The sequence below is a fragment of the Saccopteryx bilineata genome, chromosome 5, assembly GCF_036850765.1.
Source record: "Saccopteryx bilineata isolate mSacBil1 chromosome 5, mSacBil1_pri_phased_curated, whole genome shotgun sequence".
Taxonomy (NCBI): Eukaryota; Metazoa; Chordata; class Mammalia; order Chiroptera; family Emballonuridae; genus Saccopteryx; species Saccopteryx bilineata.
The window spans coordinates 165030415-165174593 of record NC_089494.1 but is presented as its reverse complement, the minus strand read 5'-3'; positions in this window follow the sequence as shown (position 1 = coordinate 165174593).

Below are 144179 nucleotides of genomic sequence, written 5' to 3'. Positions count from 1 at the left end.
TAATATTGATAAAAATAAAATCAAATACTTACCAATTATATCTATACAATATATATATGTATATTTATTAAATCAACGAGCTTTTACAACAGTTTTGACTGACACTTATTTCAAATTAACACCAACTGAATGATGTGAAACACTACAGAAGTTGCGATGGGCCAATTAGTTGAGAACAACTGTGTTGTTTAGCGAGTTTTTAAAATGTCCGGGGTTCCCCGCGGCAGACCGCACGCTCCATGGTGAACCCAGGACGAAGTTTACTTGACGACGGCAATCACCCAGTTGATATTTTGGTCTCATCAAACGAAATTATACTTAATAATTATTTACTGCACTTATTTAAGAATTGCATTTTTTGTTAAATTTGGCACCGATATCTAGCATTGCATTTAAATGGCCCGGGGCGAAAGAGTTAAAGTCGTGTTGAGTCCATTTTCAAATTGCCCCTCTTAACTATCAAATTGTCCCCCTGTGGGGCGTGGGCCCCATGTTGGGAAACACCGCTTTAGACTGGTGCCCTGTGTCGAGTGTACTCTGCCTAAGAAATATGGTGTCTGAAATTCAGTGGAGTGACTCAGCACAGGGGATCCTAGTAATTGTCCTCTCAGCTCTCTCCTCAGAGTCACCAGTCTCTACTTGTATGACTCTAGTCTGTTTTGCCCTACTTCTCCAGGAGCCCAGTACTGTGGATTAGATTTTGTGCATTGGCCCTTTAAGGGACACTTGTTTCTCTACCAGGCCTCTGTCTCTCTGTTGGACAGAATCCCCACTGATTTTTACAGCCAGATGTTATGTGGGTGTTTTTTCCCTGCTCTTGTGCACTGGGCTGGGGATCTCAGCTTGGGGCTGAGACCTCACACTTTTTAGGAGAAACCTTTGCAGCTGAGATAGCACTCTAAATTTTAGCCACTGCCTGTGGGAACAGGGCCTGCTTTTTTTGCACCTCTATACTTCCTACCAGTCTCCATGTCACTTCTTCTGTAAATCTATGTTTATAAGAGTTCTCTTCAGCTAATCTTTACTTGCTTATTTAGGTTGATTACTTTACATTTTAGTTGTAATTCTAGTTTGGTCTTGGGAGGAGGTGACTCTAGCTTCCACCTACTCCACTGCCATCTTGGATCCCCCCCTTTTTTGAATTCTAGATTAGACAAGTTACTTATCTCTGTTACCTTAAGGTTTTTTCCTGGGGACTTTTTGTTTTTTTAAAGAATCTTCTGTCACTCCATTTCGTTTAACTTTGTTTGCTTGATTATATGAATTAGACAAAATAGCTATCTTTCTCAGTTTGAAAGAGTAGCCTTATTTAGAAGCAGTCTCTGTGTTGGCTGTGTGTACTGGGTAGTTTTGAAAGACCATTAAGATAGTCTGAGCTGGTGCCTAAGGCACACCCACCAAGCCAGCTTTCCTTCACATGGGGAGGCCAAGTGTGTGAAGCAATGCCCTCTTGATTCAGTTTGTTCCCAGTGTTTGGTGCCTGATTTGGCTTGGGAGATGTATCTGGGAACATTCAACAGTGACAATGAAGGCAGGCTAGAGCATCTGAATAAAGTTATCATCCACGCTGGGGAGATAGAAATGGGCATGAAGAATGCCACTCACAAGTATCTTTGACCCCAGAGAATTCCAGAAGTGCCAGAGAGCCTATTAGCTCTTCAGTTTTTTTTTATACAATCTCTCTTCTTGGTTGTACATAAAGCAGTCCCATGTAGACATGACTTTTCTGTAGGCTTTATATGCCAGAGAATTTGGAGATGCATTGACCTAACAAGTACTATGGAACCTGGACACTGGTTTGCCTAGTGAAAAGTGGCTACTAGCAAGGAGAATAAGGGCATGTGGTGATGCCCTGTTGTTTCTTCTTACTCCCAGGGTTAAAAGGCAAAGGCTTTGAGCAATGTAATTGGGAACATGCAGACAGTGATTTGCACATAGGCCAAAGCAAATGAATAGAGCTTCTGTCCACACCCACCCTATTGATGTGGAGGGAAACCATAAACAATGGCACTGGGCAGCTCCTCTAGCCAGATAGTCCCTACTGCACCTGGAAGACTCCAGCAGCTTTCCAGCCTCTCTATTCAGTGTCCTCTTTTATTTGTTGTTTAGATGCTGTTCATTCAGTCCTCAGCTTTGTCATATGAATGATTGCTAGCTATAGTGCCACCATCTTGGCCCTCCTCAGTCTTTTTTTTAGGGGAGTCAGAGAGAGGACAAACAAGAACAGATGGATAGGAAGGGAGAGAGATGAGAAGCATCAACTCATAGTTGAGGCATCTTATTCATTGATTGCTTTCTCATATATGCCTTACTGGAAGACTTTAGCCAAGCCAATGACCATTACTCAAGCCAATGACCTTGGGCTTCAAGCCAGAGACATTGTACTCAAGCCAGTGACTTTGGGGTCCTTTCTATGATTCCACACTCAAGCCAGTGACCCAACGCTCAAGCTGGTGACCTTGAGGTTTTGAACATGTGTCCTCAGCACCCCAGGCTGATGTTCTATCCACTGTGCCACCACCTGGTCAGGCCTCACAGTCTTTTATTGAAGACTATTTTCTTTGGTTTTCTTTAGCATGGAAAATCTTTTTTTGTCCCTTCACTTTCAGTCTATGTGTACCCCCCTTAAAGGCAGCAGCACTTTTTATTTATTTTAGGCTCAGAACTTTGCAAAATACCTGATAGTGCATTAAATTGTGGTCAGTTAAAAACTGTTTTAGAAAACAATCTGAAATGCACTGCTTATATTGCTTATTTTACATCATAGATGAACTTATTTACTCTACTTAATGCACAGTTCTTTCTGCAGATATGATTGTTATGGATTTAGCATTATTTCAGCACTGTACATATTAATTTAATACCTAAAATTTTCAAAAGACTTTTCATAATTAAGAATACTTATGTAATTTGGTGAACTTTATTCATAGTTCATGAGCCAGGTCTTGTAATGTATCATAATACTGTCAAGAGGAGTGGAGGATGTCAAAGGATACAAGTATATATTTGGTGCACACCATCACTACCATATTTTTTTTCAAAGGTTTTGACAAATTAATATCTCATGATTTTTATGACATGAACACACAGAGAAATGTGCATGCACATGTGCCAAGTGATGCTATTGGTCCAACAATTTTAAGCAAAATGCCACATTGAAGATATAAATATAAATATAAGTAAATAAATAAGAGATAAGTAATATCAATAGTCTAACAAAATCTTATGTAAAATAAACTGCATTTGAAAACACTAAACAATTATTGAAAGATGGCAGCAGAATAGGCAGACACACAGACTCCCAGCACACACCATCAAACTAGATTACAAATTAATTTAGGAACCATCTGCATGAAAAACAAACTTTGGACTACAAGAACAGGTCTCAAAAACCCAGGAGCAAAGAAGAAGACACACTAAGCCTGGAAGGAAGTATAGGACATGGTGGGAGCCTCCCTGCTTCCAGAAAGGGGGGGGGTGAGTCTGAGACTCAGAAGGGCTCTCATTATAAGAGCAGAAAATATTTCTAATAGCCACTTGCCTGGGGACCTAGGAATGAGGTGTGCTGAGAGGGCTACCTTGTCTACCAAAAGGAAAGTGGGGAGAGAGAGACAGAAGGTCAGGGGCAGAGGAATGTATAGGATGACCTGAGAAGCTGACTCATCCAGTGCGGATGTGGCCATAGCTGGGGGAGGGGTTGACCCCTCCATACAGCACAAGCCTAAAGTGGTTCCAGGTGACCCACCTCCAGAAAGCTCTCCAGCTCCAATCAGTGCAACAAGACATAGCTGAAAACAGAAAGTGGGGAGGAGGGGCAGTAACTCAGGTCTCCATGGAGATCTGAGATACACCTCCCCCTACTGAAGCTGAGAAAGCACCCCACCTCCTGAGAGAAGCTGGCAGATCAAGCCTTCAGAGTCTCAGGTTACAACCACCACATTTCTGGATACAGTTTCAAATAATCCCCCTGCAGAGATCAGTAAACAAGATTAACACTGAGTTAAGAAAACTGAGAAGAAAACAACTCAAGACTTCAAAGCAGCTCTACTAGGTAAGGAGATCACAACTGGAAGAAGCCTATAAGTCATACAGAGAATAATGTGTAGGCAGAGAAACATAAGTTATATGCTTCAACAAGATAAGTCCTCAGAAAAAGTCCTGGATGAATCAGAAGTAATCAAATTACCAGATGCAGAGTATAAAATAATGATTGTTAGGATGCTTAAGGATCTCAAGGCTACAATGGATGGACTTAATGAACACCTCAATAAAAAAATTGTAAGCTTCAAAAAGAACATGAACATCATAAAGAAGAACCAGACAGAAATGAAAAACACAATATCAGAAATGAAGGCTATACTAGAAGGAATTAAAAGCAATCTGGATGAAGCAGAGGATTGAATCAGCAACTTAGAGGACAAGATAAGTAAAAACATAAAAGCAAAAAAGCAAAAAGAAAAGATTTTCAAAAAGTCTGAGAAAACCTTAAGAGAGCTCTGTGACAACATGAAGAGAAAATATATCTACATAATAGGGGTTCCTAAATGAGAAGAGAAAGAACAAGGACTAGAGAAACTCTCTGAAGAAATTAGATGAAAAATTTCCTAAATTTATGCAGGTAAGAGTCACACAAGGTCAAGAAGCAGATAGAACCCCATTTAAAAAGAACCCAGAGACCCACACCAAGACATATCATAATCAAAATACCAAAGCTAATAGATAAAGAATATTAAAAGCTGTAAGATAAAAACAGTCAATCACCTACAAAGGAACAGCATAAGGAAGACATTCGACTTCTCAACAAAAACACTTGAGGCCAGAAGGGATTGGGAAGAAATATTCAAAATAATGCAGAACAAGAACCTAAAACGAAGATTTCTTTTTTTTTTTAATAATTTTATTTTTTTAATGGGGTGACATCAATAAATCAGGATACATATAATCAAAGATAACAAGTCCAGGTTATCTTGTCGTTCAATTATGTTGCATACCCATCACCTAAAGTCAGATTGTCCTCTGTCACCTTCTATCTTGTTTTCTTTGTGCCCCTACACCTCTCCCATTCCCCCCTCCCCCCTGTAACCACCACACTCTTATCAATGTCTCTTAGTTTCACTTTTATGTCCCACCTACATATGGAATAATGCAGTTCCTGTTTTTTTCTGATTTACTTATTTCGCTTCGTATCATGTTATCAAGATCCCACCATTTTGCTGTAAATGTTCCAATGTCATCATTTCTTATGGCTGAGTAGTATTCCATAGTGTATATGTGCCACATCTTCTTTATCCAGTCATCTATTGATGGGCTTTTTGGTTGTTTCCATGTCCTGGCCACTGTGAACAATGCTGCAATAAACATGGGACTACATGTGTCTTTACGAATCAATGTTTCTGAGTTTTTGGGGTATATACCCAGTAGAGGGATTGCTGGGTCATAAGGTAGTTCTATTTGCAGTTTTTTGAGGAACCACCATACTTTCTTCCATAATGGTTGTACTACTTTACATTCCCACCAACAGTGTATGAGGGTTCCTTTTTCTCCACAGCCTCTCCAACATTTGCTATTACCTGACTTGCTAATAACAGCTAATCGAACAGGTGTGAGGTGGTATCTCATTGCCGTTTTGATTTGCATTTCTCTAATAGCTAAAGAAGATGAGCATCTTTTCATATATCTGTTGGCCATTTGTATTTCTTCCTGGGAGAAGTGTCTAATCATATCCTCTTCCCATTTTTTTATTGGATTGTTTGTTTGTTTGTTGTTGAGTTTTATGAGTTCTTTGTATATTTTGGATATTAGGCTCTTATCTGAGCTGTTGTTTGAAAATATCATTTCCCATTTAGTTGGCTTTCTGTTTATTTTGTTATCAGTTTCTCTTGCTGAGCAAAAACTTCTTAGTCTGATGTAGTCCCATTCATTAATTTTTGCCTTCACTTCTCTTGCCTGTGGAGTCAAATTCATAAAATGCTCTTTAAAACCCAGGTCCATGAGTTGAGTACCTATGTCTTCTTCTATGTACTTAATTGTTTCAGGTCTTATGTTTAGATCTTTGATCTATTTTGAGTTAATTTTTGTACAGGGGGACAAACTGTAGTCCAGTTTCATTCTTTTGCATGTGGCTTTCCAGTTTTCCCAGCACCATTTATTGAAAGAGGCTTTCTTTTCTCCATTGTGTGTTGTTGGCCCATTTGTAAAAAATTATTTGACTATATATATGTGGTTTTATTTCTGGACTTTCTATTCTGTTCCATTGGTCTGAGTGTCTATTTTTCTGCCAATACCATGCTGTTTTGATTGTTGTGGTCCTATAATATAGTTTGAGTCAGGTATTGTAATGCCCCCAGCTTCATTCTTTTTCTTTAGGATTGCTTTGGCTATTCGGGGTTTTTTATAGTTCCATATAAATCTGATGATTTTTTGCTCTATTTCTTTAAAAAATGTCATTGGAAGTTTGATGGGAATTGCATTAAATTTGTATATTGCTTTGGGTAATATAGCCATCTTGATTATATTTATTCTTCCTAGCCAAGAACAAGGTATATTCTACCATCTCATTATATCTTTTTCGATTTCCCTTAACAATGGTTTATAGTTTTCATTATATAAGTCTTTTACATTCTTTGTTATGTTTATTCCTAAGTATTTTATTTTTTTTGTTGCAATCGTGAAGGGGATTATTCTTTTGAGTTCGTTCTGAATTGTTTCATTGCTGGCATATAGAAAGGCTATTGACTTCTGTATGTTAATTTTGTATCCTGTGACCTTACTGTATTGGCTTATTGTTTCTAGTAGTCTTTTTGTGGATTCTTTGGGGTTTTCGATGTATAGGATCATATCATCTGCAAAAAGTGATACCTTTACTTCTTCTTTTCCTATATGGATGCCTTTTATTTCTTTGTCTTGTCTGATTGTTTTGGCTAGAACCTCTAGTACCACATTAAATAAGAGTGGAGAGAGTGGACAACCCTGTCTTGTTCCTGATTTAAGGGAGAAAGCCTTCAGTTTTGTGCCATTTAATATGATGTTAGTTGATGGTTTATCATATATGGCCTTTATCATGTTGAGATATTTTCCTTCTATACCCATTTTGTTCAGAGTCTTAAACATAAAATTGTGTTGTATTTTATCAAAAGCCTTTTCTGCATCTATTGATAATATCATGTGGTTTTTGTTCTTTGTTTGTTGATATGCTGTATTACGTTAACCATTTTACTTATGTTGAACCATCCTTGAGATTCTGGGATGAATCCCACTTGATCATGATGTATTATTTTTTTAATATGTTGTTGTATTCGATTTGCTAGTATTTTGTTTAGTATTTTAGCATCTGTATTCATTAGAGATATTGGTCTGTAGTTTTCTTTTTTTGTGCCATCCTTGCCAGGTTTTGGTATGAGGGTTATGTTGGCCTCATAAAAAGTGTTTGGAAGTATTGCTTCTTCTTCAATTTTTTGGAAGACTTTGAGTAGAATAGGAACCAAGTCTTCTTTGAATGTTTGATAAAATTCGCTGGTATAGCCGTCAGGGCCTGGACTTTTATTTTTGGGGAGGTTTTTAATGGTTTTTTCTATTTCTTCTCTACTAATAGGTCTGTTTAGGCTTTCTGCTTCTTCTTGACTCAGTCTAGGAAGGTTGTATTTTTCTAGGAACTTATCCATTTTTTTCTAGGTTGTTGAATTTAGTGGCATAAAGTTTTTCATAGTATTCTACAATAATTCTTTGTATATCTATGGTGTCCATGGTGATTTCTCCTCTTTCATTTTAGATTTTGTTTATATGAGTTCTTTCTCTTTTTTCCTTGGTAAGTCTTGCCAAGGGTTTGTCAATTTTGTTGATCTTTTCAAAGAACCAGCTCCTTGTTCTATTAATTTTTTCTATAGTTTTTCTGATCTCTATTTCATTTATTTCTGCTCTAATTTTTATTATCTTTCTTCGGCTGGTTTTGGGTTGTCTTTGTTCTTCTTTTTCTAGTTCCTTTAGGTGGGAAGTTAAGTGGTTCACTTGGGCTCTCTCTTGTTTGTTCATATATGCCTGAAGTGATATGAACTTCCCTCTTATCACTGCTTTTGCTGCATCCCATAGTTTCTGATATGTCGTATTTTCATTTTCATTAGTCTGTATATATCTTTTGATCTCTGCACTCATTTCTTCTTTGACCCATTCATTTTTTAAAAGTATGTTGTTTAGTTTCCACATTTTTGTGGGATTTTTTTCCTCCTTTTTGCAGTTGAATTCTAGTTTCAAGGCTTTATGATCAGAAAATATGCTTGGTACAACTTCAATTTTTCTGAATTTGCTGATGTTGTTTTTGTGGCCCAACATATGGTCAATTCTTGAGAATGATCCATGTACACTGGAGAAAAATGTATACTCAGTCACTTTGGGATGAAATGTCCTGTAGATGTCTATCATATCCAGGTGCTCTAGTGTTTTGTTTAAGGCCACTATGTCTTTGTTGATTCTCTGTTTGGATGACCGATCTAGAGCCGTCAGCGGTGTATTGAGGTCTCCAAGTATGATTGTATTTTTGTCAGTTTTTGTTTTAAGATCAATAAGTAGCTGTCTTATATATTTTGGTGCTCCTTGGTTTGGTGCATATATATTAAGAATTGTTATGTCTTCTTGATTCAGTGTCCCCTTAGCCATTATGAAATGGCCATTTTTGTCTCTGAGTACTTTTCCTGTCTTGTAGTCAGCATTATCCGATATGAGTATTGCTACACCTGCTTTTTTTGGATGTTATTTGCTTGGAGTATTGTTTTCCAGCCTTTCACTTTGAATTTGTTTTTATCCTTGTTACTTAGATGAGTTTCCTGTAGGCAGCATACAGTTGGATTTTCTTTTTTAATCCATTCTGCTACTCTGTGCCTTTTTATTGGTGAGTTTAATCCGTTTATATTTAGTGTAATTATTGAGACTTGTGAGTTCCCTATTGCCATTTTATATCTTGCTTTCTGTTAGTTTTGTGTCTTGTTTGATCCTTCTCTTTCGTTTTTCTATCTTTTGTTTTTATTTGGTTGTATTTCATACATCTTTCCTCTGTTGCTATCTTTTTTATCTCATGTACTTCTGTGGTGGTTTTTTCAATGGTGGTTACCTTTGAGTAATGAAAAGGGTCCCTACCCTGTTCATTGTAGCGAACTATTTTGTGAGTACTTTTGCACTCCATCGTCCTTTGCTACTGTTAATCTCCATCTTCTCTCCCTCTTTCTCTTTGTTGTTGTCACAGTTTAAATTTGGTTTTATTATGTTCTTCTTGGAGCTTTTACTTGTGGCTCTGTTTTTTTTTTGTTCTTTGTATCTGATTGGAGAACCCCCTTTAGTAATTCCTGGAGTGGGGGTTTTCTGATGATAAATTCCCTCATCTTTTCTGTATCTGTGAATGTGTTTATTTCTCCTTCATATTTGATGGATAGCTTTGATGGGTATAGTATTCATGGCTGAAAGTTCCTCTCTTTATTTAAAGTCCTTTCAGACTTTAAATATTGGGGTCCCCTCTCTTCTAGCTTGTAGAGTTTCTGCTGAGAAATCTGATGATAATCTAATGGGCCTTCCTTTATATGTTGTATTCTTCTTTTCCCTGGCTGCCTTGAGAATTTTTTCTTTGCTGTTGGTTTGTGTCAATTTCATTATGATATGCCTTGGAGTAGGTTTGTTGGGGTTAAGAAAACTCAGAGTTCTGTTTGCTTCTTGAACTTGAGGCTTTAGTCCTTTCCACAGGCTTGGGAAGTTCTCATCTATTATTTGTTTGAGTATGTTCTCCATTCCATTTTCTCTCTCTTCTCCCTCTGATATACCTATTATTCTAATGTTATTCTTTTTGATGAAGTAAGATAATTCTTATAGGGCTATCTCATTTTTTTAAAATTTTTGAGTGTCTTTCTTCTTCTCTCTGTTGTGCCTCAAGTTCCTTGTCTTCTATTTCACTAATCCTCTCTTCTATCTGACCTGTTCTATTAGCTAAGCTTGTTACTTCGTTTTTCAGCTCGTGAATTGAGTTTTTCATCTCTGTTTGATTTGTTTTTATAGTTTCAATTTCCTTGGACATATATTCTTTGTGTTCATTGAGTTGTTTTCTGAGCTCCCTAAATTGCCTTTCTGTGTTTTCTTGTATATCTCGGACGATTTTTAGTATTTCTATCTTGAATTCTCTGTCATTTAGCTCCAAGGTTTCCAATATATTAAATTTTTTCTCTATAGATTTTTCCTCATCTAGCTGTGTTACCTCTCTTTCTTTTGTATCCATGATATTCGATTTTCTCTTCCTTAATGGCATCTGAGGGTGGTTTTGTTGATAGTATTAATGAGATTTAATAAAGAATAAAAAGTTAAAAAAATAAAAAATCAAAAAGAGTTGTTTTTTTTAAAAAAATTAATAATGAAACAAAGAAAAATAAAATAAAATAAAAATTTTTTAAAAAAGGAAATTATTCCCCCCTTTTTTTTTCCTCTCCTCTCTTCTCTCCTCTTTCTTGAGAAAATCTTGTGGTGAACTGTGAATTATAACAGACAATGCCTGTAATGGAGCGCCTGATTTGGGGAAAAGTAATAAAGGGACAAAAAAAAAAGAAAAAAAAAAGGGGGGGGTATGGACCCACAAAAACCAAATAAGGAAAAAATTTGTGTCAAGAATAAAATGATTTGCTTTTAGGTGTTGGTTGTCAGAGAGTTATGTTTAGAGGAATAAGAGCAAAAAAGAAAACTGGGGGAACAAATTAAAAAATTACTATTGTATTTAATGGAACAAGAACTAGATAAAATGGAGAGCCAGGGATGGGAGCACTGCTAGTGAGTTAAAAAGGTGAAGTAAAAACCCTCCAAAATGCCACAAACATAAGTTTGAGTCCCAGATAAGATAATTTGTTTGTTATTGAGGTTTGAATGAGAGGAGATGTAAAGGAGAAAGGAAGAAACTAATATAGAGGGAAAAAAGAAAGAGAGAGAGAGAAAAAAAGAGGGAACCACTAAAAGAAGAAAAAAAAGAGAGAGAGAGAGAGAGAGAGAGAGTTAAGGGTTTTGGAGTGCAACCCTCATAGAGAGAAAGGAAGAGGAGAGAAAATATAATGGGAGATGTAACACTTATGGGTAGTGTAGTTCAAGGAGAGGAGAGAGTAAGACCGGCAGAGAGTTAATTTGCCAAATTGGAGGAGGAAAAAAATATCAAGAATGAAGATAAGAGAAACAAACGAACAAATATAATGAAATGGGATAGGTTATAAAGTCTGCAGATTATTCTTGATTTTGAGAGGTTATCTTCTTGCTTTTTCTTTTCTCTCCCTCTTCCTGGTCGGTGACTCTGTACCCCGGGTTCTGCCCCTTTGGCATGCTCAGGTAGAGGTTTGCAGTTGATAAGTCTCTATGGCAATGTCATGTATTGTGCTTTAGTCTCGTTGGCATTCAAGGCCCATTAGCATGTATAGGCTCTGACAGTGAGAGAGTCCGTGTTCCTGGAGCCTTTCTCCTAGTCTTTCCTTCCTCAATTAGTAGCCTGATAATCCAGCTATGGGGTTGCTGCTGCCTCTGCCTGGATAGTAAGAGGCTTAAAGAGCTGGCAACTCCCCACTCTATTTCCACTCAGCACAGGGCTCTGGGTAAGGCTCAGTCAGTCAGAGCTGCTAGCATAATCAGGCGGGGTTTCCGCCCACTCAAAGACCTCTGGCTCTGCCTCTCTGTCTGGTAACACAGGCGGGTGCCCACTTCCAGGGCGCTTGGAGGAAACTCCCGCTCACTATCTGCGTGCGCAGACCAGGATATCCGGCCAGCAGTCTCACGCTCTGTGTGAAACCCCCAACCGCATGGAAAAGTTGCAGCGTTGAAATTGGCTCTCGCTCCGTCCCCGTGCGCGGCTTTTGCAAGGTGCTAGGGTGGCCCGAGATTCCGCTTTGGCCCACACAAAGGCCCCTGACTCTGCCCCTCTGTGCAATAACACGGGCACGCACTGCGGAGGCACTCGGAGGAATCTCTCGCTCACTATCTGCGCGCGCAGACCAGGATATGAGGCCGGCCGCGTTTCCCTCTGAGTGAAACCCCCACCAGCACGGAAAATTTCCACCATTGGAATTAGTTCTCGCTCCCTCTCGTGCACGGCTTTCCCAGGGCGCTGGGGCTGCCCAGAGATTCTGCTTTCGGCCCACAGAAAGGCCTCTGACTCTGCCTCTCTGTGGGGTAACACAGGCACCCACTCCCAGGGCTTAGGAAGAAATCTCTCGCCCACTAACTGTGCGCCGACCAGGAGATCGGGTAAAATGGCTGCCCTGCTTGTCTTTCTTTGTTTGGGTTTGGCGCGAGTGTTAGCTTGTATTGCCCGGGTTGCCACAGGATCAGATTTTCCTCGGCTTGGATCTGTGTGCCACAGCCTGGTTCGGCCGTTTGTGCCATGGCCTGGATGTATTCACCCCCTTTGCCCGCCTCAGTTTCTATATTCACAGTTACCAGAGAAAGCCGCCCTGTTTAGGTTAGTGAGGAAGGCGGAGCATTTCTTACTCCCTATTTCCTTCGGGGTTTGGTTATATATTTAGCCAATTTTTCACTCGACCATACCTTCGGGTGTATTGCGAAGCATCTGGAGGCTCCAAGTATAGGTTTTTCTGTTTCTGGTTGAAGATCTTGTTGAGTTTTGGGGGAGATTTATTGGTATCGCTTCCTACCCTGCCATTACTCTGACGTCATCTCCAAAACAAAGATTTCTTTATCCAGCAAGACTTTCCTTTAAAATTGAAAGAGAAATACAAAGCTTCCCATACAATACAAAGAAACAACAACAACAAAAAAAAACAAGGAATTCATCACAACCAACCAGTGCTGCAAGAAATGTTAAGGGGCCTGCTATAGACAGAACAAAGCAGGGGGAAAAATAATATATATATTATTAAAAGAGGAATATAGATTTAAAGAAAAAAATGGTAATAAACAACTACATTTCAATAATAACCTTAAATTTAAATGGATTAAATGCTCCAAATGACATAGGGTAGCTGAATGGATAAAAAAACAGAATCCGCACATATGCTGTCTACAGGAGACCCACCTCAAAACAAAAGATACACATAGACTGTGTAAAAGGATGGAAATAAATATTTAATGCGAATGGAAATGAAAAAAAAAAGCTGAGGTAGCAATACATATATCTGACAAAATAGACTTTAAAACAAAGCCTATAGTAAGGGATAAAAAGGTCACTACATAATAATACAAGGAGCAATCCAACAGGAAAAGATAACCATTATAAATATCTATGCACCTAATATAGGAGCACCCAAATATACAAAGTAGATTTTGATGGATATAAAGGGAAAGATCAACAGCAATATTCTAATAGTAGGGGATTTCAATATCCCACTAACACCAATGGATAGATCCTCAAGAAAGAAAATTAACAAAGAAACAGCAAAATTAAGGGACGTACTTGATCAACTGGATTGAATAGATATCTTCAGAACCTTTCACCCTAAAGCAGCAGAGTATATATTCTTTTGAAGTGTTCATTGTACATTCTCTAGGATAGACCACATATTAGGGCATAAAATGAGTCTCAACAAATTTAATAAGATTGAAATCATATCAAGCATCTTCTTTGACCACAATGGCATGAAACTAGAAATCAACTACAATAGAAAAACTGGAAAATACTCAAACACTTGGAAACTAAACAGCATGTTATTAAACAACGACTGGGTCAACAATGAGGTCAAGGGAAAAAAAAACTTCCTTAAAACAAATAAAAATGATCATACAACAACCCAAAATCTGTGGGACACAGCAAAGGCAGTCTGAGAGGGAAGTTCATAGCATTATAGGCATACCTTAAGAAGCTAGAAGAAGCTCAAATAAACAACTTAATCCTGAAACTAAAAGAACTAGGAAAAGAACAGCAAGTAAAGCCTAGAGGAAGTAGAAGGAAGGAAATAATAAAGATCAGAGTGGAAACAAATGACATAGAGACTAAAAAAACAATACAGAGGATCAATGAAACCAAGAGCTGGTTCTTTGAAAAATTAAACAAGACTGATGAACTCTTAGCCAGACTCACAAAGAAAAAAAGAAAAAGAACTCAAATAAAATTAGAAATGAGGGTGGAGAAGTAACAATAGATGTAGCAGAAATACAAAGGATTGTAAGAAAATACTATGAAGAACTGTATGCCAAAAAGTTAGACAACCTAGGTGAAATGGACAAATTCCTTGAAAAATCTTTCAAAAATCAATCTGGGCCCTGACTGGTTGGCTCAGTGGTAGAGCGTCAGCCCGGTGTGCGGAAGTCCTGGGTTCGATTCCCAGCCAGGGCACACAGGAGAGGCGCCCATCTGCTTCTCCACCTCTCCCCCTCTCCTTCCTCTCTGTCTCTCTCTTCCCCTCCTGCAGCCAAAGCTCCATTGGAGCAAAGATGGCCCGGACGCTGGGGATGGCTCTGTGGCCTCTGCCTCAGGCGCTAAAGTGGCTCTGGTCACAACAGAGCGATGCCCCAGATGGGCAGATCATCGCCCCCTGGTGGGTGTGCTGGGTGGATCCCGGTGGGGTGCATGCAGGAGTCTGTCTGACTGCCTCCCCATTTCCAGCTTCAGAAAAATAAAATCAATCTGGAAGAATCAGAAAACCTAAATATACTGATTACAACAAATGAGATCAAAACACATAAAAAAACTCCCAACAAACAAAAGCCCTGGGCCAGATGGCTTCACAGATGAATTCTACCAAACATTCAAAGAATTAACTCCTATCCTTCTCAAGCTATTTCAAAAAATTCAAGAGGAAGGAAAACTTCCAAGCTTCTTTTATGAGGCAAGCACAATTCTGATTCCAAAGCCAGGCAAAGACAACACAAAGAAAGAAAATTATAGCCCAATATCCCTGATGAATTTAGATGCTAAAATTCTCAACAAAATTTTAACAAACTGGATCCAGCAATACATGAAAAAAATCATACATCATGATCAAGTGGGATTTATTTTGGGGAGGCAAGGCTGGTACAATATTTGCAAATCAATCAATGTGATTCATCACATAAACAAAAGGAAGGACAAAAACCACATGATAATATCAGTAGATGCAGAAAAAGCATTCGATAAAATCCAGCACCCATTTATGATCAAAACTCTCAGCAAAGTAGGAATACAGGGAACATACCTCATCATGATAAAGGCCATCTATGACAGGTCCACGGCCAACATCATACTCAATGGGCAAAAGTTAAAAGCAATCCCCTTGAGATCAGGAACAAGGCAGGGGTGCGTCCTTTCACCACTCTTATTCAACATAGTTCTGAAAGTCCTAGCCACAGCAATCAGTCAAGAAGAAGAAATAAAAGGCATCCAAAATGGAAAAAGAGGAAGTAAAACTATCATTATTTGCAGATGATATGATACTGTACATAGAAAACCCTAAAGTCACAGTCATAAAACTACTGGACCTGATAAATGAATTCAGCAAAGTGGCAGAATATAAAATTAATACTCAGAAATCAGAAGCATTTTTATACACCAACAATGATCTGTCTGAAAGAGAAATTAAGAAAGCAACCCTCTTCACTATTGCAAAAAAATAAATAAAATACCAAGGAGGTTAAAGACTTGTACTTGGAAAATTATAAAACATTGATAAGAGAAAGCAAGGAAGATACAAACAAGTGGAAGCATATACAGTGTTCATGGCTAGGAAGAATAAACATCATTAAAATGTCCATATTACCCAAAACAATTTATAAATTCAGTGCAATTTCTATTAAAATACTAAGGACATACTTCAAAGATATAGAACAAATATTCCAAAAATTCATATGGAACCAAAAAAGAACACAAACAGCCTCAGCAGTCTTGAAAAAGAAGAATAAAGTGGGTGGTATCACACTTCCAGATGTCAAGTTATACTTGAAAACATTAAACAAAATTGAATGACAGTGAACAATTTATGAAATTATCTTTAATTATTTTTTGTCTTAAAAACTTTATTTGGCCCTGGCTCATTGCCTCAGTGGTAAAGCATCAACCCAGCATGTGGATGTCCTGGTTTCAGTTCCTAGTCAGGTCACACAGAAGTGACCATCTGCTTCTCCATCCCTCCCCTTCCTCCTTCTTTCTCTCTTCTTTTCCTATAGCCATTGCTTGATTGGTTCAAGCACAGTGGCCCTGGGTGCTGTGGATGGCCCTGTGGAGCCTATGCCTCAGGTTCTAAAAAAAATGGCCAAGTTGCGAGCATGGCTCCAGATGGGGGTTACTGGGAGGATCCTGGTCAGTGCGCATGCAGGAGTACATCTATCTCCCCTCCTCTCACTTGGAAGAGGAAAAAAAATAAACACTTTATTCACAGATCATTCACATGGCAGTCCCAAGAACTCAGCACCATCTTTGCAACATGAATATTTAGCCTTAGTCTAATTACTTCCTTACATATGTATTTCCTATCCTCTAATCATCTTGAAATATTTACTGTTAATATGCTACATGGTTCTTCATCTCCATATATTTACTTAAGTTTATGTCTCTACTTACAAGTGTGAATTGTGACTAGTTTCTCCCTTCCACTGGGATAAGTATTTTTTTCAGAGCAGAATCTCTCCTTCAAGATCATTTTAAATACTACTTTGTCTTTGAGCACAAACCTTGAAAATTCAGTATATGATTCATTCTTCCTCAGATCATTTTATTTCTCAATTATTTTTCACTTGTTCTGCTTCTTACAAAGCAAAACTCACATATTCAAAATGTAAGAAATATAAGAAATACAGTGAAAATTATTACCATTCATGTCTTCTTACCAACATTTTCTTTCTCCAGATCAAACTGATATGTTCAATTATCTCCTATTCTTTCACATGCATGTCATGCATATCTAAACAAAATATTCTTTTTTACTTTACATAAATGGTAACATTATGCATTTTTAACTTTGTTGCTTTCACTTAATGCATATTGGAAAATGTACTATGTCAATAACTGGTTTCTTCATATTTGTGTGTCTTCAGTGTGTTTTCTATCATTTATTTTTAGTTTTTTTTACAAGTCTGATGATTAGCATTTGGCTAATTTTCAATATTTTTCTAGTACAATATTGCAACAAAAATTCTTCAACATTATCTTATTGAAATATAAAACAAAGTCCTAGAAGTAAAATTGCTGGCTCAAATTGTATTTGTATTTTCTGGTTAATGTTTTTAGAAAGTGTATTTTATTTCATTCAATTTGAATAAAGCATGTTTACAATAAACTCAAAAGAAATAAGATATAAACATAAGTCTGCTTTATAATCTATTTCTGCAGGAGCTCAATTTACCTCTCTAGAGACAGCCAATGATATCAGATTATTATCTCCTTTCAGAGATATTGTCTATATGTATAAGAGAGTTTATCATATTTTGGCATATTGGAGATTTCTCATATATTCCAGAAAGGTAAGAATGCTCATGCTAAGAAGCTGATTAACATAATAACACCAAGTTTTAGGGTAACCAATGAAATTCAGTGTCAGTCAAACACAATTTTATCAAAGATTCCTGAGAATAAAGTTCTTATTTGTTAATTATAGTTCTCATTTGTAATTGCAGGAAACATACATGTATATACAAGACACTGCATGTTTCTAGCCAAGACCTTAAATCTTATTACAACTTGGGATAGTTGTCCTCTATATTTTGCCTGTGGTAGTAGTCATCGTTAGAATTTGCTACACTATCATCTTGAGTTTTTCTTTGTCTTTTTCCTGTATATTGTTGTTGTTTTTTTAGTGTTACATGTTTATTTCATAGTGTATGCCCTTGTTTTGGTCAAGGACACCCTCAGATAGTTTTGGCAAAATATATGTGAGAAATAAGATTTGCTTTTGAATTCATAAATAATAGTAGTACCTTTACTCATTTGACTAATGTTTTAGATAAAATTCTAAGAATTTCTTCTTCAGTGTAATAAAATCATTTATTCAATGTTTTCTAACTTCTAGTGTGCCTATTGAGAAATCAAAAGATATTCTATTTATTTATTTATTTATTTATTTATTTTTAAGTGAGAGGAGGGGAGATTGAGAGACAGACTTTCACATGCACCACGACTGGGATCCACCTGGCATCCCCCCATCTGGGTCCAATGCTCAGACCAATGGAGCTATACTCAGTGTCCAGCATCAATGCTCAAAGCAGTCAAGCGACGAACTGCAAGAAGGGAAGAGAGAGTAGAGGAAGATGAAGGGGAAGAGAAGCAGATGGTCTCTTCTTATGTCTGCCCTGACAAGGGATTGAACCTGGGATGTCTGCATGCCGAGCCGACGCTTTATCCACTGTGCAAACCAGCCAGTGTCTAAAGATATTCTAATTTTTATTCCTTTAGGTAGGAAAAGAATTTTTTTCTGGTGTTATCAAATCTTGCCAGTGATATGTCAGTGTGGGAGTGTTTCGTCTTATCCTTGAGTTGTTTTTAGAGTGAGCCATTTTGACTAAGAAATTACTTAAAAAATTTATTTTTAAATTGTTTAATTTTTCATATTGACATGTGGTTTTAAATGTCGCACTCAATATAACACCATCTATATACCGCATTGTGCTCCCCTTTGCCCTCCTCCCCCTACTTCTATTTACCTTTTCCTCTGGATATTGCTGCCCTGTTGTCTGTACATATGTGTTATGAATATATGTTTTTTTGGCTAATCATTTTACCTTCTCTGATTCAGTCTCCTCTCCCCTTTCCCTCTGACAACTTTCCATTTTTTCCTTGTGACTTTGCCTCTGTTTCTATTTTGTTTTTCAGTTTATTGTGTTTATTAAATTCCACATAGAAGTAAAATCATATAGTATTTGTCTCTCTCTGGCTGGCTTATTTAACTTAGGATAATAATCTCCAGGTCCATCCATGCTGTTGCAAAAGGTAAGATTTCCTTCTTTTTCATAGCCCTGTCGGATTCCATGCGTAAAGTACCATAGCTTTATTGTTGAGATTCTTCCTTAGTTTTGGGTTGTTTACCATATTCCTTCCCCTTTATATTTCTGTTTTTCCTTCTGAAACTCTTAGAATTATACAAAGTTGAATTTCTAGAATTAGTTCTTTTGTTCCCCCTCTTTATGTTGGTACTATATATATATTGTCTACATTTCAGATGAGTTTTATGTTTTCCACCTTTTCTATTGAAGTTTATTATAACTTCTAAATGTTCAATTATCAAAAGATTTTTATCAGAATATTTTTATGAGAAGCATCCTGTTCTTATCTCAAGTATACAGTAATTTCTCTTATCACTCTGAATATCTAAATAATAGTATGTTTAAATTATTTTATTCTTTTGTAGTTTATCTGTTATTTACTTTTCTGATTTCCTTAAAAAAACTTTATATTTCACGTCATAGATTTTTATTGGCTATTAGGATACCTATAATTATTTACTTATTAATGAACAATGAAAATGCCATTTGGAAATTCTGAGAAAAATACAGGATTTGACAATTTTGAGTTTATAAATAAGGTGGTCTGCTGGGAACCACAGTTCCTTGTGAAACACACACTGTCATATTTCATATATTTCTTCTTAGATGGTTCAGGTTCTTCATAAAGAATCAACTACTCCCTTTATGAAAGGTAGGGATGCATCTAACAGTGTTTGGGGAGCCAAGTTTGAAAAGACAACTGAGATCAATCTCTAGTGAATGAGGTAGATCTATTTGTTTGTAGAATGATAGTCACATTTTAAATGATAGGTATTTTTAAATTCTGAGAATCTTTGTTACCCTCCCAAAGAATAAACCTATAAATTTGAGTGAATTTGGAAGGAGATGAGGAAAACAATGTAAGGATCAAATTGTTTCCCAAGATTTTATGCGCTTGGATTGGTCAGGGTCCTCCAGAGAATCATGACCAATAGGATATGTATATCAATTTAAAGTCAGCCAGGCATGAGGAATTCCCCCTACCCAGGGTGGATCTTTTTTTTTTATTATTTGTTTTATTCGGTCCTTCATCAGATTGGATGAAGCCCACTCACACTGTTGAGAGCAATCAGATACTCAGTCTACTGAAACAAATGTTTGCTTTATCCAGAAACATCCTCACAGATACACTGGGATTCATGTTTGACCAGATGTCTGGCACCACCCACCCTTCAATCTGTTCAAATATGATTTTGATTTTCTTTCCTCACCATGGGCTTATGGTGCCTCTTTGAGTCTGTTGTATGGGTTTCTACTTGTCCATCATCTTTCCAGTTGTAACCCTTTGAGTAGTGAGTTTTTTTTTATACTCACTGACCCCTGGGAGTGAGTTTTTTTAAAAAATAAAATTAGTTCCAGTTACAGATTTATTAACTTCAAATCATGTTTGCTTTATAACCAATTTATGGAAACAAGAACATATATTTGCCTTTTTTTAATGTTGCCTTAAACATTTTCAAAATAAAAATTTTTATCTCATGCAATTCTCATGTACCTCCCATCTTTAAATAAAGGAGTATCAATATTAGCAGAATATTAAATATGTAACTCACATATGATGATATTCTTAGGACAATTTATAGGTATTTTTATTCTTTACATTTAAAAATTTTTTGAACTGTGGTATTCCTCAAAACATGGATGCAGGCAAAGTGGTTTGTTACGTTCAATGCTCATCACCCTTGTGTCCCCCGTTCATGCTCCCTTCTTGTAGTGTGCTGACATACGAAGCATTTTCTTTGTGGCTTATCCTTTGAGGCTATTGCAGGGACTGGCTTTGGGAAGTGACGCCCTGAAAGACGAAGGCTGTCACCTACTGACGATGGTTGGCTTCCTTTGGGTGATTTCCTCTCTTTTACAAACTCCACCACCTTAAAGTTTAAAGATGTACATGTACAATGGTATTCTGAATGGTCAGGAGGCAGGAGGATGTACATGAACGTTCATACTACTCAAAGGGTTAATATTGTCTTACTTGTTGTTTCTTCTTTGTGGGTTTATATTTTTACTTCAAATGGTTTTAAATCTAGTGATTTGGAAAGAGATCTTTTAGAAACAGGAAAGCTGTTTCTACTGTCTTAACCCAGAATTGTCCTTTACTTAATAAAATATGGTAAGTTGCATATTCAAAGCATTAAGTATTAAAGTGTAGTAGTACCTGTGTTGAGTGTGCTCTATAGATGGGACTTTGTGTGTGTGCTCATACATACACAGATACATATTATGTGTACTCACATCCATGTATAAATATTAATGCATTTAAATGTGTGTGCATGTTTCAAATGGGATACCATTCCTTTATGTTAGTTAGCAGATATTCTTACCATCATTCTCTTTGAAGGCTGGTAACTAAAATGCTGTAAAAGAGAAGTATGTTTGAGTAGTTATAAACTTTAAAAATCCTATTAAGAAATCTTAAACTATTTTCTTTCAGGGAGAATTGTAAAATTTCAAAATGCTTTAAAATTTTTCAGTTCTTATGTGGAGTTTTGTAGTTTTCCCAAACATGTCTAATGTAGTTTCTAATTATGCCTAAACAAATTATAAGGTATTTTTATATGCAAAACAGTTCTAGCAGATCCTTAAGCTGATTTTGTAGTTATTTTGAAACATGACTGATTATTGTAGTGGCGTTTTGGTAAGCACTTTGCATTCTGTGCTATCCAGCACTGCAAACTATTGAAAAATTTCTCTACCTTCCTATGGTTATGCTTGCACAGTGAGCTTCAGGATTATAAAGCTAAAAATTCTACATAAGTACATATGGAATTTTCTGAAGCTCTAGGGTTATTTTACTTTATTAACTGAATGATTTCAGAATCAAATTTAGATATTTTGCAACATATTCATTGTTTCTTTCTCTTAGCGGCTTGCTCTACATTTTTATTTACTTGTGTCACCTTGTGTGAAATTATTTGGGGTTGTGACTCATTTTTTGCTATTAGTTGATTTAATCATAGGCTCTTAAATGAATCCCTTGACTACTGTCAAAACATATTTATGTCAAAGTCTCAATCCCTGTCATAATTCGAGAAGCCTTGATTAGTTCACTTTGAAGACTTTCCTTTTATAAGGAGAGCATTTCTTAGCAACTTGACCTTTCACATCATTTATATCAGGACTAATACTTGAGAACATTATTTTTTAATGAACATACAGGTGGGATCACTTCCATCTCCTAGTTATACTCTAAAACATGTTATATCTGTTAAACTTAATTTTCTCTAAGAATTTTTTACATTAAGGTGATAAAAAATAATGCAGTTCCTTGGCTTTATTATTGATACAGTGGGATTTATTTTGTAAGTATGTAATACGTAATGATTAATGCATTTATGAAAATATAAACTATATGCACACTATGCAGCATGATGATATAAATAAAACTTATGTACTCCCCATACAAATTATGAAATAACATAGCAATATCATTAAGTTATTTGTGTGCTTTCTCCAAAACCCATTGGTCTGACTGACCTGGAGGGAAAGCACGCTCCTGATTCTGTTTCTTCTTTTGTTCCTTTTTAGTTTTATCAAGTATACATGGCTAAACATTATACTCTTTGGTTGTACCTTTGATCTCATATAAAATGGCATTATGCTATATGTAGTCTTCTGAAAATGTTATTTTTTATTCTAGACTATACTTTAAAAAATTTATCCTTGTTTTGCATAGAGCTGGACCTCAATTACTTCTGTTAGGTGAAATATTTTAAAAATAAATCTTGTCTAGTGTGTCATTAAGGCCATTGTTTTCTTGCTGATTTTCTGCCTGGATGATCTATCCATTGATGTCAGTAGGAGTTTCCTACTATGACTGTGTTAATGTTAAAGCTCTTCATTTATGTCTGTATAGATTAGCAATCATATGAAGTCATTTTAATATTAATAGGAGATTACCTTAAAGGTGACAGGAACCTAAAGATATAAGTTAAACTGATAAAAATAAGTAATATTTTGCTATAAAAATCAACTCATGCCTGACCAGGCGGTGGCACAGTGGATAGAATGTCGGACTAGGATGCAGAGGACCCAGGTTTGAGACCCCAAGGTCACCAGCTTGAGCGCGGGCTCATCAGGTTTGAGTAAGGCTCACCAGCTTGAGCCCAAGGTCGCTGGCTTGAGTGAGGGGTCACTTGGTCTGCTGTAGCCCCCCTAGTCAAGGCATATGAGAAATCAATCAATGAACAACTAAGGAACCGCAACAAAGAATTGATGTTTCTCGTCTCTCTCCCTTCCTGTCTGTCTGTCCCTATCTGTTCCTCTATCTGACCCTCTCCGTCTCTGCTACCAAAAAAAAAAAAAAAAAAATCAACTCATTTCCCCAAAATATGTGTTTCAGTATTTGCTTTTTTGTTTTTCTTTCACTTTAAAGAAATGTAAAGTATAATGAGGCATGGTTATTTAAAATGTTTATTTTAAATATTGTTATTTTAAACAGTAATAGCAGACCCTTCCAGAACTGAGCACTTATATGTATGTATTGACCAGGTCACATTCTATCACAGGGATCAGAAAACGTTCTGCAGAAGGCTAAGTGAGGTATTAATGGCCCTGTGGTCATCTCTGCCTCAATTTCCCAACCCTGTCCTTCTGGTGAGAAAGCAGTTATGAATAATACCTAAATGAATGATGCAGTGCTGTTCCAAAACTGTTCGCTCATGCAGACAGCAGGCCAGATAGGCTATGTAGGCCATTGTTTTTCAACTTTTGTTCTGTAGTCAGTTCTTCAAAATATCATACATTATATGCTTAAAATTATTTAAGAAAATAGTTATGAATAAAATCATACTGCATACCTTAAAAATCCCAAAATCATTAAAAAAAACCCACAATGTATTAATCATCATGTCTCGAACACCTTTTCTCTGATTTTGGTTGCATACTTTTTCAACTCTATCTTCAATAAAATTTTTTACATTGTGAATAGGAAACTCCTTTTTCTAACTTGGTTGATTAAAGTTTAATTTTTCATTATTAATATTTTTAAAAGTGTTTTGAGATCTTATAAATATTATATTGTAATGCTTTGAAAATATTTCTAGACTGTTATTAACTTCATAAAGAAGAAAATTTTAAGTGTCTGTTTTATAAGCCATACGATTTGAACATGACCTCCATAAACTAGATTCTGTCTCTCTACATTTCAAACCTGTGTCTCCTTTGTGACGTATCTTTGCCTGTTCCACTGCAGGACAGACACCTATAACAGGTTAGCCCTGGTCCTTTCCTTAGTAAGTCGGCAAAGAGGGAAACAGGCAGTGGGAGTGATTCCAGCAACCATTCCACATCAGGAAGCTTTCCTGTGACCAAATTCTGTGCAGACATGACTGTTCATAGGTGACAGATCCCTGTCCCACTAAAACCAAACTGCATTCTTCACCAAATCAAGTTCTGCCAAGTAAATCCTCAAAGGGCCATGCCCCTTCAAAGTACCTACATAAGGGAAATATGAGTAGTCTTATTTTCATGGCAGTACACTTACATAAATTCAATATAAATCTGATTTCTTTGTAACAGGACATAATTGGAAACATTAGTTTATTCCCAAAGCCTTGACTGGAATGTTATATTTAAGTTAGACGTTCATGGACTCAGACTGCATTAAGGCACTACAGTTGACTTTACAGAGCCAATAAAGCCCCTTGAAAAAAATCAGTCTTGTGCCTTACCAGCACAGTTCCCAACACCCTTGCCAGGTGAGTAAAGAAGGTAACTTCTTGCAGGCCCAAGTACCTCACGGTATTTTGGGGACCTCAGGACAAGAGGAGTTCATTCCAATCTATGGGTATTGCAGGAAAGTCTGATGGTAAGTCCTTGGCTTGTCTTCCTACCCCTCTGAAGCCTCCACATAAGGAAAATGATATCAGAGAAGTCCCATTCAAACAAACAGTGCTTATATATCAGTCTTGAATAAGAGTCAACACATTTTACTTTTATAAATTTCAAAAAATATTTGATCAGTGTGCATATTGCTGAAGCACTTCCCAGGGCCTTGAAAATGGCTGATGTAAAAGAGGTCCCTAAAGTTTAAGCTTCATTAGCTTCATAGTAGTCATGTTCAGGTTTCCTAAAAAATGGACCCCTCAGTTCCTAGCCCCAAACTAGTAAAGGTAAATTTCTGGAAGATGGAAGTGAGGTTTTATAATTCTAATATGCTGATCCTTCCAGAATGGCCTGGAAGCTCTATGTAATCTCAGGACAAATTATTTTCTCTAGCATTCCAATAATTCTGACCCTCTTCTTCTAGGACCCAAAGTCAATAAAAATATTTTCAAAACCAGGAATATGTCAACTTCCAGAGGATCATTCAAGCTTGCAATCGTAGAGAATTTATCTCTGGTCTGAATCAAATAATGTATTTGTATGTAGGGAGTACAAGCTTGTATTTTTTCAGTAGGTGTAATAACAAATACTAAGAAGTTATTTGTAATGCCTTTAAGTTTATGTTGGCATTTAGTAAAAACAATTTATTTTCATTCATAATTTAAAATTTCAAAAATAGATTTAACCTTCTCTGAGTAATTATAAAATATACACAGAACAGAGTATTTTCTTACTTTTACAGGGGTAGACAGACAGAGAAAAGCATGGTTTATATATGGGGCTTTGCAATACACAGTGTTTATTATAAATGAATGAGTTACCTGAGCATAAAAAATTGATGCAAGATTATTAGTTGCTAAATTTGAACAGTCCCCAAATCTCTGAGCTCCTAATTCTAATCACCTTCTCCATAATCAAAAAAACCAAAAAAACAAATTCCATGTTTTGTTTTAAAGAGATGAGTGCAAATTAATTAAGTGATTATTCTGGGAGCTGAGCTATTTTTGATATTGACTTAGAAAAAGTATCAATGTGTCTTCTTATTTAGTTATTAAAGACTTGTATTTTATTTCATATAATGAAAGCCAACTCCTAAGCTCTTTACAAACATTAGCTTACTGATTTCTTGATGCTGTGCTGTAAGATAATTATAATCACATTTCACAGATGTGGAAAGTGTGAAGTATGGCAATGTTATGGAGCTTCCAAGTCAACCCAACGAGAATATAGTAAAGTTCAGAATGATATCCAGCAGATGTGGTTCCAGATGTCCTGTTCTCCACCATTTATGACATTGATTTCATTCTTATATACACAGATCTAAGCATGAGGAAGATGCAAATCCTACCATTTGAATTATAAAGTGAGAATTTTTATTTGATCCAGTTGCTTAAACTCTAATAACTATATCATCTAAAAATCTAAAACGTTTGTACAAGGCCTCATCACTTTTCCCACCAATCCCCCCTTTTTGTCCTTTTCCAAATGAGAATAGGGGAGATAGAGAAACAGACTCCCGCATATAACCTGACTGGGATCCACCAGGCAACCTCCGTGTAGGGTTGACACTCTGCCCATTTGGAGCCATGCTTGCAACAGAGCCATTTTAATACCTGAGGTGGAGGCTCCATGGAGCCAACCTCAGTGCCTGGGGCTGATACATTCGAACCAATCAAGCCATGGCTGTGGGAGAGGAAGAGAGAGAGAAATAGAAGGGGGGAAGAAGGGGATGGAGGTGGGTGGAAAAGCATATGATCACTTCCTGTGTGCCCTGACTGGGAATCGAATTTGGGACATTCACACACTGGGCCAATGCTCTACCACTGAACCACAGGCCAGGGCCCACCAATCCACTTTTTAAATATTATGGAAGTTATAAGAAAACAGATGGAATTGAGAAAGATAAGAAAAACAGGAACTAAGAACTTAAGTTGCTATAGCCAGTAGCTGATTAAGAACAGGGGAAACTGCTTTAAAAATTGTTTAAAAGCTTTGAAAAATAAATTACTATAATCATTCTTCTGATGAAAAGTAATTTTTTACTTTTAACATTTTGAGAGCCACTTGAAAGAAGAATTCATGTAGCTCAGAATCATCAGTCATTGTCTTAATCAACAACTGTATTTTGTCACAAAGGACATTGTCAGTAAGGTTCATGAGAAAGTATTAACAAACTTCTTGAGTCACTAAAATTTTATAAGCTCATTAGTCAGCATTTGAGGTAAATAAATTTTTACTAGTTTTCATTTTATAAATAAATATGATGTGAATTTGGGCTTTAAAAATCAACATAGGCTGGCTTATCTTGGCTATGAGAAAGTTTGTTATTCTTGCTGATCGTAAGTTACCTTTATCACTTAGGTTTATAGACAGCTGTCGGGGGGTAGGCTGTGTAGGGGAGTTGGAGGGACTGAGCAAAAAAGAAAAAGAATAAAACCTCATGGATACAAACAACAGTATGGTGATTGCCGGGGAGGGGGTGGGTGCAAGGTGGAGGAGCCTATAGGGATGATAGATGGTGGTGAACGGAGAAGGGGGAGTTGGTGAACACACAATATGGTGTACAGAGATGTGTTGAAGAATTGGGCACCTGAAACCTGTATAATTTTGTTAATCAGTGTCACCCCAATACATTCAATTAAAGAAAAGAACATAATATTCAAACCAATAAGGAGATTAAATGATGTGAGGTATAAATGTCTCTAAATATGGAGCAGTCTTAGGTAGATGGCTAGCACGTAGGAGCTATTCTCACTGTTCATGCATGGCATGCCTTGTCACTTACTACAGAATTATGTCTGTAATGTCTCAAGTCTCATTACAGGACTATTTTTAAATGTCCCATTCCTTTCAAATTGTTTCCCAATCAGTAACTTGTGAGTGCTCCTTTAACTTTTAATCTTTTTTGACACTTCCTGACCTGGCTGGTGTTTGTGTTTTCTCACCATAAATCATCTCTATCTAAGGGAAGCCTCTCATCAGTCAAGGTCTCATTGCATTTCTACTCCCCCAAGGTTCCTCCAATTTCCTAGGATTAGAGCCAGAATCGCCTGAGAGCATGTAGATAGTTCAATAAACTGCTTAAAAAAACAATCCTGCCCTTCTCGCACAATCCGCTCTGTGGCCTTCATTTCTGCACGGTTGTTATCCCAATCAATACTGATATCTCAGTAATTAAAGGCTCCCAGGTTTAGACTTTGGGCCTTCTTGCTGGCTGCCCTTATCTGCAAAAACACTGCCTTATATATTTGCTTCAGCTGTCCTTGACTTCTACAGCTGCCATCAACAATTACATTGCTATTTTTTATTCCAAATCGACTGCTGTGTCAGGTGAACTATTTAAATGATCTTTGCTTATACAATCATTACTGTGGCCCACCCTAATAATATTTGACAGCACAATTTGGTTTGTATTTCTTATCTTGGTACTAAGCTAAATTCTCTCCCATTCATCATAAATCTTTTCTAGATAAATAAGTACACCTCCATTGAATTATGTTTACCTACCTGTTAGCTTTCTGACAGAGTGGCTCTGGAAACACCCTTCCCAGCTTTAGAGGCTCTGCTCTAACTCTACCTTTTTAATAATCAATATCTGCACTAAAATGCGAAATTTAGTCAAGCATCAGCATGGCCACACATAGATGGATATAGGAGATTACAGATATCCCAAAGAATTATAAAAATAAACTGCCTTACTTTACAACTAGTGGAGAAAGCCAGCCCCGTAGCTGTTCTTAGGTAATGAGTAGGTCTTTGATTTGCAAAGCCCTGTAAGAACCTGAAAATATTTTATTTTTTTTTATTTTATGTTTTTTGTATTTTTCTGAAGCTGGAAACAGGGAGGCAGTCAGACAGACTCCCGCATGCACCCAACCGGGATCCACCCAGCACGCCCACCAGGGGGTGATGCTCTGCCCACCAAGGGGCGATTCTCTGCCCCTCCGGGGCGTGGCTCTGTCATGACCAGAGCCACTCTAGCACCTGGGGCAGAGGCCAAGGAGCCATCCCCAGTGCCCGGACCATCTTTGCTCCAATGGAGCCTCGGCTGTGGGAGAGGAAGAGAGAGACAGAGAGGAAGGAGAGGGGGAGGGATGGAGCAGCAGATGGGCACTTCTCCTATGTGCCCTGGCCGGGAATCGAACTTGGGAATCCCGCACGCCAGGCTGATGCTCTACCACTGAGCCAACCGGCCAGGGCCCTGAAAAATATTTTAGACATATTTCCCCAGACATTTCCACTCACTGAGGCTGGATGCTTTGCTATACATTAGGTTTTGATTGACTCCTACAGAAGTACAGATTCTGTTTCTATATAACTGTCTTAGAGTTCATAGGCAAGATAAATAGTGGAGGGATAAATTAAGGAGGAAATGGAGAGAAATAAAAACAGAAAAGCCATGTAGTAAAAGGAAACATGGTTTTAGTCAAGCCTATCACATGAGTAGACAAAGGCCTCAAATGTGCCTCAGTAACAGCATTGTCAATAATTTCCCCACCACCTTCAACAACCACCACAACTATCACAACTACTGAGAACTACCAACATTCACTAAGTACTACCATCACCATCAACCAGTACCTCTGTCAACATTAACCACTTAATATCACTGACAACTACCAACCACCACCAACCACTAAGCACCATCAATCATCCACTAACAGCCACAGCCCACTACAAGCAAAGAAAAAAAACAGTCAACAAAACCAGTAACCACCACCTACCAGCAAACATGGAAGTTAATGGAAAACAGTATTGGTCAGGGAAGAGACATGGGGCTATAGAAAGATAGAATCAAGCAATCGAGAAAGGTCCCAATTTTAAGAACCCAAGGTTAATCGCAAGGCTGATCAAGGAGAATAAAAATGAAATTTGAAAGCTCATGAAAGGGAATTCATGAGCAAAGATACAAAGATTATAGCTATTTCTTGAAAACAAAATATTAGAAACAGCATAGTAGAAAATGTATAATCATTGTAATGCTGGTGGGCGAGGCCAGGCAGGTTCATATTGGATTGGGGCAGATGGTAGAAAAACTGCAAAGGCAGAAAGGGTTGGGCCACTCCATTTAATCAAGCCTCAAAATGGCGGGCAAGCACACAGGCAGGGGAAACTGCCTCTCAGGCAAACAAACAGCAAAAATGGCCTCTCATAGTGGCGGGCAGGCAATCGCCATTCGCAAATCCCATTCGCAAATCCCCCTGAGTGCAAGCACCTATAGTCTTATATAGGGCATACACACATGGCACTGCCATGCACTCATGTGCCAATCAGACAAAGGGTTTGCAGACGTTAAACCAGTGAGCAAATGTTAATAGCTGCCCCACATTCCACCCCTTTAGGGTTGCTGGCCTCACAATAGGTATATTAATATACATTCTAAAAATGACAGTTATAAAGGTGCCCTTCACAATGTCTCCCTGAGCACTCTTCCCAGGGAGTTAAATGAAGGCCCTCCTCCAAATCCTCATCCCACGGTGCCAACAAGGCCACTCATCATAGGTGGGGGACCTGTACAGTCCAGGGCCATGTCCATTGAAACCAAAAGTATCCTTGGTGCATCTCTGCAACTGGGTGAGAGCTGCTTTCTGATGCAGGAGAGCCTCCACAGGTGCTGTGCCCATGCCCCCCACCCCCCAACAGAGTCTCTCATAGTTGCAGTCCAAGATCAGTCCACGATAGCACAGCTGTCTGCAAATCACTAAGGTAAAGGTCCATTACAGGCAACTAGGTTCACATAGGGCCTCAGGCCTCCCCCCTCATCCTTGCTGTCTTGGCAGCTCTGAAGATGCTGCCCCAAGGAGGAGCGTGTGGCAGCAGTGGTCAACCTCTCCTTCTCTGCTCCAGAGAGAATGATGCCATCCACCCCTATGTCCCACAACCACAGCAAACCTACCTCAGTAGGTACTCTTTGTTGCTGGGTTTTTACCTTCTGGACAACCCCTGACCAAGCTCTGAGTGCGCGGATGGCAGCTTCAGCCCGTGCCTCCTCATCCTCAGAAGAGGAACTGGAAATGCTTGCTCCTGTCAACTCAGAGCCCCTCTGCTGGCACAGCTCCATCTTCGGCTCCTATGGCTGCCAGCTCTCAGCCTGAAGTTGAACCCGCAGTTGTTTCTCTAACAACTTCCGCTGCCAACGTTCAACTTCCAGGGCAAACAATAACTCACGCACCTGTAGATCGCTCCAGTTCCAGGTGCTGTTGGTGCTCTGCAGCTCTCCAACCTGTTCAGCCTCCTTCTCCAGTGCTCACTCCAGTTCACACAGTCATTGCTGATCAGTATGCAGCTCATCCTGGACCTTTCGACCTCGCTCTGCTTCTCACACAGAGCTCCTGGTTTCTTCTTGCAGACTGTAACAAACACCCAGCCCACAGTCTCCAATAGGAGAGCCACCAGTAACAGCCACTCCTCTATTTCACCCCTCAAGGGTGTCATAGCTCCATATCAATCTGCTCCAAATTCTGCCCACTACGCCAGAGGTGATGCTGGTGGCCGAGGTCAGTCTTTAATAAAAACTAACAATGGCGGACAAACACAAAGGCCGGGGAAAACAGCTTCTCAGGCAAACAAACAGCAAGAATGGCCTATCATAGCGGTGGGCAGGCAATCTGCAAGCACCCATAGCCTTATATAGAGCATACACTCGTGGTGCTGCAATGTGCTCACATACCAATCAGGCAAAGTGCTTGCAGATGGTAAACCAGCGAGCAAGCCTAACATAGCTGCCCCACAATGATGGTGGAAAACTACAAATTAATAACAGAGTTTGTCTATTTTTGCTGTGATGCAGCTCCAAAAGAATAATTAAAAATATCTGTAAAGTTGCCATATTTAAACTGTTCATATTCACAGATAAAGACATTCTTGATGTCATATGACCTTTACAAAGTCACAAAATAAGCTGCAGTCTGGACATAGAACCAGATGGCTCTGTGTGGAATCAAGTGTTCTCACCACACTAACTATGATGGCTTTTTCAACAGATACTACCTGTATTCAATCAAGAGTTAAATCATTCTCCTTCAGGTGAATCTTTGTAAATTTTCCACTTCCAGCTCTAACAATCTAAAAACTACACAGGTAAATTGCACATAATAGTAAGGAAGGGAGTTAAGAAAAAGAAATCAATAAAAGATTATATAATTGGATTTCTTATCTTCTAGGGCTGAAGCTATCCATAGAAAATCTAGTTATCAGAAGATAGCCAACCTTGACAAGGTTAGTCTGGATTTGTGGTTAGAGTACTTTGTGATTTTTAAACTATTATTATGATGATGATAATCATTATGGGTTGTAGCATGTACCTTTTAATTTGGTTGTCAAGGGAGACAGGGAGTGATAATTAAGGCTAAAAGATGGAGACTGGAAGCCTTATTAAAGGATATATTGAAGATGGGAATTTGATCTGAGAATTAGATTATGATGAGAGTTTTTAATGCAGCTGTGACACTCTTGAGTGACAGGGGAACTGAGCAGGCAATTACAACGACAGGCATCTCCCCTAATCTTTATAATCCCAAACTCACAGTCACATCCATTTAAATTAATTTTATGAAGCCTGCACATTTATAGCCTCACCAAATTGGAAATTTGTTTGTTGTCCATAGGAAATAACTTTAGGGGAGCAAGTAGCAATGAAAGCCATCATGCCTGTCTGCCTTGTCTTTTTAACTTGTAAAATTAATAATATGAGATTAATCTGAAGGCTGCTGCCTCTATGAAAGCTGACTGATCCTCAAGAGACAAGTGTTATTGTGATTAGCAGTGGGAAGGTCAGAGTGAGGCATGTAAAAGTCACAGCTGATTCATGAGTTCCTACATTAAGCAAAGAATTTGAAAAAAAATAACAACAAGGCTTGTGTTGCTCAGTGTATAAGTGAGAAATAAGTCTTCCTTGCATTGCTGAAACTGAAATGTTCAGGAATGGATTTTAAACAACTTTGGACATAGTTACTTTAAGATGTCTGTTCAGTAGAGATAGCAATAGCTCATTACCATGCATGCTGAAAACCTATTTTAGGAAGTACTTTACTGCACGAAGATTAATTTACCACATCTTATTTTTTTTCTACCCAGTAATGCTAATATAAATAATTGTTGTGTCTTAAATTGGCATTATATTTTGATAGCATAGTTTTTAATATACAAAGAACTGTTCAACGGAACTGTTCAGAAACATGGAAATAGAGACAAAAATAGGAGTCTTTGGGAACAGCTCTTAATTTAAATCCCATTTATTGTTCTGATGGAGTATGGTAGCTGAAGATGTTTCAACATAATAATGATAGAGTCATGATTGTTTTGCAAATCAGTTTCAAACATCAGAAATGTGTCTGTGGTTTATATATGGCAAAATCGGAAAATCAGCCTAATTAAAAGTGTTCTTATTATTTCTCACTGTTACTTTCTCTTATGGTTATCTAATAGGGTTCTCATGTATGTGTGTGTGTTTACATATACATATATATATATATATATATATATATATATATATATGCATGTGTGCATGTTGAGCAGAGTTCTGTGATAGTAACTAGTAGGTGTACAATTTTCCTAAGTTCTAGTAATATCATCATCTTACATAATAGAAGTCAATATATAGTATCTATAGATGATAGAATAAGAAGTACATGTGATATGTGATTAATATCAAAAGTTAAGAATACTAAAAAGAATAATAAGCAGTATGTTTTGCAGAGGAACTGGGGAAAAGAAGAAGTAGCTGAATCCTCAATATATTGAAATATTATTAATATCCAAAGTTCAACAGAACAAAACTATTATTTAGAATAGGATGAATTAAAACCAAAAATAATTCAGTGATTTGAGTATTGACCGCTGGGAGCACAAAAGAAGATATAAAAATGCTTCCAAGAAAGTTTTTACACATATGTCTCATTAGTAATGTGCAAATATTTCTGAGAAAATATTAAAATATAATTTAAAATATGTTCTCTATATATGTATGTGAATCTATGCCATAAGTTTTCAATCACAAAATGGATTCAGTTTATCTTTTGTAAAAGACTAGATGTTCTGAAAAAACTTTGTTATTGTTCTTTTACTCTGTCATTTTTAGTATGATGATGAATAACTCAGTCCATTTTACTTCATTTCCTGCATATCAAACTCAGGTGGTAATACTTGACATATCAGTGTGTTGGGGTTCAAATTAATTGTGTAGATTTAGTAATGAAAATGTATTACATAATTCTCAGTGCCCAAGCTGTGATTAAGACCAGAGTGCAGTGCTATGTTGGCGGAAGTTACCAGCTTTCCACCACCACCACCCAGGCACAATGTAAATTAATGACAGAGACAGAGAACAGCTACTTAAAAGAGGGTCCAACAGAAGCCCCTTCTCTCTCAGGAACACCATCTGCCTCTACAGGTTTCTTTCTTTGTGAGCAGCCAACAACTTCCACCAGTGACTAGACTGAACTGGTGTTCTTATAGAACCCCAGCTCTGCAGAATACCACACACATGTTACACTAAGAGTTGATTGATTGCTTTTTGTCAGCCCTTGGTGTACAGTTTATCAAATCAATGGAAGGAAAGACTCCTGGGACAGTAAAATCTGATGGGAATAATTTGACATTAGAAAGGTGACTGTTCATGTCATCTTATATTTGATTATTTTTTCACAAACCACTACTACATGTGTATTTACAGAGGTAGTGAACATTAAAATGACATTTAGGAGACACAGATATTGTCTAAACTCTGCCAGTTTCCAGTCTATGACCCTGTCAAAGAGTCAGAGTGTTTCCATGTGTGCTATACATGTTTACTGTTACTTTCTCTATAGCTCTCTCCTTTCTGTTGTTCATATATGTAGAAGTTAATATACATTCTGCACCTGGAAAATGAGAGTGTGACTAGCAAGTCAGACTTCATAAAACAAAATCTGAAAAAGAAATAAAGGTATAAAATAGAACTCTCTCTATAGAGGTCATTTTTCTGGTGGAAATATTAACATTATCCAGATTTTAATTTACCCCTCTCCAATATCTAAAATGTAAAAATCCAAGGAAGATGTTAGTAATGGAACTTAAAAAGTAAACTCTATGGAAGGAAATATGAACAAAATTAGTCCAAAAGATGTTGAAAAGAACAGTAAGAGTGGTTTGAATGTGAAAACAAAATTAAAATCAATAATGAATGTAATCACTGCTGGCAGAGGAATTAAATATGAGGAAAGAACAAAAATGAAAATAGGAGGACACTCTAGAAACGATCAAGAAAAAGAGGAAGGGGTTTTCAACAAGTGATGTTGGTACAAGGAAACTATTCCATTGCTGGTGGCCACAAAGACTGCTTTTATATTTCTGGAATTGTGGTACAACAGGGAGTTTTTTTCAATACCTTGTAATAAAATTTGCCTTTCCAAATAGAATACAATAGGAAGGAAGAGACAGAAGATTGGGATATATAATTTTAGGGTTCATATCTGCAGATAAGACTTTATGATCATCAGCAACTGAATTTGCCTTTCTGAAATTGGTGAGTTAAAGAGAAAAAAAAACCCTATGTCTTAGAATTGCTTTGAAAATAGGAGCTAAGGCATAAGAAAGTACCTTATATATTTTAAACTAGTATTTATTGTTTTCCCTTGGTAAATGCCAACTGGTATAACTCATACTCTTATGATCAGATATTTTATGTATGTATGAATTGAATTTATTGGGATGACATTTGTTTGCAAGACTATATAATTTTCAAGTGTACAACTCAGTAAAATACCAAATATATATGGCATTATGTACCCTATGCCCCAAGCAAAGTCTCTTTTTATCCCCATTTTCACCCTTTACCCACCTTCACCTAGCCCTCACCAATTTTACCTCTAGCTATCACCACACTATTGTCTGTATCTATGTATTATGCATATATGTTTTTTGGCTAAACCCTTCACCTTCTTTCACCCAGTCCTCTCACTCCCCTCCCCTGACAACTGTGTCTGTTTCATGTGTCCATGCCTCTGTTTCTATTTTGTTCATTAGATTCCACATTTAAGTGAGATCATATGATATTTGTCTTTTTTTGACTGGCTTTTTCACCTACCATAATAGTTTACAGGTCCATTCATGCTATCACAAAAGATAATATTTTCTTTTTCTTATGAATGCATAACATTCTATTGTATAAATGTACCACAGCCTTTTTATCTACTCATCTACTGATGGGCACTTGGGCTATTTCCAGATCTTGGCTATTATAAATAATGCTGCAATGAATATAGGGGTATATATATTCTTTTGAATTAGTGTTTTGGAATTCTTAGGATATATTCCCAAAAGTAGAATTGCTAGATCAAAAGGCAGTTCCTTTTTTTTTTTAAGTTATTGGAGAAACCATGGTGTTTTCCGCAGTGGCTTCACCAATCCGCATTCCCACAGTGCATGAGGGTTTCCTTTTCTTCACATCCTTGCTAGCCTTTTTTTGCTGTTGTTTGTGTTTATTTATAATCAGTGAAAAGAGGGGAGGCAGAGACAGACTCCCACATGCACCCGACCAGAATCCCCCCTGCAAGCCCACTAGAGCGCAATGCTCTGCCCAGCTGGCGTGTTGCTCCATTGCTCAGAAACCAAGTTCTTCTCTGTGCCTGAGACAGAAGCCATGGAGCCATCCTCAGTGCCCAGGGCCATGGCTTCAGGAGGGAGAGAGAGAGAGAGAATATTTTCATATGTCTATTGGTCATTTGTATTCCTTTTTGGAGAAGTGTCTATTCAAGTCCTTTGCCCATTTTTTAATTGGGTTGTTTGTCTTTCTGGCGCTAAGTTGTATAAGCTTTTTATAAATTATGGATACTAACCCCTTATCAGATGCATTGGCAAATATATTCTCCCATTTAGCAGGGAAAATGTCTTTTCATTTTGTTAATTGTTTCTTTTTCTTTTTTCCAAATTACTTCTTTTTTTAATAAATTTTTATTAATTTTAATGGGGTGACATCAATAAATCAGGGTATATATGTTCAAATGTCCAGGTTATCTTGTCATTCAGTTATGTTGCATACCCATCACCCAAAGTCAGATTGTCCTCCGTCACCTTCTATCTAGTTTTCTTTGTGCCCCTCCCCCTCCCCCTTCCCCTCTCCCTCCTTCTCCTCCCCCCCCAAACCCCACACTCTTGTCCATGTCTTTTAGTCTCATTTTTATGTCCCACCTATGTATGGAATCATGCAGTTCTTGTTTTTTTTAAATTTACTTATTTCACTCCATATAATGTTATCAAGATCCCACCATTTTGTTGTAAATGATCCAATGTCATCATTTCTTATGGCTGAATAGTATTCTATAGTGTATATGTGCCACATGATTGTTTCTTTTGCTGTACAAAAACATTTTAGTTTGGCATAGTCCTATTTGTTTATTTTGTTTTCCTTGGCTGAGGGGATGTATCAGCAAAAATATTGCTACAGATGATGTCTGAGATTTTACTGCCTGTTTTTTTTCTAGAATTTTTATGGCTTCATTATTTTTATTCAGTTGTAACTTAAAATACTAGAGAAACATTTTTCAGTTGTATTTTCTTTATTCTTCTTCCCTTTTTAGAAGGAATGTACATTTATCTATTTCCAGAGGAATGCATTTTTATTTTAAATATTAACATTTATGTATGTTTATTATACATATGTAATTTTTATTTTTTTAATTTAAAGAAATTGTGACATGCTCTGTACATTATTCTATAATTAAAACTATGTTGAGATATACCTACTTCTACCATTTTATATCTGGGTAGGCATAATTAATACACAGAAATCTGTTGCATTTCTGCCTGACCTATGGTGGCGCAGTGGATAAAGCATTGACCTGGAAATGCTGAGGTTGCCGGTTCAAAACCCTGGGCTTGCCTGGTCAAGGCATATATGGGAGTTGATGCTTTCAGCTTCCCCCCCCTTCTCTCTCTCTGTCTCTCTCTCTCCTCTCTAAAAATGAATAAGTAAAATAAAAAATAATAAAAAAATAAATAAAAATATAGAAATCTGTTGCATTTCTATACACCAACAATGAATGATCATAAGGATGAATTAACAAAATTCCATTTGCAAGTGCATCAAAAATGATAAAATACCTAGAAATTAATTTAATCAAAGAAAAGAAAGATGTGTATTCTGAAAACAGTAAGACTTTAAAGAAAGAAATTGAAAAGACATATACATGTAGGATTATGGAAGATATACTTTGCTCATAGATTGGAAGGGTTAATGTTGTGAAATGTTCTTTATTATTTAAAGCAATATTTAGATTCAATGGAATCCCTAATAAAATGCCAAAAGCATTCTTTTTAGAATTAGAACAACTAATCCTAAAATTTATGTGACCACTAAAGATCCAAAAGAGCTAAAAAATATCTTGAGAAAGCACAAAGTAGAAGGTATAACATTTCTTGATATGTATACTATAATATATAATCTATACTATAAAGCTAAAATAAAACAGTACAGTACTGACATAAAAGCAGAAATATAGATGAATGGACTAGAATAGAGAACCCAGAAATGAGTCCTCATTTATATGGTCAATTAATTTATGACAAAGAAGGCAAGAATATACCATGGGTTAAAGATAGTCTCTTCAATAAGTGATATTGGGATAACTGCACACACATATACAAAAAAATGATATTGGACAACTTTATTAAACAATATACAACTCAAAATGGATTAAAGACTTAAATGTAAGACCTGAATTCATAAAACTCTAGAAATTAGATTGGCACTTAATTCTTTAACACTGCTCTTAGCAATATCTTTTGGATAAGTCTCTTAGAGTGAGGTGAACTATAGAAAAAATAAATAAGAAACTGCATCAAACTAAAAAGTATTTTTACAACAAAGATACCCATCAATAAAATGAGAAGACAATCTACTGAATTAAAGAAGATATTTGCTAATGATATATCTCATAAGGGGTTAATATTCAAAAATGCATAAGAAATTCAAACAACTTAATACCAAAAAAATAAACAATCCAATTAAATGATGGGCAAATGACCTGAATAGACACTTCTCCAAAGAGGACATACAAATGGCCCATAGACATATAACAAGCCCAACATCACTTATCATCAATTAAATGCAAATCAAAACCACAAGGAACCTGACCAGGTGGTGGTGCAGTGGATAGAGCATTGGACTGGGATGCAGAAGACCCAGGTTTGAAATCCCAAGGTCACCAGCTTGAGTGTGGGCTCAACAGCTTGAGCATAGGCTCACCAGTTTGAGTGCAGGGTCACTGGCTTGAGTGTAGGATTATGGACATGACCTCATGGTCACTGGCTTGAGCCCAAAGGTTGCTGACTTGAAGGCCAAGGTAACTGGCTTGAGCCCAAGGTTGCTGGCTTGAGCAAGGGGTCACTCACTCTGCTATAGCCCCCTAGTAAAGGCACATATGAGAAAGCAGTCATTGAATAACTAAGGTGCCGTGACCACCACAAAGAATTGATGCTCTCATTTCTCTCCTTTCTTGTCTGTCTTTCCCTTTCTCTGTTTTTCTGTCTCTGTCACAAAAAACAAACAAAAAAAACCACACACACACACACACAAGGAGATATCACACTACAACTGTCTCAGCATGTTTATCACCAGTGAATTAGCAAATAACAAGTACTGGTGAGGATGTCAGAATGCAAAATGTTATGCACTGAGGTGGGATTTTAAATTAGTGCAGTCACTATGAAAAAATGTATGAATATTCATCATAAAATTAAAAATAGTGATGCCACATGATCCAGCAATATGACTACTGGATATTTATGCAATGAATGAATACAGAACACTAATTCTAAAAGATATTTGCACTCCTATCTTCACTGCATCATTACTAGTAGTAACCAAGATATGGAAACAACTTAGGTGTTCATGAACAGATAAAGGGCAATAAAAATGTGGTATATATATATATACAATAGAATATTACTCAGCAATAAAAATAGAATAAAATCATGTTATTTGTGACAATATGGATGGACTTATAGGATATGTTAAGTGAAAGAGTCAGAGAAAGACAAATACTATATGATTTCCCTTATATGTAGAATCTATAAAAACAAGACAAATGAATAAACAACCAAAATAGGGACAGATCCATAGATATAGAGAACACGCTTATGGTTGTCAATGGGCTACAGAGTAAGGTTAATGGGACTTTTAAAAAGTGTAAAATTACACCTAATATGTAATAAATTAGTATTTGCAAAATAATTACTAGAATAAGCATTTAGTAATTTATAATTTTCTAAATAAATATAGTCTGAGCAAGTAGAATATTTTGCCATAATAATTCATAGGGATAGGGGAAGATACAGAACAATTCTCAAAAATTTTGTAAGTTTATGTAGTAGTTCTATTGCTTATATTCTATCAATATGAAAATATATATCTTAAAATTATTGAAAATCCCCTTTGAGATATCTTAGAGAACAATTCAAAGGATAAAGAGTCTGTAAATTATCACTATTTAAAGTAAAAATATTTACAATATGATTAAATTTGATAAATACTGTCATAGAAATAAAGAACAGTATCATTTATATGTAATCAGAATACTATTAAATGTCTATATTACGGGAACACAAGATTGAAGATGGAACAAAAAAATCCATTGTAAGATTGGTGGGAAATTTATGTTTTACTCCAGAAGTTAAAGTGCATGGAAATATGTTCCTTCTTTCAGATGCACATTCACCCTTCCATCATCCCCAATTAGTATATAAGATTCACAGGATATTTAAAATGTCATTTCTGCACTGAGCTACATCATGATATCTGAACAGCATTAGATTCTCCCTCAGATCAACTCTTGTCAGTAACATGTTCGTTCTCCTCCAGTCTTCATACTCAGCAAGTGGAAATTTGTCACCATGTGGATTTTCTGCCCTTTCCTGGCGGCTGTCAGATTGGTACTTATGTAGCAGCGGCAACACATTATCTTTCCCAAGGAAAGGAAAGACACATATCTGACATTGCAAGATCTAACCCACTGCTCTAATTAGCATTTTTTGGACAGAAAAGGATCTGAAATCACAGCCAATATTCCCTATTCATGTCTGCATTCCACTTTGCAAAGAACATGCAAACTCACTTGTGGATCCAATCTAAATTAATTCTGAAATACCACTTTAGATACTCTTATATGATTTTGAAGATATTTGTAACATATTTATAATTCATTTTAACTGAGATTCTGACTTAAAGCATAAAATTAAATTTTCTTGAATACAATAAGTTTAAACAAACTTTTTTCTTTCTAAAAACATACATCTAGAAACTAGATTTGTTCATAATTTGCCAAGTTTAAATACCTCCTAAAATAGTCTATCACTTTACACCATGGCCTCCACTGAACATGGAGACATGGAATCGGTAGGGTTGAGAGTAAAGCCCACTAAGTTTATATTTTTGTCATTGGATGGGAATCCTATGTCTATAAATGTGACACATATTTTGTTATCCTGCACTTGGGTAGACGAGAATGTCAAATGTCTTTGACTTTGGAAGACATGACCCTGAAAATAGCATGATCTGAAATGCCAGGTTTTTCAGTGCCTTGAAGACAAGATTTAAACAACCAGATTTCTTTGCACCCAGTTGACTGCAAGTTGACAAAAGCAAACCACAGCAGCTTAATATCTAGCCTATGTTTTCTCAGAGTCAAGGTCTTTTTAATTTGTAAAGAGTTTTTTGGAGCAAACAAACACATCTTACCCCAAACTTCATATGGTGTAAGAACAGATGAAAGAGGAGGCTAATGGTAGTGATCCCATTAGGATGTCGACATTAGTGGGTTAGCAGTTATAAAAGAAATTGACTAGACTTTACTGCCTTAGGGAGATCGTTCTGAAGAACGCCCCCCCCCCCTTCATGTCTTGTGCTGATACTATCTTCTGCTGTGCTCCCATGTGTTAGGTTTGCATTCCTTGAAGGCATTTAGCATTTCACTGAGATTCAAACTACAACATAATATCTTGGTGAGTTGGTTGCTGCTGTCTACAATTTGTGTTTAGACCTGTACTCTGCTATCAAAAGCTTCTACTTGACACATGTTTATGTTTTTCTCTGAGAAAGGCATGTTTCCCTCTGGTGATGAGTAATGAATGATCCCAGTGTGTTTAGTAAAGCTCTTATTGTACGCTAGAGATTAATTCATGGGTTGTGATCTAAATAAGGTTTGTTTATATAGAAGTGCGTTCGTCTATTATGGATTTATATGACCTGTATTTTAAATTAAATTTATATTAAAATAGATTTAGGTTTACAGAAAAATTAAAAAATACTTTAGAAAATTTCCATCTCCTTCACATATCCAGTTTCTAAAATTGAAAAACTGTGAGCAATGTACCATAGGAAAGAAATGTTGATATGTTATTAATCTTTCTTTTTTTTTTTATAATTTTATTTTTTTAATGGGGTGACATCAATAAATCAGGATACATATATTCAAAGATAACAAGTCCAGGTTATCTTGTCGTTCAATTATGTTGCATACCCATCACCCAAAGTCAGATTGTCTTCTGTCACCTTCTATCTTGTTTTCTTTGTGCCCCTCCCCACCCCCTACCCTTCTCCCATTCCCCCCTCCCCCCCGTAACCACCACACTCTTATCAATGTCTCTTAGTTTCACTATTATGTCCCACCTACGTATGGAATAATACAGTTCCTGTTTTTTTCTGATTTACTTATTTCGCTTTGTATCATGTTATCAAGATCCCACCATTTTGCTGTAAATGTTCCGATGTCATCATTTCTTATGGCTGAGTAGTATTCCATAGTGTATATGCGCCACATCTTCTTATCCAGTCATCTATTGATGGGCTTTTTGGTTGTTTCCATGTCCTGGCCACTGTGAACAATGCTGCAATAAACATGGGGCTGCATGTGTCTTTACGTATCAATGTTTCTGAGTTTTGGGGATATATACCCAGTAGAGGGATTGCTGGGTCATAAGGTAGTTCTATTTTCAGTTTTTTGAGGAACCACCATACTTTCTTCCATAATGGTTGTACTACTTTACATTCCCACCAACAGTGGATGAGGGTTCCTTTTTCTCCACAGCCTCTCCAACATTTGCTATTACCTGACTTGCTAATAACAGCTAATCGAACAGGTGTGAGGTGGTATCTCATTGCCGTTTTGATTTGCATTTCTCTAATAGCTAAAGAAGATGAGCATCTTTTCATATATCTGTTGGCCATTTGTATTTCTTCCTGGGAGAAGTGTCTGTTCATATCCTCTTCCCATTTTTTTATTGAATTGTTTGTTTGTTTGTTGTTGAGTTTTATGAGTTCTTTGTATATTTTGGATATTAGGCCCTTATCTGAGCTGTTGTTTGAAAAAATCATTTCCCATTTAGTTGGCTTTCTGTTTATTTTGTTATCAGTTTCTCTTGCTGAGCAAAAACTTCTTAGTCTGATGTAGTCCCATTCATGAATTTTTGCCTTCACTTCTCTTGCCATTGGAGTCAAATTCATAAAATGCTCTTTAAAACCCAGGTCCATGAGTTGAGTACCTATGTCTTCTTCTATGTACTTAATTGTTTCAGGTCTTATGTTTAGATCTTTGATCCATTTTGAGTTAATTTTTGTACAGGGGGAGAGACTGTAGTCCAGTTTCATTCTTTTGCATGTGGCTTTCCAGTTTTCCCAGCACCATTTATTGAAGAGGCTTTCTTTTCTCCATTCTGTGTTGTTGGCCCCTTTATCAAAAATTATTTGACTATATATATGTGGTTTTATTTCTGGACTTTCTATTCTGTTCCATTGGTCTGAGTGTCTATTTTTCTGCCAATACCATGCTGTTTTGATTGTCGTGGCCCTATAATAGAGTTTGAAGTCAGGTATTGTTATGCCACCAGCTTCATTCTTTTTCTTTAGGATTGCTTTGGCTATTCGGGGTTTTTTATAGTTCCATATAAATCTGATGATTTTTTGCTCTATTTCTTTAAAAAATGTCATTGGAAGTTTGATGGGAATTGCATTAAATTTGTATATTGCTTTGGGTAATATAGCCATCTTGATTATATTTATTCTTCCTAGCCAAGAACAAGGTATATTCTTCCATCTCATTATATCTTTTTCGATTTCCCTTAACAATGGTTTATAGTTTTCATTAGATAAGTCCTTTACATTCTTTGTTATGTTTATTTCTAAGTATTTTATTTTTTTTGTTGCAATCGTGAAGGGGATTATTCTTTTGAGTTCCTTCTCAGTTGTTTCATTGTTGGCATATAGAAAGGCTATTGACTTCTGTATGTTAATTTTGTATCCTGCAGCCTTACTGTATTGGCTTATTGTTTCTCGTAGTCTTTTTGTGGATTCTCTGGGGTTTTCGATGTATAGGATCATATCATCTGCAAAAAGTGATACCTTTACTTCTTCTTTTCCGATATGGATGCCTTTTATTTCTTTGTCTTGTCTGATTGCTCTGGCTAGAACCTCTAGTACCACATTAAATAAGAGTGGAGAGAGTGGACAACCCTGTCTTGTTCCTGATTTAAGGGGGAAAGCCTTCAGTTTAGTGCCATTTAATATGATGTTAGCTGATGGTTTATCATATATGGCCTTTATCATGTTGAGATATTTTCCTTCTATACCCATTTTGTTGAGAGTCTTAAACATAAAATTGTGTTGTATTTTATCAAAAGCCTTTTCCGCGTCTATTGATAAGATCATGTGGGTTTTGTTCTTTGTTTTGTTGATATGGTGTATTACATTAACCGTTTTACGTATGTTGAACCATCCTTGAGATTCTGGGATGAATCCCACTTGATCATGATGTATTATTTTTTTAATATGTTGTTGTATTCGATTTGCTAGTATTTTGTTTAGTATTTTAGCATCTGTATTCATTAGAGATATTGGTCTGTAGTTTTCTTTCTTTGTGCCATCCTTGCCTGGTTTTGGTATGAGGGTTATGTTGGCCTCATAAAATGTGTTTGGAAGTATTGCTTCTTCTTCAATTTTTTGGAAGACTTTGAGTAGAATAGGAACCAAGTCTTCTTGAATGTTTGATAAAATTCACTGGTATAGCCGTCAGGGCCTGGACTTTTATTTTTGGGGAGGTTTTTAATGGTTTTTACTATTTCTTCTCTACTGATAGGTCTGTTTAGGCTTTCTGCTTCTTCTTGACTCAGTCTAGGAAGGTTGTATTGTTCTAGGAATTTATCCATTTCTTCTAGGTTGTTGAATTTAGTGGCATAAAGTTTTTCATAGTATTCTACAATAATTCTTTGTATATCTACGGTGTCCGTGGTGATTTCTCCTCTTTCATTTTGGATTTTGTTTATATGAGTTCTTTCTCTTTTTTCCTTGGTAAGTCTTGCCAAGGGTTTGTCAATTTTGTTGATCTTTTCAAAGAACCAGCTCCTTGTTCTATTATTTTTTTCTATAGATTTTCTGTTCTCTAATTCATTTATTTCTGCTCTGATTTTTATTATCTCCTTTCTTCGGCTGGTTTTGGGTTGTCTTTGTTCTTCTTTTTCTAGTTCCTTTAGGTGGGAAGTTAAGTGGTTCACTTGGGCTCTCTCTTGTTTGTTCATATATGCCTGAAGTGATATGAACTTCCCTCTTATCACTGCTTTTGCTGCATCCCATAGATTCTGATATGTCGTATTGTCATTTTCATTAGTCTGTATATATCTTTTGATCTCTGCACTTATTTCTTCTTTGACCCATTCATTTTTTAAAAGTATGTTGTTTAGTTTCCACATTTTTGTGGGATTTTTTTCCTCCTTTTTGCAGTTCAATTCTAGTTTCAAGGCTTTATGATCAGAAAATATGCTTGGTACAACTTCGATTTTTCTGAATTTGCTGATGTTGTTTTTGTGGCCCAACATATGGTCAATTCTTGAGAATGATCCATGTACACTGGAGAAAAATGTATACTCAGTCACTTTGGGATGAAATGTCCTGTAGATGTCTATCATATCCAGGTGCTCTAGTGTTTTGTTTAAGGCCACTATGTCTTTGTTGATTCTCTGTTTGGATGACCGATCTCGAGCCGTCAGCAGTGTATTGAGGTCTCCAAGTATGATTGTATTTTTGTCAGTTTTTGTTGTAAGATCAATAAGTAGCTGTCTTATATATTTTGGTGCTCCTTGGTTTGGTGCATATATATTAAGAATTGTTATGTCTTCTTGATTCAGTGTCCCCTTAGCCATTATGAAATGGCCATTTTTGTCTCTGAGTACTTTTCCTGTCTTGTAGTCAGCATTATCCGATATGAGTATTGCTACACCTGCTTTTTTTTGGATGTTATTTGCTTGGAGTATTGTTTTCCAGCCTTTCACTTTGAATTTGTTTTTATCCTTGTTACTTAGATGAGTTTCCTGTAGGCAGCATACAGTTGGATTTTCTTTTTTAATCCATTCTGCTTCTCTGTGCCTTTTTATTGGTGAGTTTAATCCTTTTACATTTAGTGTAATTATTGATACTTGTGAGTTCCCTATTGCCATTTTATATCTTGCTTTCTGTTAGTTTTGTGTCTTGTTTGATCCTTCTCTTTCGTTTTTCTATCTTTTGTTTTTATTTGGTTGTATTCCATACATCTTTCCTCTGTTGCTATCTTTTTTATCTCATGTGCTTCTGTGGTGGTTTTTTCAATGGTGGTTACCTTTGAGTAATGAAAAGGGTCCCTACCCTGTTCATTGTAGCAAACTATTTTGTGAGTACTTTTGCACTCCATCGTCCTTTGCTACTGTTAATCTCCATCTTCTCCCCCTCTTTCTTTTTGTTGTTGTCACAGTTTAAATTTGGTTTTATTGTGTTCTTCTTGGAGCTTTTACTTGTGGCTCTGTTTTTTTTGTTCTTTGTATCTGATTGGAGAACCCCCTTTTAGTAATTCCTGGAGTGGGGGTTTTCTGATGATAAATTCCCTCATCTTTTCTGTATCTGTGAATGTTTTTATTTCTCCTTCGTATTTGAAGGATAGCTTTGATGGGTATAGTATTCGTGGCTGAAAGTTCCTCTCTTTATTTAAAGTCCTTTCAGACTTTAAATATTGGGGTCCACTCTCTTCTAGCTTGTAGAGTTTCTGCTGAGAAATCTGATGATAATCTAATGGGCCTTCCTTTATATGTTGTATTCTTCTTTCCCCTGGCTGCCTTGAGAATTTTTTCTTTGCTGTTGGTTTGTGTCAATTTCATTATGATATGCCTTGGAGTAGGTTTGTTGGGGTTAAGAAAACTTGGAGTTCTGTTTGCTTCTTGAACTTGAGGCTTTAGTTCTTTCCACAGGCTTGGGAAGTTCTCATCTCTTATTTGTTTGAGTATGTTCTCCATTCCATTTTCTCTCTCTTCTCCCTCTGATATACCTATTATTCTTATGTTATTCTTTTTGATGGAGTCAGATAATTCTTGTAGGGCTATCTCATTTTTTTAAATTTTTGAGTCTCTTTCTTCTTCTCTCTGTTGTGCCTCAAGTTCCTTGTCTTCTATTTCACTAATCCTCTCTTCTATCTGACCTGTTCTATTAGCTAAGCTTGTTACTTCGTTTTTCAACTCGTGAATTGAGTTTTTCATCTCTGTTTGATTTGTTTTTATAGTTTCAATTTCCTTGGACATATATTCTTTGTGTTCATTGAGTTGTGTTCTGAGCTCCCTAAATTGCCTTTCTGTGTTTTCTTGTATATCTCGGAGGATTTTTAGGATTTCTATCTTGAATTCTCTGTCATTTAACTCCAAGGTTTCCAATATATTAAATTTTTTCTCTATAGATTTTTCCTCATCTAGCTGTGTTACCTCTCTTTCTTTTGTATCCATGATATTCGATTTTCTCTTCCTTAATGGCATCTGAGGGTGGTTTTGTTGATAGTATTAATGAGATTTAATAAATAATAAAAAGTTAAAAAAATAAAAAAAATAAAAAATAAAAAATCAAAAAGTTGTTTTTTAAAAAAAAATTAATAATGAAATAAAGAAAAATAAAATAAAATAAAAATTTTAAAAAAAAGGAAATTATTCCCCCCCTCCTTTTTTCCTCTCCTCTCCTCTCCCCTCTTTCTTGAGAAAATCTTGTGGTGGACTGTGAATTATAACAAACAATGCCTGTGATGGAGGGCCTGAATTGGGGAAAAGTAATAAAGGGGCAAAAAAAGAAAAAGAAAAAAAAAGGAAAAAAAGAAAAAAGAAAAAAGAAAAAAAAAGAGCGTATGGACCCACAAAAAGCAAATAAGGAAAAAATTTGTGTCAAGAATAAAATGATTTGCTTTTAGGTGTTGGTTGTCTAAGAGTTATGATGAGAGGAATAAGAGGAAAACGGAAAAATGGGGGGACAAATTAAAAAATTACTATTGTATTTAGTGGAACAAGAACTAGATAATCTGGAGAGCCAGGGATGGGAGCACTGCTAGTGAGTTAAAAAGGTGAAGTAAAAACCCCCCAAAATGCCACAAACATAGGTTTGAGTCCCAGATAAGATAATTTGTTTGTTATTGAGGTTTGAATGAGAGGAGATTTAAAGGAGAAAGGAAGAAACTAATATAGAGGGAGAAAAGAAAGAGAGAGAGAGAAAAAAAGAGGGAACCACTAAAAGAAGAAAAAAGAAAGGAGAAAGAGAATGAGAGAGAGTTAAGGGTTTTGGAGTGCAACCCTCATAGAGAGAAAGGAAGAGAAGAGAAATGATAATGGGAGATGTAACACTTATGGGTAGTGTAGTTCAAGGAGAGGAGAGAGTAAGACCGGTAGAGAGTTAATCGGCCAAATTGGAGGAGGAAAAAAAAGTATCAAGAATGAAGATAAGAGAAACAAATGAACAAATATAATAAAATGGGATAAGTTATAAAGTCTGCAGATTATTCTTGATTTTGAGAGGTTATCTTCTTGCTTTTTCTTTTCTCTCCCTCTTCCTGGTCGGTGACTCTGTACCCCGGGTTCTGCCCCTTTGGCACGCTCAGGTAGAGGTTTGCAGTTGATAAGTCTCTATGGCAATGTCATGTATTGTGCTTTAGTCTCGTTGGCAGTCAAAGCTCAGTAGCATGTATAGGCTCTGACAGTGAGAGAGTCCGTGTTCCTGGAGCCTTTCTCCTAGTCTTTCCTTCCTCAATTAGTAGCCTGATAATCCAGCTATGGGGTTGCTGCTGCCTCTGCCTGGATAGTAAGAGGCTCAAAGAGCTGGCAACTCCCCACTCTATTTCCACTCAACACAGGGCTCTGGGTAAGGCTCAGTCAGTCAGAGCTGCTAGCATAATCAGGCGGGCTTTCCGCCCACTCAAAGACCTCTGGCTCTGCCACTCTGTCCGGTAACACAAGCGGGCGCCCACTTCCTGGGCGCTTGGAGGAAACTCTCACTCACTGTCTGTGACCAGGATATCTGGCCAGCAGTCTCACGCTCTGAGTGAAACCCCCAACCACAGGGAAAAGTTGCAGCGTTGAAATTGGCTCTCGCTCCGTCCCCGTGCGCGGCTTTTGCAAGGCGCTGGGGCGGCCCGAGATTCCGCTTTGTCCCACACAAAGGCCCCTGACTCTGCCCCTCTGTGCGATAACACGGGCGCGCACTGCCGAGGCACTCGGAGGAATCGCTCACTTCCTATCTGCGCGCGCACACCAGGATATGAGGCTGGCCGCGTTTCCCTCTGAGTGAAATACCCTCCAGCATGGAAAATCTCCACCGTTGGAATTAGTTCTCACTCCCTCCCGTGCGTGGCTTTCCCAGGGCGCTGGGGCTGCCCAGAGACTCTGCCCTTGGCCCACAGAAAGGCCTCTGACCCTGCCTCTCCGTGGGGCAACACGGGCACCCACTCTCGGGGCCTAGGAAGAAATTCTCGCCCACTAACTGTGCACCGACCAGGAGACTGGCTAAAATGGCCGCTCCGCTTGTCTTTCTTTGTTTGGGTTTGGCGCGTCTGTTAGCTTGTATTGCCCGGGTTGCCACAGGATCAGATTTTCCTCGGCTTGGATCTCCGTGCCACAGCCTGGTTCGGCCGTTTGTGCCGCGGCGGCCTGGATCTATTCACCCCCTTTGCCCGCCTCAGTTTCTATATTCACAGTTACCAGAGAAAGCCGCCCTGTTTAGGTTAGTGAGGAAGGTGGAGCATTTCTTGCTCCCTATTTCCTTCGGGGTTTGGTTATATATTTAGCCAATTTTTCACTCAATCATACCTTTGGGTGTATTGCGAAGCATCTGGAAGCTCCAAGTATAGGTTTTTCTGTTTCTGGTTGAAGATCTTGTTGAGTTTTGGGGGAGATTTATCGGTATCGCTTCCTACCTCGCCATTACTCTGACGTCATCCTTATTATTCTTTCTAATACCTGTAGTATTAGAAAGTTTTTCCTTATGTCTTTATTTATTTTTTTTGATCCAGTATTCCTACATCACTACCTTACATTTATGTAGTTGTCATGTCTTTTAGTCTGCTCTTGGGTGTGACAGTTCCTTACTATCCTGGGCTTTGGTGGCTAACAGTTTTGAAGAGGCTGATCAAGTATTTTGCCGACTGTCATTCTCATGGTACTTTTTCAATGTCTTTCTCATAATGACACTTGGTTAAAGACTTTGGGGAGGAAAACCACAGAGAAAGTGCCATTTTTGTCACAACATATCAAGGATACATATTGTCAACGTGACTTATCACTGTTGGTATTAACCTTGATCTCCTGGTTGAATTTAGTTTTTATCAGAATTCTTTATTGTAAATTATTCTTTTCCCCCACCTTTCTTTTTTTAATAAATTTTATTTAGAAAATTAAATTTAATGGGGTGATATTGATCAATAAGAATATATTGGTTTCAGATAAACATATCTATAACATTTGAACTGTTGATTATGTTGCACACTCATCAACCAAAGTCAATCATTTTCTGTCACCATGTATTTGTCCCTCTTTACTACTTTTACCCCATTCTCTCCCCTACATCCCCCTCCCCTGCTAACCATTTCACTGGTATCTGTGTCCATGAGTCTCGGTTTTATATCTCACCTATGTGTGTAATCATAGTTCTTAGCTTTCTCCCTCTACCTTTCAATATTCTATTTTTTCAAATAATGTTAATAAGAGCAGCTCACACTTAAGGGATATAGCATTACATTCTACCTCCTTCAAGGTGGAACAGCTACATAAAGTATTTCAAATTTTGCATATACTTGCCTATTTCTACATTTATATAGTCACTAACTTGAGTCAGTATGAACTCATGGATATTTATGTTATCTTTTGTATTATAATATAATGCTATTCTATTTTGTTGCTCAGATTGTATCAGTATTAAACAATGAGAGATTTCTCAATTAGTCTCTGTTTTCCTTTGGCATATTGTAATTTGTTTTTAGCTCTGAGCACTTTATTTCTGGCATTACAAGATGCTCCAGGTTCATCCTATACACCCTCTTCTATAGTCCTAGGTCAACCATTTCTCTAAGAATGCCTGAATTCTTTAATTAGAGAGTTGTTTTAGAAATCAAGGTCTGGGCACTTGGTATGCTCATTCCACTGAAACATTGCTACTTCCACATCTTGTCAGCTGACAAAGTAAGGATATATGTGCATTCTAATACATACAAATATCTGTAATTATTTTTTTATTAATTTTAATGGGGTGACATTGATAAATCAGGGTACATATGTTCAGAGAAAACATCTCTAGGTTATTTTGACATTTGATTATGCTGCATTCCCATCACCCAAAGTCTAATTGTGTTCCGTCACCTTCTAACTGGTTTTCTTTGTGCCCCTCCCCTCCCCCAACCCCCTCCCTCTCCTTCCCCCCTCCCCGTAACCCCCACACTCTTGTCCATGTCTCTGAATCTCATTTTTATGTTCCACCTATGTATGGAATCATATAGTTCTTAGTTTTTTCTGATTTACTTATTTCGCTCAGTATATAATTATTTTATATGTATTATTTTGTGTCTATATGAAGTAACATACTAGTTTATACTTATGTCTCCAACTCAGATTAAATACCACATGGATCATTCAGGTGTTCTCCCTTTGTTTGTATGTAACCTCCCGCTCTACAGTCAGAAACATGGCCCTCTGCATCCACCATCCACTTACTTAACTGCTCATTTATAGTATATGTAAATGGTGGCTTCAGAGTTCTTAATACACATGCTGTATAAATGACTTGAACTACTAAATCACATAGCATATGTACAGTACCCTTGCCTTTCATTTTATAGATACCACTCATTTCCAAAGTTACTTAAGTCATTACCTTTTCCCCACCCCTTTCAGTGAGGTTGTTTCATCAAACTGAAATACATTTATAGATGCTTTCGACCTAGTCTGCATATCATCTTGGGATTCCCCAACCTTCTGAGGTATTTGCTTTTAATTTTCACATTGGAAGAACTCTTTGTGCTCTAAGTTTCCATAATCTTTGACAAATGCATAGTCCTGCAACCACTATGACAGTAACATACACAATAGTTTCATAGCCCACAATTTTTTAAAAAATTCATTTTCTGTATTATGTTATTTGTTGTTAGAAACTAAATTTGTTTGAAGTGGACTGTTTGGCATAAATGAACAAATCACCAATAATTCTGAAATTCACTGTAGTCTAGAACAGTTGTTTTAAACCACTGGTTGTCAGACCTATGCCAGTCTGCCAGAAATTTATGCCAGTCCACAAAAGAATTAACCACACTGATGTTGTATAAGATTATAGACCCAATGATAACAAACTGTATAATCTTCACACATCATCATGCTGGTTAACTCTTTTTCAGACTGGCATGAAATTTCTGGCAGATCAGTATTTAATAACCACTGTTCTAGAGAGTTCAATTTGAAAAATGCCTCCCTGTTTGTCAGATTCTTGCTGAAGGAAAAGTCAAACAAATATAATGAATCCCGGGAATTCATTAGGTTTTCCAGTAGACTCTTATTAGACCTAGAAAAGACCTAGAAAGGTCAGACAGCAGTTCTTTGGTCTCCTTCAGTCACCTTGTATGGATTCCAAGTGGCTCTATGTGTTTTACATTAAGAATCACTTTTGAATGTTAGGGAGAGATTTAGTCATAGAGTAGTAGAGAAGTGGGAATCTATATATGCCTACTACACAAGAAGCTATGATAACTACCTTTATTTTCTTTTTCTTCAATATGATCTAATCACACTTGTCAAAAGACAGAAATTGTAGAGGAGAACAAGAAGACCAGACCCAACTATGTTGTGTCAACAAGAAACCAAATATAGTCATAAAAGTGATTATAATACTGAAGAATTTAATCAAGAATATGAAAGATACACACAAAACTAAAAAATGATAAATTGAAGGAAACACAAAAATTTGAAAGATATTCTGTACTCATGGACTGAATAATTAATATTGGAAAAATGTCTATACTACCCAAAGCAATCTATAGATCAAATGCAGTTGCTATCAAAATTTCAATGGCATTTTCACAGAAATAGTACAAATTCCTAAAATAAATAAGGAACCACAAAAGACCCCAAATAACCAAAGCAATCTTTAGGAAGAAGAAGAAAACTGGAGGAATAACATGTCTTTTTTTTTCCTGAAGTGAGAAGTAGGGAGGCAGAAAGACAAATTCCTGCATGATGTGCCTGACCGGGATCCACCCGGCAAGCCCACTAGGGGGTGATGCTCTGCCCATCTGAGGCATTGCTCCATTGCAACCAGAGACATTCTGGTGCCTGAGGCAGAGGCCATGGAGCCATTCTCAGCACTTGGGCCAACTTTGCTCCAATGGAGCCTTGGCTGCAGGAGAGGAAGAGAGAGACAGAAAGAAAGGAGAGGAGGAAGGGTGGAGAAGCAGATGGGCGCCTCTCCTGTGTGTCCTGGTTGGGAATTGAACCTGGGACATCTACATGCTGGGCCAATGCTCTACTACTGAGCCAACCAGCCACGGCTGAATAACACTTCTTGATTAAACCATACTAAAGGTTTTAACAATCAAAACAGTATGGTGCTGGCATAAAACATACATATATCAATGGAATAGATTTGAGAACCTAAAAATAAACCCACAACTGTATAGTCAATTAATTTACAACAAAGAAGTCAAGAATATATAATGGAGAAAGGGACAGTCTCTTCAATAAATGGTGTTGGGAAAACTGTATAGTCAAGTGCAAAAGAATGAAACTAGACCACTACCTTATACCAGACACAAAATCAACTCAAAATGGTTTAAAAGCTTAAATGTAGTACCTAAAACCATAAAATTCCTAGAAAAAAAACCCCCATAATTGGTAAGCTCATTGACACAGGTCTTAGGTGATGATTTATTTTTAAATCTGACACCAAAATCAACAAAAGCAAAAATTCACAAATGGAACTACATTGAAATAAAAAAATTCAGCACAGCAAGGGAAATAATCAAGTAAATAAAAAGGCAACCTACTGAGTAGAATAAAATATTTACAAATCATATCTGATAAGGGGTTAATATAAAAAATATGTAAAGAATTTATACAACTCAGTAGCAAAAAAGAATCTGATTAAAAATTGAACAGAGCAACTTGAGAGACATATTTTCAAATACAGAATACAGATATCCAACAGGTCATGAAAAGACGCACATCACTAATAATCATGAAAAAGCAGGTCTACCACAGTAAGATATAATGTCAAACCTGTTAGAGAAGCTATTATCAAACAAATAAGAAATAACAAGTGTTAGTGAAACCGTGGAGAAGATGGAACCCTTGATCTATTGGTGAAAGAGTCCATTGATGTAACAACTATGGAAAAGAGCATAGAGGTTTCTTTAAAATTTTTAAATAATATCTGAAACAATAAATTACATAGAAGAAAACTTAGGTACTAAACTTATGGGCCTTGGCCATAGAGAATAATTTATGAATGTGACCCCAAAGACAAGGGAAATAAAGGCAAAAATAAATGAATGGGACTATATCAAACTAAAAAGTTTGTGCACAGCAAAAGAAACTTTCAACAAAACAAAAAGGCAGCAAAAAATGGCAGATGATATTTGCCATAAACAGCTCCAATAAGGGGTTACTATCCAAAATATTTAAAGAACTCACAAATCTCAGCAGCAAACAAGCAAAAAAATCAATTAAAAAATGGGGACAGGACCTGAACAGACACTTTTCCCAAGAAGACATACAAATGGTCAGCAGATATATGAAAAAATGCTCATCTTCACTAGCAATTAAAGAAATGCAAATCAAAACTACAATGCGATACCACCCCTCACCTGTTAGATTGGCTGTTATCAGCAAGACAGGTAATAGCAAGTGTTGGAGAGGCTGTGGAGAAAAAGGAACCATTCTTCACTGCTGGTGGGAATGTAAACTGGTATAGCAATATGGAAGAAAGTATGGTGGTTCCTAAAAAAATTAAAAATACTCTTACCATATGACCCAGTAATCCTTCTACTATCTACCCAAAAAACTTTAAAGCCTTGGTATATAAAGACACATGCACCCCCATGTTCATCATAGCATTCACAGTGGCCAAGACATGAAAACAACCAAATGTCCCTTGATAGAGGATTGGATAGAAAATACATGGCACATATATTTAATGGAATAATACTTAGCCATAAGAAATGCTGACATATTGCCAATTTATGACATGAATGGACCTTGAGAACATTATATTGAGTGAAAGAAGTAAGTCAGAAAAAGTTAAGTACTATATGATTTCATAGATAGGTAGGGCATAAAACTGAGACTCATGGACATAGATAAAAGTGCAGTGGTTACCAGGAGGAGGCGTTGTCAGGGAGGGATATGGGCAGGGTAGTAAAGAGGGACAAATATACTGTATTGGAGAGTGATTTGACTTTGGGTGATGGGTGCATAACACAATCAATAGTTTGAATTCTATAGAGATATTTACCTGAAAACTATCAATCTTATTGATCAATGTCACTCCATTAAATTTAATTTTCTAAATAAAACAATTAAATAGAACTACCACATGATACAGCAGCTTCACTTCTAAGGATTTATCAGATTAAAGTAAAAAACATGAACATAAAAAGGTGTATGTCCCCCATGTTTTTGCACCATTTTGTATAGTAGCCAAAATATAGTATTAACCTGTGTCCATCAATAAATGATGAAAATTTGGCCATTATTAAATAAAAGTTTGCCATTTACAACAATAGATGGACTTTCATGGTATTCTTATTATTATTATTATTTTGACACAGACAGAAAGTGAGTCAGAGAGAGGAACAGATAGGGACAGACATACAGGAAGGGAGAGAGATGGGAAGCATCAATTCTTCATTGCAGATCCTTAGTTGTTCATTGATTGAGTTCTCATATGTGCCTTTGCAGGGGGGCTACAGCAGAGACAATAACCCCTTGCTCAAGCCAATGACCTTTGGGCCCAAGCCAGCAACCATGGGGTCATGTCTATGATCCCATGCTCAAGCCAGCGAATCTGCGCTCAAGCCTGATGAGTCTGTGCTCAAGTCGACGACATCAGAGTTTTGAACCTAGATCCTCCATGTCCCAGTCCACTATTCTATCCACTGTGCCACTACCTGGTCAGGCTTCATGGTGTTATGGTAAGTGAAATAGGTCAGACTAAACGGCATTTACTTCATGATCTTATCTATGGAATAAAAATAAAACAAACTCATAGATACTTAGAACAGACTGGTCATTGCCAGAGATGGAAACTTGGCAAAATGAATGAAGGGGATCAAATGGCACAAACTTTCAGTTACTACTGTGTTGTATATATCATATTTACTAGAAGAATAGATCTTAAAAGTTCTTACAATAAGAAAAAAAAATCTTGTAACTAGGTAAGGTGACAGATATTACTATTCTTTTTGTGGTGATCATTTCACAATGTACAAATATAAAATCATGATAATATACATGTGAAACTAATGTCAATTATACCTCAATAAACATGTTTAAAATATTAAATTAAAAACCTTTTTAAATAAAAAATAAACAGTAGCCCTGGCCAGTTTGCTCAGTGGTAGAGCATCAGCTGGGCATGTGGATGTCCCAGGATTGATTCCAGGTCAGGGTACAGATGAGAAGCACCCATTTGCTACTTCACCCCTTCCCCTTCTCTCTTTGTCTCTTTCTTCCTCTCCGGCAGCCATGACTCAACGGGTTTAAGCGCATTGGCCCAGGTGCTGAGGATGGCTCTGTGGAGCCTCCTCCTCAGGTATTAAAGATAGCTTGGTTGTGAGCATGGTCCTAGATGAGCAGAGTATCAGCCTCAGACAGGGGTCATCAGGTAGATCCTAGTCAGAGCACATGCAGGAGCCTGTCTCTCTATCTCCTCTCCTCTTAACTTGGAAAAAAATAAACAAGAAAATATTAACAGTGGTTATCACAGTGAGAGTTGCTGGAGATTTTTATTTTATTCTTTATACGTCTGAGTTTTACTTTAAGTGTTACTTCTGAGTTTTACTTTAAGTGTTACTTTTAGATCAGCAAAAAATCTATTTTAAAATATTCTTTTATAATGGCTTAAAAATGTGAAGAATTATCAGTTTAAAGTAAAAGTATGAAAAAGAGCAGCTACAGCTTGGGCACATTGAACCCATGGAATACACTTCCATATTTTGATCTTGTTGCCTCCTGGATTATCAAGGGGCATAGGTGACCCTTACAGCTTATAGGTTTTGAGCCTCAAAATTATTGTTGTTCCTTTTTTCAAAGGATCAACAACAATAGCTCTGGGAAACTTCCACTGAATGTCAAATCGCTCTTGCAAATCAATGGACAACTTTATACTGAAACTGTCAACTTAAAATCAGCTCAAAGTCTAGAATTATATGCCATTATCATGGCTTTTCAGCATTTGCTATATTCCCCCTTTAATCTATATACAGACAGCAAATATTTACTTATGGTATTTCCACTATAAAGACTGCTGTCTTAGGGACAAATGCTGATGAACTATTTCAGCAGTTCCTCCTTCTTCAAAGACTTGTATGTCAACATAGAGCTCCATGTTTCATAGGACATAATCGAGCTCACTCCATGCTCCCTGGAGCTTTAGCACAAGAGAATACCCCCCCCTTTTTTTTTTCTTTTTTCTTTTCTGTATTTTTCTGAAGTTGGAAATGGGGAGGCAGTCAGACAGACTCCCGCATGCGCTCGACCAGGATCCACCCAGCACGCCTACCAGGGAGGAATGCTCTGCCCATCTGGGGTGTTGCTCTGTTGCAACCAGAGCCATTCTAGCACCTGAGGCAGAGGCCACGTGGCCATCCTTAGCACCTGGGGTGGCTTTGCTCCGGTGGAGCCTTGGCTGTGGGAGGGGAAGAGAGAGACAGAGAGGAAGGAGAGGGGGAGGGGTGGAGAGGCAGATGGGCGCTTCTTCTGTGTGCTCTGGCCGGAAATCAAACCCAGGAATCCTGCACACCAGGCCAATGCTCTACCACTGAGCCAACCTGCCAGGGCCTAGGAATGCCCTTGTTGATCAAGCTACCCAAAAGAAAATTATTTGGAGCAACCATGACAGATTGAGCAATTCAGTCTCATACTATTCATCACCAGAATGCTGCAGCCCAGTGTAAACAGTTTCAACTTTCTCGGGAAGCAGCACAGCAGATTGGGAAATCCTGTCCAAGGGGTCCTATACTACAATCTGCCCCTTCATTTGGAGTTAACCCTCAAGGACCCCTACCAGAACAACTTTGGCAAATGGATGTTACTCATATACATTCCTTTGGCAAACAATCCTATGTCCACGTTACAGTGGATACATTTTCTGGATTTATAGTAACCTCTGTCAGAACAGGAGAGGCTGCTAAGCATGTATAGCTCATTGTCTGTATTCATTGTTCTATCATTGGATTTTCCTAAACTGGTTAAACTGAAAATGCTCCTGCATATGGAGCAAAAGCATTTACTGTATTTTGTCATGCTTACAATCTTTAAAGTTAAGGTATTATTAAAGTGTACCCAGCAAATATTTTAAGGTAAATTTTAAAAAATTTTAAAAGGGGGTAGTCATATCCTGGAACTCCTACAGGTCTACTATATCATGCTTTTTACTTAAAAAAATTTAAATTTCTTTTAAATGTTGATGAACAGGAGACACCAAATCTTTTTCACCTGCAAACTACTACCTTCTTTATTTGATCCAGCTAATAACACTGTTTTGTCTTTTTCCAAATAGCTCCAGATATATGGAAAAGATTTATATAGGCGGATGGGGATCCTCAAACCCCACAGCGAGATCTTCTGAGCAAGGCCTTTAAGATACCAAGAGGCAGAAAAAGCCCAATAGAGATCAGGGGAACTACCAGCTTTTAGGATACACCCTTAAAGGCTCCAACGCCCCAAAGGGGTCTCATAGGATGCCATCTGGGTCCTGCTTCAATAGTGAAAAGGAAGGTCATTGAGCTAAAACTTGCCAGGCTTACATGCCTCTGCTGTGAAGAAACAGGGACATTGGAAGGTAGGCTTCCCCCTCACTCCTCTAAGGGAGGGTTCAGTATCTTCCAGCCCTGCTCCAGCCATCTATGACCTAACCTTGCCCAGGATACTGGGGTTTGCCACTGAAGGCTGAAGGTGCCCAGGGCCATCAGCCCCATCTATGACACTGTAAACGAGCCTAGGGTATTTCTTCCAAGAAGCAGGTAAACTGATCTCATTTTCACAAGGGCCACTTAACTATATCTTGCCTGAATAGTCAGGTTTTTTATTTTTCCCTCAAAGATCTCTGTTGTGCGTGTTGATAGTCCTATTTTCTGCTGCTTTGTTTAATATATAGTGTTTCCTTTATTCCTCCTACCTCAATGCCCCACTCATATTTCAGGCTAGGACCTACTCCTAATTTAGAGCTCTCTTTCCCCCTTTTGCCAACTTCTATTATGAATCTACCTTTGCCACCCAGCTTAGTGTATCCCAAGGTTCTCTTTACCAAGCCACAGTAACAGAGCTCCAGGGAAAAGCAACCTGGTCTCATCTCTCCAGGCAGAGGAGAACTGAAGCTCCATATCCACACATGCTGCAGATGGATTTTCCAGTCTACTTGAATCATTACCAGCTAGAAGCAGTGGTCATTGGGACTTGGATGTGAGCTGCAAAGTATAGAATTGTAACAACAATTCCAGTGCCATGCGGACTTTTCCTGGACTCCTGCTCCTTGTGACAGCTCCTAACAGACTGAACTGGGGTTGGGTTGCATTTTTCAGGGATTTGGCATAGTGTTGGGGCCAACTTGGACTTGGTGAACATGTTAAGGTCACTACTCTTTTATGGATTCTTGCTGTATTGGCCAAGAGTTTGCTTAAAGGCTTTAATCACTGTAAAAAAAATAGAAGACTAGATAAAGAAGATGTGGCACATATACACCATGGTATACTATTCAGCCATAAGAAATGATGACATCAGATCACTTACAACAAAATGGTGGGATCCTGATAACATTATACAGAATGAAATAACTAAATCAGAATAAAAACAAGAACTGCAGGATTTCATACATTGGTGGGACATAAAAACAAGACTAAGAGACATGGACAAGAGTGTGGTGGTTATGGGGGGGCAGGGGGAGGGAAGGAGGGAGAGGGGAAGGGGAGGGGGAGAGGTACAAAGAAAACTAGATAGAAGGTGATGGAGGACAATCTCTCTTTGGGTGATGGGTATGCAAAAAAATTGAATGACAAGATAACCTGGACATGTTTTCTCTGAATATATGTACCCTGATTTATTGATGTCACTCCATTAAAATAAAAATTTATTTATAAAAATAAGTATGAAAAAAGATATTAATAACAATACTAGGAAAATGTGGAAGCATCCAAACCAATTTTAGAAAAGCAGATATTAGAACAAGGGAGTTTACTAGGGACAAATTGTAACTTTATATCATCCTAAAGGAGTCAAGTCTTTGAGAAGACACATTTCCAAACAGACATGCAGCCAACAAGAAAGCTCCAACATATAGGAAGCAAACACTGTTAGAAGGGAAAGGAAAATTTGACATACTTGCTGTTTCAGTTGGAGACTTCAACACCTCTCTTTAGTGACTAGAATATTTTAAAACAAAATAATATTACATGGTATCCTAAGTATGATAGGAACAAGGGAGAGAGTCATTATAATAAAGTCTCACTTAGTGACTCATAATTATTAACAGAATACCTTGGGATGTTGTTCACATATAACAAATGAAAATCAAAAAAATTGTTTTTGTTAAACATTACTCAAAAAGATAGCATAGTTTCTGGGTTATTGAAGTATATATATATTTTTATTGAATTTATTGAGATGACAGTGGTTCATAAAACCATACAGGTTTCAACTGTACAACTCAATAGAACGTTATCTACATGCTACATTAGGCACATATCACCGAAATAAAGTCTCCTTTTGTACCCATTTTTACCTGCTTTGCCCACTTCCATCTACCTCAACACTCTTTGCCCCCTGGCTATCACTATGCTGTTTTCTGTGTCTATGTATTATATATAATTTTGCTTAATCCCTTCATCTTTTTTCATTCATCCCCCCAACCACCCTCTCTTCTGAAAGCTGACAGTCTATTCCATGTATCTATGCTTCTGCTTATATTTTGTTTGTTAAATTATTTTGTTTATGTTTCCATATATAAGTGAGAGAACGTACTTGTCTTTCTTGGATTATTTTACTCGGCAGAATAATCTTCCAGTTCATCCATGCTGTAGCAAAAGGTAAGATTCTCTTCTTTCTATAGCTGAGTAGTATTCCATTGTGTAAATGTACTGCAACTTTTTTGTCCCCTTATATAATAATAAAAACTTGGGCTGTTTCCAGATATTATCTATTGTAAATACTGCTGTAATGAAATAAGGGTGAATACATTTTTTTGAAATAGTTTTTTGGGTTTCTTTAGACATATTCCCAGACATGGGATTACTGGGTCAAAGCCGGTTTCATTTTTAATTTTTCCATACTGTTTTCACCAGTGGCTCCACTTATTTGTGTTTTCTTCATTTTTTTTTCTCTTCAGAATCTCATAATCTTCCAAGTGCAGGCATTATAGATCCTTGTTTAAATTTATGCCTAAGTACCTTATTTACTTATATTTTTAAGCAGTTGTGAATTGGATTGTTTTCTTAGTTTCCATTTCTGATAGTTCATTATTGGTGTATAAAAATGAAACTGATTTCCAAGTATTTCTTTTGTATTCTGTTACTTATTCTGTTACTGAATTCATTTATTACTTTTAGCAGTTTTTTGGTGGAATCTTTAGGGTTTTCTATATACAGTTTCATATCATCTACAAATAATGACAGTTTTACTTCTTTCTTTCCTTTTTTGATGCCTTTTAGTTCTTCTTCTTTATCTGATTGCTGTGGCTAGGACTTCTGGTACTATGTTGAATAAGAGTGCTGAAAGCAGACATCCTTGTCTTATTCCTGTGTTTGAGTATGATGTTGGCTGTGGGTTTGTTATATATGGCCTATATTACGTTAAGGTATATTTCTTTTATTCCAAGTTTACTGAGAGTTTTTTTTTATCATAAATGGCTGTGGATTTTATCAAATGCTTTATCTGCATCTATTGCTATGATATGTGGTTTTATAAATCCCACTTGCTCATGATGTATAATCTTTTTAATATATTGCTGAATCTGTATTGTTAATATTTTGTTGAGGATTTTAGCATGTATGTTCAACAGAAATACTGGCCTATAATTATTTTTCTTTGTAGTGTCTTTATCTGGTTATGGAATAAAAATAATGTTGGCTTGTAAAAAGAGTTTGAAAGTCTTCCCTCCTGAAAGCTATAGACAATAATAACTAAAAGCCAACTAAATTGGAAAGAGAAAATAAAACTTTCATTACTCCTAGATCACAATACTAATAGATCTAATAAATGAATTTGGCACAGTAGCAGGATACAAGATTAATATACAGAAACTAGTGGCATTTTTATACACCAATAATGAACTATCGGAAAGAGAAATAATAAAGCAATCTCAATTACTATTGTAACAAAATAGAGGAATAAACTTAACCAAGGTAAAAAATATATATACTCCAAAAAGTATAAGATACTAAAGAAAAAAGTTGAGAAAGATACATATAGGTGAAAGTGTATTCTGTGTCCATGGATAGAGAGGATTAACATTAAAATACCCATTCTACCCTAAGAAATCTACAGATTCAGTGCAAATCCTGTTAAAATACCAATGGCATGTTTCACAGATCTTGAGCAAATATTACAAAATATGTATATGGAACATAAAATATCCCAAATAGCCTCAGCAATCTTGAGAAAGAAGATCAAAGTTGGAGGTATCATACTACCTAATATTAAACTATATTACAAGGCCATAGTAATCAAAACAGCATGGTATTGGCACAAGAATATGCATATTTATCAATGGAACAGAATAGAGAGTATCGAAAACACCTACTCCTTTATGGTCAATTCATATTTGACAAAGGAGGCAAGAACCTAAAATAGTATAAAGTCAGTCTTTTCAATAAATAGTGTTGGAGGCCTGACCTGTGGTGGCGCAGTGGATAAAGCGTCGACCTGGAAATGCTGAGGTCGCCGGTTCGAAACTCTGGGCTTGCCTGGTCAAGGCACATATGGGAGTTGATGCTTCCTGCTCCTCCCCCACTTCTCTCTCTCTCTCTCTCTCTCTCTCTCTCTCTCTCTCTCTCTCCCCTCCTTTCTAAAATGAATAAATAAAAATTAAAAAAAAATAGTGTTGGAAAAATTGGACTGATATATTTAAAAAAAAAAGGAAACTAGACAACTTACACCATACACAAGAATAAACTTAAAATGGATTAAAGACTTAAATGTTAATCATGAAATCATAAAAGTTTTAGAAGAAAATGTTAGCCATAAAATCTCAGACATTTCTGATAGCATTATTTTTTCTGATATATCTCTTTTTGCAAGGAAAACAAAGGGAAAAAACTAACAAAGGGACTATATACAATTAAAAACCTTTTGTCCAGCAAAAGAAATGACCAACAAAATGAAAAGGCAACCCATTGAAGGGTAGAACATATTTGCCAATGATATGTCTGATAAGGGGTTAATATCCAAAATTGTAAAGAATTTTAACAACTCAACACCAAGAAGACAAACAATATAATTAAAAAATGAGAAAGGATCTGATTGGACACTTCTCCAAAGAAGATATGCAGATGGCCGACAGACATATGAATCAATGTCACTAATCACCAGAAAAATGCAAATTAATACCACAAAGAAATATCACCTCACACCTATCATAATGGCTATTATCAATAAATCAACAAACAGCAAGTGCTGGTGAGACTGTGGAGAAAAGGGAACCCTCGGGCACTACTAGTGGGACAGCAGATTGGTCGAGTAACTGTGGAAAGTAGTACAAAGTTACCTCAAAAAATTAAAAATGAAACTGCCTTATGGCCCACCAATTTCACTTCTGAGAATATATTTGAAGAAAGCTAAAACATTAATTCAAAAGAATATATGTACCTCTCTGTTCATTGAAGTGTTATTTACAATAGCCAAGACTTAATAAATTAGTCCAAGTGTACATCAGTAGATAAGTGGATAAAAAAGCATTACATTTACACAGTAGCATTCTACCTGGCCATTAAAAAATAAGGAACTCTTACTTTGTGACAGTATGGATAGCCCTGGAAAGCCTTATGCTTAGTAAAATAAGCCAATCAGAGAAAGACGACTGCTGCATGGTTTCATTTATATGGAATCTAAAAAACAAATTAAACCAGCAAACAAAATAGAAATAAACTCATACATAGAGGACAGACTGACGGCTCTCATAGGCAAAGGGTGTTATGGGGCTGGCTGAAAAAGGTGAATGGATTAAAAAAAAACAAAAAGAAAAACCAATAGTTTGGTTATTACCAGGAGTTTAGAAGGAGGTAAAAGAGGCTATAAGGGCGATAAATGGTGATGAAAGAAGACTTGACTTAGGGTGATGAACACATTACAATATACAAATGAGTATTATAGAATTGTACATGTGAAACCTATATAGTTTTATTAACAAATGTCACCCCAACAAACTCAATAAAAATGGAAGACTCTGTTTGTGTGGGTCCAAATATCTGCATAGTCAGCTGGACTATCTCCATGTAGAGAGAGCCTTGCTTGGCCTTCCCTTGGATGTCTGGATTCTACAAATACCAGTCAGTATGTGCATGTCTCAGCTGTAGCTCCCACATCTGCCCTGCTGAGCTTCTTGCACCAGGACCCATATCTCTGATATTGTACAGTGCTGATAGGCAATTCTGCCTTGTGAGGGTATATAATAGAGTCCATTCATGGCCGTATGTCCCAATGCAGATAGCAACTTGGCAGAATCAGTCATACTTGTGGCCAGGTGTGCTGGGATAAACAAAGATAGCTCTCACTTTTAAAGGTGATAAAGTGACAATTTTGAAAAAAATGGCCTCTCATTATTCCACTTTTAATATTTTACTTGAAAAACAAGGTGATGACTATAAGATTTCAAACTATTCCCCTTTCACCCTAAATAATCAACTGTTATCCTTTGTGACTTTTCAAACATGGGACAAAAATATCTGCATAATTAAAATACACAAAAGCCACAAACCAATCAACCCCCTCTTTTACTCAAATAATGAGCGAACATAATTTCATGTTAAAAATTTCACTTGACAATATTTCCACATAGGTAACTAAATTGTTTTTATTTAGAAAATACATCACATTCATGATCACTGTTACTCCACTGTTGAAACTGCTAAATCGAAATATACAAAACAAACATTTAAGTGAGCTTTTCTAAAATGAAATTGTTAATCCTAATTATATATTAGTCTTGATTTACTGGAGTCATGAAAAATCTTCAGTTTTAAAATTTACCAGTAAGGAGTTGCCCTTTGATTGTCAAGTTACATCCTTGAAATTCCTGAAAAGATGGGGATTTTTTTCTTTTCATCTGCTCAGCTATTATGTACTCTGTTTTCATTATCAACATTTTTGCTGAAATTGCCAGATCTAGATGCTTTTCATGATTAATTTAGACTTGTAATTGGAGCCTAGAAGGAATAGTTACGCATTCCTAGCTGAGCCTATTGACAGCTGCTCTTGGAACAATGTACAAATAGAAACTGCTTAAAACAATAGCCTGAAGCAATTACGTACCACTAACTGCCCAGAAACTGCCACACCTGCCTCCTATCCGTTCTGATTAACAAGCCCAATTCAAAATCACTAATGATGGGAAACAAACTAACCATTACCAGCTGGTCCAGGCAGATGTCAAAGCTGAGGTGGGAGACCTGGGCTCCCCACAACCTGCAAATGTGCGTGTTGAAAAGTCCAGAACTTTCTTCTGTTACGTTAGGACTAAAATGGTTTTATTTCCACCATAGTTTCTGAAATAGGTGAAGAACACTTTATATAGCAAGTTAAACAGTTCAAATAAAATTTTTAATATTTTGGGAACATTTTTGTATCTCTGATCTAGTCTAAAGAGAGGCATGCAAAAAAAAAATTAGAATAAGACCCATAATTAGGATAACAATCCTTTAGCCAAAACTGAACTAGAACTGACACACACATAATAATTAACATATAAAGACATTGAAGCAATTACATCTACTACTTCATATATTTATTAGAGACATGGAAGACAAAAATAAAAGGATTCACAGTAAACAAAAATGAAGTCAAAATTGAAAAAAAAAATCTCATTTTAAAACCTGAAACTATAAAATTCCTAGGAGATAACATAGGCAAAAAAATTTTAAACCTTTGTTTAAACAAAGATTTAAACAAAAACTTCAACAAAGATAGAGAATACCAACATAAATGAAAGAAGAAAAAAAAAAGGAAAAGTTACTAGTCATTCAGGAAATACAAACTAAAACCACAGTTCACGTGCTCATGAGAATGGCTAAAATATGTAAACAGACTGACCAGAGCCGGTGTGGATAAGGACGTGGATGTAGAGCCACTGTACTTCTATACAGTACTGAGAGGATTGAAATATTGTACCACCACGGGGAGAAAACATTTGGCAATTTCTTTAACATTTAAACATTCACTCACCATATGATGTAGCCATATGTCCTTGCAATAAACATGGATGTCCACAGACACTTTATTTGTAAGAGCAGAAATCTGAAAATATCTCAAAGGTGCACAATCAGATAAAGGGAAAAGCTAGATTTGTTCTGTCCCTACAATGAATGCTATTCAGTAAAGACAAGGAATGAACTCACAGTACAAGCAACAGGGCAGAATGTTAAAGTTATGACTGAGCAAAAGAAGTCAGAAAATAGTGTAAACTCTGTTTCATGTATGAAAATCTCCTAAAGAGGGGACAGTGGATGCAGTGGCAGAACACAGGCAGTGCCTGCCCGGGGAAGGGGTGTGAGGAACAGTGCGGGGGCTGGGTCTCAAAGGAACCCGAAAAAACTTTGGATGTTTATCTTTCCCTCTGGATCTTGATAATTATTTCACACTTGTGCACTCCTAACTTATCAAATTTGTACACTTTAATTTTTTAATTGAATTTATTGGTATGACACTGGTGAACAAAATTATACAGGTTTCAGGTGCACAGTTCTGCGGTGCATCTTCTGCACAGTGTAGTGTGTGCTCACCCCCCACGGCATGTTTGTCCATCACCATTTTACCCCATATCCTCCTCCATATGCTCCCTCTCCGGCAGTCACTACACTGTTCCAAACTGTATGCTTTAAATGCATACTGTTTATTGTATGCAAATTACAGCTAAAAATTAATTATGTATTTAAACATGCGGATTTCAGGTATGAATTTTTATATCCTGAATTTGCTCTGAATCAGGACAATGGGTCTCTGAAGTCCTTAGCTGTTAATTACAAGATCAGAGATAGGTGTTTTGAAAGTCCCCCCAAAATGTTGGTTTTTGAGGCATTTGTCATTTTTTCCCCCTGGGATCCATTCTGATTGTCATTTATTCCCAGTAATAGTTGGTTATCTTTAAATTATGAAATATGAAGTCTGGCATCATCACCCACACCTACAATCTTCAAAATCCATTGAATTCATTTCATCCTATATAAGTTTCACTACAGTAAGTACAAATATACATTTAATTGGGGCTGAGAAAAATGAGAAAACCAACTTCTTATTTTATCCTATTGAAAAGGATATCATCTCTAAATAGCAATGTTCAATCTTCCACTTGACAAATCAGTGCAAGGGAGGGCTGATAATATTTTTAGATGACATATCAGTTATATCAGTTTAAAAAAAAAAGAAACCTCTAAATTGCCCTTTAATCAGAATAATAGTCAAGGAGAGGAGTATCCAGGCAACCACGCTGAAACTGTGGGAACTGATAACAAGGCTTCCTCAAACGTTGGTGAGAAAAATCAGTCTATTCTCCCCTTTGCAATAAAAATGTGATCGCATGTATTTTGTGGGTGTGAATATAAATGATGGGAATTGCCTTTTAGAAAATCCTGTGATTGTTCAGTATGCTAAGATGTTATGTGGGCTTCCCTATGTGTAGATGTCTTTGTAATATGACTCATGGTCAGGAGAGCTCATCAAAAACTGACCATAACTGTGAATCTGTCATTGAAGATCTCTGCAAAGACCTTCTCCTTAGGTAATAATAGACTAATCCTGATGTGCAATCATTGGAGACCACACAGGTGTGGGGAAACTTGTAACCCAAAATAGACATAAGGGTTGGGCTGGGAGCAAAGCATGTGAAGTTCTCTGCTTTAGCAGTGTTTGTCTTACTTGATTTTTGTTGTTTTATAGCTTTTGTGTGCATAGATTGATTTTCTTCTTCAGACATGCATTTTGTTTAAGGCAAAAATCACTCTCTTCAGTGGACATATTCCTCTTTCTGTTGTGAATTAATGAATTTCAGCCTTATCCCTGAAAAGCATTATTTCTTGTCAAACAGAGTTAGCCGTTTGCAAATTTGTATGTTGAAATATGACCTGCAAAGTGAAGGTATTTTGGAGATGGGCCTTTGGAAGGTTATTAAGGGTTGATGATGAAGTAATGCCCTTATAAAAGAGGAAGAGACAAGTGATGTATGTGTGTGTATGTGTGTGTGTGTGCACGCACACGTGAGCACATGCCCACAAGCCCAGAAGGGTCATGTGAGGACATTACCAGGAAGAACCTTTACTAAGAGCCATAACATGCTGGCACCTTAATCCTGGAATTTCAGCCTCTTAATGGTTACAAACAAAATGTTTGACTTGTCCTATGAATATAGGTTTCATAAATTTATAAGAGGTTGCAAGAACTTTTATTTTTCCCTGGCCAATTGGCTCAGTGGTAGAGCATTGGCCCAGCATGTGGATGTCCTGAGTTCAATTCCCAGTCAGGGCACAGAGGAGAAGCAACCATTTGCTTCTCCAACACTCCCCCTCTCGCTTCTCTCTCTCTATCTCTCTCTCTCCCTCCTCCTCTCCTAAGCCATGGTTTGATTGCAGTGAGTAGGCCCCGGATCCTGAGGATGGTTCCCGGCCTCCACGTCTGGAGCTAAGAAGAGCTTGGCTGCTGAGCAACAGAGCAATGCCCCAGATTGACAAAGAATTGTCCCCTAGTAGGTTTGCTGGGTGGATCCTGGTCAGAGCACATGGGGGAGTCTGTCTCTCTGCTATCTTTCTTTCACTGAATTAAAAAAAATAGCTTTTATTTTAATAAAATTTATTTCTCATAATCTGGAACACATATTTATGATCAAGGCATTTAGGAAACCTACCACTTTCATCCTTCCAGATAATGCCAGCCTCTTATCAACATGAAAGATCACCAATATGCCTTATGGACTTGAGTCATTGAAGTTCCTTTGGATTAATCATGACACTGAGCCAGAGATCTGAGTAACACCTCAGGGTCCCGTGCTTATTGGAATAGAAAAAACAAAAGTATTGGCAAGATAAATGGCAGCTTACTGCATGTCAGGACTTCTAATAAATAAAGTAAAATCAGAACACCAGACGCAACTGATTCAACCAATTGATAAATCTGTTTTATAAAACAGATCATGTTAAACATGGGTGCACTCAAGTCAGCAGGCCTGCTTCTTCTAGACTTTTTTGAGAATGCTGATCTTTATGGTTTCTCCAGGACTACGTTACAGCTTTTATTTACTTTTGTTTAGAAGAAGGGGCTTTCACTTTTACTTTGCTTTCAAGCTATTCTTTGTTTTATAATAGTGAACGTCAACTATAATTGAAAATTAAAAATAATTGTTACTGTTTTACAGGTCTGTAAGATAAATATGGCAGTTCTTCCATTTACTGATAATATTATTCACAAACTCTTTCAACTGGGAACGGCCATGGGGTAGGTCAGAGAATCTCCTGGGTCTGCAATGAGAAAGACCTAAAAAAAATTGTCTTCAATCTATAATCTGACATTCTGACTGGCAGATTACAGCTCTATTCTTTCCCTAGCATTCAGTTTATTTTGAAGTCTGTGAGTATTTATCCCTGAAATGCTGGATATTTCTCTTTAATGATTGCATAATTAGTTTTTTAAAATATAGAATGTTATTAGGTAACTATAGAACTGTTGTGTGTTTAATTTGCAGTAACCCAGGTAGATGAACACAGATGTGAAGACCTGAATGTTGATGGTACTATTACAGTATTCTTCTCCAAATAACACTCTTCCTAATTTCATAAAGTTGATGTGTATTATAACTTCAGTCTGGAAATCGAATGAATGACCATTTTTCCAGACAGGCCTCATCAGACGAATGCTGTGAGGTATAAATATCAAGTAGGAGGGGAAAAAAGTCAAGTAGGATGTATATGTGTATGTGTTTTAATTGACTTTTAGAGGAAAGGAGGGAGAGAGAGACAGAGAAACATCAATTTGTTGTTCCACTTATTTATACATTCATTGCTTGATACCTGTATGTGCCCTAGTTGAGGGTTAAATCTGCAACTTTAGAGTATTGGGATGATGCTCTACTAAACTGAGCTACCTTGCCAGGGCAAGTAGGATATGTTAATGACATACCCACCCAGTTTGGTCAAACTATTTGTCCCTATTGTTTTCTATTGGCACATATTCTCTGATATTAAATGCAAACCATAATCCCGATAAATCCTTTTAAATGATAAAACCCATTTCAACTGGTTGTTTGTCAACTGCAAGTAAACCACTTTTCAAGGATAATGCAGTGGCCCTCAGCCACTTATCCCTGTTTTTAGAAAAGAAGTATATTCTGAGCTTTTTGGGGAATAAGAGATGGGTTACAAATGAATCATTCTTGTCCAAGTCTTTGGGTCATTTTCTATACTTTATAGCAAATCATTTCAAACATCTCAGGTTAATTTTAGCTGTGGGTACCAGAAATTACAGGTTCCACTGAGTCAACTGAGCCAGAATTTAAAACCTCATGGCAATTTGATTTATCAGATTTAATCTGGAATCTCTTCCAACTTTGTTACTATAAGCAATTCCTGCCTAATCTAAACTCTCTTCCTTGCTTCTAAGATTGCATGCTCGTAGGATGCACTCCTATGCACATTCTTCAAGAATTTACTGATACAAACACAAAACATTTTTCACTTGATGTGCATATCAAATTTGAATAATTAATGTAGTCAGAAGCAAAACGGAGGGATTTAGGATAGGTAGAAATCTCTTCCAAGGTATAGAGAAAACAGAGCAACAGGGGGACAGCTGGGATACAGTGTTGGCTCTCAGGGTTCCTGATTTTATTCTGGTTTTGATTTTTAAGATAAAAATTTTCAATATATTTTATTTCTTTTTTTTTTTTTTTTTTAATTTTTCTGAAGCTGGAAACAGGGAGAGACAGTCAGACAGACTCCCGCATGCGCCCGACCGGGATCCACCCGGCACGCCCACCAGGGGCGACGCTCTGCCCACCAGGGGGCGATGCTCTGCCCATCCTGGGCGTCGCCATGTTGCGACCAGAGCCACTCTAGCGCCTGGGGCAGAGGCCACAGAGCCATCCCCAGCACCCGGGGCCATCTTTGCTCCAATGGAGCCTTAGCTGCGGGAGGGGAAGAGAGAGGCAGAGAGGAAAGCGCGGCGGAGGGGTGGAGAAGCAAATGGGCGCTTCTCCTGTGTGCCCTGGCCGGGAATCGAACCCGGGTCCTCCGCACGCTAGGCCGACGCTCTACCGCTGAGCCAACCGGCCAGGGCTTCAATATATTTTAACAATAAAATGAAGGGTTGTTTACAGAGAGAGAGAGAGAGAGAGAGAGAGAGAGAGAGAGAGAGAAATTAAAGAGATAAGAGGGCATAATGGCTTAGTAATGGAAGGGATCCAGAGAAAATATGCAGAAATTTGAGATAAATTAAGATATAAAAATAAAAGAAAGTATAAAGTAAATTTGGTATGGATCTTGGTAAGCATTAGGCTAATGCTATTAAATGGATAACTTTTATCAATTTATACTCATTCACTAACCAAGCAGTATTTATATGTTGCTCATACAAACTTGTTCTGTGACAGATAACTACACACAGCCTTGGGGATACAGTGGTTAAAAAGACAATGTTCCTGTTTTCCTAGAGTCTGTATTGCAACTTTAAAAACACTTCTTAGACTAATTGGGATGGAGTGGAAGACAATCGATTGTTTAAGTGAAACCTTCATGAGTCAGAGTGTCTGCAAAATAATGGAAGCCTAAAATGGCAGTTGTTTTCTTTGCTTGTTTTGGGGTTTTTTGTGAAGGAGTTTAGTTATACCTGGGACAATTATAATTCCATTGTCAGTCCCTGAGTTCCATGATACATGAAGGATAAATAGGGCCAAGAATCCAGGTTTTAGACAGAACACAGGTTGCTTGAGAGGTTCAAGCAGAATGGAAGAAGATTTAGATTTAAGGGGATTAGAACAGTAAAAATAATAGATGATTAGAAGGGTGATTGTATGTAATATCCCCATGTCTAACCACTTTGAAAATATCAGCCTGTGAACATAGACCTATTGTGCAGATATCAACTTTCTTTGGGCATAATAACTTTATGCTGCAGTCACACTGGGTTTCTGTGTATTAATCTCCCAGTTTCAGGGCAGAATTAAACTTTCCTATAAGATGTTACAGCTGGAATGTATTGTGGATAATGAGATACTAACATCTATTGACTTATATCTGCATTTACAACCATAACTCTGGTCAGCTCATGGTTTTTTTTGTCAAAACACCGTGAATATCTTAGTTAGAAACACATTTTCCTGTAAAAGGAAAATAGTTGGGGGGAAGGGGGGAGGGAGGAGTGTAAAGATGAATGGAAAGAGAACTGCTTTTTTTGTGAGACTGTAACTAAACTTGCTTTTAAATATATTTACATATATTATGTGAACAAAAATAATACATTGAAATGCAAGAAAGTAATCACACACATAAAAAAAGAGAATCAGAAAAGTCTACTCTGTGTATAAAGTGTGAGCAAGTGTGTATAAAAGGAGCAAGTGTGAGCCACGTGTGGGAGCAAAGACAGGAGCTGGTGACATAATCATAAACAAAGCCGTTGGCTCCTGACTTCATAGAAATCAGTATTTAATACAAATAAAGTAAATAAAAACTTCTGCTTCCATTTATATAGCAGTAGCTAATATCAGATCTATTTTTTTAAAATCAGGAACAAGAGAAATAACAGGATAAAATGCACAAAACTCCCAACTACTTGAGGGCATTCAAAAGTAATCAATGCAGCTAAGACTTGAGGATGCAAGAAAGACCCTGGAGAAAAGAAAAGTACAAAACATGAGCCTGGCATTCTGTGTGGAATTTGCTCTCTAAACATTTGCTAAATGCTAAGCTGCTGAGGGGTGAACAACCAAGAAATAAAAAAAATAGTGGCCAAGAAGCTAAAGCAGAGCAGAGTAGGTACTTTGGAAAGTACCACAAGCTTCCCGAGGAAATGCTTAATGCACCTCAAAAGTAGACAGCAACTGAAAATAGACCAGCTCTCACAAAGCCACTTCAGTCTCTGAGTGCATCGAAGTGAGCTTCTGCCACTATAACCGCAGCCAAGTGTAAAATCAAATATGGTCTGAAAAAAGACAACATTATATAAAGAATCTACTATGTTCACGTCCAGCCTTTAATAAATGTCACTTGCTTTCCAGGAGTAGACCCACAGGTCATGTAGATGTTATCTGTCTGAGATGCTTTTTTTTTTTTTTTGTATTTTTATGAAGCTGGAAACGGGGAGAGACAGACAGACTCTTGCATGCGTCCAACCGGGATCCACCCGGCGCGCCCACCAGGGGGCGATGCTTTGCCCACCAGGGGGCGATGCTCTGCCCCTCCGGGGCGTCGCTCTGTTGCGACCAGAGCCACTCTAGCGCCTGGGGCAGAGGCCAAGGAACCATCCCCAGTGCCCGGGCCATCTTTGCTCCAATGGAGCCTTGGCTGCGGGAGGGGAAGAGAGAGACAGAGAGGAAGGGGGGGGGGGTGGAGAAGCAAATGGGCGCTTCTCCTATGTGCCCTGGCCGGGAATCAAACCCGGGACCTCTGCACGCCAGGCCAATGCTCTATCACTGAGCTAACCGGCCAGGGCATGTCTGAGATTCTTAACTATGTTGAATATGTTTAAGAAATTAGACAAGAAAGAAATTTTACATGATAATTAAATCTACAAACAAAATTGAAAGGGAAGTATAAATCTGTAATTAAATATTATTATTGTTATGCTGATAATGCAGTTGAAGTGTTTAATACCATGTTAGAAACAAAGGAGAATATCCATAAATTGGGTGCAAAACACAGAAAAAGGGTCACAAGTATATATGCACCTTGGTGAAAAGCCATGGGCATACATTAATTTGATTCCCAGAATAATAAGGAAGGAAGACAGAGAGAGAGAGAGAGAGAACAGACACAATATTTGAAGAAAGGCTGTTCAAATTTTTTTCAGATCTGACAAAAATAAATTCATATATTTAAGAAATCAGATTCATCCCCAAGACAAATAAATGTAATAGAATCACATCTTGAGACAGAATGTTTACCCTTTATAAAACAAAGGGAGGGGAATAAAAACCTTAAAAACCAAATGACTTATCTTAAAAATTATCCAGAGTACTTATCAGAAATTATTTTTAAAGGGATTAAAACATGAAAGACGGGAGTCTAAAGACAATGGAATAGCTTCTTTTAACTGAAACTCATAAAAAACAATAAAACTAGAATTCTATACTAGAATAATTTTAAAAAGACTTTAAAAATAAACCAAATAAAGACATTTTCAGGCAAACAAAATCTGAACTAACTGACCCATCAAAATAAGTTTGTTCATAGAAATAAAGTGATTCCAGAATCTTAGTAAGGCAGGAAGAAGCAGAAAGCCAGGAAGGGTAACAGTTAACATAATGTTAATTACCTAAAACCACAATTGTATTTGTATACTGCATTCTAAATCAGATTTGGGTCCCTCTTGCTGAGGAAAGGAGAATGAGGGGTGTGTGCTTCCCAGCGGACTCAGACTCCTGTCCCACAGCTAACATTCTCCAGTGCTGTTTAAATCCAGTTTCAGTGTTTGGGGGCGGGTGTGGAGCTTTCTCAGAACCGCCACAAATCTTGTAACTTGGCTGCACAGCTGAAGAAGATGAAAAGGACCTGGAAACTACGTGAAACCCCTCATCTCACAAGCTTGCTTCCACTCCCACATTCTGGACTCACCCCCTTTCCTGCCCTTAAAGATGACATTGAATTCTGAGCTAAAAGCTTCTGCTCTAATCCCAAGTCATGGAGATTTTCTTTATTTCTAGCCACTGAGCTGTCTTAGCACTAAGAGGAGACAATAGTCAAGAACAACTCTCCCCCTCCCCAGTGTCTTGTTTCTTTCAGTTTTAGAGGTATAAAACTAAAAAAAAAGAAAGAAAAAAAAGTCTTAAATTAGAAAATTATAGGCAATTAATGATCTCATCTATTCTTTTCTTTTGGGTGTCACAGTATCTTCTGTCTTAATGTTTGTGTTGTGCAAAAAATAATTTCAAATATGACAACTTGATTTCTAGTTTCAGAAGAGATGGAGTAAATGCATTTTACCAAATTCTTGCAAATAAATATAATTAAAAACTTTGGACCATATATAAGAAACAAATATCACAAAACTGTTAAAGATGAAGATAAGAAAGTCAGACTGCCTAAGGGTGTTGAGATAAGAGAAAGGACAGTAGTGAGTTCCATTTTTATTCCTTGAACCTGGAAAGCACTGCCTTCTGTTTTTCCCAGACTGAAGAAGCTCTTGACCTGCAAATGCAATGTATAGAAATGGAAAAATGACCTGCGAATTGTATACTTTGTCTAGCCAAAGGAGCCTGCCAGGAGTGGCCATCCAGACAAACAGTCGACAATACCCAGCCAACCCAAAACTGAGCACCAGGAAATGACTGCACTCACCCCCTTCCTCAGCATGCTCATTGCTGGCAGGGAACTGGCTGAAGCCCCTGTCTGCACCTGTGTGGCAGTAATAAACGCAGGGCTTTCTTCCCTTACAGATAGAGTAGGAGGAGGACCTGGGAGGGGGATAAGTGGGAAAAGGGCTTCTTTAAGGCAGTGTGTATGAAGTCTGAGGCACCCCCCTGATTGCAGACCTGATAAGAACCAACACAAAGGTTTGAGAACTGAATTACAGTGACAAGCTGTACAGAGATTTCAGGTCAGCCTTGGTATGGCACATTAGCAGGGAGAATTGCAAAGGCTTCCAAAATCAGCATTTGAGCCACAGTCTGGAAAGTAGCCAGAATATATGTGGCCAGACCTAAATAGGAATGCCTGCCTGCTAAAATTGAAGATTTCAATAGGCATCAAGGTAATGTAACACTATACCCAAAATGTCCACAATACCAGTGAGTTTTAGTTGCACACCTGTAAACAAAGTATCTCAGCTGTGAGGAAATCAGACAAAGAATTCACACTAACAAGAAGATAAAAAGATGCTTTAATTATCTATCAGGGTTTGTTGTCCTTAAGTAGTTACTTGGTAACCCAAAAAAATACCCTCTGAATGAAATCTTTGCTTTTACGCTGTGGAGAAAGTAACCTGCATGTATAAATTGTCCTGTGGACCATTAATTGAGATCATATAATAAATTCAAAGTCTCTTGGAATTTGAATCTGACTTTAAAAGATTAGACTTAGGAGATGATTCCTTCAACAAATATTTCAGTGAGATGCCTACCAGGGGAATTAAATTAGAATCTTTCCCTTCTAGGAACTTGTCTGTCAGTAGAGATGAGACTCACTTACACAATTTAGTCAAACTTTAAATTAAATATGGCCAAATACACATCCTTATGTACAAATGAGCGTCCAGACGAGTGGTCCATTCTCATCTCATAAAACTGGGAGATTGGTGGAAGCCTGATTGCATGAGGTATACATGTAAGAAAGTTTTTTATTTGTAATCTCAAATATACACACAAAAAAAACTCTTTTCTTGTATAGAGGGAGTCCTCAGGTTACGACAGTCTTGACATACGACGTTTTGAATTTATGACGCTCACTCCCATAAAAACTAAAAAATTGAGACATGAATGTTTTGGCTTATGTCGTTAGCATTGTACTTATGGACTATGTGGGTAAACTAGTTTGAAGAGAAGTCATCAACCTTCCAGACTAGCCTGGAACAATTTTTTAAAAAGGTAGAAAGGCCTACAACAAATCCTGTACCTTCTACATCAGCTGCTTCTCTAGCTGAAACACCTATAGCAGTGACCCCCAACCTTTTTTGTGCCATGGACCGGTTTAATGTCAGAAAATATTTTCATGGACCAGCCTTTAGGGTGGGACGGATAAATGTATCATGTGACCGAGAAAAGCATCAAGAGTGAGTCTTAGACGAATGTAACAGAGGGAATCTGGTAATTTAAAAAAAATAAAACATCGTTCAGACTTAAATATAAATAAAACAGAAATAATGTAAGTTATTTATTCTTTCTCTGTGGATCGGTACCAAATAGCCCATGGACTGGTACAGGTCCGCAGCCCGGGGGTTAGAGACCATTGACCTATTATAGTACAGGTAGCATCATCTTCAGCTTTCCCTGCATGTTCCTTAGGCAATCCTGATTCACCTGACCCAGTATCTCCAGCACCTTCTGCAGGTTCTCCTGTCTCTCAACTTTCTTCCTCCCAATAGGTCACTCTCTCCCACCTTGCAATGCCCTTCCAGTGTGCAAGCCAACCACAGGAATAAAGGTAAGGAATTTTTTGTCATTTTTTTTGTGGCTTAGTTGTATTTTTATGTTCTTGTAAAATTATAGAACATAATTTTACAACTGTGTTAGGACAGTAAATGACATAGGCTAGACTAGAGTATGCTTCAACTTACACAAAAACTTGGGTTACATCACTGTCGTAAGAATGGAACTATGTCATAACCCAAGGACCCCCTGTATCTCTATAGCTTTCAGAGAGAAGAGAAATAGTAAAGTTTCCGTCCAGTTATGACAATGTGTACCACCCCAAAATATCATGCTTGCATATTGCTGTGTAGAAAAGTTTTCCTGTGTAAATCAGTGCATGGTTATTAAAATAATCAGTACAATGCAGAATTGTTAAAAATAGAAAGTAAGTACTTTTAATCAATCACAGTTAACCTGTTGTTGTTTTGCTTCCCATTTATATTTATAATTTTTCTATCCTCTATTGTTAGCCTAATTTAGCCCTTTGAGCAGTACAAACGTTCATGTACATCCTCGTGCTTCCTGACCATCCAGAGTATGACTGTACATGTGTAAGGCAAAATTTAAAAAAGGTAAATGTATGTTCTTCTTGTTTACAAAAATTGATTATCAAACAAACATGATTTTAAGTTAATAAAGCTGTAATTGAAACTAATTTTATTTTTTGGAAAAAAAACTTACTACTGGGGTTCTGTGAGCATTAAAAAAACTCACTACTCAAAGGGTTAATTAGGCTAACAAGGCACCAAGGAAATATTTTTGTCATTTCACAGGAAATGGTAGAGCCAAATACATATAGTGGAGAAAAGAAAGTTCCTTGAATATATGGTGTTGGGAGAATTGGAAAGCCACAAATAAAAGAATGAAATAGATAGCTATTTATCACAATATACAAAAATTAACTCAACACAGATCAAGACTTAAACATTAAACTTGAAAGAAGGGGATAATATAGGTACTAAACTTATGGACCTTGGTCAAAAAGAGGATTTCATGAATTTGATCCACAGGCAAGGAAATAAAAGCAAAAATAAATGAATGGGATGATATCAAACTGAAAAGCTTCTGCATAGCTAAAAAAACTGTTAATAATACAAAAAGGCAACAAATTACATGGGAGAAAATAGTTGCAAATGGCACCTTCAATAAAGGGTTAATATCCAAAATATATAAAGGAATCATACAACTTAATAACAAAATAACAAACAAGTCAATTAAAAATGGGCGGATGACCTGAAAAAAACATACAAATGGCCAACAGATAGATGAAATGATGCTCAACTTCACTATTAAGGAAATACAAATCAAAACTATAATGAGACACCACCTCACACCTGTTAGAATGGCTATTATCAACAAGACAAGTAAGAATTGTGGGAGAGGTTGTGGAGAAAAAGGAACTCTCATTCACTGCTGGTAGGAAAGTAAACTGGTACAGCCATTATGGAAAACAGTATGGCAGTTCCTCAAAAAATTAAGAATAGAGTTACCGTATGATTCAGCAATCCCTCTTCTGGGTATATACCCAAAAAATTTGAAAACATTTATTTATAAGGATATATGTACCCCTATGTTAACTACCTGAAAATGTTAAAAAAACACTTATTTGTAAAGATGTATGTACCCCTATGTTCACCATAGCATTATTTCTCATGGTGGCCAAGACATGGAAACAACCAAAACATATAGAAGATGTGGTACATACTTATATACAATGGAGTATTACTCAAACATAAGAAAAGATAAAATACTGCCATTTACAACAACATGGATGGACCTTGAGAATATCATGCTAAGAAAAATAACTAAGATGGGAAAAATCAAGAACCATATGCTTTCACTCATATGTGGGGTATAAAAACTCAAAGCAACAAATAGCAAACAAAACAAAGAAACAAAAACTCATATAGACGCAGACAATAGAAGGGTAGAAATCGGAAGGGGACAGAGGAAGTGTGAGAGGCTAAAGGGGCTCAAACCCATGGTGATGGAAGAATTGACTCTGAGTGAGAAACACAATGCCATATACAGATGCTATATTATAAAATTGTACACTTGAAATGTATATAACTTTATTAACAGTGTCACTCCAGTAAATTTAATTAAAAAATTGGTAAATACAAGGCTATGCCTGAAAAATCTGTATGATTAAAAGAAACTACAATTTAAAAAAAATGTTGTCCTTCTAAATGATTGAACATCATTTCCTCAGAATTATTGACGAGTAATTATTAACCATTTGCCAAACATTGTTTTAGGTGCTGAAGAAACAGTTGTTACAAAAAGAAAAGAAAGACAATGTGTCTGCTCTCATAGGGATACAATTTTAGTTGAGTTTGGTGCCTTATTAACCAGTAGACTAAGCCATATTTAACATACCAGGGAAATAATAAGTGCTTTAGAAGAAAATAAGCACAAGTTGGATCATATTGGAAGATAAGACTAGAGCTTGGCAACCTTTGTTTATATGTTGGCAGTTTCTCTGATGTGATGCATAAAGCACAGCCCTATGGGAAGTGTGGGAGCCTGCCCTGGGATATTCAAGAGATGGCATTAAAATTTATGGCACGATCAAGCAATCATCTCTGATACTCATTAATCAAGGAAAGAAAATGAAGCTAGTAGATTGAGTGAAAACAAATGAACAAGAGAGAAATGGTAGATGAAAGCAAAGAGGTGGTGGGCTGGCTACATTGTGTTGGTGGTTATAGACTGAGATAAAATACTTATTTTATTCTGAGCTGTGCAGCTATTAGCAGTATGGAGAAGATGAGTACCATTGAATGACTTCTATTTGTGAGGACCTCTCTAGCTTCAGCATAAAGAGAAGACCCTGAATAGTGGTGACAGCAGACAGGAGAGTCAGTCCAGACGTGCCACAGTCCAGGTGGGATGTGATGTTGACTTGGAGTAGAATCAGGTGTGAGCTGTGCAAAGAGCGATCTATTTGAAATGAGATAATCACTCTATTCACAGGTGTTTGGGGTTTACACATGGAAACAAAAGAAACATAAAAATTCTTAAAGCAGCAGGACTGAAGAACTGAATAAGTGGTGGTGTCGTTCACTGTGGGGAGCAGAATGGACCTAACAAATTGAAATGGAATATTGAGAAGGAGAGGCATACTTATGTATTAACAATGGGTCAAATCTCCAAATTGACTTTACAAATTATGAATAAATGAGCATTTGATATGAAGTACACAAAGTTAACACTGGGCCTGAAATTGTGCCTGGGACATGCATTTGGTCACGTTCTATGTAACACGTCTTTCTATAGCTTATTCATCTGGACTGAGTGTGAAATAATACCTTTAGAAAATTGTTTCTATTATTTTTTTCTTGTTTCCCACTTGTAGACTTACTTCTCATGTTCAGTGCCCTGCTTCTCACAGTACTTCTGGCTTGCATGAATGAGCAGCAAAGAAAATTGTAATGACAACACTATTTGGGAAAGGAAAGGAGGGGACAGACTGTGTTGGAATGTAACTGTCAGGGACAGGCTGGCCTTCTTGAACAGAAGTTGTGCTCTCAGTTCCCTAAACTAACGAAACACAGGCACGATTGTCCCAGGAGGCTTTATCTTCCGTCCTCCTCCCCACATTCCCAATGTGCCTCATTTGTTGCCAGAGAGACTCTGAAGCCACTAAGTCCTTTTTAAAAACATTCATTTACCACCAGACTGTGTCACCACCCTCCCAAATGAAATGCAATGATTAAAACTTTAAATGTCCTTAGCAGGAGTGGACACCTTCGCCAGCATTGCTATTTTATGAATTATCAGCAGCCTTTGATTTCTTCTCTTCACAGTGTCTTCACATCATGACCTGTCTCATCCATGTTGCTGTCACTTGACCTTGTGCATAGGATGTATGCAAAAAATAAATACTGAAGTATTATAACATTAGTCACCAAAACCAGAAGAAATCATGGCACTAAACTAATGAAAAATAAGAGAATGAGACTATGACATTAAATTATTTCCACTGTACTGATTTCCATGTTCTTTAGTTATAATTCAGGATGTTTTTTTTAATAAAAACATTAAATCCAACAGAGAATTGCATGTTTACAACTTAGAAAAGGCTTAGGTTTGGTTAGAAAGTGTAAGTTGGCCCCTTTAGTCCCTTGCCCTGCAGACTTCACGTACAGCTGTTCTTCAACTTCTAATTATCTGTAGTGGCCTCACCACATAGTCTGTGACAGGGACAGGGGCAGGGTGAATGAATGAATAATTACTATAAGTAAATGTAAATGAAAGGTCTCAGTCTAATTAGTGAAGTCCTGTTGATGTCTTTGGGTAAGCAGTATTTACTTCATGGAGACACCCAGAAGCTGTTCTGTCATCTGTTTCACTTAGTCCTGATGATCACCCTGGTCAGTGACACTCAGTGCTCAGGGAAGGAGGTAGAGGGAACATTGGGGGTCTAGTGAGCCTGGCCTATAAAGGTGTAATATTTCACTCACCACCCATGAGCACAGAGACGCCTAACTAAAGGTGCTGGGGAAGCTGGCTCATCTTGGACAGCCACTCCCAACAGTAATGGAACAAGAGAAAGTATTTGGGTAGAGAGCTACATACTTAATTCCAAAGTTTATAAGTAAGTATTTGCAATAACATGTTATAAATTATGATTTTGTTAAGTCCATTGTTCCCTGATAAATTATACTGATGTCAGTATCTTCCCTGGACTTTCTCAAAGTTATTGTACGAAATACAATTTCTATGAGGTTTCATATGAGATTTGTTCAGAACAGCCCATGCTGGTAGGTGGGTTTCAGGCTTCACTCAAAGAGCATGCCTCTTCCTGAGTCTTCCTGCTCTTTCTAACTTTATGTTGATTACTTCACATAAAGCTGATGTTATGGACATTATTTATTGTTTGCCCTAAGACCTCCATTTTGCTGAATCCTACATATAAAATGAATTTTTTTTATTCAGTGAGAGGAGGGGAATCAGAGACAGACTCTCATATGCATCCCAACCAGATCCACCTGGCAAGCCCATTAGGGAGAATGCTCTGCCCACCTGGGTGTTGCTTCATTACTCAGCAACCAAGCTCTTCTTAGCACCTGCGGTGGAGGCCATGGAGCCATCCTCAGCACCCAGGGCCAACTCGCTCCAATTATGCCTTGGCTACAGGAGAGGAAGAATGAGAGAGAGAAAAGGGGAGAGAGAGAGAGAGAGAGAGAGAGAGAAGCGAGAAGGGTGAAGAAACAAATGGTGCCTCTCCTGTGTGCCCTGCCTGGGAGTCAAAGCAAAAACTTACACACGCAGCCAACACTCTACCACAGAGCCAACCTGCCAGGGCCAAAGTAATTTTTATTTTATCCAATTATGACTTTTCCTACAAATGTCTCTAAATTATAGCAGTTTATTTTGTACTGATATAGATGTCAGACTACAATAATAAATGCAGGCAAATAACAATAAGTATATTAAAGCTTATAATCCTAGTTTACCATATTATACCAAGTCCCAAAATTATAAAACCAGCCTAATGGGAAAAATATTTTAGAAAGTATTTTCAAAAAAATTAGTACAAATCTTAAAGAAAGACATATATAAAAAATAAACTTGTTATGAAGAATATTTAATAGTTGATTTAGAATGGTTATATTTATACAGAAATGATGTACACTACTAGTGTTACATGTTCAACTTACAACAATAATTTCTGTATTTACATACAAATATTTTTCTATTAGCATATTTTTTCCTGTATAGTTATACCTATATAATATTTATAACATGTATACCTGGACACTTTACCAAAATAAAAGAATATTTTATATTTAAAGATTTTACATAAAAAGAAAATTATATGTGTAATAATTGTATATATAAAGAACATTAATATATATGTCAATAAAATTTTATTATTATTTTCCACATTTCATATATAAAGAAAATTAATATATATGTGAATAAAATTTTATTATTATTTTTCTGATTACAAAAAGCATAGTCATTTTAGGAACTCCATAAAATATTAAAATGTATAATAAAGTGCATTAAATGTAAAGTTGTAAGAGTAAATATTAAAATCATTTATAATCTCTACAAATCTTTACTTCTATCCTTGCTTTTTCTTTACAAATAAACTTACAAACTGACTATTATTATATGTACAATATCTCCTAAAACATCTTATTATTCTAAATTTCGAGAAGCCACACACTTCCACACCTGCTGTCTTTGCCCACCATGCTGTTCTCAGTGGCACTGCTGGAGAGCAGTTATAAAGTGAGGAAAATACCTCCTCCTGCTGCTTTGGGTAATATACTAACATAGCCAGTATCCAAAGTGATAAATTTTATATCTTATCAATTTAGTGATTGACCTTATTGAAGCAGGTTTTGTGATTGCAACTCCCAACCAACTGCACCCTGTCCTGCATTCAGCCTCAAGTAAAAATGCCTCTGAGAAGCTAAAGGGGAAAAAAAGGTTACCAGCTCCTTTGCCCAGTGGCAAGCTTGACGTGGTTTGACCAGCAATAGAAACCTGAAAACCATGATCTTTTCACATGAAAACCAAGTTCAATGTGTTGTTCCAAATTTTTCTTCTGTTATTAATTATGTAGAGTGCAGTTCCAAAGTCTGAGTCATTATATTGTTGTCACCTAAAAGTGAAAACTGTCATCTCCGCATTAATACCTGCCCAAGAGAAACAGCATGGAGATTCACTGTCCAGTGAAAGTCTATAGGAAGCAATCAGAAATGATGACTCTGATGTTTATTATGTTTGTAAAAATAAACTTTTTTTTTTAATTCAGTAATAAAACGGGAGGCAGAGACAGACTTCTGCATTCACTCTGACTGGGATCTATCTGGCAAGCCCACTACGGGGTGATGCTCTGCCCTTCTGGGATGTTGCTCCATTGTTTAGCAACTGAGCTCTTCTTAGTATCTGAGGCAGAGGCCATGGAGCCATCCTCAGTGGCCAGGGCCAACTCGCTCCAATTAAGCCATGGCTGCAGGAGGAAAAAAAGAGAGAGAGAGAGAGAGAGAGGGAGAGAGAGAGAGAGAGAGAGAGAGAGAGAGAGGAGAGAGGAGAGAAGAGAAAGGAGGAGGAGTGGAGAAGCAGATGGTCACTTCTCTTATGTGCCCTGATTGGGAATCAAACCTGGGACATCCACACGGTGGGCCCATGTTCTACTACTGAGCAAACTGGCCAGAGCCAATAAACTATTTTAGAGTAGTTTTAGGTCAGCAAAATTGAGGGGAGGGTACAGATTTTCCCTATATCTCCTGATCTCCAAACAGGTATAGCCTCCTTTTTCTATTATCAACATCTCCACCAGATGCAACATTTGTTACAGTCTTTGAACTTACATTGACATGTCATCACCAACCAGAGTCCATAGTAGACAATAGGGCTCACTCTCGGTGTTATAAATTCTATGCATTTGGACAAACATATAATTAAATGAAACCATCATTATTCTGTCATATGGAGTAGTTTCAATGCTGTAAAAAAAATCCTCTGTGCTCTAATTATTACTCCTATCCTTTCTGCCCCTGGAAACCACTGATGTTTTTACTTTTTCCAAAGTCAACTTTTCCAGAATGTCACCAAATTGGAATCACACCATAAGTAGTCTTTTCAGACTGGCTTCTTTCACTTTAGAGATGTTCACTTAAGGTTTCTCCATGTATTTTCATGATTTGACAGCTCATTTCTTGTTACCACTGAGTAAGATTCTACTGCTAGATGGACCACAATTTATTTGTCATTTACATACTAAAGGGCATCCTGGTTGCTTCTAAGTTTTGACATTTATGAATAAATGTCTATGCTTAATAGCCATGTGCAGATTTTTGTGTGACAATACATTTTCAATTCCTTTGGATAAGTACTGAGGAGTACAACTGCTGGATCATATAGTAAGAGTTTGTAGGAAACTGCCCAACTGTCTTCCAAAGTGGCTGCACCATTTTGAATTGCCATCAGCAATGAATGAGAGTCCCTGTGGCTCCACATCCTCATCAGCATTTGGTGTCATCAGTGTTCAGGATTTTTGCCCTTCTAAGAGATGTGTAGTGGTATCTCATTGTTTTAAATTTTCATTTCTCCAATGACATAAGATATGGAGTGTCTTTTCATGTGCTCCACATGAATATTTTTGTGCGTGTGTGATGTGTCTGTGAAGGGCTCTGGCCCATTTGTTAATCAGGTTTCTGTTTCTATATGGGAAAGTTTTAAGATTCTTTGCATGTTTTGGAAAATAGTCTTTGATCTGATCTGTGTTTTACAAATATTTTCTCCCAGTCTGTGGTTTGTCTTTTTATCTTCTCCACAATGTTTTTTACAGAGCATAAGAGTTTAATTTTAATGAAGCCCAGCTTATCAATCCTTTCTTTCATAGAACATGCCATTGGTGTTGTATCTAAAAACTCATCATTGTACTCAAGGTCATATAGGTTTTCTCCTGTGTTATCTCCTAGGAGTTTAATATACAGTTCACAAAAATTAGGGGATATTTCAAAATGAATATGGAGTTATAAGATATGCCCTAATTTTTGTGAGCTATAGTTTTGTGTTTTAAATTTAGGTCTATGATTTATTTAGAGTTAATTTTTGTGCAGCAGCAGTAAGATCTGTGTTTAGATTCAACTTAAAAAAAATTTTTTTAATGTGGATGTCTGGTTGTCCCAGCACCATTTGTTCAAAAAAAAAAGAAACCTTTGCTCTGTTGTATTGCCTTCTGCCCTTTTGTCAAAGATCAATTGCCTATATTTACGTGGGTCTATTTTGGGCTTTCTATTCTATTCCAGTATTACATTTGTCTATTCTTTCAAGAATACCACACTGTCTTGATTGCAGCTTTAATATCATCTTGAATGTTTATTACTTTTAATAGTAACACAATTCTGGAACTAAGAATTTTAAATCCCTGAAATACCTTTTTTTCCCTAAATAATTTAAATTTTTTTTCTTGTTCTAATTTTTGTGTTCTTGAGAAAGCTGAAACCCTACATGGTATGTGCTCTATGTTGTTGGTGCCAGAGCAGATTAAATACATGTTATAACCTAATCACTGAAGACCAGTCACTGACAGGAGGTTGTGGGAAACATGATGTGACCCTGGTTCATGAAAATCTGTGCATCCTCTGTTCTTACAAAGGCCACGGTATTTGCTTTGTTTGATGGGATGATGGAGTCTAAATGTGAAATGGAATTTTATTTCCTGGCAGTCTGAAGAGTTGGAAAAAGCTGTGAGGATATTGCTCAAATGAAATAAGGAAGACTGCATTAAGTTGGTGCCTAATATAATGACAGACAAATGAGGAAATTCAGCTACCTCTCACCTCAATTTCATAATACTATTTACATGTGCATTGCATTCAGACAGACACCGTGCCATCATATAATTCTATCAGATATTTCAGGGAAATGGCATGATAAATTGATTTAAACTCCCTTTAAAAAAAAAGAGCATGGAAGTAGTCCCTCTTATCAGTAAGTGAGACAAGAAAAAATCTAGCATAATTTTTCTTTTAGAAAAAATTTATTCACCTGATACTGTTCTGAACTTCTAAAACATGAAGTAACAAATACAAGTCTCATAAAATACCCTGGTTCTGAAGAGCAAAACAGCAGAACTCAATAACAATTACCGGATGGGAACCAGGGTAGCAGAACCACTCAGCCGGAAATGAGAACCTGCCAAAATACTCTTTAAAAAGGAAGGTAGAGGAACACTCTTCAGAAAGGGCCTTTAACAGTCAGAGGCCATCCTGTTCTGCGGAAACACAGGAAGACAGATTATGCTCTCATTCCCGGATGTGCCACACTTCTGCCCAGAGCACTGCTGAGCTGTACGTTATTGGTAGAATTACTCCCTTAGCCCTGTTTTTTTTAAAGGTGATTGTCTTTTAAATACAAATATTATTAGTATAAAACAGGAGCTGATGTAAGTATATCTAACAGATTCATTCACATAGTCTCAAAAAGCCAGAAAAAAATATACATTTTAAGAGAAGGGGGTTGTCCACTTTCCAATGTTTTCTTCTAGATTTTTTTTCCTGCCAAAAATGTCTCCCTTTTTGTTTAGAAAGAAAATAAGTGCTATTTTGTATACCAACACAGCACTCAATCAGAGATCTTTCTCCCAAGTATATTTGCCAATTGTGCGCCTAGTAGATTCTGCAGACCCAGGAGTGATTTGCAGTGACCATTAGTATAAAGCTGACATTTCACACCATACTCTTAGGAGCACTCCTTCATCAGAAATTTGTCTTCTGTGGAGATTTCTGGGCAGAGAATAAAACTTGCTGTTCCTATCACCAAAACACCATTAAGTTTTCTACTTGTATTTCAAAAGTCATCATTTTTTTACCTTGCCCTTACCATAGTTTCCCTGTACTGACACAATTACATTGGCCCAGACATTTATTTGCCCCTGAGATATGAACTATTTAAGCTTTGTTTCAATCTCATAATCAACTTTTCAAACAGTACAGAAACTTTAGCTGTGGAACAACTTGGTCAAAACAGGAGTGGGCCAGCCCTGGCCGGTTGGCTCAGCAGTAGAGGCATATAAATAGTATTGCTTTGAAGAATGCGTGAGAGCATCAGCCTGGCGTGTGGAAGCCCTGGGTTCAAATCTTGGTCAAGGCACACAGGAGGAGCACCCATCTGCTTCTCCACCCTTCACCCTCTTTTTCCTCTCTCTATCTCTCTCTTCCTCTCCTGCAGCCAAAGCTCCATTGGAGCAAAGTTGGCCTGGGCACTGAGGATGGCTCCATGGCCTCTGCCTCAGGCACTAGAATGGCTCTAGCCACAACAGAGCAACGGCCCAGATGGGCAGAGCATCGCCCCCTGGTGAGCATGCCAGGTGAATCCCAGTCGGGTGCATGCGGGAGTCTGTCTGTCTGCTTCCCTGATTTTAACTTCAACAACACAAAAAAACCTAAAAAACAAAAAACAGGAGTGGGCAAATTTAGGTTTACAGTTTTGAGTATGCAAAACACATGATTTATTCTTGTATTGTTATTTATTAATGATTGTGTTATTTTCCATATGAACAACTATAAACTTACTTTTGCCCACCCATGTTTATTTTTATGCAGAATGTCTCTTTATTTCAATTTTCTGTAGATAGAAGTGACAGTATAAAAGTTCCTGAGGCCAAATTGTAAAATTATAAAACAGCACATGATTTAAATAACTGCAGATAAAGATTCCACTGATCCCATTCAGCCACAGGTAAAGGTTTTCCTACTTGAGATGATGATATCTTTGCCCTAGTTTGGGGATGGTCTGTTGACTCCTTGGCCACAGCTGTCCTCAAGCACGGGGACCTCCTCTATCCTCAGGCCTCCCAGCTATCATCACACCTGGTGAGAACACATTATACAGTATATAACACCTCTTTGAATTGACTTTCAGGTTTAATCTTTTGCCTTAAATGTGAAATGCAAGTATCTAAGATAAATCTAAGTAGAATGGATTTAATAAAATTTAAATCATAAAGTTTGCTCACCTGTCTTTGCAATTAGTTTATCCAATGTTTCTTTTTTAACAAGAAAGATAAACAACACAGTCCTCACGTAAAGTTCTGAAGTTATACTTGGTCTCTTTGCGAACCGTTGGTGCAGGTCTTTCAATACCTCATTCTTTATGTGACATAGACCCTGTTCAACTCTCAGTCACCAAGACTGGCAGGTGAGTCTTCCAGGCTCTTCGCTAGCATTGCAGAGGCATCATTGTTGCTTGGCTTCCCAGTGCATTTACACTACAGTGTGTCCGTAAACTCATGGTGCACTTTTGACCGGTCACAGGAAAGCGACAAAAGATGATAGAAATGTGAAATCTGGACCAAATAAAAGGAAAACACTCCCAGTTTCTGTAGGATGATGTGACAGCATGTGCACATGCGCAGATGATGATGTAACACCGTGTATACAGTGGAGCAGCCCATGGCCATGCCAGTCAAGATGTGGACAGAACAGAGGAAAGTTCAGTGTGTTCTGTAGCTCACTAATTCGAATCTGTGACCAAAGTGCAACGTGAATATCGGCGCGTTTATAATGAAGCGCCACCACATAGGAATAACATTACTTGGTGGGATAAGCAGTTGAAGGAAACCGGCAGTTTGGTGGAGAAACCCCATTCTGTGATGGCCCAAACTGGCCATCAATCAGTGACGAGTCTGTAGAGGCTATACGGGATAGCTACCTAAGGAGCCCTAAAAAGTCTGTGTGTGAGCCCACATAGAACTGCACTGAATAGGTATAAAACTGGGAGAGTTTTCCTTTTATATGGTGCAGATTTCACATTTCTATCATCTTTTGTTGCTTTCCTGTGACCAGTCAAAAGTGCACCATGACTTTACAGACACACTGTATTTACTTATTAGTGACATATATAGTCTTCTGCATTATCCGGCATTTACCGATGCCCAGTGACTTCCTCCCTGTTCCATCATTTTGTCCCATCTGCCCCCCCCCTTGAAATAACTGCTGGAAGAACATCTGTGGAGCTGCTCTTACAAATTTCTTGTCATGCACCTTCATTTTATAGTGGAGCACAAATAAGTCCACCTGTAAGTGCCCTTTTTTCATTATTTTCTAGTACTTGAGATCTTAGATTCTTGGCTCATCAGGAAAGTTATTTCATGGAGTTGCTCCAGAGTACCTGTTGCAAAAACATTGTGCTATGTGGGGAAAAATGTCAAACACACTTGAAAATAGTTGAAATGGAATAGCCCCAAAATACCACACAAAATCCCTCCTTAAATGATGAGCTTTTAGTGAAAAACAGAAATGTAAATATGCTAAACCCCATAGGCCATTTAACTAGCTATCTGTGAATCAGTCTATGCAAGAGGAACTCCAGCTCAGAGGAGCCAAGTTTACCTAATTACAAGCCAACCTATTTAATGATTACTAATCTAATACCACATTGACCAGTTCCCAATTATTGAACTGCTATGAAAGGCAACCAGCTTAATGAAACCATGGCCAGATCTTACTGATACATTGTAGTTACAAATTTGTGACAGATCTTTAGCAAAGTTGTAAACCCACCTCCCAACCCAGATTTACTCTTGTTTGCACTATTTTCTCTTCTTTCAAATATTCAGTGGGTTTCCAATGCTTGGAAGTGCTGCTGGCCCCAAACCAGTGATTCCCTCCCCCAACCTCTTTGTCTCCCTCCAGTAAAAACTTACTGCTTTCATGAGCAGTGTGCTGATGGCTGTCTTCTTAGCCACACAGGAATGAGGGGCAGAAAACTAATCAGAGAAATGTATCTCAGCTAATATCTTCATACAGGACTCTGGCTTTCATCAGCTCACACATCTATCTCATTAATCAATTAATCCAACAACAATGGCACCACCCAGTAGGTGATCTGTAATTGCAAAGGGAGAAAATAATTAAGAAGACCTTCCCATGGTTATGAAGTTTACATTATTTATGAATGAATAGCCTAATACAATGGAAAATATGGCCAAAAATGGAGTTGTCTCATTTAAGTTTGCATTTCTAAGGTTACTGGTATTAAATGTGGGATCCAGTGAATAAGAGTTGAAGGAAGGAAGATTCATTACAGTTGGTACAGTTGGAAAAACACACATGTAGAGCCTAGCAAAGGTTCAGTTCAACTTTGCATACATAATTTTGGGATGAAAACCAAGAAAACAGGTAAAAGAGTCAACAAGGCAGAACTAGACCCTAACCCAAGTTCCCTAATGTTAATCAACTTCTTTTTCTTCTAACCTGTAACCAGGAAGAAAACTTGGCTTAGAAAAGTGAGAGAGGAGCTAAGGTTTGACCATGGAAAGATTTAAGTGAAAGATTATAAAATCATTAAAAAACAAAGGCAAGCACTGAGAGTTTGCAGTAACCACAGTCTGGTCATGCAGGTGGTGCAGCAGCAAAGAGGTGGAAGGGTCCCCACAGGTCTCTAGACACAAGTACCTTTGCCAAAATTCAATACTTCCCCAAATGTCAGAGGCTGGCCACAGATGACTTACCGAGCTCACTGGGATTACCTGTGGGCTATGTGTCAGGGTGGTTCTGTGGCTCTAGCCCAGGCTGTGATTCTGCCCTGTGGCTGCTCATTCAGAACCAGGTAGAAGCATCCTTTATCTGGGACATTCTATTCTCATGAGAAAAGCTAAAGGTCAAGACAACCCAGACAGTCAAAATTTGAGTTTATTCTCTAATGTCACAGAAACTCATAAAAAGTCATACAGCCAGCATGACAATGGGAAAAAGAGGTGTATTTTACTTCCCAGGAAGGAGCTGCAAGTCACAAGACAGCTGGGATCCTCTTATGGGGCTGGGAGCAAACAAGTCACATCAACCAGTGCCACTTTAATCTGAAATACATCAATTACATGTTCTCCTACCTCACTTTTAGTCAATAGCTTTCCTGATTTGATAAACCAAATAAAATATTAAAAGTGTCTAATATGTATTGTGCACGTTTTGTCTATCTGGAATTCCAGGCCAATGGCAGTTGGTGAGAAAATATGCAGTTAAACATTGTTCTATAAGTTTGTTTCTAAAACTACGTCTTTTGCAGAAAAACAGTAGTGAATTTCTGTCACATTATTGGCAATTTTGAAGTAAGTTCTTAAAAAATAGCTTGACTTCAACACTGTCAACCTCAGTTTTCTGCATTCTCCCCCAAAATAAAACATATATATGATGTCCATCTTTCCTACCGCAGTGGGCTACACAGAGGTCAGCGGATGCTGAGCTATGTTTGACTGTCAAATTTAAGATTTAGCTGAGTTTAAACACAGTTTAAACAAAGATTGACTCAAACATGCCTGGACTCACAATTAGAGCAGAAGAATCTGAAGTGCAGCTTTATAATTTTTTTTAGAGTGAATGATATTAGAAAAAAATATAAAGGTCTTTGACAAGTGTCTGGCATTTTTCTCAGGGTTTCATCTTCACAGATGCTTCTATATGTCAAGAGACTCAGAGTCTTTACAACCACCACTCTTGTGGTTACCTAGGTAATATACTCAACAATAGCCTTCTTGTCTAAGCAATTATACTAATTAGATTCAAAAATCCTGACATTTCCAATCAGGATGTCTTACCAAATGTATATCTGTAATGGAACAGAAGGTAAATACTGATTTGTAAAACCAGAATAAATTGCATGATAGCATGCCACAGGCATGAAATTAGACAGCACAATATGTTAACATGATTGTCTAATTTTTACCCTTTTTGAGTTGAAACAGTCATTTATGAATTACAAGTGTTTGGAAAAATATCAGCAAAACATTTGGAAATATAATATGTCAAGTTGGGCTCAAAGCAAATAGAAAGGAAAGAAAACCAACAACAACAAAAAGGTTTTCTTTCAACTAAAAAGATCATAAAACATGCTAACTCCCATTCAACAGTAACTACTCAAGAAGGGTCCTGTCAGACCTCCATACCTTGTCTACTGTCATATATATTGATGATTTTAAGAACAGAAATTCCAGTGGACATGCTCCTGGCTTGTATTCTTGCAATAGTCACCACTAAGGTCATGGGATTACTGGCCATTCCTAGACTGGGGGAGCCCTAAATACAGATTTTCAGTGAGGAGTTCTATATAGGTTGCACAAATGCCCTGTGGGGTTTCCTTTTTACCTTTCTGTGCTGAAACTCTGCAATTTCCCTTTTATTATGTTGGTCATAGAGATGTGACTCATACCTTCATCAAGTAGAGCTAGGGAATCATGAATAACCATTTTTCCTGTAAATTCTTCCATGTATTTGCCTACCTTGTTTCCCTGAGTCTATTGAATTCTTCTAATAGTAGATGGTATTTGTACACACTTTGCTAGTTTGTTAACTATTAATTTATGTGTTTTCATTAACTTGGACCTATGAAATATGACCTGAAACTAAGGTCACATGTACTTACCTCCATAATTTTTCTAGTTATAGTGGAAAGAAGTTTAAAAAATTACATTATTTAAAACTCTTGTTCCCAAGATTATTTATTCTGATAATTAATCAGACATTTGCTATAATAAATGCTGCACTTGTTTTATAAAGCCCTTCTTAAACATGGTAACTATTTTAATTTTTAAACCTAAACCATAGCAACAAGTAGCCTGGCACCTCTGAGAACCATTCCAGTTGACCTGCTGTTTTGCATATAATAATCTCAGTCTGTCTAGGGGAGCTCCAGTTGTTGATTCTTCAGAGCAAAGCTTTTCCTCCAGCTTCATTTCTAACATTGAGATTCTGTCCCACCCACAACAAACATACCACACCGCACAGAGGCACACAAGGATGCAGAGTCACTCACACACCCACACACAATGTATTTGTCATCTATAATTAGTAGAAGTTGCAGTGATAAAGTCACCATGGTGTGAAACAATGAGGTAATACCTGGCTCAGAGACATGCCAAAGGACCATGGCACTGTTTGCTCCACACTGTTTTTCCAGGACTGGCTGACAGATGCCCCACCCTCTTTAGCTGCAACTCTGTCATAACATAAGACGAGAAAGCTGGAGGGCCAGGAAAACACATGTCACTCTGTTCACAGTTGATTGGCTAAGATTAGTCAGAGTGCCCTACCAAGCTCCAAGAAAACTGGGTCCATGGAAAAGAGCTTTTTCTCTATACAGTCAGCTAAAGGAATGAGCCACTAAAATTCTCTCAATTTAATTAAGCTTCAGTGTCTGGAGGTTCTAAAACCTCCACAGGGAAATGGAAGCTATTTAGAATAGGTGTAATGGACTTGGGTTCCAAGCTGATAATGGTGTCATCTGACCTCATCATTCCTTCTTTTAGTTTTTCCAATTAAAAAATAAATTTTAGCATTATCAGGGAAAAGGAAAGATTTGAGTTAAAATTAAAAATAAGTTTTTTAAAAGGTAAAAGGCTTTAATTATTTGTCAATTGTTTCTTCTATCTGTACCTTGCTTCATGAAAATGAGAGAATATAAATGGCATTTTTCTGTGTTGGTTGTTTGTAGGTAAAACTCTAAAGCCCACTTGAGTTTATACTAGTATTATTACTGTCATTCCAAAGTAAGAGACTAATTTATAAGGATGTGTGTCTGGATTTTTACAAGTCATGATGCCTTTCTGAGCCATATTAAAAATCTTCCAGTATGTGCTTTTATTTTCTAAAATATGGTGTTGAAAATAGGTGCCTTATTAGGATTAAAATATCTTAATATGTTTAATAAATATGTTCACAATGGATGTATCCGAAATTCCATAGCTCTCCTATATTTTCATCATATATGCATTATTATTCACTTGATTTTATGGGCATATATTTCAATTGCTCAAATAGATTCTAAACTTATGGAAGGCAAAGCCCCCTTTTTCATTTTCTTTATCATTCTAACACCTATGCAGAAATCATTAGGAGCTTAAATGCTCAAGAGAGGTTTTGTAGAGAAGGTTATGTATGCCTTGAAGATTAGTCATGTTATTCCAGAGAGGTTACATGAAAAAGCATGTGCATTTTGTAATAATCAAGGCACTGAGAAGGTAACAGGAAGACTTGCATATTTAAATTAGGAAATAATTTGGCTAAGTAAAGTAGAATCATGTTATGAGGTTCTGAATGACAGAATCAGGCATTTCATTTAAATCTTGAATTCTTTATGTAGTGATTAAACTTTCATAATCAGTATTTTGGGAAGCTTCCTCTAAATATAGATAAAAACAAGCAGAATAATTTGTATTCTAGTAAGACTAGAGAAAATAAAAGGACATTATCAGTTATGAGTTAATAAAACCCTAAGACATGTAAGGGTTTTTTATTATTCAACAAATGAACCAATGGAAAAGAGAGTGGTTAAGTGTCTTGAACAAAACACACACACACATACACACACATAACTATTCCTTAAACCTTTAAATGCTTTCAATAACAAATTACACACTACATATGATTAGTTAGACATACCACATGTGTATACTATTGGACAATCTGTTTGAAATGTGTTTATTTTAAATTTAACATAATTGGCTTTTAGTGTTCAGTATTTCCTACTTTAGCTGTTCTCATTTGCTCAATTCCTTAGGGCACTTAGCTACTCTAAGTAGCAATATATATGTGTGTGTGTGCTTTTTCTAAAAAAAAAACAAAACCAAAACCAGCTTACATCCAATTTTTAAACATCAACACAACCCATTAGAGATTATCCTATTTTAGGGTGATTTTCTCTTTTTTGCCTTTCCAGTACTTTTCCGTCTCACTTATACATTTGTTTTGGTTTTTCTAAAGAAGCATTTTTCTCTGAGCCAATTTTATTAGTCAAATTTCAGCTGTAAGCATCTATATTCACTTATCGCGTAGCTCCCTGAGACTTCCTGTAGTGGACCAACCACAGCAGATTTGTCTTGCTTTCACCTTTGCTTCTTCTTTTATTCTTTCTTTTCTCCCTCCCTCCTTTCCTTCCTTCCTTCCTTCCTTCCTTCCTTCCTTCCTTCCTTCCTTCCTTCCTTCCTTCCTTCCTTCCTTCCTTCCTTCTTTCCTTTTTCCTTCTTTCCTTTCTTCTTTTTTTCTTCCTTCCCTTAATGCCTCTTTCTTTCTTTCTCTTTCTCTCTCCATCTCTCATCAATATTTTTTTTCATGCTTATTGCAGCATCACTATGGAAACAATGAAGAGACAAGCATGCTCTGGAGAAAAAAAAAACACCTTGCCTTTCTCCATTCTGATCTGATGGATCAATCAACTGTCCAGGATAAAGTAGGGAAATCATGCTACAGAACTGTGACAAAGTCCTTTTATGATTCTAGAAGATTCTAAGACACAGTTTATAACACTTTTCAAATTAAGACACATTTCAAGATAAAACAACAAATATGAAAAATAGAGAGGGAAAGTATTAATATTTCAATTCATGGATAAAAGGGAGGATCACAAAGAATTAAAAAATCTGAACTAACTAATAATGACTAAGGGAATTGAGTCAGCAAACAAAAATATCCTGATAAAGAAAAGCTTGGAGCCAGATGGTTTCACTGATGAATTCTATCAAATATTTTAAAAAGAATCAATTCTTCTCAAATTCTTAAAACTCTTTTTAAAAAAATTACAGACCAATAGCTCTGCTGAAAGAGATAAAAATCTTTAGCAAAATAAATGTAAAAATAAATTTAATAGTATATAAAAAGATCATGTTATGTGATCAAGTGAGATTTATTCCTAGGATTCAAAGATGGTTCAACACATACAAATCAATAACTATGAAACATTACATTAACAGAATGAAGGATAAAAAGCACATAATGCGGCCTGACCTGTGGTGGCACAGTGGATAAAGCGTCGACCTGGAAATGCTGAGGTCACCGGTTCAAAACCCTGGGCTTGCCTGGTCAAGGCACATATGGGAGTTGATGCTTCCAGCTCCTCCCCCCTTCTTTCTCTCTGTCTCTCCTCTCTCTCCCTCTCTGTCTCTCTCTCTCCCTCTCTCTGTCCTCTCTAAAAATGAATAAATAAAATAAAAAAAATTTTAAAAAAATGTTAAAAAAAACAGTAAAAAAAAAAAAAAAAAGCACATAATGCAATGAATAGTTCACATGCTATGGAGATGTATACCTGAAAGCAATGTGTTCCTATGGACCAATGTCACCCATTAAATTTAATTTCTAAATTAAAAAAAATTAAATCATATCACCATCTCAATAAATGCAGAAAAGACGCAAGAAAATTACCCAGAGCTAAAAGACATTTATAAATGCTGAAAACAAAAAGAACACTGAGCATTGTGCCATATTTGAGGGAAAAGGGAATCCTTACTCAACGGTGGATTTTCTTTATGGCCCCAAATCTTCCCCCTTATCACAGTCCATGATATTTCCCATTTGTGTTTGCAATTTCTCCCATTAATGGAGTAAAGTGTATGTTCCTGCTCCTTAACTTTCAGTACTGCCATGAGACTTACTTTGGCCAGTGTAACAATGGTATGTGTGGAATGTCTTATGGCTTGAAAAATACTTGAGCACTTGGACTTGTAATATTGTGCTCCTGGCAGTGGCATTAGGAAAGCATATCTAGAGAAGTGAGTACACCCAGGAAGAAGGGAGGTTTATGCAGCAGAGCAGAGTTATTCAGCCAAACATGGCAGAGATGAGCTATCCCTTCACTGACCTCCAAAACCATAAGAATCATGACTCTTGTGTTCAACTAAGTTTTGATGAGATTTACTACAGAATATTTTTTGTAATAACAAATTGATATCCTTGGACTTAGTTATTATTATTTTAAAGAAGACTATATTTAGAATGCCTTAAATATTTGTAAGGATGGAGAGAGGGAATTTTTAAAACTATCCTTACAATTAAAAAGGAATAAGATTTTTGATTGGTAAGAATGAATTCTAGACTATAGAGGAGCTGACCTTTAAAGGTGTGAGTGCAAATGGTTTTTCTCCTTTAGGATTATATCAAGCACATCCATCAATTAAGCTCAAAAGATAAACTCATATTCAGTCACGTAAAGGCTCAAAATATGGACTCATGTGTTTTCTTTCTGGAAAGAAATCTAGAAACAAAATAAAACAAAATGTTGATTTAATCCTGCAAATGGACAAAGAAAGCCAATAAAAAGAAAAAAGTGACATATCAAAAAATGTAGAAATAGCTTAAGATTCCAATGAAAGCAATTTTAGTATGAAAGATATTATGCAGACATGAAGAGCAATTGATCTAAATGAGAATGTCAATGTTCTCTAAAAAGAATGGCTTCAAAACTAAAATTGAAATAAAAACCAAGCTATAATGATATTAAGTAAGAAATGCAAACATAATAGAAATAAGTTTAAATGGTATATAATTAGAGGCCATATAGAGCTCTAGAGAGAATGAAAGAGAAAAAGAAAAGAGAATCCTGTCCTATAAAAGAAATAAAGCAGTACAAGTCATAGGAACTTTCTCTTTTGAGTGGCATAGTTCTCATGAAGGAAATCCAGTCAGATTTCACCACATAGCCATGAATTAAGCAATATTAACCTAAGTCATGTTAATATAATATTTATTGTTCATCAACTCTTAGAGTTCATCTTTGGTCAAAAGATGAAAGAAAACATTATGGGACAGAATAAAATGTGGTCAATATTGCCAATGTATAAATAATTCACATTCTAAGTATATCTAAACTCCTTTCACTTATACTCCTTACTGCAATTGCCTCCTCACCAGTTTCCATATAACTACTGTACAAGCTACAGAGATTTCTGGCCAAGAGACTAACTGTACCCAGATTATAATTTATGTGGTATGTGTCTCTGCCCTTTGAGGTCTATCTACAACTCCTTTGAGTCATTCTTCAATTTTCTAGCCTCTGAGGAAGGAAAATCTGTCTCAGAGTCTCATCCCCCACACTAACCTCAGGCTGCAGGTGTGGATTAGTCATGAAACTAGCTTTTTAGCAAAGGCATGGAAAAAAACTTTGGGAGAAAGAAGGACATGGAAGGTTAGCTACACCTACATAGCAAAGATGCAATTGTATATTATAAATATATATATAAATTTTAAAATAATATAAATAATAAAACTGGTGTCTACAATAGTGCACTTACCTGGGTCCACACCTGTATTTTATTTGCCGTTCGTGTTACTGAGCTTACTCCCATTCTTGTCAAGAAAAAAAAGACTGTTCACAATGGAGTCATTGAAAAGACAGAGGCAAACAACTGTTTTGATAGAGACAATCTATTATCACAAATAAATTATAAGAAAAAAATTTGTAGGAAGAAATTAGAGTGAACATGTGTGAAAAAATAATATAAAATAATTTTTGAAAGAATAAAATTAAATACATTTCCCTATAGATGGGCTCTGGCACTTTGATTTCACATTTACTTGGCTAAGATGTCACAGGAGTTGACATTCTGAAATTTTTAAAGACAATTCATAGGTTTTAAGCACAATGAGAGTTGTAGTCATTTCTGAGGATCTCAGAAGTTTTAACTTATCAGGGATTCTTAGTCTCAAAAACTACTGTTTCAAAAAAAAAGCTACTGTTTCAGTTGTTTTCTAAATTATTTGTGTAAATATTCAGAGGAATATAAGATATATTTAAAGCAAACATGAAGGAGTCAATCCCCACCAGGTGGTGCGTGCGTTTGTGTGTGCATGTATGTGTGTTTGTGTTGTGAGAATAATAGTTTCTGAACTTCTGAGTAGTTTAGCTTCTACAAGAACAAAAATTGTAAATTTTTTTCTTTAATTCTTAAGAACTTTTAAATTAATTAATAACCTCTGAGATGTCATGAATGATATCATGTGGACCAGGCATTTTGTAGGTAATAAGCTCATGAGTGAATGAAATCTTGTCTATCAGGCTATCCTAATGATTAACTGAAGCTCAGACTTGAGGAAATACTGCTTTTTAGGTGAGAAGGTAGCATGTTGTCAGGATGGCCCAGCGGTCCAAGGTGCTGCATTCAGGTTAAAAGGTAGCACAAGATTGACTTGGCATTATAATTTCTTTAGAGCAGAGTCTGTACATGCTTAATTATGTTTAATGAGATCGGTTCACTTCCATTCTCCTTTAAACTCTTCAAGTGTCACAAAAATGTGGAAAGAAATAGACTCGCAAATCGTAAGGTCAGTAGACCAGGCCAAGAAGTGGACAGTCTTGGCTCTGACAGTAAATGAAGGGTGTTAGGCAAAATCAGTACATCAAGTATCTAAAGAGAGTGACATATCATGGCTAAGCCCTGATTCTCATTGTCCATATACTGGAAAAAAAGTGGATTTTAATGAGATAGGATTAAAGAAAAATATTGTTTCTTAGTAATAAATGAATAAACTTATTTTAAAAATTATTTTATTGGTGTTTTCAAAAAAATAATTCATTTGCAAAAGTGCTTAAGTTTTACCCTAGGACATCTAATACCTTAAAAGGTATTTCTGATGATTTAAATACTGATCTGAATTTAGTATTGACCAAATATAATTATTAGATACTCAGTTTTAAACAAAAACATAAGCATGTTGATAAATAGATAGATAGCTATATATTTAGCTCTTGAATGGATACAAGTAAATGGGTTTGTGATAGCCCCAAAAGTGTTTTCCATCATCTACTTTAATGTATTTATTTTATTATTGATCTTTTTTGCTTTCCTTGGTATACTTAATAAATTGAAATGACAATCAAATTTGTAGTAATTTATATTATTAATACCCACAAATACCAGGCTGTTACAGGCCCACACTCCCTGATCTTTAATTTCCCAATCCAGTGTCTTTGAAAACTGAAAGTTTGTTGTACTTCACTGCAAACACTAATGAGATGAACTAAATGAGCTTGTTTGTGAAAGTCTTTCTGTACCCACTGAGTTCCAGTGTTAGCATATTTCCCTGCAGAGATATTAATGTGTTTGCTTCTATGCTACCCACTTAGACCTTTCTGAGTCCTTACATGTTATCTGACTCAGGCACTGTGTCATTATTCTAAAACTTCCAAAATTTTGAGCTTTGTAAGTCATCTGACTCCTAAGGTCTCATAGAAAAAAACTGTGGGTATGAACCAGGTTCTACACCAGGACAGTATTTTCATTTAATAATCGAAGGAATAAAATAAATATGTATTCTCAAATTACTTATTTTAAATAAGAACTATAACATCTGAAAGGCTAAGTAGACAAATCTATCATTTTACTTGAATTTATCTCCCAGGAATCAAAGTCATAGTAGATGGAAAATCAGCAAGGATTTAGAATATCTGAACAATCATGTCTACCAACTTGACATAAATGACATTTATAATACAGCCTACAAAGAGCAAAATATACATTATTTTCATGAGAACACACAACCTTGACCAAATTAGGCCATATTATAAGCCACAGGAAATTTAAAATAATTGAAATAATACAAAGTACTTTATGACAAATTAAGAAATAAAAGAGAAGGTATCTGAGAAGTTCACAAATACTTGGAAATTTTAAAATATAATTCTGAATAACCAACCCATAGGCAAAGAAGATGCAAGAAAATATATATTTTATAAATTTTGTGTTGGATAAAAATAAAAACACACATACATCACAAACAAGTCTAGGATGTCTGCTATTATCACTCTTACTCAATATTGTAGTTGAGATCCTTGCTCAACCTAGTGCAATAAGACAAGAAAAATATACCAAAGTCAAATAGTTCACAGAGAAAGTAACAAAAATATCTCAAACAACATAATTGACCACATAGTACATTCTAAAGTATCTACGAACTCTTTAGAACTAATAAGTAAGTTTATGAAGTCATAGAAAAGGTCAATATAAAAAGCAATCTTTTCCATATGCAAACAATAAGCAATTAAAAATAAAACAATACCATTTACAGCAGAAATAAAATGTCTAAAACTCAGGTAATTATTCCACAAAGCATGCATATGACCTCTATATTGAGAATTGACTACTTGGAAAGATATCATGTTTATGAATTAAAAGATTCAATATTCTTAAAATGTTAATTCTGCCTAGATTATTTTGTTTGTTCAAAAAATACCAATACCAATAAAAATATCATCAAAATTGTTGACTACATGTTAACAGGCTGATTCTAAAATGTATATAAAAAATCAGTAAAATAGACAAGAATTTTGAAAAACAAGAGAAAGGTGTAGAACAGTTAGTACTTTATTTCAAGATTCAATATTTAAGACACAGTCATTAAGAAAGTAGAATATTGTGCTATCAACAAAAGCAGAGACACAAAGATAAACTAAAAATGGCTAAATGTGTGTGTTTATACGTTTACTTAATTGATTTACAACATAGCAACTTAGTCAAAAAAGATATTGTTTTCAACAAATGATATGGAACAACTGAACAACCATATGCAAAACAAGTGAATTCATTTCTTCTCACATCTTCTACAGCATTAAAAATCAGAAAGAGCAATAAACTTTTAAAACTTTGAAAAGAAAATGTAAGATAAAACTTTTGTGACCTTAGATTTGGCGGGGACTTCTGTGATATAATACAAAAAGCATGTCTCATATATGAAAAATATTAATAAGTCAATGAAAGTCATTTGGTCTACCAATGGTGTGCTGCTTTGAAACCAACTCAGCAACTTGTGCTGTAGAGCGTGTCAGCATTTCCTACACTTCCTGCAGAGCTTGGCAAAGCATCTTGTGCTTTGGTAATTTGCTTAACTTCTTCCAGGAAGCAAGCATGCTATTTGGCAAATTATTATTGGTGCAGACACTGAATGACAAAAGACTGACTGGAAGAACTAATGCAGTTCCCTAATGTCCCTAATTAAAAAATTCAAGAAAAACTTCTTTGTCAGAAATATTTACCTAATACTTTGAAGCCTATTTGTTTACAGTAGAATTGAAGCTGACAGCTAACAGTAAACATGTTCAGATCTTAAATCACAGAGTCTAGAGATGTAGGTATAGGCTTTAACTAAATGTTTGAATTGCTTCAGTTGTCATGTAGTCAAAGATTAGAATGTATGTTAGTCATATCCTGGAGGTCCTCCTGTAAAGCAAGTTCTAGGAAGAATGTTTTAAAGTACATTTAGCTTTAGCTAATAGAAAACTATAGCTGGTTAAACACAAAACAATGATAGCTTAAACAATAACACAGGCCGGTTGCAGAGGTTTACTTTCTGCCTTTTTGCTTTAAGGATAATGTCATGAGATGACTTGCAGAAACTTAGTTCTTCAACTTGGTTAAATCACCTGATCACAGTGATAAGGGCATCAAACAAGATGACATCAGGAACTGGATTAATCATACTAAAGAAAACCACTGAAGCTTACACAGAACTAAACTGTCAGCCTGACATTCAACCCCCTAACCTCTAACCCTCAATCTTAGCCTTTAAAAGTGCTTGATCAAAAGCCATCTGAAAGGGTTTAAAGCAATAGCTTCCAGTGTTCTCCTGACTTGATGCTCTGCCAAAAATAAGTCCACTGTAAAACTTGGTGTTCAGTGTTTGTCTTTGCTGTGAATTGAGTGGGTGGACCCCCTTGTTAACAGAATGCATTATTATACAACTAAAATCCTATCATCACTCTCATCACATATTATATGAAACCTTGCAAGTCTTTTTCTTACAATCTATGAATAATTATTTGCTGATTTGAATCTCAACATATGTAGTCAATTAAACAGTCATCTGGGAAGTTAAGTAGTACTGGAAAAAATATGGAATATTCTTATGTGAATATATTCACTTCAGAAATATATAGAATTTCAGCTATATTCCCCCAACAACCCCTCCCTTTTATATAAGATAAATGATTCATTTTTATATAGAAACATCAATAAATTCAACATAAAAAAGAAAATCTAGAAAACTGAGGGGCATTTGCTAGAGTGAGGTAAATTGTGATATGAAAAAAGAGATGAGAGGGTTACTAACTCTCATCTCCTCTCCAGGGAAAAAGCCAGAGCAGGAGGCCAACATGACATTCTTTGAAGTCATCAGTAGATATTGTAACAACAGATGGCAACCATAAAGAGTTCTTGAAATTACAGGAAGGACTAATAACACTGCTTCTCTTTCAAATGAAAACAAAAGTTTTATCTTTATAATCACTAACTAGTCAGCTTAAAATTTTACTAGATGGGAGGAAATTGGAAAAAACTGTCAAGTGATCAATTTGCAATCACGAGGATGAGAACAGGGTGGCAGAGGACAGTAAGATGTGCTTTGGGAGGGACACACAATGCCAAGTCAATTTAATTTTCTTTCATAATGGAGTGCCAGAATTTTAGACAGGAGAGAGACAATAGATGCAATCTATCTGTGCTCGACAAAAACTTTTCACCATATTTCACAAAAAAACCCTTACCAAGAAGATAGAAAACTGTATCTGGTGGGTGGGTGGGCAATTATGAGAGAGGTCAGGCAGTACATAGCCCAGGGGAGGGTTGAGCCCACTCTCTGAAAGTCATCATTTACAAGGTATGAAGTTCAACTCTCGAACATTCCCAAGAACTCCAGTATACTCAAATAAGTGGTTAAAGTTATTGACTTGAATTTTCATTATAAAAAAGTAGCCAAAAAGCCTGACCTGTGGTGGTTCAGTGGATAAAGCATCGACCTGGAATGCTGAGGTTGCCAATTCAAAACCTTGGACTTGCCCAGTCAAGGCATATATGGGAGTTGATGCTTCTTGCTTCTCCCCCTTCTCTTTCTCTCTCTAAAATGAATAAGTAAAATCTTTTTTAAAAAATTAGCCAAAAATATGAAAAAGAAAATAATTTTCTGCCTAATTTATAAAAAGATATTGTATTTATGTCTGAGTATATAGTTCTAAGTTCTGGTCATTTTTCTAAATCTTCAGAAAATATAGCTTGTCTTGATTCAGATTATGTAAAACCTCCTAAAAGTAAATAATATGACTAAAGATTTCATAGATTAAGTACAAAATAAATAGCAACAATTTATTATTAATTTCCAAAGGAGTAATTGTCAAGTGAATTAGATAAATAAGACATTTAGATATAACAAAAAAGTAACTTCCACAAAATTACAAGAAATAAATTAACTTAATAAAATATGAATAAAAGTGCATATAATATTATTAGTATTTTTTATTTCATATTAGCTTTTTTTTGGTTATCTTGCCTAATCTGCTTTGAATTAGGATCATTTTTGTGAAACATTGCAGAAAAGGTCTTAAATAATATTGTAAAATATTTACCCACAGATCTTCCAAATACTTAAATTTGTGATCAGGAAAAGATTTTAAGGGTTTCAGGAAAGTTCTTAAACCACATGTTGTTTTGTAGCGACCACATCATTTCTGTTTCAGGTCATTTTTATATCTATGTACTCTAACATTTATTTATTTTTTTATTTTAATAGTTTTATTTAGACAATTAATTTTAACGGGGTGACATTGGTCAACTAGAAAACACAGATTTAGAGAAAACACATCCAGATCATTTTGACATTCAATTATGTTGTATACCCGTCACCCGAAGTCATTTGGTTTTCTTTATGCCCCTCCCCTCCACCAATCCCCTCCTTCTCCTCCCTTCCCTTCCCCCTGGTAACCACTGCACTCTTATCTATCTATGTCCATGAGTCTCAGTTTTCTGTCCCACCTATGTATGGAATCATACAGTTCTTAGTATTTTGTGATTTACTTATTTCACTCATTATAATGTTATCAAGGTCCATCCATGTTGTTGTAAATTATCCGATGTCATCATTTCTTTTTTTTTATAAATAAGTTTTTATTTTAATGGGGTGACATCAAGAAATCAGGGTACATATATTCAAAAAAAACATTTCCAGGTTATCTTGTCATTTAATTCTGTTGCATACCCATCACCCAAAGAGAGATCGTCCTCTGTCACCCTCTATCCAGTTTTCTTTGTACCCCTCCCCCTCCCCTTCCCTCTCTCCGCCCTTCCCTCCCCCCCTCCCGTAACCACCACACTCCTGTCCATGTCTCTTAGTCTCGCTTTTATGTCCCACCAATGTATGGACTCCTGCAGTTCTTGTTTTTTTCTGATTCGCTTATTTCACTCCACATAATGTTATCAAGTTTCCACCATTCTGCTGTAAGTGATCCGATATCATCGTTTCTTCTAGCTGAATAGTATACCATGGTATATATGTGCCCCATCTTCTTTATCCAGTCTTCTATTTTTTTTACAGTGATTACAAGCCTTTAAGCAAACTCTTGGCCAATACTGCAAGAATCCATAAAAGAGTAGTGTCCTTAACATGTTCACCAAGTCCAAATTGGTACCATCACCATCCCAAATCCTGGAAAAATGCAACCCAACCACAGTTCAGTCTGTTAGGAGCTGTCACAGGGAGCAGGAGTCCAGGAAAAGTCCACACAGGAAAAGTCCGCATGGCACTGGAATTGTTGTCACCATTCTATACTTTGCAGCTCATGTCCAAGTCCCAATGATCGCTGCTTCTAGCTGGTAATAATTCAGGTAGACTGGAAAAACCATTTGCAGCATGCGTGGATATGGAGCTTCTGTTCTCTTCTGCCTGGAGAGTTGAGACCAGGTTGCTTTTCCCTGGAGCTCTGCGACTGTGGCATGGTCAAGAAAACCTTGGGATACCCTAAGCTGGGTGGCAAAGGTAAATTCATAATACAAGTTGGCAAAAGGGGGAAAGAGAGCTCTAAATTAGGAGTAGGTCCCAGCCTGAAATATGAGTGGGACATTGAGGTAGGAGGGATAAAGAAAACACTATATATTAAGCAAAGCAGCAGAAAATAGGACTATCAACACCCACAACAGAGATCTTTGAGGGAAGAATAAAAAACCTGACTATTCAGGCAAAACATAGTTAAGTGACCCTTGTGCAAATGAGATCAGTTTACCTGCTTCTTAAAAGAAATGCCCTAGGCTCATCCACAGTGTCGTAGATGGGGCCCATGGCCCTGGGCACCTTCAGCCTTCAGTGGCAAACCCCAGCTTTCTGGGCAAGGTTAGGTCATAGGTGGCTGGAGCAGGGCTGGAAGAGACTGAACCCTCCCTTAGAGGAGCGAGGGGGAAGCCTACCTTCCAGTGTCCCTGTTTCCTCACAGCAGAGGCGTGTAAGCCTGGCAGGCTTTAGCTCAATGACCTTCCTTTACACTATTGAAGCAGGACCCAGATGGCATCCTATGAGACCCCTTTGGGGCGTTGGAGCCTTTAAGGGTGTATCCTAAAAGCTGGTAGTTCCCCTGATCTCTATTGGGCTTTTTCTGCCTCTAGGTATCTTAAAAGACATGCTCAGAAGATCTTGCTGAGGGGTTTGAGGATCCCCATCCGCCTATATAAATCTTTTCCATATATCTGGAGCTATTTGGAAAAAGACAATACAGTGTTATTAGCTGGATCAAATAAAGAAGGTAGTAGTTTGCAGGCAAAAAACATTTGGTGTCTCCTGTTCATCAGCCTTCAAAAGAAATGTAAATTTTTTTTTAAGTAAAAAGCATGATATGGTAGACCTGTAGAAGTCATTGGCCTGGTGTGCAGGATTCCTGGGTTCGATTCCTAGCCAGAGCGCACAGGAGAAGTGCCCATCTACCTCTCAACCCCTCCCCCTCTCCCTTCTCTCCATCTCTCACTTCCCCTCCCACAGCCATGGCTCCACCAGAGAAAAGCCCCCCTGGGGAACTAAGGATGGCCCCATGGCCTCCGCCCCAGTCACTAGAATGGCTCTGGTTATAACAGAGCAACACCCCAGATGGGCAGAACATTCCCCCATGGTAGGCATGCCAGGTGGATCCCAGTCAGGCGCATGCGGGAGTCTGTCTGACTGCCTCCCCATTTCCATCCTCAGAAAAATACAAAAAATAAACAAATAAAAGAAAAAATACAACAACAACAACAACAACAAAAATAAAATAAAAAGGACATTCCCTTGTGTTAAACTCCAGGGAGCATGGAGTGAGCTTGAGTATGTCCTATGAAACATGGAGCTCTATGTTGACATATAAGTCTTTGAAGAAGGGGGAACTGCTAAAATAGTTCATCAGCAGTTGTCCCTAAGACAGCAGTCTTTATAGTGGAAACACCATAAGTAAATATTTGCTGTCTGTCTATAGATTAAAGGGGGAATATGGCAAATGCTGAAAAGCCATGCTCTTTGTGCCCCTCCCCTCCCCCAAACCCCTCCCTCTCCTCCCTCCACCCTGTAACCCCAACACTGTTGTCCATGTCTCTGAGTCTCATCTTTATATCCCACCTATGTATGGAATCATATAGTTCTTAGTTTTTTCTGATTTACTTCTTTCGCTTAGTATAATGTTATCAAGGCCCATCCACGTTGTTGTAAAAGATCCTATGTCATCATTTCTTATGGCTGAGTAGTATTCCGTAGTATATATATACCAAAGCTTTTTAATCCACTCGTCTTCTGATGGACACTTGGGCTGTTTCCAGATCTTTGCTATTGTGAACAATGCTGCCATAAACATGGGGGTGCATTTCTTCTTTTCAAACAGTGCTATGGTGTTTTTGGGGTATATTCCTAACAGTGGTATAGCTGGGTCAAAAGGCAGTTTGATTTTAAATTTTTTGACAAATCTCCATACTGTTTTCCACAGTGGCTGCACCAGTCTGCATTCCCATCAGCAGTGCAGGAGGGTTCCCTTTTCTCCACATCCTCGCCAGCACTTATTCTGTGTTGTTTTATTGATGAGCGCCATTCTGACTGGTGTGAGGTGATATCTCATTGTGGTTTTAATTTGCATTTCTCTAGCCATTAGTGATGTTGAACATTTTTTCATATGCCTATTGGCCATCTGTGTGTCCTCTTTGGAGAAGTGTCTATTCATTTCTTTTGCCCATTTTTGGATTGGATTGTTTGTCTTCCTGGTATTAAGTTTTACAACTTCTTTATAAATTTTGGTTACTAACCCCTTATCAGATGCAATGTCAAATATATTCTCCCATTGTGTAGTTTGTCTTTTTATTCTGTCATTATTGTCTTTAGCTGTGCAGAAGCTTTTTAGTTTGATAAGGTCCCATTTGTTTATCTTGTCTTTTATTTCACTTGCCTGTGGAGACAAATCAGCAAATATATTGCTGCGACAGAAGTCAGAGAACTTACTGCCTATGTTTTCTTCTAAGATGCTTATGGTTTCACTGCTTACATTTAAGTCTTTTATCCATTTTGAGTTTATTTTTGTGAGTGGTGTAAGTTGGTGGTCTAGTTTCATTTTTTTGCAGGTAGCTATCCAATTTTACCAACACCATTTGCTGAAGAGGCTGTCTTTACTCCATTGTATTGTCTTACCTCCTTTGTCAAATATCAGTTGTCCATAGAGCTGTGGGTTTATTTCTGGGTTCTCTGTTCTATTCCATTGATCTATGTTCCTGTTCTTATGCCAGTACCATGCTGTTTTGAGTACAATGGCCTTATAATATAACTTGATATCCGGAAGTGTGATACCTCCCACTTTATTCTTCCTTTTCAAGATTGCTGAGGCTATTCGTGTTCTCTTTTGGTTCCATAAAAATTTTTGGAATATGTGTTCTATATCTTTGAAGTAAGTCATTGGTATTTTAATCAGTATTGCATTGAATTTATAAATTGCTTTGGGTAATATAGACATTTTAATGATGTTTATTCTTCCTAACCATAAGCACGGTATATGCCTCCACTTATTGTATCTTCCCTGATTTCTTTTATCAATGTTTTATAATTTTCTGAGTACAAGTCTTTAATCTCCTTGGTTAGATTTATTCCTAGGTACTTTATTTTTTTGGTTGCAATGGTAAAGGGGATTGATTCTTTGATTTCTCTTTTTGACAGTTCATTATTAGTGTATAAAAAGGCCTCTGATTTCTGAGTATTGATTTTATATCCTGTCACCTTGCTGAGTTCATTTATCAGGTCTAGTATTTTTTTGACTGAGACTTTAGGGTTTTCTATATACAATATCATATCATCTGCAAATAATGATAGTTTTACTTCTTCTTTTCCAATTCAGATGCCTTTTATTTCTTTTTCTTGTCTGATTGCTGTGGCTAGGACTTCCAGAACTATATTGAATAAGATTGGTGAATGGGGGGCACCCCTGCCTTGTTCCTGATCTTAAGGGGATTGCTTTTAATTTTTGCCCATTGAGTATGATGTTGCCTGTGGGTTTGTCATAGATGGCCTTTATCATGTTGAGGTATGTTCCCTGTGTTCCCACTTTGCTGAGAGTTTTGATCATGAATGGGTGCTGGACTTGATCAAATGCTTTTTCCGCATCTATTGAAATTATCATGTGGTTTTTCTCCTTTCTTTTGTTTATGTGATGAATCACATTAATTGATTTGCAAATATTGTACCAGCCTTGCCTCCCAAGAATAAATCCCACTTGATCATGGTGTATGATTTTTTTCATATATTGCTGGATCCGCTTTGCTAATATTTTGTTGAGGATTTTGGCATCTAAGTTCATCAGGAATATTGGCCTATAATTTTCTTTTTTTGTGTTGTCTTTGCCTGGTTTTGGAATCAGAATTATGCTCGCCTCATAAAAGGAGTTTGGAAGTCTTCCTTCCTCTTGAATTTTTTGAAATAGCTTGAGAAGGATAGGAGTTAGTTCTTTGAATATTTGGTAGAATTCACTTGTGAAGCCATCAGGCCCAGGACTTTTCTTTTTTCGGAGTTTTTTGATAGCTGTTTCAATCTTATTTGTTTTAATTGGTCTGTTTAGGTTTTCTGATTCTTCCAGATTGATTTTTGGAAGATTATATGATTCAAGGAATTTGTCCATTCAAGGTTGTCTAGTTTTTTGGCGTACAGTTCTTCATAGTATTTTCTTACAATATTTTGTATTTCTGTTGTGTCAGTTGTTATTTCTCCACTCTCATTTCTAATTTTATTTATTTGAGTCCTCTCCCTTTTTTTCTTGGTGAGTCTCATTAAAGGTTCATCGATCTTGTTTATCTTTTCAGAGAACCAGCTCCTGGTTTCATTGATACTCTGTATTGTTTCTTTAGCCTCTGTGTCATTTATTTCTGCTCTGATCTTTATTATTTTCTTCCTTCTACTAGCTCTGGGCTTTACTTGCTGTTCTTTTTCTAGTTCTTTTAGATGCAGGCTTAAGTCGTTTATTTGAGCTTTTTCTAGCTTCTCAATTGAGGTGTGCCTGTAATGCTATAAACTTTCCTCTCAGAACTGCTTTTGCTGTGTCCCATAAATTTTGAGTTGATGTATGCTCATTATCGTTTGTTTCTAGGAATTTTTTAATTTCTTCTTTGATCTCAATGTTAACCCATTTGTTATTTAATAATGTGCTATTTAGTTTCCAAGTGTTTGAATGTTTTTCAATATTTCTATTGTGGTTGATTTCTAGTTTAATGCCATTGTGATCAGAGAAAGTGCTGGATATGATTTCAATCTTCTTAAACTTGTTGAGCCCGCTTTTGTGCCCTAACATGTGGTCTATTCTAGAGAATGTACCATGAGCGCTTGAAAAGAATGTATATTCTGCTGTTTTAGGGTGAAAGGTTCTGAAGATATCTATTAAATCGAGTTGATCTAATATGTCCTTTAAGTCTGCTGTTTCTTTGTTGATTTTTTTTCTTGAGAATCTATCTAATGATGTTAATGGAGTATTGAAATCCCTTACTATTATAGTATTGCTGTTGATTTTGCCCTTTAAGTCCATCAAAGTCTGCTTTATATATTTAGGTGCTCATATATTAGGTGCGTAGATATTTATAATGGTTATATCTTCCTTTTGGATTTCTTCCTTTATCATTATGTAGTGACCTTCTTTATCTCTAACTATGGTCTTAGTTTTAAAGTCCATTTTTTTCTGATATAAGTATTGCTACCCCAGCTTTTTTTTCATTTCCATTTGCGTGAAATATTTTTTTCATCCTTTTATCTTCAGTCTGTGTGCATCTTTTGATTTAAGGTGCATCTCTTGTAGACAGCATATGTATGGGTCCTGTTTTCTTATCCACGCAGCTACCCTATGTCTCTTGATAGGATCATTTAATCCATTAACATTTAAGGTTATTACTGATATGTAATTGTTTGTTGCCATTTTTTTTCTTTAAACTGTATTCCTCTTTTTCTATATTCTTTTTTTCCTTTGATCTGTTTACAGCAGATCCCTTAGCATTTCTTGCAGCCTTGGTTTGGTTGTAGTGAATTCCTTGAGGTTTTTTTTTTTGTCTGTAAAGTTTTTTATTTCTCCTTCAATTTTAAATGATAGCCTTGCTGGATAAAGTAGTCTTGGTTGTAGGTTCTTGTTCTGCATTACTTTGAATATTTCTTGCCATTCCCTTCTGGCCTCAAGTGTTTATGTTGAGAAGTCAGAAGTCATCCTTATGGGAGCTCCTTTGTAGGTGATAGTCTTTTTTTCTCTAGCAGCTTTTAATATTTTCTCTTTATCATTTAGCTTTGGTATTTTAATTATGATGTGTCTTGGTGTTGGTTTCTTTGGGTTTCTCCTTAATGGAGTTCTCTGTGCTTCCTGAACATGTGTAATGTTTTCCTGCCTTAATTGGGGGAAGTTTTCCACTATAATATGTTTGAACAAAGTCTCTATACCTTGTTCTTTCTCTTCTTCAGGAACCCCTATGATGCGGATGTTATTTTGCTTCATGTTGTCACAGAGCTCTCTTAGAGTTTTCTCAGACTTTTTGAGTCTCTTGTTTTTTCTGCTCTGCTTCCATGCCTTTATTTATTGTGTCCTCTAACTCACTGATTCGATTCTCTGCTTTATCCATCCTGCTTTTAATTCCTTCCATTGTATTCTTTATTTCAGATATTGTATTTTTCATTTCTGTCTGATTCTTTTTTATTATTTCAATGTCCTTTTTTATATTTGTTATCTCTTTATTTAGGTTTTCGTAATGGCCATCTATGGTTGTTCTGATATCTTTGAGCATCCTAACAATCGTTATTTTAAACTCTGCATCTGGTAATTTGGTTATATCTGATTCACTTAGGTCCTTTTCTGGGGATTTCTCTTGGTTTATTTGTGTTGTATTTCTCTGCCTCGGCATTTTCTCTTCACAGGAGTGGCTGTGATCACATGCTCAGGTGCACAAGGGTTGGTGGCCTTGGCCTTTGCCCCACCCTTGTGTGTGATGTTATGCTCGGTCCTAAGGGCACTGGCGAGCACCTTTGCTCAGCTGTGGGTCTCCGCTTGTTTCTGAGCTTTCGCCCTGCCCTTGCAGGAGGAGCCCACTCAAGGAACGGCTGTTAGCCTTGGCTCTATCGCCGGGCAGGACTGCGTTCCCCAGCTCAGCTCAGTAGCGGAACTCCGCCTCTTCTGGGCTTTTGGCTCCACCCCTGTGGGAGGAGCCAGCTACCAAGTCAGACCGCAAGCCTGGGTTGCACAGGTGGGGCAAAGCTGTGCTCCTCTGCCCTTGCTCAGGGGCTGGTCTCCACCCTTTCCAGTGTTCCCGCCCTTTTCCCCCCGCAGGCTGGATTACAGGCTGCTGGCAGCTGAGCTTGACTGGTTTTGCACGCCCCCTTCTCCTCAGGCTGGCAAGATTGAGTTCACATCTGAGCCAAGTGGTGGCCAGCTGGTTTCTGCCCCTGCCAGCAGAACCACGCTTTTGTCTCCCGCTGCCGCCCGCCCTCCGGGGAGCCCTCATCCGCGTGGGTGGGGGCGTTGCAGCTTGGGCCCTAAGACTCACTACTGTAGGCCCAAAAGCTCCCTCCTTCTATGCGACTCTGCTCTGAATGCTGCGAGGGAGCTTGTTTGGCTGCTCTCCTGCTTCCCTTTGCTGGTATTGCTGTTTCTGGGGGAAATATTCACTTCAGCTTTGGGGAGTGACTCGTCCCAGGGGTTAGGGTGGCTATCTCCCAAAATGCTTCTCCCTGTGCCTCCTAGATTACACTCTCTTCCTGTTACTCCAGTCCTCTCCTCTCTCCCCCCGTCCCCAGGAGCCCCGGGTGGGTGGTTATGAGAGAGATGTTCTGTGCGGTCCCTTTAAGAAGGATCCTGGGTCTGAGAAATCAGACTCTTTCTCATAAACAGTATCCCGACTTGTTTCCAGCTAAATACTGTCCTTATGCCTCTTCTGGGCTATGGGGCTGCAGGCTGGGGTGTCCGTCTACTCCAGCACCATAGTATATATGTACCACATCTTCTTTATCCATTTATCTATTGAAGGGCTTTTTGGTTGTTTCCATGTCTTGGCCACTGTGAACAATGCTGCGATGAACATGGGGCTGCATGTGTCTTTACATACTAATGATTTTGAGTTTTGGGGATATATGCCCAGTAGAAGGATTGCTGGGTCATATGGTAGTTCTATTCTTAATTTTTTGAGGAACCACCATACTTTCCTCCATTCTGGTTGTACTACTTTACATTCCCACCAACAGTGAATGAGGGTTCTTTTTTCTCCACAGCCTCTCTAACACTTGTTATCTGTCTTGTTGAAAATAGCTAATCTAACAGGTGTGAGGTGATATCTCATTATAGTTTTGATTTGTATTTCTTCAATAGCCAGTAAAGATGAGCATTGTTTCATATATCTATTGGCCATTTGTATTTCTTCTTGGGAGAAGTGTCTGTTCATGTCCTTTTCCCATTTTTTTTATTGGATTGTTTGATTGTTTGTTGTTGAGTTTTGTGAGTTCTCTATATATTTTGGATATTTGCCCCTTATTTGAGCTGTTATTTGAAAATATTATTCTTATTTAGTTGGCTATTTGTTTTGTTGTCACCTTCTTTTGCTGTGCAAAAGCTTCTTAGTCTGATGTAGTCCCATTCATTTATCTTCGCCTTTACTTCCCTTGCCTTTGGGGTCAAATGAATAAATTGTTCTCTATGGCCAAGGTCCATAAGTTTAGTACCTATATTTTCTTTTATGTATTTTATTGTTTTTAGATTTAATATCTAGGTCTTTGATCCATTTTGAATTAATTTTTGTACAAGGAGACAAACCGTAGTTGAGTTTTATTCTTTTGCACATGGCTTTCCAGTTTTCATAGCACCATTTATTTAAGAGGCTTTCTTTTATCCATTCTGTGTTTTGTGGCTCCTTTATCAAAAATGATTTGACCATATATATGTGGTTTTATTTCTTGGCTATCTACTCTGTTCTATTGGTCTGAGTGTCTGTTTTTCTGCCAATACCATGCTGTTCTGATTAGTGTGGCTCTGTAGTATAATTTGAAGTCAGGTATTGTAATGTCCCCAGCTTCACTTTTTTCCTTAGGATTACTTTGGCTATTCAGGGTTTTTTATGGTTTCATATAAACCTGATGATTTTTTAATCCATTTCTTAAAAAATGGCATTGGAATTTTGATTGAAATTGCATTAAATTTGTATATTGCTTTGGGTAATATGACCATTTTAACTATTTTTATTCTTTCTATCCAAGAACAAGGAATATTTTTCCATTTCATTGTGTTCTTTTCTATTTCCCTTAACAATGTTCTGTACTTTTCAGTGTATAGGTCCTTTACATTCTTTGTTATGTTTATTCCTAGGTATTTTTGTTGTTGTTGCTCCCGTTAAAGGGATTATTTTTTTAGTTCATTTTCTGAAGTTTTACTGTTGGCATATAAGAAAGCAATTGACTTCTGTATGTTAATTCTATATCCTGTTAGCTTGCTGTATTGGTTTATTGTTTCTAATAGTCTTTCTGTGGAGTCTTTGGGGTTTTCTATATACAGGATCATATCATCTGCAAAAAAGTGAAACCTTTACTTCTTCTTTCCCAATATGAATGCCTTTTATTTCTTTCTCTTGTCTAATTGCTCTGGCTAGAACTTCCAGAACTACATTGAATAAGAGTGGAGAGAATGAACAACCTTATCTTGTTCCTGATTTTTGAGGAAAGGGTTTCAGTTTTTTGCCATATAATATGATGTTAGCTGATGGTTTGTCATAAATGGCCTTCATTATGTTGAGATATTTTCCTTCTATATCCATTTTGTTTAGTGTTTTGTACATAAAATTATGTTGTTTTATCGAATGTCTTTTCTGCATCTATTAATAGTGTCATATAATTTTTTGGTCTTTGTTTGTTTATATGACATATACGTTAATTGTTTTACATATGTTGAACCATTCTTGTGATTCTGAGATGAATCCCATTTGATTATGGTGAATTATTTTTTAATGTATTGTTGTTGTATTTGGTTTGTTAGTATTTTGTTTAGAATTTTTGCATCTGTATTTATTAGAGATATTGGTCTGTAGTTTTCTTTTTTTGTTTTGTCCTTGACAGGTTTTGGTATGAGGGTTATATTAGCCTTATAGAATGTGTATGAAAGTATTGCTTCTTCTCCAATTTTTTGGAAAACTTTGAGTAGGATAAGAACCAAATCTTCTTTGAATGTTTGATAGAATTCACTAGTATAGCCATCTGGCCCTGGACTTTGTATTTCTTGGGAGGTTTTTGATAGTTGTTTCTAAACAGCTTATGAGTCTGTTTAGGCTTTCTACTTCTTCATGATTCAGTTTCAGAAGATTATTGCTCGAGGAATTTTTCTATTTCTTCTAGATTGTTAAATTTGGTGGCATATAGTTTTTCATATTATTCTACAATAATCATTTGTGGATCTATGATATCTGTGGTAATTTCTCTTCTTTTATTTTGGATTTTGTTTATATGAGTCCCTTCTCTTATTTCCTTAGTGAGTCTTGCCAAGAGTTTGTCAATTTTGTTGATTTTTTCAAAGAACCAGCTCCTTGTTTTATTGATTCTTTCTACAGTTTTTCTGCTATTTCATTTATTTCTGCTTTGATTTTTATTATTTCCTTTCTTCTGCTTGTTTTGGGTTATCTTTGTTCTTCTTCTTCTATTTTCTTAAGATTTGATATTATTTACTTGGGCTCTCTCTTGTTTGTTCATATAAACCTGTAATGATATGAACTTTTCTCTTCTTACTGCTTTTGCTGCATCCCAGAGATTCTGATATGTCGTGTTGTCATTTCCATTTGTCTGTATATATCTTTTGATCTCTGCTTTTATTTCTTCTTTGACCCAGTCCATTTTAGAAGTATGTTGTTTAATTTCTACATTTTTGTGAGTTTGTTTACTTTTTTTTTAGTTGAATTCTAGTTTCAAAGCTTTATGGTCAGAGAATATGCTTGTTATAATTTCAATTTTTCTGAATTGGTGACGTTAGTTTTGTGGCCCAATATATGGTCAATTCTTGACAATGTAATTATGTACACTGGAGAAAAATGTATACTATGACCTTTTGGGATAAAACATCCTGTAGATGTCTATCATATCCAATTGTTCTACTGTTTCATTTAAGGCCCAAATTTTTTTATTAGTTTTCTGTTTGGATGAATGATCTAGAACAGTCAGTGGTGTATTGAGGGCTCCAAGTATGATTGTATATTTGTAGGTTTTTATTTTTAGATCAGTTTGTAGATATCTTATATATTTTGGTGCTCCTTGTTTTGGTGCATATATATTAAGAAGTGTTATATCTTCTTGACTCAATGTCCCTTTTATCATTATGAAATGACCATTTTTGTCTCTGATTACCTTTGCTGTCTTGTAGTCAGCATTGTTAGATATCAGTATGGCTACACCTGCTTTTCTTTGGATATTTCCTTGGTGGATAGTTTTCCAGCCTTTCACTTTGAGTCTATTTTTATCCTTGTAGCTTAGGTGTGTTTCTTGAAGGCAGCATATAGTTGTATTTTCTTTTTCAATCCAATCTGCTACTGTGTGTCTTTTTATTGGTGAGTTCAATCCATTTACATTTAATGTAATTATTGACACTTGAGGCTTTTCTATTGCCATTTTATATAATGCTTTCTAATAGCTTTATTTCTTAATTGTTTTTTCTCTTTTGTTTTTCTGTTATTTGTTTTTATTTGGTTGTATTCCATACTTCCTTCCTATGTTTCTTCTTTTTTTAAGCCATGTATTTCAGTAGTGGTATTTTCAAGGGTGGTTACCATTAAGTACTTTAAAGAATATATATCATATTCATTGTAGTCCATTATCTCATGAGTGATTCTGCACTCCATACTCCTTTGTTACTGCTAATATTTGTCTTCTCTCTTTTTTTGTTTTTGTTGTCACAAACTATTCTTGTTTTTATTGTGCCCTTGTTGGAACTTTTACTTGTGATTTTGTTTTGTTTTGTTCTCTGGATCTGGCTGTATAACCCCTTTAGTATTTTCTGAAGTTGGGGTTTTCTGGTGATAAAATCCTTCATCTTTTCTATATGTGTGAATGTTTTTATTCCCCCTTTATTTTGATGGATAGCTTTGATAGATATAGTAATCTTGTTTGGAAGCTCCTCTCTTTCAGTACTTTAAATATTGAGGTCCACTCTCTTCTAGCTTGCAGAGTTTCTGCTAAGAAATCTGATGATAACCTAGTGGGCCTTCCTTTATATGTTGTTGTCTTCTTTTAACTGGCTGCCTTGAGGATTTTTTTCTTTGGCATTGGTTTTCTGATATTTTCATTATAATGTGCCTTAGAGTAAGTCTGTTTGAGTAAAGATAACTTGGTGTTGTGTTTGCTTCTTGGATTCAAGGCTCTAATTCTGTCCACAGGCTTGGGAAATTCTCATCAATTATTTGTTTGAATATGTTCTCCATTCCTTTTTCTCTCTCTTCTCCTTCTGATATACCCATTACTTTTATATTGCCCTTTCTGATGGAGTCAGACAATTTTTGTAGGGCTTTCTCATTTTTTTAAAATCATGAGTCTCTCTCTTCTTCTCTCTGTAGTATCTCTAGTTGCCTGTCTTCTGTATCACTAATTCTCTCTTCTATCTGGCCTATTCTAATAGCTAAGCTTTTCACCTCATTTTTTAGTTTCGCATTGAGTTTTTCATCTCTATTTGGTTCTCTTTTTAAGCTTTAATTTCCTTGATGAAGTATTCTTTATGTTCATTAAATTGTTTTTTGAGCTTACTAAATTGCCTTTTAGAGCTTTCCTGTATTTCACTGAGTATTTTTAGAACTTCAATTTTGAATTTCCTGTCATTTAACTCCAAGGTTTCCACGTAATTAAAATTTTTTTCTAGAGATTTTTCTACATCTATCTGAGCTACATCTCTGTCTTTTGTATCCATGATATTTGATTTCTTTTTTCCTTAATGGCATTTGAGAGTGATACTGTTAATAACACTAATGAGATAATTAAAATGTAAAATAAAAGGAATAAATACAGTGAAAAAATGAGAATTTTATAATGATAAGTGGAACAAAAACTACAGAGAACAAGGAGTAGAAACTGAAGAGAGATTAAAAAATAGAGAAAAAATGAAGTAAAAAACAAGTAAAATGTCACAACAAACAATATGAGTCTAAAATATAAAAATTTGATGATAAATGACAATCAGATGAGAGCAAAATAAAAAGAAGATAAAGGAGATTAAATGAGAAGGGAGAATAAAGAGAAAGAAAGGACAAAAATAAAATACAAAACAAAGAAAAAAAGAAAAAAGAAAGAGAAAACCAGAAGTAAAGGTATCTGAAATGAAGCCCTCCCCCCAAAAAAGAAAGAAACAACTATCGATAATGTAGTTCAAAAGGAAAATAATTTAAAAAAGCTAAATAAAGAAGGAAAGAAGTAAAAATAACAAAAATGACATAAAGCATTTAAAAAAGTATAATTTTTTCTGGTTTTGAGAGATAGCTTCTTCCTTTCTTTCAGTAGGTGGCACTGTACTATGAGTTTTGCCTTTGTTGGGCTCTTGGGCAGAGGACTGCTGGTGTGTGCTGTGGCCATGACATAGGCTGGGCCTCAGTCCCACTGGCAGGTGGGGCTTGTTAGGGCTTTTAACTTATCTGGCTCTAGTAAAGGGAGTCTCAGTTTTCTAGGTGCCTCTCTGCACATCCCTTCCACTGGAGCTAGCAGCCTGGGGATTTAGTTGTGGGGTCCAACTCAACTAATGGTCTCGCAGCAAGGGAATCTATGCACAGCCAGAACCCCCTCCAGTGCCTCTCAAAGTACAGTTCTGGGGAAGGCAGTAGGAACTAGAGCCACCAACATGAGCAGGGAGAGCAGGGTATAGACCAAGGGCCAAGTTCCTTTATGTTACACACAGGCAAAATTCTATGGGCTGGTGGGCTTATCTGGCATGCCTCAGTGCACCACAGTTTTAATCTCTACGGGTTTTTCTGTTTGCACTGCTTCGTAGCCTGCGACAGGCCACATGTGTCCAGCTCCCACAACTGCAAACAGACAGTTGCAGCACCGTTCAGGTGCTCAGCCTGGGCATTCTCAGGCCAAAGATCTTGGCCCATGTGCACGCCTGGTGCTAGAGATCATGGGGCCAGGAATGCCCAAAGACACTGGTGCCCCTGCAGGTGTCCAGTGTTGAGGATCATGGAGCCGGGAGTGCCCCAAAATGCTGGTGCTCATGCAGATGCCCAGCATTGTTAATCTCGGGCAAAGCACCTTGGCCTACACACAAGCCCACTGATTCCCTGTGCTGGTGATGCTAGGTGGAGCTGCTAGCACTGTGCCATTGATCATAGAGCTAGAAATACACAAAGATGCTGGCACCAGCTCATGCGGACATCCTGTACTGGTAATTTTAGGTGGATCCCATTGCCTATGTACGCACCCAGTGTTTGCAACCTCAGGCAAAGCGGGTGTGTCTTTTCCTTTGTTTGGGCACCCGGCCTAACTCAGCTCCATCCCCACTAGTTCAGCCTCTCCTCTTTGCCCAGCTCCAAACAAAAGCGCCACTACCTCAGATCAGCGCAGAAAGTGAAATGCCCGTCCTCTGTCTTATATATTTAGCCACATTTTCACCCAGTCATACCTTTGACTGGTGTGTGTAAATTTCATGTCTTCCTAAGGTTTTTTTTTTTTCTCTGTGTTTAGTTGTTAAATTTGTTGAAATTTCAAGGGAAGAGATTGGGAGAGTCCCTCATGCCACTCCTCTAACATTTAATAAAATAAATAATTTGACTCTTTAAAAAGTTACTGAATACCCATACAAGGTGAAACAAAACTGAACCATCCACGGTAATCACAAAAATGCAAGTGAAAATAAACCTGTGGCAAATGTTTATATTGGCTAAATTACTATTTTAAATTACAACATACAAAGATGGCAGATTAAGAGGGTATTGAATTATGTGCATCAAGTATAGAGAGCTTTCTAAATCAGTGTTCACATAAGAACTGTCCAAAACTGTAGAGAATTTTTTAGTTTAACTGAGCCCTAACTGAGGACACTGACTGTTGTGATGGGAAGCAAGGTTTCAAGTGCTTTGCAGAGTGATAGTTCTGCATTTGGATTTAAGGAGAGAAAACAAGGAAGTTTACATGACAGTGAGAGAAAGGGAGGATAAAATTCAGGATAGTTAATAAGATAATGTGCTCTTGAGCATGGTTACACTTATGTTAAAAGTGTGTTAACTTGAATGCATGGAAACAATGGGCAGGACTTGCTTAAGGCAAAGATAAGCCTTTCACTAAAGAAGTTATATGTCAGGGCTGTAACTTCCTCCCATGACTTGCCAGTTAGAAATTTATAATCAGATCATCCTGTGTGGTTACTTTCTATAAAGCACTTTTTCCTTTTTCATTCATAAAAAGAATATCTCATACATAAAGATACATACAAAAAGTAATAGTGTGTTCTTATATTTATTATAAAAGCAGAAACCTGGGGCAGTTATGTGTACTTGGAAAGAAAATAGTTGAGTAAATTTTATCAACTCAGTGGCATATTTTGCAAGTAAAAATTAAACAAATAAAGACTGAAGCAAAATTATAATTTCTATTTGCTTATTTATTTATTTATTTATTGTTTTATTAAGTGAGAGGTGGAAAGGCAGAGAGGCAGACTCCTGCATGCACCCAACCAGGATCCACACAGCAAGCCCTTTACTGAAGCGATGCTCTGTTCATCTGGGACTGCTGTTTCATTGCTTGGCAACCAAGCTATTTTAGTGCCTAAGGCAAAACAATGGAGCCATCCTTAGCATACAGGGCCAACTTTTCTCAAACCATTTGAGCCATGGCTGTGGGAGGAAGAGAGAGAGAGAGAAAAGGAGAGAAAGGGGAGAGGTGGAGAAGCATATGGTCGCTTTTCCTGTGTGCCCTGACTAGGAATCAAACCCGGGACTTCCACCTATCAGGCCGATGTTCTACTGCTGAGACAACCAGCCAGGCCCAAAATAATAATTTTTGAAATGGGTAAAAATCAAGGTGGTATGGAATAGTGGAAACAATTGGAATGAATTAGAAGACCTGAAAGAAATACAGATCTTAGAGTACCTTCGTTGTATTGTGTACTTCAAAGGCCAAATTCTGGTCAGGCACCTCTAAGCCCTTTTTTTTTTAGTATATCTCTGACTGAGGCCCTGATCTGGGCCTTCCTAGCCAGTGTCAACATAAGAAACATCCAAACCTGTAAGAACTCTGAGTTTTTTTTTGAGCCAAACTATCAATAGTTTCCAGGAAGCAAAGTTTCAATATATTGAGAAAATGCTCCAGAAAATGGTAGTTTCACCACTTATGTTATACATCATAATCAAAGGGGAGGACTACATGAAATCCATTGTTGAGAGATTAGGGAGGTGGGAGAAAGCAAAGCAGGGAAATCTTTGGGATTGGATAAAAAGCAAAATGCATAGATACATACTTTTTTACACAGGCAGGTATAAGATAGTTAACAGTTAACAATTAACATGGTAATAACAATGAGGGGATTGGTGTTTTTTGCTTTGGTGGGGTGGCTGCCCCTAAGGAGGCAGGAGAAATATTTATATTTCACAGGTATGTTATCAGGTACATTATTGTAGATGAAAACACAACAGACAGACTTGATTAAGTTAAGCATTGACCTTTGTTAGAAAAAAAAATACTGCCCTAGGACATGATTACCCACCATGAACTGCTTTTGTTAGAAAGTTTTAATTTCAGACCATCCTCTGTGGTTACTTTAAGTCTCTGAGTCTGTGAGGCCACCATGCAGGCCTTCCCTGTCAGGTTCAGCACGTGGACCCTTTTTCATCCACACTAGTTTTAGAAAAAATTCTTCAAAGTAAGTTCAAGGAGAATCTGAACCCTTGACATATGATCACTGTCCATATATGATCAAGGTCCTCATCTCTTACCCATGATGTCTCATCATGACATTGCCCACTTTGAACAAAAATACTGTTAGACTAGTCTAGCAGCTCTTCTTCCCCTGCCCCCCTCTCCAATTTGATGTCTCCTCTTAGTAATTTTCCATCCAGGGACTACTCTCTGCCCCCTGGTTAAAAATATCCAGCCCTCTTTTCTGTATTTGGAAAGGAGTTCAGTTATTTTGTTTGTTTGATTGGTTTTTTTATGTTTTATTTTTGTAAAGGAGAAAGACAGAGAACAGACAGGGATAGACAGACAGAAAAGAAGAGAGATAAGAAGCATCAACTTGTAGTTGTGTCACTTTAGTTGTTCATTGATTACTTTCTCATATGTGCCTTGACCAGGCAGCTCCAGCTGAGCCAGTGACCCCTTGCTCAAGCCAGCGACCTTGGGCTTTAAATCAGTGACCATTAGGCTCAAACCAGCGACCATGGATTCATGTCTTTGATCCCACACTCAAACCGTGACCCCATGCTCAAACCAGTGAGCCTGCTCTTAAGCCAGATGAGCCTGCACTCAAGCCAGTGACCTCGAAGTTTCAAACCTGAGTCCTCAGCGTCCCGGGCTAACAATCTATTCACTGTGGCACTGCCTGGTCAAGCAAGGAATTCAGTTTTATACCAAAAACTTTTCCCCTATTGCAATAGAATTGAATAAAATCTGCCTTTACTGCTTTTAACTGGCACCTTTTTCCATTTCTCTTTCACAGCACCTCTTTCAACTTCTGATAAAATGAGGTAATTCAAAGTCTTTACCATCCATGCCCAGCTTCCTGGCCTCTAGAAACATAATTTCTCTCTTAAAATTTTATCTTTGAGGGGTGGAGAGAGCCTGCATCTGGAACAATTAGACTTGGAGAAGGTGATAGATCGTGGTGAATTTGATCAGAGTATGAAGTAGAAAAACAACAGAGATAATTTGCTCATTTACAATGTGAAATATAATTCTCTTAGGAATAGCATGTGAACATGCATGCCCTGTCCTTGGAGAAAAGCTACATAGAAAGTCAAATTATAGGATGATTTCTTCCTAAGCATGATATCAGAAAAAAGGGAGTTAATTTTGTGGTTTGAAGTTTTAATAGCATGAGGTTTTCTTAGGCTGATTCCTTCTTCAATCTGGTTAAATATGTACTACAGAAACCCTTAGTTTCTTTGCAAGGTGGAACCCAGACCACTTGAATAGACACAGTTTACATACGCTAATTCTTATTGACATATTATCTTTCTTCTGATATGTTAATCCTTTTAATCAGATTATTGTCAACTGGGTTTTGGTAAAGGCATACTTTATTCTTAAGGTGACTTTGCAGATCCCTGCCAATGGAATACAGACTGTAGGATTCTTGGCAGGATATGAGTTTGTATAGTTCTTGCTGTGTATATCAAAGCACTGCTTCTCCAGCGTGTTTTATAGCATGGACATTGGGGAAGGGAAACTTGTGCTTGAAGCTCAGCTTTACCACAGGCTGTGGTGTAGACAAGCCTCACTGACATTGTAGAGATCAAATAAGATCGTGTATTTGAAAGAGTTTTGCACACCATAAGGACTACAGAACAGGGGTAAAGTTGGAGCCACCTGACTCTGTGTTCATGCCACCTGAGAAGGCATGGAGTTTCTGACCATCAGCAGGAAGACAGTGTCACTCAACCCAGGTTGTGTGTAGTAGAGTCCTGAGGAACAGATGAAACATTTGTGTACCTTCCCCTTGAGCCATCTATTAACTGAAGTTCCCCTACATAAGAACCAGATTCTTCCTCCTTTTCTGTTTTCCTCTCTCCCCAAGTTGCCCCAATTTTTTCTCTGTTCTGCTTAACTTCCAGTGTACCAGGGTATTGAGGGTAGATGGCTCAGATTCTAAAATTCTCTGCATCCCAAAACACTTAGGATCATAAGAATGGACTATGTTATTTTTCTTACTAAGTATTCATCACTTTAGAAATGTTGTGTTTCATTTTATACTGTCTCATCTCCCCTAAAGGAGAAGTCTGCAGGATACCCCCAACTGTGGATCGCACTATACCACACCCCAAGGAACGTGGCCTAAGTGGTTACAAGCTGTGTGCCTAATTATGAAAGCAATTCCTTTACAGGTATTAGGAAAGAAAACTTCTTCAACCATACATGAATTTACAATTACTGTATAAATTACCAGCTTCCAGAACCATGAGAAATGAATGTCTGTTGTGTATAAGCTCCCCTCCATCCCCACCAACCCATCTATGGTATTTTGTTATAGAACCCAAGATTGAGAACCAGAAACCAAAGATGTGAAGTTAAAGTGCCAACCTGAGCCTTTCTGTAGGTATCTGTATACGTCTACATGTGCAGAGGTGTTGGGCAGATAAAATATATTATGCTCACTTTGTTAAAGATGGTGCTACCCACATGGAAGGTCGTCACCCAGGTGATATTAATGTGTGTTGGGGGCGGGCTGTGGGCAGGCAGGATCCTTGTAGCCTGGGGCTTGGTTTTAGGACTAAGCCTTTCCCACCCTTTTTGATGTGGGGTGGTACAATCCCATCATGTCTCAGATAAGTGACTTTGTATTAGAGACTTCCCTATTTTGTATATTGGATTAAAGGTTTTGATTTCTGCACTATAAAGTGGGGCTGAATGGGAGCTTGCTCTCTCGGTTCCTGAGATTAGCATTAGAGGAAAGAGTAGAGAGGAGAGCAGAGAGAGGCCACATGGAGGAGAGGAAAAGCAACCAAGATGGTGGAGTGCTAAAGGAGAAGCCAGTTTGTGTACAGTTTGTGCAGAGAGAAGGAGATGGAGAACAGAGGTGAGTAAGGCTGGTGAGCTAGAAACCTTTGATTCTAGGAAATAAGGATAAGTCAGTAGCTTTGTGAACACTGAATGAGTGGGTTTTGGAGCCCAGTGAGTGTTTTTACTTGCCCACGGGTGCAAGCTAGGATTAAAGGTAATGGCCCACCAGTTCTTGGCTCCATTGTTTCATTACCGTCTGTCCAAATCTAATGCAAACCTGCATGGGCCAGGTGGCTGTAATGGTGGCTGTGTATACTGGCTTTACAAGAGGGTACTGTGTATTTTTATTAAATTTTTACAAATGTGTTAGAAGAAGAGAGGCAAGAGGAGAAAGAAAATAATAAAAAGACAATGAGATCATTGAGAACCTCTCTTCCATGGCCTAGAGATCATAAATCAATTTTTAACATGGGCTTTTCTTTCTTACAAAGTTTCCCCTGAATTTAATATGCAACACAGCAAGATGCTTGTCCCTGAGTCTCAGACACAGATATTTAATTTGGTAATAATGTGCAAGCTCTCCTCCACCCTGCCAATATTTCATTCCAAAGGAAGGGTTTCCTCCTGAGCTGCTTTTGGCTGCAAATGAGTGAGAAAGTGAAATAAAGGAATAAAGGAAGGCAATCGACTATTCAGAAAGGTGAAGCAGTGCCAAGGTGAAGAGATGAACGCCTTTGTGTACCCAGGGGATGTGAAATCACCCATCACCTGCTCAGCCCAATCAATAAACACCAGAAAACATCAAATGAAGAAAAATCACCACTCAAGAGAAAAATATTTCTGGCTCTAACATACTATGGAGAAGGCAGAGTTTATATTAGTTCCTTATATTTGATCTCTCCTTGTGAGTTAAATTACAGATAATCAGAAATGTGGTTTCCTATCTCTAATATTTATACATTGAAACAATTTGAAACACTGTTAACCCACATGCTATTAACTCTTAGCTTCCATGATTGGGAACCTTTTGCTGTGAACAACTTCAGACAAAATAGAAAATATTTCTAGCAGCATGTATTAGCTTAACTAGAATATTTAATGAGCATAGTCTTTTACAGAAATTTATAATAGGATGCTATAAATTATTGAAATCTCACTTGGTCTTTGGAGCCTAAAAGTTCATTTGATTGTAGATGAGAATAATGATACCTGTCCCTCTGGCATTGTGTGGGTGACACACAGCGGATAGGACGGCAGCATTCCCTCTCTTTGTTCACTGGAATGATGACCATAAGAAAACGCTACCTGTGACAGACAATGCACAGGCATTTGATATACAAGTGTTTTCTTTAACCTTATCACAGTTATATTAAGGGAGTTGTCATAATCTCAGAAAAGAGGGGATTTTCATCCCCAGAAGATGACATCTAAGGCGGTGACCACCATCTTATCCCACAATAGACTCTTATTATGGAAACTATTTCTATAGTTTATATAATGAAAATGATTATGGGGTTTTAAATATTTGCAAAAATATTTCAATAAATTTTATTTTATTCATTCTTATGGCAGGATGTGTATATATCAAACTATGTTTATAGAGAACAGTATAACTTTAAAAATTAATATCTGAAACAAACAACAGTAGATGATAAAGAATTGTAAGATTTTGGTGTGAAGTATCACTCAAATATACTGAAACACCAAATGAGGGCATATTTATTCTAAGCCATTTTGTTGATTTAACTGTTCCCATTTTGGAGTAGAGAACTATATTACCAGGTACTAAAATCCAGCCATTTCTTTATGCTCCCCTAGGGTGCTCTTTCTATGATATTAACCCACTGATCAGTACTTAGATAGACATTTTTGATATGAAAGATGGCCATTTCCATACTAGCACCAAATGAACTAAGATTGCAGGCTATAATGTCTTTTAAACAATATTGCAGTGTATGCCACAAAATTTGTAGCATTCACGGTTATGAGGAGAAATTAATAGTTAGCTTGTTCAAAGATTGGCAATTTGACACAATGCAAATATTTATTTTATTTTTCCATTTTCTTTTAATTTTAGAGAGAGGGGATGGGGGGAGCAAGACAGAGAGAGAAACATCAATCTGTTTCTGTATGTGCTCTGACCAGGGACCAAACCCATAATCTTTATTCATCGGGATGAAGCTCTATTGTTTTTCAATGCTTTTAGCCCACTGCCTGTATTTTTCACCTATTTCCTTATAGTGAGCATAAACAGGAATCTTAACAATGCTTCAGTGGGAGCTGGAAGTGATGGGCAATCACTCTCAGGTTACTCATACTTAACATCAATTAAGGATTATGAAAATTTATTCACAGGAGAAAGAGAAAAGTACCCTCTATGAATGTCAAGAAAACTGACAAGCACTATCAAATTAAAAAATCAGGCACACAAATTATACATAAAGTCATGCCTGTTAAGTTCTTGTTTTGGATTTTGGACAATTATCCATGGAGTACTGATTAGCATTTACTTGTGCTTCAAAAGTCCTTATAGTGAGGATAACTATCATAGTTATGAAACTTGATCTTGTGGGAGTGTGTATGCAGATTATCTAATTCCATAAAAAAGTAAATTGTAAAATGCATAGAATGCCACGTGGGTTCAGAATTAAGACTTTCAAAAGACCAAAAGAAGGAGACACAGATTTATCTGGAGACTTAACATCTATAATTAAAGAGCATAAGACATAAAAATGTTATCCTCAGAAGTGCCTTCCCTAATCTGTGTGGCGCAGTGGATAAAGCGTCAACCTGGAGCACTGAGGTTGCTGCTTCAAAACCCTGGCTTTGCCTGGTCAAGGCACATATGAGAGTTGATGCTTCCTGCTCCTCCCCCTTCTTTTCTCTCTTTCTCTCCCCCTGCTTCTATAAAATGAATGAATGAATATGCTTCCATCAACAGTGAGTTCCCTAGACCTAGCTTCTCTGCACAAGGCAATGTCTACAGGTACAATGCTATGTTAAGGCCTAACATCCCAGGTGCACAAATGCCCATCCTTGGAATGTAAAAGTTCATGAAGTTACTAAAATGAAAGCTCTGGAAAGAAGAGTGTTTTTGTCTATTTTGTTGAGGACAAGATATCCAGCCCTAGAAAATTCTGCCACCATCTGCTTCCAATAAGGACATGTTGAAAGACTGTCTATGAGACAATAGGGACACAGTTGTCAGGGGAAGGACAACTTCACAGATGTCCCTGGTACTTCAGTATGGAACAGTTCTGGTCCTCACCAGTTGGCTCAATGGTAGAGCATCGGCCAGTGTGTGTGGATGTCCCCATTCAGACTCCCAGTCAGGGCACCCAGGAGAAGCACCCATCTGCTTCTTCAGCCCTCCCCCTCTCACTTTTCTTTCTCTCTCTCTTCTCCTCCTGCAGTCATGGCTCAATTGAAGCATGTTGGCCCCAGTGCTAAGGATGACTTCTTGGCCTCCACCTCAGGCACTAAGAACTCATGGCTGAGCAGCAGAGCAACACTCAAGATGGGCAGAGTATCACCCCCTAGTGGACTTGCCAGGTGGATCTCAATCAAGGCACATGCAGGAGTCTCTCTCTGCCTCCCCTCCTCTCACTGAATAAAAAGAAAAGAAAAAGAAACACAATTTTCCTTTACAGTTGCATAATGACACTACTTGAAACAAAATCCCTATAGTAAATAGAATGGTTACATTGGTATGATCATTTCATGAAGAATTTGGCACTTAAAGTTAATGTGAAAATAAAATACAACATATAATTTTGTAAAGGGACTTGATGAGGCCAAATGATGTCATCTACATGTTTCTAGAATTGAAGACTTGTGAAAGCCATAATGTGTCTTCCAAGACAAGGGGTAATTCAATATGCTCTAAATTTATTTCAGGGGACTGTGGTTCTGGGTTAAAGTTGACATTTGATTCCAATTGCTTTGTGGAAATTTGTGCTCCAATGACTAGCCTTGATTTAGACAAATATATTAACTTCAAACACTTTAAGAAATTACCCACAAACGCTATTTCCCAAAACCTGGATTCTAATAAGTTGAGTATAGCATAGATATGTATATCATGTTTCAGGCAAGTTTGCTGTATGTACACAACTCAGGATTTTGATTAAGAAAACAGACAATCTTATCACATACATTTTTTTCTCAACAAAATTGTAAATTCTAAATAGTAAATTTTCTTTAAAATCAAGATTTTTTTATATTAAATATATATACACACACCATATATAAATGTGTAAATATAAATATGTATAGCATATATACATATATATGTATATGTATATATTTAGTTAGTTATTATCTCTGATTTAGTAGTGATTAAAGTAAGAATATCAATATCTCTGCAAAAACAAAAAGAATAATGATAATAAGAAAAATTCCTAATAATAATGCTATTTCAGAAGAGTTTGTGTGATTAGCAAAAAGTCAGAGGTCAGAATGCAGTCTTCTGAGTCCTGATCCTACATTTTAAGTACGTTCTCTAAGCTATCTCCAAATAGATGTTTAAAATCCTTATAAAAAGTATTCATTCTAAACACTATTCCCATTTCTTTTCCTCACTACAGTTCAGCATTATTTCTCATCAAAATGGTCATAAATGTATGTATTATAACAAATTTAGTTTTATGACTATAACAAGAGTGAATTATTGTAGCCAGTAACCTTTATTTATTAAAATTAGTATTTTCATTTTAAAACATGCTAATTTTTAAACATAATAACTGAAAATATGATTCTTTTGTGAGCTCCCAAATAAAAGATTATATTTTGTACATTATACCTAGTGTAAAAAAGTTGAAAAAGGATTACATTTATAATGTCTACAATTTTTGAAATGATATTAAGTCATTTTACTGGGTCAGAAAATTGATGTATTCCTCCACTTTTCCTTAGCCTCAACCATAAAAAATAGGAATTCTGATATGTTCAGTTCTCATACCTAGCAGCATATTCTGCTTGACTGTGGTAAAAAATATCATATTCTAGCAGAATACGGTGGTTTTTGCCCATGGGTTCCAATAAGTCAAGGCATTCATGGCAATGGATAAGTAACTCTCACTGTTGCAATTGGATTTAACTCGCTCTATCTAAGTAAGACTAAATTTTAAAACCAAGTTGATGTCGTCATTATGTAACCATCAGCTTTTTCTAGGAACAGGGGAGAGTCATCCATTGGGTAGTAATAAATGTTTTCTATTAATGTTATATATTTAGTAATGACTCGAAAGGTCTGATTTGTTCTTAATATTGAATATGATCCAGGTCACATTGATGACCAATAAAAATCAACAAACATGGAATTCTAATGTCAAACAATATTAGGCTCACACTCTGTTCTGAGTTGAGATGCAAATATGCATTATTCAAGAAGTTAATTTTTATATAAAAGAACCCTGGATTTGGACTCAGGCTATCTACGTTTAAGACCCAACTCCAACATTACATATTCATCAACTGATTTAGAATTCTTGGCCTTGTTTATCATTGTTAATGTAAGTGATTTCAGCCTTGAAAAACATTTGTGAGACCAAAATGAGATAATTTTTGTCTATACAAATGAAATTTTTTGTCTATTTTGTCTATACAAAATAATCTTTTTTCTTATTAGCAGTAAGAATCACTGACAAGATTGAAGTGTTTCTCATTTAGTTTCTTAGAGATAAAGAATGCAGGCATCTTTCACTTAAGTTGTAAATAAAGGTACATGTTTCAATTCTTTATTGTTTTCTCAACAAGTTATGCTTCTATACAAGAGTCCTTCTGTTCTCAAACATAAACTTAACTCCTATTGTCTCAAGAAATAAAGGCGTAGGTGTCACTTGTCATGAGTATGTATACTGACCCTCCCAGTCTAAGGCATTTTTATCTTGTAAATTGTGTGCACATTTTTAGAACAAGTTTTACATTTTACAAAATGACAGCAGGTAAGGGTAATTTCTTAAGATGTACATTATCATAGGATTCAGCAGCATGTTACAGAGAACCCAAAGCACCAGGATTATCTCTCCCATATGAGAAGTCAAGAAGACTAGCTTAAAGAGAATGACAGTGCAACAATGTATTAAGGGTTTTCCCTGAGCGCCATATCATTATATCTAGTATTTTGCTGAGAGGCCTTCATGAACCAACATGACTGATAAATCTTCATCAGTTACATTCCATTCTTTCATATACAACAGAATTTTAGAGGAATAAAGGAGGGTGTATTCTGCCCTCCATCCATTACTTCAAGGAGATATTCTGATCACATCAAAAAGTTGCTAAGAGCACTTCATAAGTTTGAGGGCAATTGAAGATGCAACTACTGTAGAAGAATAAAAGGAAAAACAAGAGACATAGAGGAAAATTATTAAGTATGGTATCTAGGAAGCCAAGTAACAAAATTATTTCAAGGATATGCTCATGTGTCAAGACAAGGACAGGGCACTATCCATTGGATGTAGCCATAGAAAGCATATTTGTGACCCTAAGAAGAGCAAACTTGATACTGTGATTTGGGCTAAATTCTGATGTCAGCAGACTTAATAGAAAATGGAGGGGGGGGGGAGAAACCAGAGGTTAGATGTAGAGGAATCTTTTCAAAGAATTTTGTTATAAGAGAAGATGAGAAACTGAGCAGTAGCTGGAAGGGAAGTGAAGTGTAAGGATTTTTTTGTTTGTTTCTTTTTTTTCCTCATGTGTGTGAAGTAATAGCAAGAATGTGTTTATACCCTACTAGCAGGATAAGCTTCATGAACATGCACACAGGGCCTGGTGATGATGTCATGAAATGTTAATAATTTTCCTTTTAAATCTGTGTTTTGGAAGTGATGATGGGACATGTTTGTGATCTGAGGAGATACATGCTTTGGGGTGTTTCTGCTGCTCTCTTTTGCCTTCTCATCCCATTCAGTGTTCATGGTGCCCAGATGCACAGAATCCAAGTGGATCCACAACACCTGGACCCTCTGCACTATTTGAAGGGTGAACAGAGTAAATACGTCATGTCTATGACTAATTTAGGTGGCTGTTAGGCAGCGCCAGAGGCCATATTCTCCTTTAGAACAGAGCTGGCTCTGACTGCAGAAGTAATACAGCCACATGCCAAGAAGCACAAACAGCCCAGAAACCATTCACATCTCTTCTTGCTCCAGTCACCACCCTGTATAGCTGACCACTTAAGCTGAAAATGATGACAATGAAGGAAAGGGATGAATAGGGCAGCCTATATTGCTCTGTCTTTCAGTCATTCTTTTCTCATCAGTGAAGCTAAATTTGAGAGCTTTTTCGCAATGTGATCACCTAAGTGAAATAAAAACAGCTGAGTTCATTTTGTACCATATTTTTACTGCGCTATTAATAATGTAATACATATGCATACACATACTATGACATGCAAATTTTTTTGTGTGTGTATTTTTTCTGAAGTTGGATATGGGGAGGCAGTCAGACAGACTCCCGCATGTGCCCAACCAGGATCCACCTGGCGTGCCCAACCAGGATCCACCTGTCATGCCCACCAGGGGGCGATGCTCTGCCCATCTGGGGCGTTGCTCTGTTGCAACCAGAGCCATTCTAGCACCTGAGGCAGAGGCCCTAGAGCCATCCTCAGCGCCCAGGCCAACTTTGCTCCAATGGAGCCTCGGCTGCAGGAGGGGAAGAGAGAGACAGAGAGGCCAGAGAGGGGGAGAGGTGGAGAAGCAGATGGGCACTCCTCCTGTGTGCCCTGGCCGGGAATCAAACCCAGGACTCCTGCATGCCAGGCCGACACTCTACCACCGAGCCAACTGGCCAGGGCCGACATGCAAAATTTTAACTAAGTGGTGCATAACCTAATAGAAAGTAAAAACACTTGGGTCCTACCTGTAGGTGCCAAAATAATTAGAAGATTACTTAAAAATCATATCTGCTCTTCTAGAAGATAGCAATAAAAATTAATTTTATTTGTAAATAAATAAACACATGGTAAGATTTGCTTGACAAACTATTAGGTGATATATCATCTGCACATTAATAAAACATGATTTTGGAGAATAAGGTGTTTTATATTAAATAATTTAACAATTAAACTATTAGACAATCATCTTCTCAAGTCTTTTTCATCAATTGTATCTTTCTTATCTAATTGTTTCATGTCTTAGAACAACTTTGACAAAAACAGACCTGATTAATCTTTTTTTTTTTTTAGCAGAAACAGTGCTTTTATCAGAATGTAGACAAGATAGAACTACAACTGCAAAAACAATTGATACATCCTTTGTTGAGTGATCAGTGTTTCTTTACCAACACAATTCTAGCCTTGCATAACCTTCCTAACCCATGGTCAAAATATTGAGATGCACAATCATCAATCGCCCCACAGTGAGTGCACTCAGCTCATAATGTCCCACCTTCCCAGCCCCCTTTCAATGTCATTTTGTAAGAAATCCCACTCCAAATCCCCCTTACTAACACCCTCTTATTGCCAGGAGTCCTTGGCTGCCAGGAGCTAAATGATCCTTGCTTTGGACTATGACTATAGCTGTATTTTTGGTGGTTTCTGGTTGATAAACTTCAAAACTGATGCTTAAAATCTTTACCTAAAGTGATTTAAAATATGCTCAACTCAAGCTTAAATAATATATAAAATGGACTTCTAAATTTGATGCCTTCTTGTTTCATTTTCACTAGCAAGTCACATAAATAAAACAAAGATCAATGTCACCATTCTTAAAAATTACAAAAATTTAATTAGGAGGAAAAATAAAAGGAGATTTGATTGTTTCCAGTATGCTTTGAAAACTAGCTTGCCTATTAGGTAAAAATTTGCCAGTATTTGTTATTTGTTTTTATTTTAGATTACTATATAGCTTTGAATTCATCATATAATTAGAACAATTCCTAGGTCATGATAAATGAGAAATAACTTTGAACTTCTGTTAATGTTATTACTTGTTCTCAAATAACTTTTATCTGAATGTTACAGGCTGGAATTATAATTTCTCTTGTGTGATCAGTGTTCTTTTGTAATAAAGAGCAGTGGTCCATACTGCTTGGAAAAGAAAAATCATAGTTAAAAAAAAACCTTTTTTAGACTGTCTATTGGAAATTCTGGCTCTGTAGGGTCGATTTCATTATCATGTTAGAAACACTTTTGCCCCAAGTGCTTCTCCTGCTCCTGATTCTTAATTGTTGTTGTTTTGCGGTGTTAAAATATTGATGACATTGGTCAGAAAGATTGACAGCAGCATGAATTGTTATTAACCAGACTGTTGGTTGCAGCTTACATTTCAATACACAACAGGATGGAACAGAAGCCCTAAGGGAGAGTGTCCTTTTTCATTCTCTCTTTCAACTGGGCAGAAATGAACACTTTCATGACTTTCTTTGCAATTATCCTTTTCCTTTGAGCCATTAAAATTCCATTTGTTGATTTTTACCTTGAAATATTATATATCAGTAAAGGACTCATTATTTATCACAGTTGAAAATCATCCAGGAAACTCAATATAACCAACTATGCAACAGTTCTCAGGTCAAGAAACAAGGGTAAGAACAAAATACTAGCAGGAGATAGGACCAAACTTCGAACCTTGAACCTCGGGGATATGAAGGTTGGTGCTGGAAAGATTTAAAAAAAGGAAAAAGCAGAAGAGGAAAAAGAAAACTTAGAGCAGTGAGAAAGCTGCTTCCTCTCTGCACCCCTAGCACATACACACTTGAAGTGGGAAAATTCATTGTGTAGTCAAAACCTTTGGGGAAACATTCATCACTTTGTGTCTTTGTGCAGCGATGAAATCTGACTACCAACACTTCCTCTAAATGGTATAGTCATCTATGGCTTCTGTAAAAAGATTATCCATATGGCACAGATTAGTATGGATTACATTCACATCTGTTTGATTATTTTTGTGAATGTCATTGATAATTAATACTGTGAACTGAGGAGCAACAATGGAGTAAAAAGTAGAAACCACATATCCCAGGAGTGAAAAAGATGTCACCCCACTACCTGACACTTCTGTTTATCCTCAGATGTTATCTCTATCATACAAAATAGAAGAGACTGACTCTTTTTGATGGTATTTCCAAGAATATTAGTCAAATCAATCATTATTCTCCATTTTAAGTCACATGGTGGTTTTAAAAGGTAAGCTGTCAACTATCTCACTGACTGGTAAACTAGTTTTAGTCCAGTTAGAGCTGTGGGTATTTGGTATGTTTACTATAATGACTTGTGCAGCAAATCATCTCCAAATGTGTTAAACTGCATAGTCTCACACAGAATCGCAGACCTGCTGAAGAGGAAATGAGGAAGTCTGGCCAGGGATTTCTCTCTGTGTAATAGGTTCTGTGAATGATTCTGATGGACAAAGTCTGACCAGAGTTTGAGCCCCTCCCCCATTTCTAGCCCATTCTCCAGTGCCTAAAGAATTAGCTGCATACATTTCAGAAACTCTCATCTATATCTGTAACTGAAAACAAATCAGGATAAGACCTGGCAGGGTGACTCAGTTGGTTAGAGTGTTGTCCCAATACACCAAGGTTACGAGTTTGATCTCGGTCAGTATATACACAAGAATCAACCAATGAATACAGAAACAAGTGGAACAACAAATCATTGTTTTTATCTCTCTCAAATCAATAAAAAAAATTAAAAATATCAGAATAGCAAATGATAGAGAGTATGTCCTAAAAGGCACATTCTGTCCCCATTTCCTCCACACCAGTCCATTCAACCATCTCATTTTGCATTTCACAAGCAGGTTACCATCTCATGTATTTGTAGTTATTGTTTAATTCATCAATTTTATGTATAGACTTCTTTCTCTGATTGGTAAAAATATAATTCATCTCTACCTCTCCCCTTCCATTTCTTTTTCTTTTCTATTCCTCACACTATAACTGCATAATTACTTTTAATTCACATTTAATTTGTTTATAATTTACAATATATTCTCAAACCCCTAGTCTTATTTTATAAACTTTATCAATAACTTTAGATGCCTATCTTAATAAAATGAGAATCTTATCAATATAGCCCCTCCTTCCAACTCTTCCTTCCTCCTAGCTTTCAACGATCTGACATTATTTTCTCTTTTAATTGCACAGGATAAATAATATTGGTATTAGTTTTATAACCAAAAAAGATTGTTTCATCTGCAGATGAATTTCAAACTAATATTTTAGAACAGTGGACAATCTTTACATGATGACTATATAAACTTTGGTAAATAATTAATATTTCAAATACACTCTTCTTTTTGAACAATACTCATAACTCAAACTCAAGCCACATTTCAGATTACTTCATATTTGAACCATAACTCTTGAAAAAACATTCTTTTTCTTTGAGTTCTGATTACTTATATCTTCTTATCGTGTGAATAATTGTACATCATATGCCTTCTTCTCTAGAGCTAATATGTTTTTACTCAATGTGTAAAAAGTAAAAAAAAAATTAATGATTTTTTATTCATTCTCTCCATCACCATGACTATTTTGCATTTTAGGTTGAAATCCATTGGCTCCTTCTACTTTGGATTAGATATGTCATGTTTGGTTGGACTATAATTTTTAATAACACATTATTTAAATTTTACATGACTTTTTCATGCTTCATTCTATGTGTTACAATGCTCTTATTTTTGCTTTTAAGGATTGAACTACACTAAATTTTTGTGAAGCCACATAATTATTTTAGACTTACTTCTAGATGTCTTCTTTCTCATATGTTACTCAGGGTTGGTTGTTCTCTAGGCCTATGAGACACTGTTATTATAGAATTTTACTTTTTGGTATTTTTCAGTTGGAGTAACTGTTCGCTGGATCTATTACTGATGTTTCTTGGTTTTCAAACTCATTTTGCTGAAATAAAGTTTTTAAAAATTGAATTTCCTAAGCTTGGATGTACATAAAGCATTTTCTAAGCACTCACAGTAACATGGGTTACTGTGACTCTGGTCCATGTTTCTATGAAATGCCTTTTCCCTAACTGGCTAAAATGGCTCCTCCTTTCATGTAAAGCAAACAGTTGATATCATTTATTGGCAGATAATTCTTCATGGCATTTCCACATGTTATGTGACAGCTTTGGCGCTAGAATATCTTCTAAAGGATGCCTATAGAACAAAAAGCCTGGGAGGACAGAGGTAGTATCTCTCCAGGTCAGAGAACAGACTTGTTTCCTGACCAGAGCTTGGTTAGGTTTGCTTGGAGAATGGGGTTTTCCTAAGCTTAAGGTCCTGGTGGTGCCACAGATCCACTGTGTGTTATAGACCCACTGTGTGTGCAGTAACCCCTTGGTCATTCCTCAGGGCTCACATCAGACTTGGGGAGCAAAGGACACATATTTAATGTGAAGCTCCGGCTACCTGCTCTATCATGATAATAAAAACCCAAGGGTCTCTTGTCCTCTGTGGTTTGTTTTCATCCCTCCAGATTTCACGTTTTCAAATGTAACTGCCAACCTCCCTGGTGGTCTAGTGGTTAGGATTCGGCGCTCTCTCTCAAATGTAACTGCCATTGTGATGGATATCAGTGGTTGGGGTCTCTGGTAGGGTATGAACATGGAGCCCTCCTAGTGGGATTAGTGGACTTATAAAAGAGACTCTAAAAAGCCCCCTTACCTCTTCCTTACATCTTGAGATCCACAGGCTGGAAATCTGACATCATCATGCCACAATGAACAAGTTCTGCTGAGCACTCTCTTCAGGGTTACAGATGGCCAGCCATTCTATCATGTATAAAATTCTTGCAGGTTAACATTAGATTGCAAACAGGGCAAAAACTTCAGATTCTTCACAGTTCCTGTCTTTATACCACTTAAATATGTTCTGATTTCCCATTTGGCAACACATCAAACAACAGAGGCCTTGGGCTCCATCTGGCTAGGGAATTTTTTTTCTCCACTAATCCTGATCAGAATTCAGGAAACTCTCTTATACTGAATTCCAGGTTCAGAATAGTTTTTCTATAAAACTCAAATGCATTTTTATATCATCTTATGGCACAACTATTACTGATAGAAGTATGATACCAGGTTTCTATTCTTCTACTGATTTTCTTTTTCTTTGTTCAAAGCTTTCTTTCTGTCTTCTTGGACTCTTTTATGGCCTTTTCATTTATATGTGGTCTTATAAAATCTTAAATCATATGTCTTGGTGTATTAGTCCATGATCAGGTCTGAGGCTTAGCCCTCAGCTAAAAATTTCCTCATATATATACATGTATATGTATATATATGTACAATATATGTATATGTATATGTATATGTATATGTATATGTATATGTATATGTATGGGTGGGCAAAATTAGGTTTATGGTTGTGAGTACCAAAAAACAGTTTATTCTTGTATTATACATTTTTCCATACAAACAACTATAAACCTACTTTTTCTCACCCCATATATACATGTACATATATTATTCAGAAGTCCTAGGTCATCAAACATTTTTAACTAAACAAGAAACTAGAAATTAAGACTGTAGGTGGTGGCTGCCACAGGGTGGATAGATGTACGTTGGGGTAAGACATGTATCGGCACTAGGAAGTAACTGGTGTGGCTTCCCAAGTTACTGGCATAAATGCATGAATCAGAGGGTCTAGATCTCTTCTGGCCTGGCAGGACCCTACCCTATACTAGCCACATAAGAGAATCATTCTACAGGACTGTCTAGATGGGCATAAGGCAGGCAGGTTCTGGGACCTTTGTGAACTTTAATATAACTTTATTCTCTACCTTAACTTATGGAAATGTATTGTTTTAATTTAAATTATATAAGCACTTAGCAACAATTAATTGTGGTCCAAGTTTCTCATTTCTGTTGCTCTCTCAAGCATGGTGTGAGTCTTTTTCATTCATTCTACTCCATATTCTGTCAACATTGTTGAACTTGTCCACAACAAAGTCTTTGAATTAAGGTTGAGTTTTGTTTGTAAACATCAGCACCCATGTCCTTTTTGAAGTATTTGCTTTTTATTAAATGTTCTTTAATCATACAACCAAAGACCCTTTGTTATATAGTTCTATTAAGATAATGATGAAATTTTCAGAGCCATGCAGTGTTAGAGTCCATCAGAACACTGGCACTTGTAGAGCGTACTTTAACTACTTACTTACTTAGCCATTGAGGTAAATATGAATAAAATCATATGTTAAGAAGAATTGCCAAGTAACTTATTTAAACAATTGCTACAATTATGCTTTCTGCATTTCCTGTGTCTCTAGCAATTTAACCTATAACATTTCATTCATAATATTTAATCAATATATGCAAATCACTTCAGGGACCTATTATATCCTAAATTCATTAATGTAGTTGGTCAAGAGAAGCATACAAGAAGGTTTCCTTGGTTGAGGTCATAAAGGAGGCTGAGTAGTATTAAGTTTCATTATCATAAGGTCTTGAGAGATTTTAATAGTCCAAACAATAAGTGGTCATTTTGATTTGTATTTGTGATTCAAGAAATTTCTCATTTAGATATATTTTGTGTCAACTTAAGAAGACATGCATATTGCTTAATATTATTACTGTTTTTATTCTATATAGAAGTTTCTGATAAAAAAATACAAAGTAATCATTTTTGTTTCTTTCAGAGGTCAAATTTCTTATTTATCACAGAATATAGGATGAATGTTTGCAATAAAATTTTACTTGTACTATTCATTACTAGGAATCTGATTTATGCTTACACAACAAGAAACCAATGAAATCAACTGTTCTATTATGACATATCATAAAGGAGCTCTTAATCTTTAAGCTTTTGCTAAGAGCTGATTTATTAGAGGTCTGAAATAGATACAAATTAAGCTTAATATAATGTGATGCAGGTCAATCATACAACTATTGCTTTAAATTGATGTAAATAGATTTTTAAAAATGAAACAAGCATGTTACAGTGTTTTGGAATTTTTGTTATAATTCATAGTAAAGAAGGACATGAAGATATTTTATGATTTGGAGTTATTTTTATCCCTTTGTTTCATGGGCCATCTGTTCGACTATTTTTGAATTGTATAAATTTATAGACATTACTTGTTGTATTAAGAAATAAATCTAAAATGAAAATCTTCACAGTTATGTCTAAATCACATGCATCTGACTTTCACAACACAGATCCAGATGGTCAAATTGTTAACACCTCACATATGTTGTAAGCTTTTCCCATGCATTGGCTGCCTCACTAACACCATTTCTCTAGTAGAGCAGCATGAATTTAGCGGTTTATCTGAAAGAATAGAGTTCTACCAACATGAATTAGCTATTCTCTCTCCACTGAGTGCCTAATAAGAGAGGACTGTTTAAATAAATTATATTTCATCAGCACATGGATTCCTTTCCAACTGAAAGAATGAGAATGGTCTATATGTACTAATATGGAGAGAAATTTAGTATATATTGGTGAGGAAAGCAAAGTATAGCATAGTGAAAATTAAATTATTGCATATATAACAGTGTATACTGTTGTATATCATGCACATATATAAAGAGCAACATATCAATTAATAGATATTTGTATTTTCTTATAGCTACACAAAGAAATCTTAAAGAAAAAAACTGTAAAATAGATGTGTTAAACCTAAAAATAGAGTGAATGATAAAAGAGAAATAAGTGAGACATTGGTTCTTTTTGTGTGTGTGTGTGTGTGAGAGAGAGAGAGAGAGAGAGACAGACAGAGACAGAGAAAGAGATAGGAAGTGAGAGAGACAAGAAGCATCAATTTATAGTTGCAGCACTTCAGTTGTTCATTAATTGCTTTGCATATATGCTTTGGCTGTGAGGGTGCTCCAGCCAAGGCAGTGACCCCTTTCTCAAACCACCCACCCTGGCCTCAAGCCAGCCATCTTGGGCTCAAGCCAGTGACCTTGGGCTTCAAGCCAATGACCTTTTGGCTCAAGCCAGTGATCATGGGGTCATGAGTATGATCTCATGCTCAAGCAGGCAACCCTGTGCTCTAGCTGGTGAGCCTGCACTCAAGTCAGATGAGCCCATGCTCAAGCTGGCAACCTAAGGGTTTTTAACCTGAGACCTCAGCATCCCAGGTCAATGCTCTATCCACTGCAACACCACCAGTCAGACAAGGCATTGTTTCATCTCTTTTAAGTTCTTTTAACTTTTAGACCAAATTAACATGTGCTATCTCTTCAAAATTAACACACAATAAATTCCAGAATAGATAGCATTGGTGACCTGTTTTAATCTCCTTTAAAGAGCCCATAACCTTAGCCCTCAGATGCAATAAATGTTGGGTGCTAACAGCTCATAGCAACATCCTTTTTCATCCAAACCCAGGCTTGGGCTGCCTCCTCTGAAATGCCTCATAAATTATCTACTCTTGCAATTAGGGGCATCTTAATGGTTGATGTGAATGTATACAAGCCCCCTGCCTCAGAGTGGGACAGCTCCACGCACACACTAGAGCTCCTGTGGGCTTATACAGGGACTAGAAGGCAATCTAAATGCATTGAGATTCTTTTCTTCCCTTGCTATTTTCAGATTTCCTGACTCTTTACAGATTACTCCTGAGGGTACTTACTCAATATAGAATTTACATAAGTATCTCCATTTCAAGCCCTGCTCTTGAGAAACTGGTCTTAATCCAAATAAGGGAAACAGAGTCCAGAGAAACAGCCATAAGATTAAAGGGCATGCCCTGAATTCTAACTATTTAACCATCTGCATAGATGATACAATGCCATTTTCACTGTGTCTTCTCATTCCTAAATGAGCACAATTTATGGATGCTCATCCGAGAAAAACTCAGTAAGGCACTGATGGTTCTTCCTCATTGACAATAAGAAAATGGTGACTTTGAATGAATCCATGTAAAGTCTATGCATTTTTATTTGCTGCTATTTTGGTACACTATTATATTGAAATTAATTATACTACAGATTTAATTACTATAATCCAGCAATAAAAACTTTACCAAAATAAAATTTGATTAACTCAAATTAAATAATTTCACCAAGAAAATAAAACAATCAACCCTCACCAATGGTTATCCAAAGGATATTCGAGAGAGCTAAAGAGTGGTGGCTCTTAAGGTTGTGTCAGGGAGAGAAACTCATATTGTAATGTTAATGTTGGCTTTAATAATTCAATGTAAAATTTGAAAATAAGAATTTTCCAACCTTGAATTATCTCTTAGATCTTTTATAATTTTCATGCCTTTTCTATTAAAAATAAATATCATAATTCTCATAATTGTAATATTTTTATTTTCTTCAAAAGTATATTCCATAAAATTGAGATATCTAGTTAGATGGCTTATATTTAACCCATGTTTTTTATAATTCTATATTGATCCATCCATTCACAGAAAGGCTGTCCAAAGTCTACAGTGATACAATATCTTATAAATTTGGGCAGGAAGGCATTCATGATTAGCTCTGTTAATACTCTGTTTTTCATATGTCATTAGTTTGATGTTGGGGCCAAAATCAATCATTGTCATGTCTGCATATTTTACATCTATTAGTAGCTGATGGATGGGCCCCTAAGACAGTAGTCACAAAACTATTAGTAATACTACAAGTTTCTGCTTGCATCTCTGAGTAGTCTGTCAGCACAATCAGTAATATACAGTATTACATTATTTTCTTTGCTTAATCTATAGCAAAATCCATTACTCAAGGACTGTGTTTGACTGTAAGTAAGGAAACAAGGAGAATAGATTTTCACCAGAATGCAGATGAAGTCTTCTACAGGATACAACAAAGGAATTCTAACATAGACTATTAGTTGTACTTATGCATGTCAAGTACATCACCTGGTCTGAAAGAAGAGATAACCAAGGGAGGAAATGTGACATCAGTCTCCTTTCATTAGCAAACACTTATTTAATTTCATCTTTTTATCTTTATCTTTAAGGAACTTACTTTTTTTTAAGGTAAAATTAATATACCATTATCTTTAATAAAGTTTTCTTTAACTCCAGGTATAAATATATGTTTTATGGACCTCTGTAACAGTTTACATTTTTATTAGGACAATTACTTATATAATAAACTAGTGAACACTTACTTCCCCCAGACAATATTCTGGACAGTGGAAAGTTTACAAAGGTGAATGAGATGTTGAAACACATAATTAAATGAGTCAATCTCCTCAAAATCAGGGATATCCATAATGAGGGGTGTGTGTGTGTGTGTGTGTGTGTGTGTGCTGAAATTATGACTACTTCTGAGAAAGGTAAGAAGCTTAGTGTGACTTGAAAACATGTTGATTCATAGACATGGCAGGAAATGAGGATGGTGCAGGTATAGATAAAGAGGTTGTGATGTGCCTACTCAGCTGTACATTATACTG